General features: G+C 39.3%; 3 protein-coding genes across 4 annotated transcripts; 1 reads left to right on the top strand and 2 right to left on the bottom strand.

The window, feature by feature from the left end:
- Positions 1-5,106: 5,106 nt before the first annotated feature.
- Positions 5,107-7,918, bottom strand: LOC127664888 (zinc finger protein 120-like; the record flags this gene model as incomplete). The annotated part of the gene is made up of 3 exons (XM_052157136.1): positions 7,798-7,918; positions 7,538-7,598; positions 5,107-5,983 (listed from the first exon to the last, which is right to left on the bottom strand). Coding segments are annotated over exons 1-3 (972 nt in total), but the record flags the coding sequence as incomplete, so codon positions are not given.
- A 39,829-nt stretch (positions 7,919-47,747) lies between these two features.
- LOC127665201 (zinc finger protein 431-like) lies at positions 47,748-111,819 on the bottom strand. The gene is made up of 8 exons (XM_052157629.1): positions 111,793-111,819; positions 110,050-110,126; positions 104,123-104,252; positions 84,082-84,208; positions 83,831-83,891; positions 81,455-82,697; positions 53,164-53,290; positions 47,748-47,809 (listed from the first exon to the last, which is right to left on the bottom strand). The coding sequence occupies exons 1-8, from the start codon at positions 111,817-111,819 to the stop codon at positions 47,748-47,750; spliced, it is 1,854 nt and encodes a 617-aa protein (XP_052013589.1).
- Positions 111,820-128,066: 16,247 nt separating this feature from the next.
- LOC127664790 (cathepsin M-like) lies at positions 128,067-131,846 on the top strand. Of its 2 annotated transcripts, none has more exons than XM_052156962.1 (7): positions 128,067-128,192; positions 128,477-128,599; positions 128,691-128,837; positions 129,260-129,484; positions 129,861-130,023; positions 130,610-130,727; positions 131,747-131,846. In XM_052156962.1, the coding sequence occupies exons 1-7, from the start codon at positions 128,067-128,069 to the stop codon at positions 131,844-131,846; spliced, it is 1,002 nt and encodes a 333-aa protein (XP_052012922.1). The 2 variants fall into 2 exon arrangements, with proteins under 2 accessions (XP_052012922.1, XP_052012923.1); XM_052156963.1 differs by having other exon boundaries at positions 128,480-128,599.
- Positions 131,847-144,179: the final 12,333 nt, after the last annotated feature.

The following is a 144,179-nucleotide window of genomic DNA, read 5'->3' on the forward strand; positions in this document are numbered from 1 at the left end:
AAGCAAATGTCTTATTTTGTATCCTAATATCTCTCTTTAATTGCTAAACTCTGTAGAACAGGTCTGTCTGTGAATTTGGTAGTTAACCCTGCTGCAAGTTGAATAATGGACTGTGCAAACTATCCACCTTGATTCCAGGAGGAAGAAGGGACATGCCTGCTGAGTGCTAGTAGACAGACAGATAGGCTATGAGAGGACAGGCACAAGGGCTACTGAATCAGAAATGTTTGTGAATCTGGAAAGTGTTGGTCTGTTCTTGGTAGAATCCTGGGCCCTCACACTGTATGGTGTGTGACTTCAGCACACTCTACCCCCAAGGGAGGTGCTCATGTCACTCAAGAATCTAATGTGTTATATACAAATTCATCTGTTCCTAGAGATGTAATCATGTAGGATAACCAGCAATCAGCTATAAATCTCACGACATAGCTTGAAGAGATACCATATAAAAATGTATGCATAATTTGACAATTTCTGCTCCTTCATATCCCCATTAGTTATCCATTTGGCACTTCATTTTGAATTACTGCCTTCTGATAGAATTATCTAGAGATGCTAGATTATGAAATAGTGATAAGATGTATATTGTTTATTTGTTTGTTTTGCTTTCTGTTGTATGTGTGTGATGGGATAATGAGCTTTCAGGCCCCCACAGATATGTGGAGACCGGAAGATGACTTTGTGTGATCTACATTTGGCCATCGTTGTCTGGTGATCAATGTCAGTTTGCCAACCTTGCACACCAGAGGTGTTTCACACTGCGCCTTCTCACTGATGCTCAAATAATATTAGGTGAAACAAACATGTCACTCGGGAACACTGTCTTCTTTTTAGATTATAAACATATTATCATATATGGATGAAAAGAAACAGTATAATTTGGTAATAAATTTTATCTACAACAGAAAACAATATACTGCTAAGTCTTTTTAAAAATATATTATTTCATTCTTAGGTGGAAACCCTTCTTCAGAACACTTTTCTCAGAACCACAAATGAATGCCAGACAACTGTCTCAGTGGGCACAGCTGGTTGCTTCTAAACCTGATGACCTGAGTTCAATCACTGATAGACCCATATTATCTTCAGTTTTTTTCTTATTTCTATTCTTAGGTTCTGGGTTATGCATGTCACACACCAGCAGTATATAAAAGTGTTAAACAAAATGAGGAATAATGATGTCGCTTTCAGCCAAAAGCCTCCTTGGGTTTCATCTCTAGAACTCACAAAGTGGAAGTAGATAATAGACACTTGTAAGGTTTTTTCTCACTGTTCCCTACACCCATGGCACAGGTGTATATCCACAAATACAGTTGAAACATTTTTCCATGGAGGAAATTAGCGAACAAAGAAAATTACCCAATTTTTGAGATGATATGAAATAATTTGGCACAGGCTCCTGGTTCAACCTGGATGCCTGTGTCCTAGGCTCCCACCCAAGTTTCTCAGGCCCTAAATTCATCTTTGTGGGTTGTCTCAGCTGGTGGTCTGCAGTTTGAATGCTATACAAGGGTGAGGCCATTGGGAAGACTTGCTCAGTTTGGGAAAAGGTGTCTTGGCTGGCAAGGCTGGCTTCCTGGATGAGGGGTATGTGTGCAGGAATTTGATCCCCTGCTCCAGCCTCACAGGGTCGATGAGCTGTGGGGCCATCTTCCTCGGTGTACATGAGGTGGAGTAGGTAGCTGAAGATGTCAGGCTGTGTGTTGGTGTGCTTCAGACCAACACATTCACTGAAAGAAAAGTAGAGAGCTGTGTGGAAACACCAGCCTCCGACCGAACAGCTCAGACACTCAAAAACAAAGGACCATGCTCACTGAGCTTAGTTGCAAACCCAATTCAGAGCTCAGCAGAACAAATAAGTTCCTCATCATGAACTTTATCCACTTCATTCTTGTAAAAAAAATGTAGTCCAAGTTAGCCTTGAACTGACAGAGCTCCTCTGCTGCATGCCTCTGCTTCTCAAGAGTTGAATTTAAAGAAGGAAAGGCATGAACACTGCCGTAACACTTACTGGACTACTGGAAAATGCTGCATTTCAGAGACAACAATTCTAAAAGCTATGCAATGGTGAACTGAAATGAAACCAACAGAGGAAGAATTACAGCAACAGAAGTGACAACATAACCACCCTTTTTATATCACTTCCAGATCTGGCTCAGGTTGGACTGCTGGTGTGTGGTGTTGAACTCAGACTCCTGTACTTTAATTGTAATGAATTTCTAAAGACTAACAGGTTCCATGACATTTTCACCGCTATGTCACCCACCATCGAGTGCTAATGTTTGCTCCCTTATCACCTTCATCCCTCTTTCCCCTCCCCCTCTGATGTTTTTTATCACCTTAAATAGTTTGCCTTCTACTTTTAAATCACATGCCCTGTGTGTGTGTGTGCAAGAGCACGCCTGCCTGTGTGTGCCTTTGTATTTGGAGGTCAGATGACAGTGCGTGTCTTCCTCCCCCTCCCCCTGGGTTCCAGGGATGGGACTTGACTTACCTGACTTGGCAGAATGTGCCCTCTACCTGCTGAGCCATGTACTTTTACTCAGGCTTTATTTATTTATTTATGTATTTATTTATTTATTTTTATTAGATATATTCTTCATTTACATTTCAATTGTTGTCCCCTTTCCTGCCCCCCCAAGTCTCATAACACCTCTCCCCTCCCCCTGTTCCCCCATCAACCCTCTCCTGCTTCCCTGCCCCAGCATTCTCCTACACTGCAGCATCGAACCTTTCCAGGCAGGCCTCTCCTGCCTTTGTTGTCCAACAAGAGCATCCTCTGCTGCCTATGTGTTTGGAGCCATGGGTAACTCCATGTGCACTCTCTGGTTGGTGGTTTAGTCCGTGGGAGCTCTGGGAGTACTGCGTGGCTCATATTGTTGTTCTTCCTATGGTGCTGCAAACCCCTTCAGCTCCTTAGGTCCTTTTTCAGCTCCTTGAGTCCTTTCTCTAGTTCCTCTGTTGGGGACTCTGTGCTCAGTTCAATGATTGCAGTATAGTCTGACTCAGAAGTAACCTAGGCTCTCTTGGACAGGTAACATTATCAAGAATAGAAAATTTGAAGTGGTGCTTCAGCTAATACTTACTGGTGTCATTACCCTAAACTTCTGGAGCTGCAGAGAAGACAATGTATATTGGCCTGAGTCAATCACAGTCAGCCTTGGCTCTCTGGGCCTAGCACCATGCCCAGTTGACCACTTTCACCTTGGATGACTTTGAAATCCTGAAACTGCTGTCTCCACTTTCTAAGCATCATGACTATAGCTGTGTGCCACCACGTCTGGATTAGCTGGCTTCCACTTCATTTAGTGAGTCATTAGATTTACAACATAATCAAGATGTGCAGTTCCTACATATATATTTCATAATGACCTAACAATCTAAGTCTGGGTTTCACCATCTGTAGAGTAAGGACAGAACTCTGACCTAGTCATTTGGTTAGTTATGACATTATGATAAATCAGAACAATATTGTTCTCAGTTTGTAGACAGTGGATTATAAGGCAGGAGGGCTGCATTTGGTGGAAGACTTCTTCTGTTAGTAGAGTTAGGAAAAGAGCCCATGTCCTGGCTACTCTAATCAGCTAGTCTCAGTCACTCATCCTCCTTAAGCCAGTTAAAAGAACTGAGCTACCTAGCTGTGGCATGCCCATTTATAATGCAGGCACGCTCTTGGCAAGGCACAAATAGCATAACAAATGACTCCCATGAAGAAGTAAGGAGAGGGTCCTAATTCTGGAAAGGCTTGATCTAGCATAGTAGGGGAGTACCAGCACAGAGAAAAAGGAGGGAGGTGATTGGAGAATGGGTGGAGAGAAGAAGGCTTATGGGACATATGGGGAGGCGGGAGCTGGGAAAGGGGAAATCATTTGGAATTTAAACAAAGAACATAGAAAAAAAAGAAATGTTGTTCTGTTGGAGGAAAGATTTCCCTGGGGGTGGACTTAAGATTTTACATCCTTACACCATTTCTAGTTCCCAAACTATCTTTAATGCCTCAGGCTGAGGATGTGAGCTTTGAACTCCTTCCTTTATCTGCCATGTTTAACACATGTCATGACATTTTTATGATGATCCCATATTCCTCTGGGACTGTAAGTCAAATGATAGGCTTCTATATGTTACCTTAAACATTTTATCACAGCCCCAGAAAAGGCACTAACACATAGCTATTACACCTGAATGAGGTTTATACCTTAATCCAGTACCTTATAGTTAAAGTTCATAGGGTTTTTGTCCATGTGAATTTGCAGGTAGAAAAAATAGAGACATAATTATATTTGATCAGATTGTTGACACTTGTCAAGGGATTTTCTCAAGAATAAAAAATCTTGTGCAAATTAATTGGAGTAGGTTGGTTAGAGACCACTGTGCTATGCAAAGTCTTTAACTGATTATAAACATGCTAAATATTTTACTCTTGTAAGATACCAGGAAGTGCAAAAATTTACCATACTAACTACATGTATAGTGTTTCTCTGCTGTGTGGCTTTTTCTCATGACATTGAAAACCACCAGTACAGGCATAAGCTTTACTGCAGGATTCATAAAGTTTCTTACCAGTATGTGTTATTTTATATATTAGAAGATATCTGTGACATGCAAAGGCTTTACCATATTGACCATTTTGAAGGGGTTTCTCTCCAGTATATGTACTTTATGTACTTAGAGATTACTGTGACATACAAAGTCTGCCCTCTGTTGAATTCATTCACAAGGTTTCTCTCACCTGTGTGTTGTCTCATATGTTCTGAAATATATGTGAAGTCTTTATTATATTTATAACATTTGTAGGGGTTCTCTCTACTATGTGCAGTTTTATGTATTCAAAGGTGGCTGTGCTATTCAAATGTTTATCACATTGAGTTTATTCATAAGGTGTCTCTTCAGTATGTGCTTTTTTTCTGCATTCTGAGATATTGGTGCTGGGCAAAGGCTTTCTACACTTTTTATTTTCAGAGGGTGTCTTGGCAATTTGCATATTTTCTTGAGAATAAAAACTATGAGGACTTCACCACATTAAATATATTCATGGGCATTTTTAACATGAATTCTTTTATGCCTTTGAAGATGACTATGACATGCAAAGGTTTTACCACATTGACTACATTCATAGGGTTTCTCTCCTGTATGTGTTCTTTTATGCATTCTGAGATGACTGTGTTGTGAAAAGGCTTTATCACAGTGATTACATTTGTAAGGTTTCTCTCCAGTATGAGTTCTTTTATGCAGTTGGAGACTACTGTGCCGTGAGAAGGCTTTATCACATTGATTACATTTGTAGGGTTTCTCTCCAGTATGAATTCTTTCATGCATTTGAAGACTTCTGTGATATGAAAAGGCTTTGCCACATTGGTTACATTCATATGGTTTCTCTCCAGTATGTGTTCTTTTATGCATTAGGAGATTATAGTGTTGTGAAAAGGTTTTACCACATTGATTACATTCATAGGGTTTCTCTCCACTATGTGTTCTTTTATGTCTTAGGAGACCAGTGTGATTTGTAAAGGCTTTATCACATTGATTACATTTGTAGGGTTTCTCTCCAGTGTGAATTCTTTCATGCATTTGAAGACTCCTATGATATGGAAAGGATTGCCCACATTGGTTACATTCATATGGTTTCTCTCCAGTATGAATAACTTGATGCCTTTGAAGATGACTGTGATTTGGAAAGGATTTACCACATTGATTACATTCATAGGGTTTCTCCCTAGTATGAATTCTTTCATGGCTTTTAAGATGACTGTGATTTGTAAAGGCTTTACCAAATTGATTGCATAAATAGGGATTCTGGAGAGTTTGTGTTCTTTTATGTATTTGGAGACAACTGTGCTGTGCAAAAGCTTCAACATATTGAATGACTTCATAGGATTTCTTTTCTATATGAATGCTTTCATGCCTTTGAACATGACAGTGATATGCAAAGGCTTCACATTGAGGATGTTCAGAGGCTTTCTCTCCAGTAATACTTCTTTCATGCCTGTGAAGATAAGCACATGTGAAAGCTTTACCATTCATTACATGGATGAGTATTTTCATCAATATGCGATAATTTTATAATTTGTATAAATTTAGGAAGGAATCAGCACTTAAGGTTTTATCACTTTTTTTAAATTCATGGGGTTCCATTTCATTTTGGGTAGTTTTTCATCTTAGAAGATACTTGTAAGAGCACTTATTACATGGCTCAGATTTATGCATCCTTTTTAAAAAAGATTTATTTATTCTATATGAGTACACTGCAACTGTCTTTAGACAGACCAGAAGAGAACATCAGATCTCATTACAGATGGTTCTGAGCCATCATGTGGGTGCTGGGATATGAACTTAGCACCTCTGGAAGAGCATTCACAGCGCTTAACCACTGAGCCATCTCTCCAGCCCCCAATCTCTTTTCTTCTTCTTCTTTCTTTCTTTTTCTTTCTTTCTTTTTTTTTTTCTCGGTTTTTTGGATTTTTTTTTTTTTTTTTTTTTTGAGGCAGGGTTTCTTTGTGCAGCCCTGGCTGTCCTGGAACTCACTCTGTAGACCAGGCTGGCCTTGAACTCAGAAATCTGCCTGCCTCTGCCTCCCAGAGTGCTGGGATTACAGGCATGCACCACAACTGCCTGGCCTCCCAATCCTTTTTCTAAGGTAGGTTTTTCAAATATTTTAAGGAAATTGAAGAACTCAAAGCTTTTCCACTCTGATCCCATTCACAAATTTTTCTGTGATTTGTGTCATTCTACATTTGCAAAGTGAACCAGTGAAGAATTTCCACATTCATAGCACTCAAGATTATTTTCTACAGTGCAAGCTTGTTGATGTATTCCCATTGAAGTTGGAAAAGCAATTAATTGTAACTTGTTTCAAACTCAGAAAATCTACTCATTTTGGGGATGACTATGGATATTCAACTTGTTCTGGGATAAAAAGAAGTTCATTACTTTGTCAATACCACTTATCCATACACAGCTCGTTTCTACTGTGACACAGATTATACCTATGAAAGGAAAACTAAGAAATAAAAGGATTCCACATTGAATTCACACAGTTAAACTTTTTGTTCCTCATAACACATGTGGTATAAGGAAAAAGTTACTCCACAACAACCTTGTTACCTCTCATAAACTGCCCCTCTCATTAAACTTAGCAACATCACTACAAGTATGTGAGAAATACCAGCTTTACTATGCACTGCTTGTTTATTAGAAGTTCACATATATTTTTCACCTATTCAATATTGATAGCTTTAAAGTATCTGGGTGGTACGAGAAGAAATGAATGGATGGGCACCTTTAAAGTATAGCTCTATAAGTTCTATGATTCAGATGGTGATATATGATAAGGCATTGTTTCCATGTCTCCTTTCTAAAAGGAATATCTCACAAAGGAAATTTCAGTACCTGCAACTGAATTACATGGTTTTATGAAAATTTAATAATCATCAATACACTTAAAGATATTCTGATTTACACATTTGCCTTTCCTTAAAACTTCCAGGTCATAATAAAATTTCTTCAGAAATATTTGTATGAGTTTGCACATGGTATTTACCTTCCATGTCTTCTAGAACTCTGATGATGTTCTTCAATATTGTGGCCTTCCCAATTAAAGCCTAAAATATAGTGCCAGAAAATGTAGGATATAATATTAGAAATTATGCAAAATTTAAGTTACTACTTCAGTGAAACTTAGAGCCATGTCTGATTTATTTTCCTCATTCCTCTTCTTCCTCAATTGAAACTACAAAAGAGCATCAAAAGAAAGAAACAGTTGTCCCTTATTTTAAAAAGGGAAAGAGAATTTGGTCTTACCTATAGTATTAAGGTTCCTGTAGGTCTCCAGCATGACATCTTTGTAGAGATTCTTCTGAGAAGGATTTAGCAAAGCCCACTCTTCCCGAGTGAAGTTCACATGCACATCCTCATAAGTCACTGCATTCTAGAATATCCCATATACGTTATTTTTTTTAAAGCATAGAAATGATAACATGGGACATTGCATACTTCATTGACAGTATGTTCATATGATTCTGGTTCTTCCCCCACTCATTTCCTGACCCAGAAGTTCTAATGAAACTACCAGTAATTTTAGAAGAAATCTAAATAATGAGGTTCATCTATCATTTCCATGCCCTTTGAATGGGATATAACCTTGGAAGGCAAATGCCCATTAACAGACAAAGAAAAGGGGGCAAGCAGTCAAATCAATAATACGTAGCAAATATCAGAGAAAATTTAAGAGCAATTACTAATTACAAAAATAACCAGCAAGGTGGGTCTAATGGCTCAGACCCTTCATCCGTGCATTTAGGAGACAAAGGCAGAAGTATTTCATTTAGTTGGATTGCAGCGTGGTGTATGCAATGAGTTCTAGGATACCCAGGGGTACATATTAAGATCCTGTCTCCCAGCCGGGCAGTGGTGGCGCACGCTTGTAATCCCAGTACCCTGGGAGGCAGAGGCAGGCGGATCTCTGAGTTCGAGGCCAGCCTGGTCTACAGAGTGAGTTCCAGGACAGCCAGGGCTACACAGAGAAACCCTGTCTTGAAAAAACCAAATCCAAAAAACCAAACAAACAACCAAAAAAAAAAAAAAAAAAAAAAGATCCTGTCTCCACTGCAAAAATCAAACACACAAACCAAAAAGATAGAAAGAACTCAGCTGTCTTTACTTAAGTTCCTAAAAGAATGATACATCCATCCATTCCAGTTCTGTATACATCTTCTAGAAACCAGAGGTGTCTCAGTTCAAACTGTTACAGTAATAAGATATTACCAAAAGTGTATTTTAAACAGTTACAATGGAACAGATGAAAACATTAGCAATGTTAATGGTGATCTTGTGAAAACAAGTTAGGATAGGAGAGATGGCTCAGCAGTGAAGAGCTCTTGCAGATCCTGCAAACAACTGAGCTCAATCTCCTGTAATACATGGGGCTCACAACTATCCATTACTGCAGTTTGAGGAGGTCTGAGGCCATCTTCCTACTACTGTGAGGACCAGGCACACATAGGTGCGTGTTCATGCACACAGGCAAAATACTGTCTCTACATAAATTCAAAACAAACAAAATACATAGGAAGAATGTCACAAAACTCCATTCTAATGATCAGAAGGTTCAAGCAGTAATAATATCATGAATACGTGCCATGCTGGAAAATAGAATGATACTCTCAAGCAAATTTCAAAAATCAGGATGTTGGTGAAAACTCACTCAGCACAATAGCACATGTTTGACATGTTAAAAAAAACCCTAAACAGGGAGACAGTGAAACTAATCGAAGCTTTGGACCAATTGGATTTAACATATATATATATATAAAACTTTTCATCCCAAAGCAAAAGAATGTACCGTTTTCTCAGGACCTCATGGTAACTTCTCCAAAATCAATCATATAGTTGGTAACAAGACAGACCTCAACAAATATAAGAAGATTGAAATAATCCCATGCCTCCTATCAGATCACTATGGAGTAAAAGTGGTATTTAATAACAATAAAAACAACAGAAAGCCCACATATACATGGAAACTGAACAATACTCAATGGTACCTTGGTAAAGGAAGTAGTAAAGAAAGAAATCAAAGATTTTTTAGAACTTAACGAAATTGAAGGCACAACATACAGAAATCTATGGGACACAATGAAAGCAGTGCTAAGAGGAAAATTCATAGCTTTGAGTGCCTCCAAAAAGAAATTCGAGAGAGCATACACTAGCAGATTAATGGAACAACTGAAAGCCCTGGAACAAAAAGAAGCTAATTCACCCAGGAGGAGGAGAAGACAGGAAATCATCAAACTCAAGCTGAAATCAATCAAGTAGAAACCAAGAGAACCATACAAAGAATCAACAAAACCAGGAGCTGGTTCTTTGAAAAAAATCAAGATAGATAAACCCTTAGCCAGACTAACCAAAGGGCACAGAGAAAGTATCCAAATTAACAAAATTAGAAATGAAAAGGGAGATATTACAACAGAAACTGAGGAAATTCAAAAAAATCAACAGATCCTACTAAAAGAGCCTGTACTCAACACAACTGGAGAATCTGGAGGAAATGGACAATTTCTTAGACAGATACCAAATACCAAAATTAAACCAGGATCAAATAGATCATCTAAACAAACCCATAAGCCCTAAAGAAATAGAAGGGGTCATAGATAGCCTTCCAATAAAAAAAAGCACAGGACCAGATGGTTTCAGTGCAGAATTCTATCAGACCTTCAAAGAAGACTTAACACCAATACTCTTCAAATTATTCCACCAAATAGAAGCAGAAGGAACACTACCCAACTCCTTCTACGAAGCCACAATTACGCTGATACCAAAACCACACAAAGATCCACTAAGAAAGAGAATTTCAGGCCAATTCTCTTATGAATATTGATGCAAAAATACTCAATAAAATTCTTGCCCACCGAATCCAAGAACACATCAAAATGATCATCCACCAGGATCAAGAAGGCTTCATCCCAGGGATGCAGGGATGGTTCAATATAAGGAAATCCATCAATGCAATCCACTACATAAACAAACTCAAAGAAAAAAAACCACATGATCATTTCATTAGATGATGAAAAGGCATTTGACAAAATTCAGCATCCTTTCATGCTAAAAGTTTTGGAAAGAACAGGAATTCAAGGCCCATACCTAAACATAGGAAAAGCAATATACAGCAAACCGGTAGCCAGCATCAAACTAAATGGAGAGAAACTTGGAGCAATCCCACTAAAATCAGGGACTAGACAAGGCTGCCCCCTCTCTCCATATCTTTTCAATATAGTTCTTGAAGTCCTAGCTAGAACAATTAGACAATATAAGGAGGCCAAAGGGATACAACTTGGAAAGGAAGAAGTCAAACTATCACTATTTGCAGATGATATGATAGTATAATTAAGTGACCGAAAAAACTCTACTAGAGAACTCCTACAGCTGATAAACAACTTCAGCAAAGTGGCTGGCTACAAAATCAACTCAAGCAAATCAGTAGCCTTTATATACTCAAAGGATAAGTAGACTGAGAAAGAAATTAGGGAAATGACACCCTTCACAATAGCCACAAACAGCATAAAGTATCTTGGGGTGACTCCAACCAAACAAGTGAAAGACCTATATGACAAGAACTTCAGATTTCTGAAGAAGGAAGTCAAAGAAGATCTCACAAAATGGAAAAATCTTCCATGCTCATGGATTGGCAGGATTAATATAGTTAAAATAGCCATCTTGCCAAAGGCAATCTACAGATTCAATGCAATCCCCATCAAAATCCCAACCCAGTTCTTCATTAAGCTAGAAAGAGCAATGCTCAAATTCATCTGGAATAACAAAAAAACCAGGATAGCTAAAACTATTCTCAACAGTAAAAGATCTTCAGGGGGATTCAGTATCCCAGACTTCAAACTTTGCTACAGAGCAATAGTGATAAAAACTGCATGGTATTGGTACAATGTCAGGCAAGCGGATCAATGGAATAGGATTGAAGACCCAGAAATGAACCCACACACCTATGGTCACTTGATCTTCGACAAAGGAGCTGAAAGCTTCCAGTGGAAAAAAAGATAGTCTTTTCAACAAATGGTGCTGGTTCAACTGGAGGTCAGCATGCAGAAGAATGCGAATCGATCCCTTCTTCTTCTTCTTCTTCTTTTTTTTTTTTTCTTTCGGATTTGGTTTTTTTTTGAGACAGGGTTTCTCTGTGTAGCCCTGGCTGTCCTGGAACTCACTCTGTAGACCAGGCTGGCCTCGAACTCAGAGATCTGCTTGCCTCTGCCTCCCAGAGTGCTGGGATTACAGGCGTGAGCCACCACTGCCCGGGGAATCGATCCATTCTTATTCCTAGTACTAAGCTCAACTCCAAATGGATCAAGGACCTTCACATAAAACCTGACACACTGAAACTAATAGAAAAGAAACTGGGGAAGACCCTTGAGGACATGGGTACAGGGGAAAAGTTCCTGAATAGAACACCAATAGCTTATGCTCTAAAATCAAGAATTGACAAGTGGGACCTCATAAAACTAAAGTTTTTGTAAGGCAAAGGACACTTTTAAAAGGATAAAACGTCAACCAACAGATTGGGAGAGGATCTTCACCAACCCTAAATCTGACAAAGAGCTAATATCTAATATATACAAAGAACTCAAGAAGGTAGAACCTAGAGAACCAAATAACCCCATTAAAAGTAAGGTACCAAGCTAAACAAAGATTTTTCACATGCAGAACTTCGGAGGGCTGAGAAACACCTTAAGAAATGTTCAACATCATTAATCATTAGGGAAATGCAAATCAAAACAACCCTGAGATTTCACCTCACACCAGTCATAATGGCTAAGGTCAAAAACTCAGGAGACAGCAGGTGCTGGCGAGGATGTGGAGAAAGAGGAACACTCCTCCACTGCTGGTGGGATTTCAAGATGGTGCAACCACTTTAAAAATCAGTCTGGAGGTTCCTCAGAAAACTGGGCATGGCACTTCTGGAGGACCCTGCTATACCACTCCTGGGCATACACCCAGATGATTCCCCAGCATGTAATAAGGACACATTCTCCACTATGTTCATAGCAGCCCTATTTGTAGTAGCCAGAAGCTGGAAACAACCGAGGTGTCCCTCAACGGAGGAATGGATACAAAAAATGTGGTATATTTACACAATGGAGTACTATTCAGCCATTAGAAACAGTGAATTAATGAAATTTGTAGACAAATGGATGGAGCTGGAGAACATCATACTAAGTGAGGTAACCCAGTCTCAAAAGATCAATCATTGTATACACTCACTGATAAGTGGATATTAACCTAGAAACTTGGAATACCCAAGAAATAATCCACATATTAAATGATGTCCAAAAAGAGCAGAGGAGTGGCCCCTGGTTCTAGAAAGACTCAATGCAACAGTATAGGGGAATACCAGAACAGGGAAGTGGGAAGGAGTAGATGGAGGGACAGGGGGAGGGAAGAGGGCTTATGGGACTTGCGGAGAGTGGGGACCCAGAAAAGGGGAAATCATTTGCTATGTAAATAAAGAATACATCGAATAAAAAAAAACCCAGCCAGGCGGTGGTGGTGCCCACTTTTAAACCCAGCACTTGGGAGGCAGAGGCAGGGGGATTTCTGAGTTCTGAGGCCAGCCTGGTCTACAAAGTGAGTTCAGGACATCCAGGGCCACACGAAGAAACCCTGTCTCGAAAAAACCAAAATTAATAATAATAACAACAACAACAACAATAATAATAATAAACTAGCATAGTAGCTTAGCACTGAATTGCTGTAACTGTATGTTGTTATTTATGGAAAGATTCTATTGTGGTGAAGGCATGACAGCATGAGAATTAGGCTGAAGGATCAATTTCAACCACAATGCATTAGACTAAAAGAAGATTGGTTTTGTCCATAGACACTCAACACCCATCCTGAGAAGGAATTGTACAAAAGCTTCCTTCTACAAAAGCTTCCATATTCTCCCCAAGAAAGCCACCAAGGAGTAACAAATTCAAAGACATCATCCTATCTGGGAGCTTTATGATTTAACTAACTGCATAGTGACCCTGGTCACAATAGGCTCAGGTTCATTCCATGGAGAAAATGCATATAATTCAATTTCAATGATCCTCAAATTCTGCAACTCACCATATTGTTCAAAGGTCCAAAGTCTCTTTATATACTCAAGATACTATTTACAAGTTGGGCTAATACAAGTTACATTTTTATAACAAGCAATCACATAGAATATTCTTTCCCTTTAAAATATACAAGGGTATGTATTTAGGGAAGATTATAAGAAGGCAAGTAACCCAGAAGGGCAAACACCAAATCCTGTGGCTCTGTCTCAGATACACAGCTCCAATTGTAAAGAGGTTAGATGGCCCTATCCCCACAATTCCTCATACATCTCTTTATTTGCTTAGTTCCACTCCCTATATGTAGGTGTCTAAGGCAGATGCCTCATAGGTTGTGAATATTAACATATTGTGATCTCAGTATGAAACTGAGGCTTGATCTCCGGGGCTTCAGACAATGAATTCTCACACTCAGTGGGGGATCTGACTCTGCCAAACACAGATGGCTGACATAATGCTGAACTGAAACCACAGACCGAGCATCCATGATCTCAGATTTTTTGCATCACTCTTGTTTCTAGGACCAGCACAACATGGTTGATCCCGCCATGTTTAGCTTCTAATTTGGGATGGACTCCACCATGCTTGGACCACAGTTGGAGCAGGCTTCATGCAAAGTTGCTCCCTGGGACTAGGAATCATTTTGCTTACTGCTTGCACTAACTGAGAGATTAACAGGACAAAGTTTTACTACTATGGCACTGTTTTAAGCTTCCAATTCAGAGTAATGGCCTTCATGTTAATTGTGATGATCCCCTTGAATAACAGATTTTAAAAATCAGTGTATGATTTGTAATAACACCAAAAGCTGTTTGTTTGGCACCACTTCTTTATAATGAGAGGTAAAACCTTAAGGTAAAAAAAATCTCATTTTCCCAGGGAAGCAAATTGAGCTCTTCATATAGACTTCCTAACAATGGGCTGTTAATCATTGATAACTCTGACATAGAAAGAGAACCTCAAAGCTGAGTCAGTTCCTATAACATCTGGCCAAAGATAATACCTAGGCTGGAGCTGAATCAGCTCATGAAATTTGCTCAAGGCCTCACCAATTAAGTAAAGCTAATGTTGCAGCCAATCAGAAACTGAACCATGTAACTTTCCCTGTACCCACCAATGAAGTTTTAGATTATCTAACCTTTCCTTTTAATTTCCTATAAAAGACTTGTGCGCCTTTGCCTGGAGTCACCATTTTGATAAATGGTTATTCCATGCATGCTGGTAATTTCTGCCTAATAGAGAATTGTTGCCATTGCATACTATTTGAATCTGGGGTCTTCCTTCAGTGTGTCTTGTACCGTACCAATAAGGTATAAAGCACTTTTGAAAACAAGTCTATTCTCATTTTCATGTGTATATTTATGTGTGAGCTAGAGAAGGTCTTCCTTGTGTATACGGGTGACACAGCAGAAAAGAGGGAGTCAGATCATGTGGATGTAGAGTAGAAGGTTGCTATGAGTCTCCCGGGATGGGTATTGGTATCTGAACTAAGATCAACCCCAATAAGAATACTTCTTGAGTGACCTGTGTAGCCCACTTAGTCCTTTTTTACTGAAGAAAAGGCCTTTCACAGATTAATAACAAACATCTAAATAAAGGAAGAAATAAAGAAAGTGCTCCTGGGAACCTGAAGTGTCAGTATTTAGATGCTGGGTATGGGACAATTTTGGTGGCCTGTGGACAATCCCCACTCTCTGTTATCTGGGACCCAATACTGACCCTAGTGCTGCACCTTCCTCTTCCCTTGTCCTTACGCCTTACAGAAATCACCAACCTTTGACCCATGTGCTCTTCTTTCTGCCTCATCTCTGTGTCCAAGCCCCCAACTCTGGGTAGTCAACCCCTGCTCAACCGATCCCATGTCATGCCTGCTGAAAGTCCAGGCCGGGTATCCACCAATCTACCACATTCTTCATATTTGCCCCTAACACTGGAATACCACCCAAGGGGCAACTTCCCATTTCCACTGTTCATACCTACTGAGGATCTCTAAGGTTATCTCCTCCTGGTGTACTCTTCCCCAATCCTCCAACACCAGCAAGCGTTAAATACCCTGTGGATACAACAGCCTAGCAGTACAGTAAAAAGCACAATCCCCACCATACTCTCTGAAAATGCAGAAAACAGAGATCAGGGTAAAACTATGTTTCCAAATCAGTCAAACCCAGAAATCAGGATTTCTTTAATCACCACAACCACTGAACACAGATGCATAAATGTCAGCTAGGGACATAATAACAGCTGAGAAATATGTCACCAAAAGAGCCATGGTATCCTATTACAACAGGTCCTGAATATACCAACATAGCTGAAGAACAAGAACAAATCCTTAAAGCCAAATACATAAAGATAGAGGTCCTTAAATAGGAAATAAAAAAATCACTTAAATAAACACATGAAAACACAAACAATTGGAGAAAATAATAAATATCTCCAAGAAGGTCAAGAAAACACAAACAGAGTTAGACCAACAAATATTTCAAATAAAGCTGAAAAAAAAACCAAAACAGTTGAAGCAAACAAAAAAACTGTTGAAGACTTGAAAATAGTAATAGAAGCAATTAAAATAAACAGGGGCTGGAGAGATGGCTCAGTGGTTAAGAGCACCGACTGCTCTTCCAGAAGTCCTAAGTTCAATTCCCAGCAACCACATGGTGGCTCACAACCATCTGTAATGGGATTTGATGCCTCTTCTGGTGTGTCTGAAGAGAGCAATGGTGTACTCACATAAACATAAAATATAAATAGATCTTTAAAAAAATAAAAATAAGAGTTTCAAAGAACAAATTTCAAGTAAGATAAAATAAAAATAGACCTATTAGAATTAGACCTGTTTTCTCAATGGAGGTTCTAGAAGCCATTAGGACTTGGACAATGTGCTTCAAACTCCTAGGAACCAGAATCCAGAACATATTACTATACCCTGAAAATGTTCAAAAATCATGAACAGATCTGGGCAATGGTGGCACATGCCTTTAATTTCAGCATTTGGGAGGCAGAGGCAGGTGGATTTCTGAGTTCACGGCCAGCATGGTCTACAGCATGAATTCCAGGACAGCCAGGTCTACACAGAAACCAAAAATAATTTTAAATAGAGAAATTAAGACACTCCATGTTTAAGCCAAATTCAGCAATATCTATCTATAAATAAAATCATGCAAAAGTTGCTAGAAGGAAAACTCCAATCCATGGAGGCTAGCTACATACATGAAAACACAGGAAATAATCTTACATATTAGAAAAATCCAAAAGGGAACTACACACAGATACACACAGACACACATACACACACACATACACACACAGACACATACAGACAGACAGACAGACACACACACACACACACCACTACTTGCACCACCACAAATAAAATAATAGGAAGTAACAATCATTGCTCATTGCTATTTTCCAGTATCAAAGGTCCCAGTGCCCCAATAAAAAGACACAGATTAACAGAATGGAAGTAGTTAAAACAGGATCCATCTTTCTGCTGCCTACAAAAATACAGTTTAATGTCAAGGATAGACATTACCTCAAAATAAAAGGCTGCAACCATATATTCAAAGCAAATGGACCTAAGAAAAAAGCTGGTATAGCTAGTTCAACATCTACCAAAATAGACATCAACTAAACTTAATCAAAAGAGATGAGGAAGTATACTATATATTCACATACACATCTTTGTCTCAATGAGTAGAACTCACAGATGTTAAATCCACATAATATATTCAACTTAAGTAGACCTACAACGCCTAGTAAAATAGAAGAATTCAGAACAAAACCCAAAACCAAAGAAGCCCAGTGAAGGATGATTTTAGTGAATAATTTAATCAAATTTTCAAAGAAAGACTTACTGTCAATAATGCTTGAAGTATTCTACAAAATAGAAACAAAATGAACCTTACACAATTTGTTTGATAAATCCAAAATTAACCATGATACCCAAGACATATGAAGACTTAACAAAAAAGACCAATCTCCTCCATGAACGTAGATGTATTGCCAGAAAAGTAACCTGACAGAAATAAACCACAGAATAATCTCATTAGACACCAAATAAGCCTACATCAACATCCAACACTGCTTCATAATGAAAGTCTTACAGAATACAGAAACAAGGGACCTATCTAAATATAATAAAAGAAATTGACAGCAATTCTATAGCCAATATCAAATTAAATGCGGAGAAAAACACAAAGCAGTTCAACTAGAATCATAAACAAGACAAAAATGACTACTTTTTCCATGTCTATTCAGAATAGTACTTTTAAGTTCTAGCCAGACCAGTAGGACAACTGAAAGAGATCAAGGGGACATAATTTGGAAAGGAAGAAGTCAAAATATCCTAATTGGAGGATGGCATGATATTATATATAAATGGCAAAAAAAACCCCTACCAATCCCCTGAAGTTTCAAGAAAGTGGCTGGATATAAGATTAATCCAAATAAAATCAGTGGCCCTCTGATATAACTTCTATGAAAAATGATAAACAGATTGAGAAAGAAATCAGGAAAATAGCACTGTTCACAATAGCATCAAATAATATAAAATATGTTGGAATAGAAAAAAATTTTAAAAAGAAAGTGAAAAAGGAATCTACAGATTTAACACAATCTCCATTAAAATTCTAAAACAAGCCTGGCAATGGTGGTGCACGCCTTTAAGCCCAGCACTTGGGAGGCAGAGCCAAGAGGATTTCTGAGTTTGAGGCCAGCCTGGACTACAGAGTGAGTTCCAGGACAGCCAGGGCCATACAGAGAAACCCTGTCACAAACAAACAAACAAACAAACAATCAAAAAAAAAAACAATTTACAGACCTTGAATGGACAATCCCAGCTTCAGATGGAGTCACAAAAAGCCAAGATACCTAAAATACACTAATAGCTAAAATAATATTCTAGAAATAACTTCAGTTCTTTACTCAAATTCTAAATTGCCCTGGTGGGTGAATCTTCCGTAAATGGCCAGTTTGAACTTTTAGTGATCATCTAAAATTGATTACCTGACTACTCATTGCCAATCCAACTACTGTCAAAGCAGGAAAGTCCACTTCCTTCCTCTCCAACCCTTGTGTTGTGACCAAGCCAGCTTCAAAGGTTGTCCCTGAAGTCAGTTCTTACACAGGTTCCTCTTTATTTGTAATTTCCCCCAAAAGGACAGAGACCTCAGAAAACATTGTTCTCTATGGCTTCCCACTGACTAGTCAGGGCATGGATTAGAAAGTGTGGCAGGACTACCTTCCAGGAACTGGGTGGCAGAGGCAAGATGGAGTATTCAATGTAATTCTCAGTTATGTAGGATAAGGCAAGTCTGAGCTACAGAAGATATTGCTATGAATGCAGACAAATAATCAAAGCACTTGGGAAAAAGAAATGAGCTTCGTAATGATCAGGAAACACTGGAGAATTGAAACAAATAAGGAATAAGCAGTATTCTTTGAAAAAGGAAATGTAAAAAGGATTACTAACAATGGGCTTTTGGGGGAGATAAATATAATTGTAAAAATGCATACGCATATTGACTTTGAAAAAGAGCAGGCTAGGCTGGGCTGGTGGTGGTGCACGACTTTAATCCCAGCACTTGGGAGGCAGAGACAGGCAGATTTATGAGCTTGAGGACAGACTACGAAGGAGGAGGAGGAGAAGGAGGAGAAGAAGAAGAAGAAGAAGAAGAAGGAGAAGGAGAAGGAGAAGGAGAAGGAGAAGGAGAAGGAGAAGGAGAAGGAGAAGGAGAAGGAGAAGGAGAAGGAGAAGGAGAAGGAGAAGGAGAAGGAGAAGGAGAAGGAGAAGGAGAAGGAGAAGGAGAAGGAGAAGGAGAAGGAGAAGGAGAAGGAGAAGGAGAAGGAGAAGGAGAAGAAGAAGAAGAAGAAGAAGAAGAAGAAGAAGAAGAAGAAGAAGAAGAAGAAGAAGAAGAAGAGGAGGAGGAGGAGGAGGAAAAAGAAAAAGAAGAAGATAAGATACTTTATGACTTTGCACCTTTGTGGACTGTTTGCTGTTGAGTCCGGTAACCGACACACACAGCTGCACCCAATGGCCTGTGTCTCACATATCAGAGCTGACTTAAGTATGTCAATGAGCACTGCACATATCTACATAGGACCATGCCTTAACTAGAAATTTATTTATTTATTTATTTTAATTTTTTTTTTTTTTTGAGACAGGGTTTCTCTGTGTAGCCCTGGCTGTCCTGGAACTCACTCTGTAGACCAGGCTGGCCTCGAACTCAGAAATTCACTTGCCTCTGCCTCCCAAGTGCTAGGATTAAAGGCATGCGCCACCACTGCCCGGCCTAACTAGAAATTTAAATTCATTGGATCAATTGAATCTCTCCAAATTTATGCCCACCAATATTGTAGGTTTTCATTAAAATGTATGAACACATAGTAAGAAATTACAGAGTCACTCACCCTACATCAATCATGTCCTTCATAATGGTGGGAACTGCAGCTGTGTGCCTATAACTTGAGTTAGTCTGTGATCTAGCTATTGCCTACCGCGTTTCACTCTGCACTATACACAGAACACTGTTCCTCCTATTCCAGTCTGAGGGCAGAAGCCATGCTCAATTCAAATGCACAGTTCATTCCATGACTCAAATGGGTAATTTTAAAACTATCTTGTGATATTGCCCTGTAACTTAAGAATTTAGAAACTTTAACCCAGAGGTAAACAAGGTCATTGCCCTGGGAAGCAACAGATTTTGGAATCAGGGCCTTGTGAGCAACATAACTTATGTCACAAACATTCTTGTAATGGGCTGAAAATCCAACTGTTTTAGAATTAGTATGCCTTCCCAGGCCAAAAAAAAAAAATCACTCAGCACACAATTAAAATATTAATTAATAAATAACTCAACCAAAAAAAACCAAAACAAATAAACAAAAAACCAAAAACAAAGCTGGGCAGTGGTGGTGCACACCTTTAGTCCCAGCTCTTGGGAAGCAGAGGCAGGTGGATTTCTGAGTTCAAGGCCAGCCTGGGCCAGCTGGGAGAAGTCAGTGTGCTCCAGTGAATCCAGCGGGCCCCAGCGGGAGCCTTCGGGTGCCTGCTTTGGGATCGGAACAGCCTGGGCAGCAGCACACTGTCTACAAGCAGTGCAGGAGGTAAGCTGTGCACCAGAGGCCAACTGGGAAGGGGCAGCTTGCACTGGTGAGTCCAGCACTGACAAGATAAACTAACACCAGTGAGAACTAGATGGCAAAAGGCAAACGCAGGAACGTCACTAACAGAAATCAAGGCAATATGGCAACATCTGAACCCAATTCTCCTCTACCAACATGTCCTGGATACCCCATCACACCAGTAAAACAAGATTTGGATTTAAAATCACTGGTCATGATGCTGGTACAGGAACACATGAAGGACATACATAAAGAAATTCAGGAGAAAATGGATCAAAAGTTAGAAGCCCTTGCAAGGGAAACACAAAAATCATTGAAAGAAATCCAGGAGAATACAAAAGCCAACAAGGAGGAAATGCAAAAAACACTTAAAGAAATACAGGAGAACTTTGGTCAACAGGCTGAGGTCATGAAAGACGAAACACAAAAAGCTCTTAAAGAAATACAGGAGAACTTTGGTCAACAGGCTGAGGTCATGAAAGACGAAACACAAAAATCTCTTAAAGAATTACAGGAAAACACAAACATGCAAGTGAAGGAGCTAAGCAAAACCATCCAGGATCTAAAATCAGAATTAGAAACAACTAAGAAAACTCAAAGGGAGACAACTTTGGAGATAGAAAGCCTTGGGAAGAAATCAGGGGACAGAGATGCAAATATCAACAACAGAATACAAGAGATAGAAGAAAGAATCTCAGATGCTGAAGATTCCATAGAAACCATGGACTCAACAGTTAAAGAAAATGCAAAATGCAAAAAGCTTGTAACCCAAAATATCCAGGAAATCCAGGACACAATGAGAAGACCAAACCTAAGGATTATAGGCATAGATGAGAGTGAAGATTTACAACTTAAAGGGCCAGCAAACATCTTCAATAAAATTATGGAAGAAAACTTCCCTAACCTAAAGAGAGAGATGCCCATGAATATACAAGAAGCCTACAGAACTCCAAACAGACTGGACCAGAACAGAAATACTTCCCGTCACATAATAATCAAAACACCAAATGTTCTAAACAAAGAAAGAATACTAAAGGCAGTAAGAGAAAAAGGCCAAGTAACATATAAAGGAAGACCTATCAGAATCACAGCAGACTTTTCACCTGAGACTATGAAGGCTAGAAGGTCCTGGGCAGATCTCATGCAGACTCTAAGAGAACACAAATGCCAACCAAAACTACTATATCCAGCAAAACTCTCAATCACCATAGATGGAGAAACTAAGATATTTCATGACAAAACCAAGTTTACCCAATATCTATCCACAAACCCAGCCCTATAAAGGATAATAGGAGGACAACACCAATACAAGGAGGGAAACTTCACCCTGGAAAAAGCAAGATAGTAACCTTTCATCAAACCCAAAAGAAGTTAAGCATTCAAATTTAAAAAATAACGTCAAAAATGATAGGAAGTAACAATCACTATTCCTTAATATCTCTTAACATCAATGGACTTAATGTCCCAATAAAAAGACACAGACTAACTGAATGGATACGTAAACAGGACCCTACATTTTGCTGCTTACAGGAAACACACCTCAGGGTCAAAGACAAACACTACCTTAGAGTAAAAGGCTGGAAGACAATTTTACAAGCAAATGGTCTCAGGAAACAAGCTGGAGTAGCCATTTTAATATCAGATAAAATTGACTTTCAACCCAAAGTCATCAAAAGAGACCCTGAGGGACACTTCTTGCTGGTCAAAGGAAAAATACAAAAAGAAGAACTGTCAATCCTGAACATCTATGCCCCAAATGCAAGGGCACCCTCTTTCGTAAAAGAAACTTTATTAAAACTAAAAGCACACATTGCACCTAACACAATAATTGTGGGTGACTTCAACACTGCACTTTCCTCAATGGACCGATCAGGAAAACAGAAACTAAACAGGGACACAATGAAACTAATTGAAGCTTTGGACCAATTAGATTTAACAGATATATATAGAACATTCTATCCTAAAACAAAAGAATATACCTTTTTCTCAGCACCTCATGGTACCTTCTCCAAAATCGACCATATAATTGGTCACAAGACAGACCTCAACAAATATAAGAAGATCGAACTAATCCCATGCCTCCTATCTGATCACTATGGAGTAAAAGTGGTCTTCAATAGCAACAGAAACAACAGAAAGCCCACATACACGTGGAAACTGAACAATACTCTACTCAATGATACCTTGGTCAAGGAAGAAATAAAGAAAGAAATTAAAGACTTTTTAGAACACAATGAAAATGAAAACACAACATACCCAAATCTATGGGACACAATGAAAGCAGTGCTAAGAGGAAAACTCATAGCCCTGAGTGCCTCCAAAAAGAAAATGGAGAGAGCATACATTACCAGCTTAATGACACACCTGAAAGCCCTAGAACAAAAAGAAGCTATTTCGCCCAGGAGGAGTAGAAGGCAGGAAATCATCAAACTCAGGGCCGAAATCAATCAAGTAGAAACAAAGAGAACCATACAAAAAATCAACAATACCAGGAGCTGGTTCTTTGAGAAAATCAACAAGATAGATAAACCCTTAGCCAGAATGACCAAAGGGCACAGAGAAAGTATCCAAATTAACAAACTTAGAAATGAAAAGGGAGATATAACAACGGAAACTGAGGAGATCCAAAAAATCATCAGATCCTACTACAAGAGCCTATACTCAACACAACTGGAGAATCTGGAGGAAATGGACAATTTCCTTGACAGATACCAAATACCAAAATTAAATCAGGACCAACTAGACCATCTAAACAGTCCCATAATGCCTAAAGAAATAGAAGGAGTCATAGAAAGTCTTCCAACCAAAAAAAGCACAGGACCAGATGGCTTCAGTGCAGAATTCTACCAGACCTTCAAAGAAGAGTTAACACCAATACTCTTCAAACTATTCCACAAAATAGAAACAGAAGGAACACTACCCAATTCCTTCTACGAAGCCACAATTACGCTGATACCAAAGCCACACAAAGATCCAACAAAGAAAGAGAACTTCAGACCAATTTCCCTTATGAACATCGATGCAAAAATACTCAATAAAATTATTGCCAACCGGATCCAAGAACACATCAAAACGATCATCCACCATGATCAAGTAGGCTTTATCCCGGGAATGCAGGGTTGGTTCAATATACGGAAATCCATCAATACAATCCACTACATAAACAAACTCAAAGAACAAAACCACATGGTCATTTCATTGGATGCTGAAAAAGCATTTGACAAAATTCAGCATCCCTTCATGCTTAAAGTCTTGGAGAGAACAGGAATTCAAGGCCCATACCTAAACATAGTAAAAGCAATATACAGCAAACCGGTAGCCAGCATCAAACTAAATGGAGAGAAACTTGAAGCAATCCCACTGAAATCAGGGACCAGACAAGGCTGCCCCCTTTCTCCTTATCTTTTCAATATTGTACTTGAGGTACTAGCTCGGGCAATTCGACAACATAAGGAGGTCAAAGGGATACAAATTGGAAAGGAAGAAGTCAAACTATCATTATTTGCAGATGACATGATCGTCTACCTAAGTGACCCAAAGAACTCCACTAGAGAGCTCCTACAGCTGATAAACAACTTCAGCAAAGTGGCAGGTTATAAAATCAACTCAAGCAAATCAGTGGCCTTCCTATACTCAAAGGATAAGCAGGCTGAGAAAGAAATTAGGGAAATGACCCCCTTCACAATAGCCACAAACAGTATAAAGTATCTTGGGGTGACTCTTACCAAACATGTGAAAGATCTGTATGACAAGAACTTCAAGACTCTGAAGAAGGAAATGGAAGAAGACCTCAAAAAATGGGAAAACCTCCCATGCTCATGGATCGGTCGAATCAATATAGTTAAAATGGCCATTTTGCCTAAAGCACTATACAGATTCAATGCAATACCCATCAAAATCCCAACTCAATTCTTCACAGAGTTAGAAAGAGCAATTATCAAATTCATCTGGAACAACAAAAAAGCCAGGATAGCTAAAACTATTCTCAGCAACAAAAGGAAATCGGGGGGAATCAGTATCCCTGACCTCAAGCAATACTACAGAGCAATAGTGTTAAAAACTGCATGGTATTGGTACAGTGACAGGCAGGAGGATCAATAGAACAGGATTGAAGATCCAGAAATGAACCCACACACCTATGGCCACTTGATCCTCGACAAAGAGGCTGAAAACATCCAATGGAAAAAAGATAGCCTTTTCAACAAATGGTGCTGGTTCAACTGGAGGTCAGCATGCAGAAGAATGCGAATTGATCCATCCTTGTCTCCTTGTACTAAGCTCAAATCCAAATGGATCAAGGACCTCCACATAAAGCCAGACACTCTGAAGCTAATAGAAAAGAAACTGGGGAAGACCCTTGAGGACATCGGTACAGGGAGAAAGTTTCTGAACAGAACACCAATAGCGTATGCTCTAAGAGCAAGAATTGACAAATGGGACCTCATAAAATTACAAAGTTTCTGTAAGGCAAAGGACACCATCAAGAGGACAAATCGGCAACCAACAAATTGGGAAAAGATCTTCACCAATCCTACATCATACAGAGGGCTAATATCCAATATATATAAAGAACTCAAGAAGTTAGACTCCAGAAAACCAAACAACCCTATTAAAAAATGGGGTACAGAGTTAAACAAAGAATTCTCACCTGAAGAACTTCGGATGGCGGAGAAGCATCTTAAAAAATGCTCAACTTCATTAGTCATTAGGGAAATGCAAATCAAAACAACCCTAAGATTTCATCTTACACCAGTCAGAATGGCTAAGATTAAAAATTCAGGAGACAGCAGGTGTTGGAGAGGGTGTGGAGAAAGAGGAACACTCCTCCACTGCTGGTGGGGTTGCAAATTGGTACAACCACTCTGGAAAGCAGTCTGGCGGTTCCTCCGAAAACTGGGCACCTTACTTCCAGAAGATCCTGCTATACCACTCCTGGGCATATACCCAGAAGACTCCCCACCATGTAATAAGGATACATGTTCTACTATGTTCATAGCAGCCCTATTTATAATTGCCAGATGCTGGAAAGAACCCAGGTATCCCTCAACAGAAGAGTGGATGCAAAAAATGTGGTATATCTACACAATGGAGTACTATTCAGCCATTAGAAACAATGAATTCATGAAATTCTTAGGCAAATGGATGGAGCTAGAGAATATCATACTAAGTGAGGTAACCCAGACTCAAAAGGTGAATCATGCTATGCACTCACTAATAAGTGGATATTAACCTAGAAAACTGGAATACCCAAAACATAATCCACACATCAAATGAGGTACAAGAAGAAAGGAGGAGTGGCCCCTGGTTCTGGAAAGACTCAGTGAAACAGTATTCAGCAAAACCAGAACGGGGAAGTGGGAAGGGGTGGGTGGGAGGACAGGGGAAGAGAAGGGGGTTTGCGGGACTTTCGCGGAGTGGGGGGGCTAGAAAAGGGGAAATCATTTGAAATGTAAATAAATTATATCGAATAATAAAAAAAAAATAAAGATGGTTACTATCAAAAAAAAAAAAAAAAAAAGGCCAGCCTGGTTTACAGAGTGAGTTCCAGGACAGCCAGGGCTATACAGAGAAACCCTGTCTTGAAAGAAAACAAGAACAAAGACAAAAACCCCAAAACAACAACTAGAACGATGGAAAAAAAAAAAGAAAGAAAGAAAAAGAAAAAAAACTCTGTAACAATAGCATTCTGGTTAAGGCTAAAAGAAAAGCTAGGCTAGAAAATATTTTGCATTCTACATATGTTATCGTCCTTATGTCTCTTTTAGTTTTCACCCCTGGTTATACTTTTAACAATTTACACAGATGGACTGGAGACTTCTGCTGGTCCAGCCACTTAGGCAGATTTACATAGCAAAGATATTCCAGAATTATTTCTTAACTATATGACCTGAAGCAGCAGGTCATTCAGCACTGAAAGAGTCCCAAGTGGAAGTTCTTAGAGGATGCAACAATAGGAAAAGTAGAAGGCAGAAAGTAGAAAACCTGCTGTGGTGTGGCCAGGAGCTAAGGCTTATGCTAAGTAAGCTTCTTAAGAATGGCATGGTTTGATCTGGAAAATATCATCCTAAGTGAGGTAACCCAGTCACAAAAGAATACACATGGAATGCAATCTCTGATAAGTGGATATTAATTAGCCCAGAAGCCCTGAATACCCAAGGCACAAATCATATAACAAATGACTCCCATGAAGAAGTATGGAGAAGGTCCTGATTCTGGAAAGGATTGATCTAGCATTGGAGGGGAATATAAAGACAGAGAAAAAAAGGAGGGAGGTCACTGGAGAATGGATGGAGAGAAGAAGGTTTATGGAACATATGGGGAGGGGGGATCCAGGAAAGGGGAAATCATTTGGAATGTAAACAAAGAATATAGAAAATAAAAATATTTATATAAAAAAAGTATGGCAGCATTTGAGGGGCTGTGGTGAAGCACACCTTTAATCCCAGCTCTTGGGAGGCAGGGGCAGGTGGATTTCTGAGTTGAGGCCAGCCTGGTCTACAGAGTGAGTTCCAGGAAAGCCAGGGCAGAAAAAAAAAAAAGGAATGGTAGCATTTACAGGGTCCGCAGTGGGGGAGCTAGAGAAAGGACCCCAGGAGCTGAAAGGGTTTGCAGGGCCACAGGAGGAACAACAACAATATGAATCACCTAGTACTCCCAGAGCTCCCAGGGACCAAAACATCAACCAAAGAGTACACATGAAGTTACCCAGGGCTCCAGACACATCTGCAGCAGAGAATGATCTTGTTAGATACCAAAGGGAGGAGAGGCCCTTGGTCCTGAAAAGACCTGATTGATGCCTTAGTGTAGAGGAATACCAGGACAGGGAAGGGGGGGCATTGGTTGGGGGGAGGGAAGATGGCTTATGGAATTTTCAGGGGAGGGGGGAACCAGGAAAGGGGACAACATTTGAAATGAAAGAATAACAGCATTTATACTACTTGTGGGGGTGGGGTGGGGATGAAAAGAAATGGGAGATTTTTAAAAGAAACTACCATACAATGGAGCAAATTCTGGAGGAATCCAGTCAAATAGCTCTGGGAAGGGGAACACAAAATATCTCAACAACATTGTTGGCCATGCCTATCTTGGAACAGGTAAAATAAGTGCCATGTGGTAGGAAGTGCTAGATTCTCAGAATCTAAACAACTCCTCTCCAAAGAGCCTGGTCCCAGACCATTACCAGCACTCCAATCCTATGCCTGGTTTTAGAAAAGCTCTGTGATTTTACCAATACCTCATGATCTTAGGGAAAGCCTACAAGTTTGATAGCTTCTTAGAGACCTGGCCTTTGATCTGGGCCTAGGCTGGTTGTTAATCAGGGTTGTCTCCCTTGTTTTGATCTGGAGCCACATTTCTGGACAAGCCTGGTGAACAAACATGTATATCCTAGCATTCCCATCTCTAAGAATCCAGGTTAGATACTACTTACCTATAATGTGTTTTAGAGGCAATTTATCAGGTAAATTCTTTGTGGTGTGACTTACTATTTTCTAAGCACTGAAAAATCCCTTACATCATCGATTCTGCTCTTCTCATCACAGCTTAATATCGGAGTGCTACCCAGCGCGTGAGATCGGGTTTACAACCTCCACAAAATTAACTCCAAATGGGTCCTACATTTAGTGTTAAATGTCAAGGGCACAACTTGTGGAGGACCATACCAGAGAATGTAGCCTTTTTCCAATTCGGCATCCTGGCAAGAATATTTCTACACACAAGACCAAGTGCTATGTGCAGATGCAGCTCCCATAATGAAGTTTTTCAGATGCTACCGCAGAGCAAATCGAGTGGCTGGGACAACAAGAAACCCCAGAAGTGATTGCATCTGGCCACTGGTTCCCACCTAGCACAGGGTAGGGCCCAACACCCCTGCTCCCGCTGTTAATCCCTCTGGTCCATCTACTCAGAGGCAGCAGTCATATGCTCACCATGTTGTGACTCAGGAGCTTGCGCAGCAACAGAGATCAGAGCACATCAAGCCTTCAATTCCAGCCTACAAAAATGGAGCTGAACCTGCAGCAAGGCACAAAGCACCCGGAAGAACCCTCCTCTTCTCCTGCTTGGAGGACCAGCCTGGAGGCCCTGATTGGCCAGTGACTCTTGAGTGACATGAGCATCCGTCCTATGGGTTAGAGTGTATTGAAGGCACACACCATAGAGTCTCATTGCTCTGGATTCTTCCAGATCCAAAATGATTTGTGTTTCAGTGGCACTTGAGCCTGCCTTCCAATAGCCTGTCTTTCTGTCTTCTAGTACTCAGCAGACATTTCCTCTTCTACGTCCTGGAATCAAGATGGATAGCTTGAACAGCCCTTTATTCAACTTGCAGCTGCTGAGTGAACTATCAAATTCACAGGCAGAACTGTTCTAACAATTAAAGGGAGATAACAAAGTAATTGAAAAACTGCTAGCTGTTCAGAAATTTCCTTCTATCTATGCCCCTTTACCTAGCTAGTCTACGCTTCTCTAGAGTCCATCCAAACCCATGTGGGCTCCTTTGCTCTTTTCTGTTTCCTGTTTCATATGTGTCCTGCTATTTCCTACCCTCTGCATTACTAAGCATGTGCTTTACCATGTGCTTTACTAAGCCTTGAGTAGAAATGGAGCACAAAGCCCATCTGTAGAGCTCACAAAGGTCCAACTGCAATAAAAGAAGACTCTAGCCCCCAAACTACACCTTTGGCAGGCTGAACCAAGTCATTGTCATGGTGTGTGTGTGTGTGTGTGTGTGTTACTGTAAGCTAAATCAGTAGCAGGGGAGAACCATTTATTTTCACAATGGGGCGTGGCAAGGCCATCCAGAGGACTTTGCCTCCGGATATAGAGCAAAGAGCGCAAGACCTCTCTCCAGCAATTTGCTTAAAATAAGCAGGAACTTCCCGTTCTTTAGCATTCTTATCTATTAAGACTTTGGCATTCAGAGGCACACCCAAACTACTTCTCTTTAGGACTCGAGTAACCGCGTCTGGCAAAGGCAAGGTCTTTAAGAGCTTGTGTATTTTGCTAACAATTAGGTTTTCTATGTACCACAATCTAATATCCTGCAACAATTTACCCACTTCCTTGAAATTTCTCTCTCTCTCTCTCTCTCTCTCTCTCTCTCTCTCTCTCTCTCTCTCTCTCTCTCTCTCTCTGTTTTGTTTGTGTTTTCAAGACAGGGTTTCTCTGTGTAGCCCTGGCTGTCCTGGAACTCACTCTGCAGACCAGGCTGGACTCAGAAATCCCCGCCTGCCTCTGCCTCCCAAGTGCTGGGATTAAAGGTGTGTGCCACCACCACCCGGCCCTTGAAATTTCTTTATTCCAAATATTTCCTCCTTCTTATATATGTGTGAATATGAATGTTCAAATATATGAATAAAATTTGTTGAATGCAATATTGGATGTGTGCATTTGGTATCAGGACTGATTCTGTTGCACTGAATGTCCAAATAAGGCAATCATTCTTGCCTATGTCTCCTTTTACCATTTACAGAAGAGTTCCGCTATTTAATAAACAATAGGATTTTGGGAGCACAAATCATCCATAGATCACTAGGAAAATGAGGGTGGCAGAGGGCATAGGGAGAAGCTTGGCGGGGAGCAGTTCACGATCAGGAGTGAGGAGTGGCAGAGGGTATGGCCAGATGAGCATGAGAATGAATGGAAATCTGCAATTAACTAGGGATGGGGAGGGGCATCTCTAAGAGAGGGAGACCTGAGATAGGGGAGGCACCCATTTAACAATGGGGGTGTCTTTGCTGTGACTTAGAGCATTGTATATGGAGCCTGGGAAGACTGATTCCTGGAACCATAATAGAGAGATAATGAAACCAACCCACCCACAAAACTTTCCACCTAAAATTTATCCTGTCTAAAGAAATGCATGGGGATGGAGAGATGGCTCAGCACTTAAGAACACCAACTGCTCCTCCAAAGTTCCTGAGTTCAGTTCCCAGCAACCCCATGGTGGCTCACAACCATCTGTAATGAGATCTGGTGCTCTCTTCTGGGCTGTAGGTGTACAAGGAGGCAGGACACTGTATAAATAATAGATAAATAAATCTTTTTTAAAAAATGCATGGTTTGGGGATGGAGCAGGGACTGAGGGAATCGCCAACCAATAAACCAGCCAAGCTTGAGATCCAACCCATGTTCAAGCATCAGTCCTGATTAATGATACTCTGTTATGCTTGCAGAAGGAAGTCTAGCATGGCTGTCCTCTGAGACTCCACTCACCAACTGACTCTGACAGAGGCTTGCACCCACAGCCAAACAGTGGATGGAGCTTGAGGACACTTGTGGAAGAATAGGAGGAAAGAATGCAGTCCCTAAGGGAATAGGAAATCCACAGGAAGACCCATAGAATCAACTAACCTAGAACCTTGGGGCTCTCTGAGACTGACCCATCACCCAAAACATACACATGGTGGACCTAGACCTCCCAGCAAGTATGTAACAGATGTGCAGTTTGGTGTTCATGTGGATCATGAATAAATGGGATGGGGGGCTATTCCAAAAGCTGTTACTCCAAGTAGAATATGTTCTAGCTGGGATGCCTTGTCTGGCCTCAGTGCAAAGTTACAGGAGTCCATTGAATATGAAGACTTGGAAAACAACAATTCTGTGAAAACGATTGAATTGAATCTCAGGAAGTCAGACAGGCATTATCATTGCCCTACTCCAATTCAGTCACTACAGTATGCAACAAGTCAGGACATTATTAATTCTTTTCAAAGTATTACACAAGAAATGGAAGCTTATACACCCAAGTTTACTCATCTTCTCTCAAGCAGCATTGCTAGTAGCACCCTCACAGCCCCATCACCTGGAGGAGCATTTATGCAGGGAGGGGCACAGCAAGCCATTAACCAGACGGTGCCAAATGATATTCAGCCTGAACTGAAACACTTGTATGTGGCTGTCAGGGAACTTGTGTGGCATTTCTCATCTTGCTTTCAGGTTAATACACCATTCCTAGAAGAAAAGGTAGTAAAAAATGAAGAATAATTTGGAATGGTTCCAAGTTACAAGCTCTGCCCATTCTAAGAACAGATTCAGAGGCAGTATTTACACACACATCTGGTAAATCACATAGAAGAGATTCTGCACACAGCCTACCACAAGCTCCACTCGTGGCAATCCTGGTGCCTGATGAAGAAGACTTGAAGCATTTATGGTGCTCACAGGGTTTGTGGGTTGAAAAAAAAACTGACCTGCAGTGACTCTGGCAATCTGGCAGGGGACAAGCAGATGCTCACACTGGGGAAACATCTGCAGCACACCGACTCCCAGAGCGGATACTGTTGTACTCACAACTGAGAACTGAAAGAAGGAAGGGACGGGATTCACCTAATTCTGGGGAGGTAAACCAAGGCAGAACCAAAATGAGCTACGTTGCAAATATATATGTATGTGTACATGAATATATATTTAAAGACTGTTTACTGCAGTTACTCAGGAACTGCTTTTCATGCACATGAAGCTGCTTTCAAAATTTAAGAAAAATAATTAAAAGAAAAAATACTTAAAAAAGAAAGCATTAAACTGGAATTACATTTCCAAAGGATTAGAGTTGATTATGACAATGTAAGCACATGGCACAAGAGGAACAAAGAGCTCACATTTTGAATCTCAGACAGGATGTAGACAGCAACATAGAGTTAAAAAATTCCAAATAAATTTCTAACCATTTGAAACAGAAAAGCTTATTTCAGGGTATATGCCATGTTATAGAGCACAGAGTTCTCAATAGAAATATAAAGAAATAGAAAACACACTGACACAGTAAGACACAAAGATACAATAATCAAGACTGTGCACTGTTGGTGACATAATGAGGGAATGGAGAGAAATACCTATGGACAAATGCACAAAATAGAGTCACGCTTCATCAAACAATTAAGGAAACCATGCCAGGCATAATATCAACTTGACCAATGTTACATGTGATTATATGTGTGTAAAAATTAAAAAGCACAGATTTCACAAGCCCCACAAACATAACTCAAACTACCCCCTAATCTGCTATATTTCTTACTGTCCAGCTACTTCTGAACTTTCTCCCCCAAAATATTCCCCATCACCTCCTTTCTATCAGCTTCTAAACTATTTGTAAAATTTATCATGCAATCCAAAATGTGAAATCCAATGTTCACAAGTCCTAGAAATCAGAACTTCAGTCTTTGAAATTTTCCTTCAATTTCTCAAGAAAAGCAATAGCTGTGTGTCTTCTCTGGATAGTGATTTTGTAAGAACTACAGCTTTCCACTGACAGGACTGCAGACTCTCCCCCTCCCCTATAAAATCCAAACTCGAAGAAGGCTCAAACCAAGGGCCTCTGCCCAGGTCGCCATATGAATGAATAGAACCATAGTCTGGCTTACAGCCCATCCCTGTCCCACCAGATCAGATTCTGAGAGCTCAGACAACTCACTCATCTCTTCCAGGTCATGGAACTGTGGATGACACACTCAGCATGGCATAGCTTGTACTCTACTTCATGGATTCCTAGACCTGTATTGGAGGAGAATTCCGGAAAGAAACCAAAGATACTTTGTACTGGTCCTAGTGATTGCTGTGTCTTCCCAGAGTCCATCATTATCTAAGTTCACACACCTGGGACTCAGGAGCATGGCAGCTCCCTATTGGGTCAGAAGAGATCAATGACTCAGACAGCACAAGCCTACCCATGTCTGCACTAGGGGAAGAAGAGGTCCTGCTCTGGGGAATTTGTAGTTGTACAGAAATTCTTGCAATCTCCCAGAGAATGTCCCCTCCACCCTCAATGTCCAGGGCAGCCATCCCTTTGCTTCATAGCTGGGAAGTCTTGCAACCCAACATAGATCACCTTCAAAAAGTAACTGTTGTTGTTAAAGCAACAAATAGCCATGAATCAAAATACAACCAGGGGTCTCTGGAAGGCCAGGCCTTGGAGTCATAAAGGAAAGAAGGGAAATTAAGTAATGATAATCCCCCAAATGAACATACAATTCTAGGAATAAACAATATTATTCCACAAAGAGTCAAAGCATCACAAAGATGCAACAGGCCAAAGCAAAACCAAATATCACAGGAAAATATAAGATCTTGAAGTTTATCTTTCAGTTTCTTGAGATTATGATGAAATTGCATAGACTACATTGTACTTAGGTATCCTTACTGTTCCAACCCCCTACACCCCTTTTCTTTTCGAAACAGGGTCTCTCTGTATAGTCCTGGATATCCTGGAACTCACTCAGTAGACCAGGCTGGCCTTGAGCTCAGAAATCTGTCTGCCTCTACCTCCAAGTTCTGGGATTAAAGGCATGCACCATCACTGCCCGTCCCAACCCTTTCTCTAAAGCACACATAGCCTAATTTTTAGGTCATATCCACTACATGCTTGCAGCTCTTTTCAAAGGTCCTCCTCTTGTTCCAAATACCTCGTGTATGGTATTATAGTCTACCTTATTGAAATTGGGTTAGAGTGGCTGGAGAAATCTATCAGTTGTTAATAGCACAGACTGTAGAACCAGGCTTCATTACTAGCATTTACACGGCAGCTCACAATGATCTATAACTATAGTTCCACAAATACCTAAGGTCTAAATACTTACATATGAACTATCACCTGGCATTTTCTTGGGTATTTCCATAAATGAGACCTTTTTGGTGTGTCTTATCCTGTAGATTCTAAAATTACTGGTATAGAAATGTACTTCTGTACTACAAGGGAACAAAACAAAGTTGTTTGAGTTACTCTTCCAGTCAGCAATAACATGTGATGTAAAGAACCATATGTATATTCTAGTCTATGGTTTCATGGGAAATAAATCAACTATAGCAAAAAAACTTTTATCTGATTTCAATTGTCATTTGCCAAAATTCCAAACCTACAGTGATCAGAGTTTAATTCTATCTACTAACACAAACTCTCCTGCCACAGTCAGATTAAGAGTTCAATTCTGAGCCAGGCAGCGGTGGTGCACACATTTAATCCCAGCACTTGGGAGGCAGAGGCAGGCAGATTTCTGAGTTTGAGGCCAGCCTGGTCTACAGAGTGAGTTCCAGGACAGCTAGGGCTACACAGAGAAACCCTGTCTCTAAACAAACAAACAAACAAACAAACAAACAAAAAGAGTTTAATTCTGGACCATATCTTAGATTCCCTCCCTTTGTTTTCTTAACTAAATCATACTCATTGGGATAGTTTTCCTCTGCCCAGGTCACCACATGTATGAATACATCTATAGTCTCTTCACAATCTTTCACAGTCCCAACACATCAGATTCATATAGCTCAGCCACCTGATCTCCCTGGTCATGTAGTTTAACATCTTAAACTGTGGCTGCGACAGCAGTACTGCTTATAGGTCTGCTTCAGAGGAGAATCTTAGATGATTCCACAAGGTACCTCCTACTGTTGCTACTGATTGTTAGCTCTTTCCAGAGTCCATCATTGTCTAGGGTCGCCAGCTTGGACTCAGGACAGTAGCAGCACTGCTACTGGATGAGGAGAGAGTAAATGACTCAGATAGCACAGGCCTATAGAGCTCTGCACTTCCACAATAGGGGTAGACAGGGTCCTAGTCTGGGAAATTTGTAGTTAAGTAGAACTTCTTGCAGTCTTCCAGAGCACATCTACTTCTTCAACCAAGGAAGAGGGTACATCATGTGTACATTCTATTACACAGCTACAGGTAGCTCAGCCATCAGTTTGCTTCATACCTGGGAAGTCCTGCAGGCAAACATAGGTCATATTCAAAGTAACTGTTGTTCCAGCAAAAATAGCCCTTAGAAGAACAACAATGTAGGGATTTGGAGACAAAAGAGATGGTGGAAATGTCGTAAGTATAATGGCAAAATAATGTTGTAAATGTTGAAATGGGCTTGATGATTATGTGCTCCAGAGAGGAGGGATTTATATTAGAGGATGCCAAGTATTACTTAAGCGCATTCTCTCAAGAGGATCATCTTGAAAAAAAAAACTTATTAGGCAGGAACACAATCATCTCATAGATATTCTTTTTGGTAGGACTAGTGGAACAACATTAATTTGATATTTCAATAAGTTCAAGTTTTTGTGGTTTTTGTTTTGTTTTGTTTTGATATTTTGGTTTTTTGAGAAAGGGTTTCTCTATATAACCCTGGTTGTCCTGGAACTCACTATGTAGACCAGGCTGGTCTCAAACTCAGAAATTGTAAATTCAGTTTTTATCCAGATTCTTGAATGCCTGGGGTTGGACCCAAAAATGGACTCGAAGGACAATCATGTAAAATTAATTATCTTACTGCTCATCTTAAGTACTGTCAAAGTACTATCAACCTCTTTTGTTCCATCCCTTTCTGGGCTGTGACTACATACATTTCAAAATTTCACCTTGACCTATAAGCAATGTTAGCTGCTGAGATATGTAACTTAACACATGCAGCTAATACCACTCCTGGGCATATACCCAGAGGATTCCCCAGCATGTAATAAGGATATATGCTCCACTATGTTCATAGCAGCCCTATTTATAATAGCCAGAAGCTGGAAAGAACCCAGGTATCCCTCAACAGAAGAATGGATGCAAAAAATGTGGTATATATACACAATGGAATACTATTCAGCCATTAGAAACAATGAATTCATGAAATTCTTAGGCAAATGGATGGAGCTAGAGAACGTCATACTAAGTGAGGTAACCCAGTCTCAAAAGATCCATCATGGTATGCACTCACTAATAAGTGGATATTAACCTAGAAAACTGGAATACCCAAAACATAATCCACACATCAAATGATGTACAAGAAGAACGGAGGAGTGGCCCCTGGTTCTGGAAAGACTCAGTGTAGCAGTATAAGGCAAAACCAGAACAGGGAAGTGGGAAGGGGTGGGTGGGAGAACAGGGGGAGGGGGCTTATGTGACTTTCGGGGAGTGGAGGGCCAGAAAAGGGTAAATCATTTGAAATGTAAATAAAAAATATATCGAATAAAAAAACAATTAAAACACACACACACACACACACACACACACACACACACGCAGCTAAAATCAATGCCCTGTTTCTCAACCCTCTGAGCTGAAGTAAATTTGCAAGTGGATTGGACATATATGCAATAGTGCCCTCTAGTGGCAATTCAATATTCATTGGATCTAGCTAATCATCCCAATTTGTATGCCCACCAGTCTGATCTGCTTTCATTCACATGACAAGAATTAATACATGGTGTGGAATTACAAAATCACTCACCCTTGTATAACCTGGTACTTCAACAAGATGGTGATGCTAATGGTTGGTTGCTTGCCCAATTTTTCTCTGTGAATTACACAAGAATCTTGTCCTCCTACTCTGGTCTGAAGGTAGAAGCCATGCTCCACATGCAAATCCTTTTCCTCTTACTACAATGGAAAGTTGATTACATGTCTCCAAGAGATAATGTTAAAACTGAGTGGTGGTGCAGACAGTTAATTTAAGAATTTAGCTAGCTTACTCGAGAAGACAATGTGTTCTTGCCCTGAGGAGTAATAATTAGGATCAAGGACACCTGAATGTATGTGGGAGGCTTTTCTCAGAATATCTTCCTAGGCTACAGCTCCTCTAGCATTAAAATGTGTTTAATAAGGAAATCATTGCACAAAACTAAATGATTATTTTTAAAAATTTCTTTAGAAAGAGTGTGCATTTGGCTCAAAGAAAAACCAGCCAAGAACAGATTTTTGCATTTTATTTTTTTATTGCATAATTTTATTTGTCCAATTAGAATCTTTGTTTAGTTATTTGACAATTTCATATGTCTATCTTTTTAAAACTTTTTAAAGTCAGAACTTTGCTACTATCAGATGGTAGATGTTTCATGGTTACTCACCATACCTATTTTGAAACCATATTTAGAAAACTTTCTACTCTGAATAAATAATCTTGTAATTATATGTGAGTTTCTAACAATACTGTCTTGTAAATAGAAGTATGGATCCTTAAGTAATTGTTTCTAATTCATACAAAGAAATACTCACATGAGGTTTGATTATATAGTGATGCTCCCAACTTTGTACATGCATAAATATACAGTAACAAAGGGACATATACAAATATATATACACAGTGATAAAGGTATATCACAGCATTTTAAGGGGCAGTTTAGATTTGTTATTTGTTTGTTGTTTATTTATTTGAGCTGGGTATTGCGCCTAAAACACACACACACACACACACACACACACACACACACACACACACACACACACACATTGGATCCATCCCTTACTATCATCTCCCTTCATTTCTTCCCATCCAACATTGAGATTACTTAATTTTAAAATTCTTTTGTAACATCAAGTTCAGTCCATGTGAGGTGTGAACGATGTTTTGAATTTTTTTTAATATAGCTAGATATCAATTCTGCCACATGTTGAGCACAGGGAGAATGCACATAACACAAAGAGTAACTTTTAGCAAATGATTTTAAAGGGTTGTGCTCAACTGAGATCAGATTGATGGGTTTTTCCATTGAGGCTTCCTGCCTCTTCCAGATGTATTTTTTTTTTTTTTACACAGCCTGTGTGCTGTTGTTTTATAACTTTGCGTGCATCCTTTTTTTTATTGCTTATTTTTTTATTCGATATATTTTTTATTTACATTTCAAATGATTTCCCCTTTTCTAGCCCCCCACTCCCCGAAAGTCCCGTAAGCCCCCTTCTCTCCCCCTGTCCTCCCACCCACCCCTTCCCAATTCCCCGTTCTGGTTTTGCCAAATACTGCTTCACTGAGTCTTTCCAGAACAAGGGGCCACTCCTCCTTTCTTCTTGTACCTCATTTGATGTGTGGATTATGTTTTGGGTATTCCAGTTTTCTAGGTTAATATCCACTTATTAGTGAGTGCATACTATGATTTACCTTTTGAGTCAGGGTTACCTCACTTAGTATGATGTTCTCTAGCTCCATCCATTTGCCTAAGAATTTCATGAATTCATTGTTTCTAATGGCTGAATAGTACTCCATTGTGTAGATATACCACATTTTTTGCATCCACTCTTCTGTTGAGGGATACCTGGGTTCTTTCCAGCATCTGGCAATTATAAATAGGGCTGCTATGAACATAGTAGAGCATGTATCCTTATTACATGGTGGGGAATCCTCTGGGTATATGCCCAGGAGTGGTATAGCAGGATCTTCTGGAAGTGAGGTGCCCAGTTTTCTGAGGAACCGCCAGACTAATTTCCAGAGTGGTTGTACCAATTTGCAACCCCACCAGCAGTGGAGGAGTGTTCCTCTTTCTCCACACCCTCTCCAATACCTGCTGTCTCCTGAATTTTTAATCTTAGCCATTCTGACTGGTGTAAGGTGAAATCTCAGGGTTGTTTTGATTTGCATTTCCCTAATGACTAATGAAGTTGAGCATATTTTAAGATGCTTCTCCGCCATCCGAAGTTCTTCAGGTGAGAATTCTTTGTTTAACTCTGTACCCCATTTTTTAATAGGGTTGTTTGGTTTTTTGGAGTCTAACTTCTTGAGTTCTTTATATATATATTGGATATTAGCGCTCTATCCGATGTAGGATTGGTAAAGATCTTTTCCCAATTTGTTGGTTGCCGATTTGTCCTCTTGATGGTGTCCTTTGCCTTACAGAAACTTTGTAATTTTATGAAGTCCCATTTGTCAATTCTTGATCTTAGAGCATACGCTATTGGTGTTCTGTTCAGAAACTTTCTCCCTGTACCGATGTCCTCAAGGGTCTTCCCCAGTTTCTTTTCTATTAGCTTCAGAGTGTCTGGCTTTATGTGGAGGTCCTTGATCCATTTGGATTTGAGCTTAGTACAAGGAGACAAGGATGGATCAATTCGCATTCTTCTGCATGCTGACCTCCAGTTGAACCAGCACCATTTGTTGAAAAGGCTATCTTTTTTCCATTGGATGTTTTCAACCTCTTTGTCCAGGATCAAGTGGCCATAGGTGTGTGGGTTCATTTCTGGATCTTCGATCCTGTTCCATTGATCCTCCTGCCTGTCACTGTACCAATACCATGCAGTTTTTAACACTATTGCTCTGTAGTATTGCTTGAGGTCAGGGATACTGATTCCCCCAGACATTCTTTTGTTGCTGAGAATAGTTTTAGCTATCCTGGGTTTTTTGTTATTCCAGATGAATTTGATAATTGCTCTTTCTAACTCTGTGAAGAATTGAGTTGGGATTTTGATGGGTATTGCATTGAATCTGTATATTGCTTTTGGCAAAATGGCCATTTTAACTATATTGATTCTACCGATCCATGAGCATGGGAAGTTTTCCCATTTTTTGAGGTCTTCTCCCATTTCCTTCTTCAGAGCCTTGAAGTTCTTGTCATACAGATCTTTCACATGTTTGGTAAGAGTCACCCCAAGATACTTTATACTGTTTGTGGCTATTGTTAAGGGGGTCATTTCCCTAATTTCTTTCTCAGCCTGCTTATCCTTTGAGTATAGGAAGGCCACTGGTTTGCTTGAGTTGATTTTATAGCCTGCCACTTTGCTGAAGTTGTTTATCAGCTGTAGGAGTTCTCTAGTGGAGTTTTTTTCGGTCACTTAGGTAGACTATCACGTCATCTGCAAATAATGATAGTTTGACTTCTTCCTTTCCAATTTGTATCCCTTTGACCTCCTTATGTTGTCGAATTGCCCGAGCTAGTACCTCAAGTACAATATTGAAAAAGATAAGGAGAAAGGGGGCAGCCCTGTCTAGTCCCTGATTTTAGTGGGATTGCTTCAAGTTTCTCTCCATTTAGTTTGATGCTGGCTACCGGTTTGCTGTTTATTGCTTTTCCTATGTTTAGGTATGGGCCTTGAATTCCTGTTCTTTCCAAGACTTTAAGCATGAAAGGATGCTGAATTTTGTCAAATGCTTTTTCAGCATCCAATGAAATGACCATTTGGTTTTTTTCTTTGAGTTTGTTTATGTAGTGGATTGCATTGATGGATTTCCGTATATTGAACCAACCCTGCATTCCCGGGATAAAGACTACTTGATCATGGTGGATGATGGTTTTGATGTGTTCTTGGATTTGGTTGGCAAGAATTTTATTGAGTATTTTTGCATCGATGTTCATAAGGGAAATTGGTCTGAAGTTCTCTTTCTTTGTTGGATCTTTGTGTAGTTTTGGTATCAGCGTAATTGTGGCTTCGTAGAAGGAACTGGGTAGTGTTCCTTCTGTTTCTACTTTGTGGAATAGTTTGAAGAGTATTGGTGTTAAGTCTTCTTTGAAGGTCTGATAGAATTCTGCACTGAAACCATCTGGTCCTGTGCTTTTTTTGGTTGGAAGACTTTCTATGACTCCTTCTATTTCATTAGGTGTTATGGGACTGTTTAGATGATCTATTTGGTCCTGATTTAATTTTGGTATTTGGTATCTGTCAAGGAAATTGTCCATTTCCTCCAGATTCTCCAGTTGTGTTGAGTACAGGCTCTTGTAGTAGGATCTGATGATTTTTTGGATTTCCTCAGTTTCTGTTGTTATATCTCCCTTTTCATTTCTAAGTTTGTTAATTTGGATACTTTCTCTGTGCCCTTTGGTCAGTCTGGTTAAGGGTTTATCTATCTTGTTGATTTTCTCAAAGAACCAGCTCCTGGTTTTGTTGATTTTTTGTATGGTTCTCTTTGTTTCTACTTGATTGATTTCGGCCCTGAGTTTGATGATTTCCTGCTTTCTATTCCTCCTGGGTGAAATAGCTTCTTTTTGTTCCAGGGCTTTCAGGTGTGTCATTAAGCTGGTAATGTATGCTCTCTCCATTTTCTTTTTGGAGGCACTCAGGGCTATGAGTTTTCATCTTCGCACTGCTTTCATTGTGTCCCATAGATTTGGGTATGTTGTGTTTTCATTTTCATTGTGTTCTACAAAGTTTTTAATTTCTTTCTTTATTTCTTCCTTGACCAAGGTATCATTGAGTAGAATATTGTTCAGTTTCCACATGTATGTGGGTTTTCTGTTATTTTTGTTGCTATTGAAGACCACTTTTACTCCATAGTGATCTGATAGGAGGCATGGGATTAGTTCGATTTTCTTATATTTGTTGAGGTCTATCTTGTGACCAATTATATGGTCGATTTTGGAGAAGGTACCATGAGGTGCTGAGAAAAATGTATATTCTTTTGCTTTAGGATAGAACTTTCTTTCTCTCTCTCTCTCTCTCTCTCTCTCTCTCTCTCTCTCTCTATATATATATATATATATATATATATATATATATATATATATATATATACATTAAATCTAATTGGTCCAAAGCTTCAATTAGTTTTATTGTCTCCCTGTTTAGTTTCTGTTTTCCTGATCGGTCCATTGAGGAAAGTGCAGTGTTGAAGTCACCCACAATTATTGTGTTAGGTGCAATGTGTGCTTTGAGCTTTAATAAAGTTTCTTTTACAAAAGAGGGTGCCCTTGCATTTGGAACATAGATGTTCAGGATCGAGAGTTCTTCTTGTTGTATTTTTCCTTTGACTAGCAAGAAGTGTCCCTCAGAGTCTCTTTTGATGACTTTGGGTTGAAAGTCAATTTTATCTGATCTTAAAATGGCTACTCCAGCTTGTTTCCCGAGACCATTTGCTTGTAAAATTGTCTTCCAGCCTTTTACTCTAAGGTAGTGTTTGTCTTTGACCCTGAGGTGTGTTTCCTGTAAGCAGCAAAATGTAGGGTCCTGTTTACATATCCAGTCAGTTAGTCTATGTCTTTTTATTGGGGCATTGAGTCCATTGATGTTAAGAGATATTAAGGAATAGTGAGTATTACTTCCTGTCATTTTTGATGTTATTTTTTAAATTTGATTGTTTAACTTCTTTTGGGTTTGATGAAAGTTTACTATCTTGTTTTTTCCAGGGTGAAGTTTCTCTCCTTGTATTGGTGTTTTCCTCCTATTATCCTTTGTAGGGCTGGCTTTGTGGATAGATATTGGGTAAACTTGGTTTTGTCATGGAATATCTTAGTTTCTCCATCTACGGTGATTGAGAGTTTTGCTGGGTATAGTAGTTTTGGCTGGCATTTGTGTTCTCTTAGAGTCTGCATGAGATCGGCCCAGGATCTTCTAGCTTTCATAGTCTCAGGTGAAAAGTCTGCTGTGATTCTGATAGGTCTTCCTTTATATGTTACTTGGCCTTTTTCTCTTACTGCCTTTAATATTCTTTCTTTGTTTAGTACATTTGGTGTTTTGATTATTATGTGACAGGAAGTATTTCTGTTCTGGTCCAGTCTGTTTGGAGTTCTGTAGGCTTCTTGTATATTCATGGGCATCTCTCTCTTTAGGTTAGGGAAGTTTTCTTCCATAATTTTATTGAAGATATTTGCTGGCCCTTTAAGTTGTAAATCTTCACTCTCATCTATGCCTATAATCCTTAGGTTTGGTCTTCTCATTGTGTCCTGGATTTCCTGGATATTTTATGTTACAAGGTTTTTTCATTTTGCATTTTCTTTAACTGTTGAGTCCTTGGTTTTTATGGTATCTTCAGAATCTGAGATTCTTTCTTCTATCTCTTGTATTCTGTTGTTGATATTTGCATCTATGTCCCCTGATTTCTTCCCAAGGCTTTCTATCTCCAAAGTTGTCTCCCTTTGAGTTTTCTGATTTTAGATCCTGGATGGTTTTGCTTAGCTCCTTCACTTGCTTGTTTGTGCTTTCCTATAATTCTTTAAGAGATTTTTGTGTTTCCTCTTTCATGACCTCAGCCTGTTGACCAAAGTTCTCCTGTATTTCTTTAAGTGTTTTTTGCATTTCCTCATTATTAGCTTTTGTATTCTTCTGGATTTCTTTCAATGATTTTTGTGTTTCCTTGCAAGGGCTTCTAACTTTTGATCCATTTTCTCCTGAATTTCTTTAAGTATGTCCTTCATGTGTTCCTGTACCAGCATCATGACCAGTGATTTTAAATCCAAATCTTGTTTTACTGGTGTGATGGTGTATCCAGGGCATGCTGGTAAAGAAGAATTGGGTTCAGATGTTGCCATATTGCCTTGATTTCTGTTAGTGACGTTCCTGTGTTTGCCTTTTGCCATCTAGTTCTCACTGGTGTTAGTTGGTCTTGTCAATGCTGGACTCACCAGTGCAAGCTGCCCCTTCTTGCCTCTGGTGGCCTCTGGTGCACAGCTTACCTCCTGCACTGCCTGGAGACAGGGTGCTGTTGCCCAGGCTGTTCAGATTCCGAAGCAGACACCTGTAGGCTCCCACTGGGGCCCGCTGAATTCACCAGAGCACACCAACTTCTCCCAGCTGGCCGCCCGGAAGCCCCTCTTGCCTCCTGCAGGACCTGGAGATGTGGTGTTGCTGCCCAGGCTGATCTGGATCCGGAAGCGGAGAGATCTGAGTGCTCCCGCCAGAGGCCTCAGGACTGGAATCTAAGCTCCGTGCCACAGGAAAAAGCTGTACTGTGAGCTCCCAGACTGCCTCTGGGTGCACACCAGGTCTCCCGCACTTCCTGGAGACCGAGTGCTGTGGCCCAGGCTGTTCAGATCCCAAAGCAGGCACCCAAAGGCTCCCGCTGGGGCCCGCTGGATTCACCGGATCACACCGACTTCTCCCAGCTGGCCGCCCGGAACCCAGATGTATTTTAATGAAAGAAACCCTTTATAGTTCAAATCATTATACGTGTGACTGTTTGCATGTCTGATATGTATTACGTATTTTGTCAACATTTATATTTTGTTTATTTTCTTATTTACTTATGAAATATAACATAATGAGATTTCATATTCTGTTTGCACAATAATATTTTAACATTGATCATCATTTATTTTGATGCTCAAGTTACTCCTTGTTTAGTAATAGATGCCTCTTTGACATTGGTTTCTGAGATTTAAATATTGTTTGCTGAGAAAACATGGTTTTAGCATGAAAAAGATTTTGCATTTCACATATACTACTTTTCTTCACTCCTTTTAAATTTTAGGCCCCAGGTCATCCATTGAGCCATATAATTAGCGAAAGGAGTCTGCAAGCCCAGCCACTGAGAGATTCACAGCACAAGTTTACATTTTAATCATGAAATATGATCCCAAAGATAGATTTAAAAGATGTATCAATGCCACAATTCTCACACATAGGAAGGACACAAATATAGAATACATCATGGAAAAGTCAGCGAACAATAAAGTGGTTACTGCTCTTACATGAACAATTCTGCTGAGCTACTCTAAGGTCAAAGAAAAGCAGCTTTTCCTCCTGAGTAAGCTGGTTCAGAGGAAGGCAGTGAATGCATCAATGCAGGACAAGAAAGAATTACATTTCAGTTAGCCCTGACTGTTCTCTTTCTCCGGACAATGACTTCACTGTGGGGAATTCCAGTATTTTGAGTTATTTTTGTTTATTTTATTTTATTTCAATTTAATTATTTTATTTTATTTGTATAGGTATTTCACCTGTATGTGTCTGGGCACTGTATACTCTGAGACCAGAAGGTGGCAGCAGATCCTTTGCAATCATAGTTACCAACCGGGTAGTTTGGAGAATGGGACCCTTGTGTACTCTAACAATGTCCAGTTTATTTTAACAGCTAGGCTGTTCATCTTGCAAGGTTTTTATTTAAATTGTATTTTTGTACATGTTAAGTAAATTATATTGCATCACTTTCTGCTTCATTATCTTTTCTTTATCCATTCCCAAATTCTTTCCTATATCTTCCTTTTTAAGTTTGAAAAACAATGCACAAATATACAAAGAAAACCTGCTGTGTGCATTTATGTGGAGTGCATATTTATGGTTTCAGGGATGAATACTTTGCATTGAATATTCCATTATGGAGCTCATCCAAGCCTGAAGATAATTTCTTTATTTGTAGGAGAATCTAATCCTGAAATGAATTATGATGTCTTGGACAAGAAACATGAAGAATAGAAAACTTAGGGTGGTAAACACCTCATCTAACACTTACTGGTGCCATGACCCCAAACTTCTGAAGCTGCAGGGAAGACTGGATATTGACCTGAGCTAATCATATTCTACCTTGTCTCTCTGGCCTAGCATCACACTTCATTGATATCTTTCACCTTGAATGACTGAAATCTTGAAACTGCTGTGTCCTCTTTTCAAGCCCCAGGATCACAGGCCTTTGCCACCATGTCTGGCTTAGGTGGCTTCCATTTCATGTAGTGAGCCATTGGAAACACAGCATGAGTAAGAAGAACAGTTCCACATATCTATTCAGTAATGACTTAACTCTCTGAGTCTCAGTTTTACCTTCTATAGAATAAGGACAGAACTCTGTCCTAGTTCTTTGGTGACATAACAGATGTTATGATTAAGCAAAACAATATTGCTCCTAATTTGAAAGACAGGGGAGTTTAAATCAACAGGGCTGCATTTCATGGTAGACTTCTGTTAGCCGAGTCAAGACCACAGTCTACATCCTAGCTACACTCACCAGATAAACTCAACCACTCATCCTCATTAAGCCATTAGAAAAACTGATTTATCTAGCTGTGACATGCCCACCTATAATGCTGGTAATCTGGAGGTAAGGTGGGCAGAATTCTCTGATGTTCTGGAACAGGTAAGAATTCCAGGTCATCCAGAGACTCATAGTGAGAATACATTTTTATAAAAGATTTATTTATTTATTTATTTATTTATTTATTTATTTATTTTATGTAAGTTCACTGTAGTTGTCATCAGCCACAACTGAAGAGGGCATCAGATCTCATTATGACTGTTTGTGAGCCATGATGTGGTTGCTGGGATTTGAACTCAGGACTGTTGGAAGAGCAGACACAGCTCTTAAACCTTGAGTCATCTCTCCAACTCAAGAATACACTTTCAGATAAAACAACAACAAAATAAATAAAAAACAAAATGAAATGATTAATCAAAATTGAAGACAGATTAACATATTTGTTCAGTGTGACCAATTTGGAGCAGAGAATTTTCACCCTTTTCAAAGTCTTTTATTGAATTTTTAGCTGCTTTCTCTCCTGACAGGTATTCAGTTAAAGAGTAAATACTTTTTATGCAGAGAAATCCTTATCTAGCAGATTCAGTAATTTTTGAGAATGAGTTTCCAAGAGAAATTAATAGTTCATGGGGACCACTATCATACTAGACCGCAATCAAAGGGAAACATGTGAATGTCTCTGTAGACTACTCAAGGCCTACCAGGCAGGTACATTACAGGGATGATGGGGTAGGGACTGAGGGGCTTTAAGTTCTAATTGTAGACTGCCATGTGAGGTGTGCAAGGTGCTGCCACTGACAGAACTCTGTAGTTGACAAGAAAAAAAAAAGCAGGGGAAGAATTGGACAGGAATACAATAGAGGGCAGCTGGTGTTCAGGCACACCCCAAACATTATACTCCAGAGGGCTTTTCCTTCCTCTTTCTTTTACAACCAAAGCCCCACCCACCACACACAATAGTTCATCCATATTCCATGGTACTTTATAAATGCCTGACTTGCATAGTTTTAGAGTGACTTCTATTTGAGGCCAAGGGTCCCTCGACGACAGACTTGATGTTTCCACAAATCTTTATATGACAATATGTTAACAGTCTAAAAAAGAAGACAGTGTTTTTTGATGAAATATTTTACCTGTTATTTGATCATAAGTGAGAAGGCTCAATGTGAAATTCCTCTGGTTAGCAAGGATGGCAAAATGACCTTGATCACCAAATATAGATCGCACATACATATATATGTATATATGTATGTGTATATATCATGTCAGGCTATTTTGTGAGATATAAAGTTTATTACTGATTATTCTACATGATTACATCTCTAGGAACAGATGAATTTGGTTATACACATTAGATTCTTGAGTGACATGAGTACCTCCCTCAGGGGTAGAGTGTGCTGAAGGCACACACCATAGGATTTCAAGGCCCAGGATTCTACCAGGAGCTGACCCTTTCCAGATCCACAAAGACTTCTGGTTCAGTAGCACTTGTGCCTATCTTCCAGTCATCTAGACTCAGCAGGCATTTCCTCTTCCTCCTGGAATCAAGGTGGATAGTTTGCACAGTCCATGATTCAGCCCTCAGCAGAGTGAACTATCAAATTCACAGGCAGAAATGTTCCAAGGAGATTAACAATGAAAGAGAGATTTTAGGATGCATAATATGAACTTTATTTCAAGGACTTCATGCTATTTCGGGATCACTGCAACTAGTATACACCTGCTCCCGAGATTCTCCAGACAACACTGGCAGAAGTGCAGGAAAGAGATGAAAATCACTATGGAGCACTATTGTTAGCCAGCAAACCTTCCTCAATGGAAAAGTGAAAAGCACACAGCTGTACTAAGTAAAGTTCCCTCGGGGAACAGAACTGATAGCCTACAAACTATGAAAACTAAATATCCTCTGTCCTCTGATCGCTGGGTCAGGGAAGAAATAGAGACGATTTCTTTAAGGAAATTAAAGACTTTCTAATATTCAATGAAAATGAGGGCACAACAAACTGAACAAACTCCAATCCAAGAACACATGAAAACATCATTCACCATGGTCATGTAGGCTTCATTCCAGGGAATGAATTGCCCAACATGCTTTCACCAGCAACCTTACAGGAAATGTATGATCACACAGACCCTCATATTTAAATAAGCAATAGACCACTTAGAAGATGAGTATCCCACTCCATACATTGCAGCAGAAAATTACCTATTATCAACTAAAGTGAAATTAAAGGTGAACAGAAGACACAGAAGGAACTCACAAAGAATCGCCTAATGAACATCTGTAAATGGATTTGAAACACATAGAACAAACTTTAATACCTATTCCTAATGTTTTAAAATAAACCACACCCACAATTGGTGATCTCTACTAAAACACTTAAGTGAACATGGAAAATAATTTATTTCCTTCAAGGTTATGAAGAAGAGATGAAATAGGATGGTCTTCCTTAAATCAAAAACATCTGTGATGTCTACAGTCTAAAATGAGGTCATTAACATAGATAGGGTTTTTCTCTTGTGTAGGTTTTTTCCTATTTCCTCACATCAAGATAATATAAAACATTTTAAAATATTTAGATGGCTAGAGACAGGGCCGAGTAATTAATAAAAGTTCATTCCCAGGAATGAGGTCAGGTTTTGACAACTTACTCTAACTCCTGCTGTAAGAAGATACACCTTAATTTTCTTGTGAATCAGCATACACATGAACATATTCACACAAAGATACAGATAAACCTAATAATTAAAATTAAAAGAAGTTGATGAATAAAGAAAGTTTTACTCATGATATTCTTCTTGTACAAGCATTCATTATTATAACCCAGGGGTTGTAGAATCTGAATGCTTATCCATAGAGTTTTCTTCACCAGGTATTGGCTCATGTAACAGAAAGCAAGCATAGAGGATTGAAGGCAGAGAAATCACTCCTTCTCAGGAGCTCTGTGCTCCCTTCTTTAGCTGCCACATATGACACTTGTTGCCCTAGCACTTTCATGGTGACCCCATATTCCTTTGGAACCATAAGGGGAATGCTTTAAAAGTTTCCTTCATGTTGAGGTTTGGTTTGTAGTACTGTAATGCTAAGTGCAGGACCATTAATCCTGATAGCCCCAGAGAACAGAAGAACAACACATAGACCCAAATGAAGCTATGTGTCCTTGCTTTCAAGTTACTTCCAACTGGTGAATAAAGATGATGTCAATCAATAGCTGGGTAGAAAACCCAAAGACAAGGTTTAGGGATACTGGACATGGGGTTGAGGGAGAACCACAAGGAGGAGAAGAAAGTAGATGGAGAAAAAAAAAACATCCTCAGTTTAGGTCAATAATAAAATAATGGCCATGCGGAATGACTAAGTGCAGTTAAGTTTAGCTCAGATGAAACACGGCAAATTATATGTTAAAATTATTTGCTGGGAAATAGACTTAATAGCATAGAGGATAGATACCAGCCAATCTTTTGTACTGATTAAGGATTATTACAAATATAAAGACTGTGTGTTTTTTATTTGGAAAATAAATGGCCAAAGGTGGGGTAAAAACCCTGGTTTTGGATTACGTTTTTTTTACAATACCTATATATTTTATCACAGCAAGAAAAAGGCACTAATACGCAGCCGTAGAGTTTTACACTTGAATTAGTTATTTCATGGACTTAAAGTGAACTGTAAATTCTAAACTATTTACCTTATCAATGAAATTCACAGTGCTTTTGTCCCTATGAGTTTACAGGTACAAACAAAATAGAGACATCATACTTGAGCAGATATTTGATACTTGCTAGAGTTTTCTCAAGAATGAATAATTTTGTGTAACTTAATGTAATTGGGTTGGCTAAAGAACATAGCAAGTCCATCGGTGTCTTGGACTGCCTTAATTATGAGTTCTTGTAGCTCCTGAAAGATTATTGTAACATGCAAATGTTAACAGATTTAGTACATGCTAAAAGGTTTTACTCTTGAATACAGATACTGTGAAGTACAAAATTTTACCACAGTGACTACATTTATAGAGTTTCCATGAAGCCTGGATTTTTCTCAAGAAAAAAACGACTGGTACGCACACAAGTTTTAACACATTGCTTATTATCATGAAGTTTCTTACAAGTCCGTGTTACATTTTACAGTAAGTGATAAATATCACCTGCAAAGGCCTTGCCAAATTATTCAAACAGGGTTTTTCTCACCAGTGTGTTCTTTTATGTATTCTGACTTGTGATCTTTTATGTGTTCAAAGATGACTGTAACATGGAAAGGTTTACCACATTATGGTAATTCATAAGGTTTCTCTCTCTCTCTCTCTCTCTCTCTCTCTCCCTCTTTCTCTCTCTCTGTCTCTGTCTGTTTCTCTCCAGTATGTGCTCCTTGCTGCATTAGAAGAAAACTTGCTCAGCATAGGCTTTACCACACTGCTTATATTCAGAAGCTTTCTTGCCAGCACAAATATATTCATGATGATTAAGTCTATGATCATATTCATAGGTTTTGACTCCAGAATGTTCACTCATAATTCAGAAATGATGGCGTTGTAAAAAGGCTTCCTCATATCTATTAGTTTTTCTCTCCAGTATATATTCTTTTATGCTTTTGGAGATGATCATGTTTTGAAAGGGCTTTCTTGTAGCAGACTGCTGGAGTCAGACATATCTTTCTCATGCCTGAGTGGGGTCAAGGTGAGGCCATTAGTCATGGGAAGTGGTCTGGTCAGTCTAGAACTGTTCATGCTGACTGTGCCCGGCCTTCTTTATATTCTTGATTGCCTGGTCTGTGGACCTGAGAAATGGCCAGTCAAGGTAATTATCGATCATGTAAAATTGATGACCTCACTATTAAATGTTGCTGTCAGGTAAGGCCAAAGCTCAAAAGCTTGCACCCTCCCTCTTACCCTTTCTTTCTGTGCTGTGACCATACATGCCTTAATATTGGGCAGTGATATTAACCCTTACACAGGTCCCTCTTCATTTGAAAGTCCATAGTAAAAGCCAGAGAAGTTGGAGTACATTCATTTACTGGTCTAGTTTTCCTTCTTACTGACACCCAAAGCCTATCCTGGAAAAGTTGCAGGATGTCTTCTTAGGACCTGGCAGTAGAGGCAGGATTCGACGATTAACACAATTCTCAATTAGATGGCATGAGCCAGGTGTACTGTGGGATACATTGTTCTCAACAAAAATAAACAATCAACACCACTTGTGAAAAAATGAAAAGGAATTTTTATTGACTGTGAAACTTTGGAGAATGTAAACAAGGAAGAGATTAGAGCGGTGCTGCATTAAAGAAAATCAAATCGAAAAAGAGACACCAATAACTGACTTTTTACAAACGTAAAATAAAGCAAAGGCTTTACCACACTAAGTATATTCAGAGGGTTTTTCTGCATTCTGACTTCTTTCATGCCTGAGAAGAAAACTGACACATGTGAAAGCTTTACCACACTGATGAATACTTTCATCTGTATGATTTAATGTTCCTAGTTGTCTAAATATAAAGAGGCAACAGACCTTAAGATTTTATCGCTTTGTTTACATTCATGCTGTTCCCCTTCATTATGGGTTGTTTTTCCCCTTCCAAGATACCTGAGATGGTATGAGCATTCATCACATGGCTCATTACTCTCTTTCTATAAAAGGTTTTCCCATACTTGAAGAAAAGTGGAAGAACTCAGAGCTTAAAGACACCAATTGTTCTCAAATTTTACTATACTATGGGCCATACTATATTTGCAAAGTGAACCAAGAGAAATAGAAGTATTTCTACATTCCTAGTACTCAAGAGAATTTTCTACAGAATGAGGTTGCCGACATATTGCCAATGAAGTTGGAAAACCAATTAATTGTAAACTTGTATCATGTTCAAAAGTCTGCACTAAGTGCCACCCAGTATTTATCTCCTAATTGTTATGGGAGAGAGAGACACACACAGACACACACAGACACACACACACACACATACACACACGAGAGAGAGAGAGAGAGAGAGAGAGAGAGAGAGAGAGAGAGAGAGGGAGGGAGGGAGAGAGAGAGAGAGAGAGAGAGAGAGAGAGAGAGAGAGAGAGAGAGAGAGATACAGTTTCCTTCGGTATCCCTTTTGTATACATTGTTTGTATCCATTATGATATATTATATACTAATGAAAGGAAGACTAACAAATAAAATGTTTGAACACTGCATTCAGAAGGTTTGACTTATTGTTCCTTTTAGACATGTGATATAGGGATTAAGGTTACTGCATAACCTCCTCCTTACCTCCCACAAACTTCCAATCTAACTAAACTTAGCAATGTCACTGCCAAAAAATGAGTAACACTAGCTTTACTATAAACTATTGGCTTCATAGAAACTTTTGGACATATATTCATCAACTATTCAATGTGTGTAGCTTTTACAAAATAAGCAGAAATGGATTGCCAATTGTACAATGTAGCTCTTATAAGGCTGTATTTCAAAGGGAGATATAGATGAAGGCATTGTTCCATGTTCTCTTTCTTAGAGGAAAGCCTTGCAAAAACAAATCAGATACAGGACATTGAGGATCATGGTTTTGTTAGAATGACTCATCAATATACTTAAGTTGTGCTTATTTACACTGTTGCTTTTCTTTAAACATTTCAGCAGCCATTAAAATCTCTTCAAAGGCATATTTGTATGAGCTTGAACATGAAAATTACCTCCCATGTTTTCCAGATCTTTGATAATGCTCTTCAATATTTTGGTCTGCCCAACTAAAGCCTAAAACAGAAAATGTATGTATAGATACTATGCAAAATGCAAATTACTATCTTCAGTGAACTTTAAGAGTGATGCATGATTTATTTACTAATTTTTTTTTTTTTTTTTTTTTTTGGATTTGGTTTTTTCGAGACAGGGTTTCTCTCTATAGGCTTGGCTGTCCTGGAACTTACCCTGTAGACCAGGCTGGCCTCGAACTCAGAAATCCACCTGTCCCTGCCTCCCAGAGTGCTGGGATTACAGGCGTGTGCCATTACCGCCTGGCAATTCACTAAATTCTTTTTCCATCTCAATTCAAATTACAAAAGTGCATCAAAGGAAGGAACTGTTTTCTTAAATTTTAAAATGGGAAAGAGAATTCACAGTCTTACCTATAATGATGAGGTTTCTGTAGGTCTCCAGCATGACATCTTTGTAGAACTTCTTCTGGGAAGGATCCAGCAAAGCCCACTCCTCTTGAGTGAAGTTCACATGCACATCCTCATAAGTTATTGCATTCTAGAGTATCGCATAAACATATACAAAAGAAAGCATAATAGAGACAACATTGGTCATGTATTCTTTGTAGACAATGTGTTCATATAATTCTGTGCCTTGCCCCACTTATTTACTGACACTGAAGTTTTATTGTTACTACCAAGTCCTATTAGAAGGAAACTTAATAATGAAGCTCACCCCTGTAATTTCCCAGCCCTTTGAATGGGATATAGCTTTTCTAGAGAAATGTTAATTATGGATATAAAGAGGAGACAAACTCTACAAGAGCAATAGTGCTTACCACATTAGCATTAATAATTACTAACTATAAATATCAATATGTATGCTGGGTCTATTGGCTTCTGCCTTTAACACTACAGTCAGGAAAGAAAGGCAGAAGCATCACATTGATACCAGTGTGGTATACACAGTGTGTTCTAGGACAACTAAAGGTACGTAGTAAGACCCTGTATCCCCTGCCAGAATTAATCAACTAACCCAGAAATATACAAAGAACTCATAGATTTTTACTTAAATTCTTAGGAGAATGATACATACAATTCAGTTCTGTATTCACCTTCCAGAAACCTGAGTTATACCAGTTCAAACTATAACAATAATAAGATATAACCAAAAAGAAATATATGTTTAAACAGTTACAATTAGACAGAAGAAAATAGTAGCAATGTTAATGTCGATTAGATGTAAACAACATAGGGCAGGAGATGTAACTCATCAGTGAAGTGTAAGGCATGGTTCTAATGCTCTGATTGGGAATCTGCCTGTAAACTCTGAAGCTTCTTCTCTCTAATTGGTTTTTGATTGATCAATATAGTTGCTAGAAGCCAATGGATGGGTGGAAGAGGCAGGACTTCCAGGTTCCCTACGGAGAAGAAAGAGAGGGATGGATCAGGAAAGCGAGACCCACCATGCTTTGGAGGGAGAGAGAGTCACCAGCCATGTGAGATCCCAAGTGGAGAGGTCATTGGCTGCTTCCCTAGGTGGGAGGTTAGAAATGCAACTAAGCTGAGAATAGATTTGTGGTGTTTAGCAAGGAGAGGGTAATTGGACAGCTAAGCTGAGGGAAGATTGAGAGTGTTGAGCAAGGAAAAATGAAAGGACACACGAGCTGTGGGAGGCATGAATAGCCCAGCCACTGAGCCATAAGACAGGGTAAAAATATAAATGTGTGTGTCTGTGTGAGAGAGAGAGAGAAAGAGAGAGAGAGAGAGAGAGAGAGAGAGAGAGAGAGAGAGAGAGAGAGAGAGAGAGAGACTTTCATGTGCGGATCCAAGTGATGTAAGTTTGGTGGCTGGTAGTGTACCTGTCCAGGGGTTAAGAAGGGGTCGTTAAAAGGTTACATGCAACATGAAAATCTCTTGCTGGTTCTCCAAATAAGTGAGCTTAGTTCCCTTTATTTACAGGGCTTTCACAGCTATCCATTATTCTGGTTTCAGAAGGCATCAGGCAATCTTCTGACTGCTGTGAGGACTGGGCAAACATGAGGTGCATATTTATTCTTACAGGCAAAAGACTCATGGTCTTTCTAACATAACATCACAACAAATGCAACAGGTAGAAAAACATTCAGCACTTGCTATTCAACGTCTGAGAAGGCTCAGCAGTATTAACATCATGAGTGCATGCTATCCTTAGAAATAGATTTATATCTGTGAAATTTCAAAAATCAAGAGGTGTGTGAGGCAGAGCACAAAAGCATATGCTTGACATAGAAAGAGATGTATATTACTGGCCCGACTGTCAATTAAAAAAAAAGGTAGGCATGTTGGCCCACATGTGATCCCAGTACTTCAAAACCATAATTAATTTGATCTCTATGTTCAACACCTGCCTAGTCTACAGGCCTACTTTGAGGACAGCCAGGGCTGCACAAAAACATTTTCAAAAACACAGCAAAGTTTAAAAATATGAAAACACTAGGTAAACAAAGTAGCTTAGCAGCAAGTAGCAAATGCTTCTATTGTTTCTTGGCTAGAGTCTATTACAGTGAAGGCATGACAGCATGTGCAGGAAGCTGAAGGATGAGTTTCAAGCAAAACAGAATAAACAGAAAGAAGAGGAAGTGGATGAAGTCTACAGACTCTCAAATCCGATCCCAGTAAGGAATTGCATCTAAGCAAACAACTTTTGCTTAGCATTTTATTTTTCTAACTTGCATGTTAGAACTCTTGTGATTAAATCCTAAAACCAAAAGTGTCCCAAGTAACAGACAGGTTTATTTGGCAGGTTCTTTCAGATGACATTCCATTATTTGGGAAGCTTATAATAGAAACTCAAGTTTGAAATAACAGAAAAAACATGGGCAAACACTGTTTTCCTGGTCTGCTCTCTTGGTTGGTCACTGTCTCATGCTCAGCTAGCTCTCTCATCCAGCCCAAACCCACTTCCTTAGGGCTTCTTCCACACTCAGAGGAAGAGCCTTCACTTGTCAATTCATTATCAAAATCTCTACAAGGTTAGCAAACAGCCATTCTGCTTGAGGCACTCCCTTAATTGTAGTTTCCTCAAATGATTGTAGGCTCTAAAAGGATGGCAATTTAAGCAACTTAGGAGACAGAGACCATAATATATGAGAAAGTATTAAGAACCCCAAACTGCCGGGGTGGTGGTGGCGGCGTTGCACGCCTTTGATCCCAGCACTTGGGAGGCAGAGGCAGGTGGATTTCTGAGTTCAAGGCCAGCCTGGTCTACAGAGTGAGTTCCAGGACAGCCAGAGCTACACAGAGAAACACAGTCTCAAAAAATGAACAAACAAAACAAACAAACAAACAAAAGAACCTCAAACAGTCCCTTTAGTATTAAAAAGGATGACTGCAAGAAATGGAAAGCATAGATTTTCCAAGAAATTAGGAGGCAACCTTTTCAAGTCAAGAAGAGAAAACTAAAACTGTTTTTCCACAGAAAGCTCCCAAACCAACAAAAACTCAAAGAACTTCAAATACAGTAAATTATCAGAAGACGAATTAAAGTGAAGGTTTATCATTTCCTAGAGAAATAACAATATAATTAGATTATAACTAATGAATCATACATCATAGATGGCAGCACTGGAAAAAGGAAACACAAAAACAGACCTGTGATTCTAGCATGGTCATTTAAATAAGAACTGCAAGATTGTAATCAGAATAAAAATTATAAAATCAGTGGCCAGCACTCATCTTGTTCATTCTGGTTCTCCTCTTTGACAATAATAGGAAGTAGATTGGGAGTGGAGTCTCTTCCATCACATTGAAGAGTTTAAGCATTCAGATACTTCAAATTTGGAAGAAACAGGGTTGATAACTAAAACTATCTCACTCTTTTATGTTAAGAAAAAGGATATCTCTTAGGATCACTTAGAAACCAGTTTTTTTTCTATGACTGATGTCAGTATGTACAACATTTACAAAATAGAGAGTTTAAAAAGTATAAAATGGCTGGGCGGTTGTGGCGCACGCCTGTAATCCCAGCACTCTGGGAGGCAGAGGCAGGCGGATTTCTGAGTTCGAGGCCAGCTTGGTCTACAGAGTGAGTTCCAGGACAGCCAGGGCTGCACAGAGAAACCCTGTCTCGAAAAAAAACCCAAATCCAAAAATAAAATAAAATAAAATAAAATAAAATAAAACAAAATAAAATAAAATAAAATAAAATAAAATAAAATAAAAAGTACAAAACAAGCCGGGCTGTGGTGGCACACGCCCTTAATCCCAGCACTTGGGAGGCAGAGGCAGGCAGATTTCTGAGTTTAAGGCCAGCCTGGTCTACCGAGTGAGTTCCAGGATAGCCAGGGCTACACAGAGAAACCCTGTCTGGAAAAAAAAACCCAAAATAAATAAACAAACAACAAACAAACACCACAAAAAACAAACACAAAAAAATCAACAGATTTTTTAAAAAGTTATAAGCAGTGTATGATTTCTATTACAGAAATAAACTTCTTTGCTTTGCTTTATTTGCATTATAATATATGAGCACTTTTTAAGAACATGTCTGTCCCTATTTTCATATGTTTGCTTTTGTGTGAGATAGAGAATATTTTCTATGTGTGTGGAAGTGACACCACAAAGAAGAAGGTGTCAGATCCTCTGGATCAGGAGTAGCAGGTAGTTAACATGGGTGTTGGTATCTGCATTCAGTTCACCCCAAGCAAAATTCTTTCTGAATGACCTGCCCAGGTCACAGAGTCTTTTCACTCAATAAAGGAATAAACTTTCACAGATTAACAACAACAAAAATTTAAATTAATAAAGAAATGAATAATTTAATCCTAGGAACATGAAGCTCAGTACACAGATATTAGTTATAGGACCAGGTTAGAGGCATGTGGGACATCAGCTGGGAAAAGGGTTCCACACCCCACCACTCAGAGCTAAATGTTGGGGTATGCCAGCAACACCATGTAAGATGCAGGGACTGAGCGATGCTGGGATATAAAATAAGCATATCAACTAGTTTTCCCAGAGATGGAGACTCAGCAGTAGGTAGGAAGGAAACGGTTCAAATCATTTAAATATAGGCACAGACATTATTTTAGACAGTTGAAACAGGCTTTATGGTCCCATAGGCTCCAGGCCTAAGCATGTACACCAGGCCCGGCAAGTATTACTTACCTCTTTTCTCTCAGGTTGTACATTTTCAGACAAGAAAAATAACTATCCTCTTAGGCACATGCTGGGAGCCAGCCCCAGCAAAGATGTTTCTTTCTTCTTGGTTCTTCTTGAGGCAGCAGAGGGGGGAAGAGCGTCGGCGGGGGCAAGACTTTGTCTTATGGAAAATTTAGGGTTGCTGTATAATAAAAAGTGTACTTATTTAGGTCTAAGTTACTAGGCTAACATAGCTGACCTGCCTTCTGTGTTCCTATGAGGGAGAGACTGCAGTCTCAGGCATTTAACACCTCATCCTAAAACAGTGGGAGAGTAAGTAAAGGATTAGGTGCTAGAGCCTTTTCCCTATTGTCTAGGGGGAAGTTAGGAGCAATAAACTTCTATTGAACCAGGAGAAGAGAATGACACATGCAGAAAGAAAAACTTCTACATAAGTGAATATGCATAATCTCACATAAATTCATACATACAGCTTCATACATATTTTCATGCAGTCAGCTGGGCCCAGCTTGCATGCATTCTCACAATTTCATACTTACACACACATGCATACATTCTCACAATTACACACACCCATACTTACATATGCATATGGAGCAAAAGACCAAGCACCAGTGCTTTTAGAAAGAACTCACTCGTTCTAGATGTACAATATTTATTGCATCGAGAAAGAAAAAGCTTCCACCCTTTCAATGCTAAATGAATTAAATCCATGTTTGTAAGAAAAAGGCTTTGTTTCTCTTAATAAGACTCAGCTTGCCTTGTCCTTTCCATGGGACCTGTCCTGTCCGTGGTGAGGAGAAGCCTGCCTGCTCCTTCTGCTCTCGGCAGCAGCTTTGCTCCTCTTTCCCTCTGCCTCCTGCGCATTGTTCTCTTAATTATTTTATGTTATTTATAGTTTCTAAGATATTCCACTCTGCATTTTCCTTCTAATCTTGTTCTCTTCTGGCTAAAAAGTCTCCTCAGTTCAGTTATTCTCTCAGCTCTGTTCCTCTCACTCAATTCTTCTGGTCTGACTTCTCTTGTCCTCAGCCCTTAAACATCTTTCTGAATACATGATCACATGTTACAAAGTTCACCATAAGTTCACACAAAATACCGAGTCATAAATTGAAATAGAAGTTTACAACGGAGAATGTTTACATGCATATCCATTAGGAGTAATTATCTAGTTATCATTTGTCTTCTCTACAGTTCATAGAAAGTTTAAAACTAGCTGGGCTGTGGTGGCACACGCCTGTAATCCTAGCACTTGGGAGGCAGAGGCAGGCGGATTTCTGAATTTGAGCCAGCCTGGTCTACAAAGTGAGTTCCAGGACAGCCAGGGCTACACAGAGAAACCCTGTTTCGAAAAACCAAAAAAAAAAAAAAAAAAAAAAAAGTTTAAAACCATAACTAAATTATAAGTGAAGTTTTGTATAGATAAACTCAGTCAATATTTTATCTTCTGTTATAACACGTATAATAAATCCTAGTTCCTTTTTATGACCTTTGGTTAATTGTTTTTACAACCTCTCGGAATGTGCTCTGAGTAGGAGAAAGTCTTGTTGCCATCTAAGAGGAATTAACTTGTGACAACTGGGAGACTGGCAGAGTTCTTATTGCAGTCTTGACTAACAGAAAAAGATCCTAGTAGCAGCCCCATTATAAAAGAACTTAATAATCACAGATATAATTTTAGGAATTCTTATAGGATCATTATTAAAATTTAAGTCACTTATTTGTCTACATAGCACCACTACAAGACAATAAATCTTTGTGGATCTGTAGAGATCTGCTCCAAAGGGATGTGCTATTACTTACTGATTATTATAAATGTATAATAATAACAGGAAAAGCAAATAAATAGCAGGAATCTTTCCATAAATTAGTCCCCCACAGCCTTGCTGAATGGGAGCTCACCTGTCGCAGATTATATAATAACCGGGGCAGGCATTTCAGGATGATCATCTGCTAGTATATTAGCTTGTCCCATTATGGCTCCTGACAGACACAGTCACATCAGTTTGAAAGTTATTCTGTACTGATTGAACTAGTGTTAGTATAGTAGTCTGGCTTATAAGTTCAGTTCCTTACTCAGCTCGTAGACTTCCAAGATCTGTGAACCCTGAAAAATGTTCAGTTTTGATGTTTACTGATCATCTAAAATGATTACCTGAGTACTCAATACCCATGCCCACTACTGTCACACAGGAAAGCCCTCACCTTCCATCCTCCCCTCCCTTGTGTTGTGACTAGGCCAGCTTCAAAGGTTGTCAGTAAAGTCAATTCTTACACAGCTTCTTCTTTATTTCTAATTATCCCCAAAGGTCAGAGACCTCAGAAAACACTCCTGTACTGGTCTTTTTTCCTTCCGACTGACTAGTCATGGTACAACCTATAGGTGTTGCAGGACTATCTTCCAGGAACTGGATGGCACAGGCAAAATTGAGTGTTCAAAGTAATTGTGAATTATATAGGATAAGGCAAGCCTGAGCTACTGAAGATATTGCTATGAACAGAAACAAATAATCAAAGCAATTTGAAAAAATAATTAAAATTCTTAGTGATCATGGAACATTGGAGAATTGAAACAATGACAGATTAAGCACTGATTCTGTAAAAAAAAGAAATGTAAAAAGTAATGCCAACATTGGACTTTTGAGGAAAATAAATATAATTGCAAAAGTGAACAGATATATTTGCTTTGAAAAAGAGCAATGGCTTTAATGAAATACTTTTTGATCTTCCCCCATGTGAACTGGTAGTTGCTCAGTTCTGCAAACTGACACACACAGCTGCAGTGATGAGTGGGCTGTGTCTCAGATATCTGAGCTGACCAATTGTGTCAATGAGGACTGTACATATCCACATAAGACAGTACCTTAACTGGAAATTCAATACTCATTGGACCAACCTAACCTCTCCAAATTGTACACCAACCAATCTTGTGTGTTTATATTAAAATGTGTGAATTAACACTTGCTAGGAAGCTACAAAATTACCCACCTTGCATCATCAGATCTTTCTTCATAATGGTGAGAACTGCAGCTGAGTGCCTTTAACTTGAGTTAGTCTATTATCTAGCTATTGCCTTCCCTGTTTCACTCTGCACTGTACATAGGACAGTGTTCCTCCTGTTCTGGTCTGAGGACAGAAACCATGCTCCACATGTAAATCCTTTCTCTATTACTGCAATGCACAGTTCATTCCATGACTCACATGGGTAATATTAAAACTCTGTTGTGCTACTACCCTTTAACTTAAGAATGTAGAAACTTTAATCAAGAGGAAAGCAAGGTCATTGCCCTGGAGAGCAACACACTGGGATCAGTGCCAGTGCCCCTGAGGCAACTTAGTTGGTGTCAGAACCACTGTTCTACAGACCTGAAAATATAGCTATTCTAGAATCAATGTGTCTTCCCAGGGAGGAAATCAGAAGGAAATCAACCAAGACACAATTAATTACAAGAAAAAAATCTCTGTAACAATAACATTCATCTAGCTCTGGCTAAAGCTGAAAGAAGAGCCAAGGTAGACGAGATTATGCATCACATATATGCTGTCATCCTTATGTCTCTTTTAGGTTTACACCCTAGGTTATACTGTCAACAATTTAAGGATGGAGTGGAGACAATTTGGTTTAGCCAGTTAGTGACTGGGAGATTTATATAGTCAATATATTTCAACAATTATTTCTTAACCTCATCAACACTCTGAAAGAGCAAGCCATTATTCACTGACACAATCTTAAGTGGAAGGTATCAGAAGATGTAAAACATAAACGTAGAAGATAGAAAGTATAAATCTGGGGTGCTTGGCCAGGAGATAAGGCTTATGCTAAGGAACCTTCTGAAGGATAGCAGCTTGTATACTGCTTACAGGGGAAATGGAAAGAAATAGACTTCCATGAAGTTAGCAGAATCAACCATACAATGTGCAAGGGAAGAATCTAAACAAACAATGCTGTTCAGTGAGAACAGGGTAATCTCACCAACATTACTGACCATGTGTACTGGCTGGTTTAGTGTGTCAACTTGACACAGGCTGGAGTTATCACAGAGAAAGAAGCTTCAGTTGGGGAAGTGCCTCCATGAGATCCAGCTGTGGGGCATTTTCTCAATTAGTGATCAAGTCGGGAGGGACCCTTGTGGGTGGTACCATCCCTGGGCTGGTGTTCTTGGGTTCTATAAGAGAGCAGGCTGAGCAAGCCAGGGGAGCAAGCCAGTAAGAAACATCCCTCCATGGCCTCTGCATCAGCTCCTGCTTCCAACCCTGCTTGAGTTCCAGTCCTGACTTCCTTTAGTGATGAACTGCAACGTGGAAGTGTAAGCTGAATAAACCCTTTCCTCCCCAACTTGTTTCTTGGTCATGATGTTTGTGCAGGAATAGAAACCCTGACTAAGACACCATGCCTACAGTGGTTTGGAGTTGATATCATCAGCCCCATGTGGTAGGAACTGTTGGAATCTCAGGAACCTAGCCCCCGACCATTACTAGCTCTCCCAAGCATATGGGGCTGGTTTCAGAGAAGGAGCTCTGTTTCTTGTTTTTGTTTTTTAGATAAATACCTCAAGGCTTTAGGGAAAGGCCCTAGGACATTACAGGCTCTGCCAAGCGTGTGGCTGGGTTTGAGAAGGAGCTATGTGTTTCTCTATCCATGAAGGCCTCATGGAATGCCTTTCATGAGCAGGCCTGTCCCAGTCACAACAGTGATTGTCCTTTTCAAATGGCTTCACCAGATGTCTTGCTTATGTGACAGAAGTATGCATTTCTCAAGGAAAAAAAGATCCTGTATGGCACACCAGGCCTTCATGCTGGTTGTGTCCCCACAATGCTCCATTGAGCAGATTTTAAAAATACTGTCCTTGATCTGGGGATGGGCTTAGTGGCTGTTTGTTAATCAGGGTTATCTCCTTTGTTATGATCTGGAGCCATATTTCCCGACAATCCTGATGAACAACCACGTGTACCCTAGCATCCTAATCTCTAAGATGCTCGGTTACCATGCTACTTACCTGTGGGTATTTTAGAGGCAGTTCCTCCCTCACCTAAATTCTGCTAGGTGTGACTATTTTCCAATCATTAGAAAATCCTTTACATCATAGATTCTATTCTTCTCATCACAGTTTACATTTGGTGTGATACCCAGTCTGTAAGATGCAGTTTACAACCCCCATAAAATTAACTCCAAATGGATCTTAAATCGCAAGGGCATAAGTTCTAGAAGATACCAGACAAAATAGGCCTCTCCCCACTTGGCATGTGCTAAGGATGTTTCTACACAAAATCCCTTTCTCTAAATGCTTTGTGCAGATGCAGCTCCCATAATGATGTTATTTATTTGCAACCCATGTGAATATCTAGTGGCTAGCACCACAAGGTGACTGCTAGTTTCCACCCAGTCTAAGGGAGGGCGACTACCCTGCCTCCTATTTCTCAATCCACTGCTAATTCAGATTAGGGGCAGTGGCCACATGCTCACCATGATGAGACTCAGTAGCACACAGCTGGCTCTCCCCTTGGGCACTCAGCTGTAGAGGTCAAAGCTCATCACTCCAACCATAGAAGACTGCTTTGCAATGGCACTGCACTTGAAGCCTGAACAAAGCACCTGGAAGAACTCTCCTCTTCTTCTGATTGGAGGGTCTTCCTGGAGTCCCTGATTGGCCAGTGAATCTTGAGTGACACGAGTACCTCCCTTAGGGTTAGACTGTGCTGAAGGCACACAGCAACATAAGATTTCCTGGCCCAGCATTCTAGTCCAGGCCGAGACCCTCTTTTAGTTTGGCATGTTTTGTCTTTCAGTATCACTTTTGCCTATTGTTCAATAGCCCACCCTTTTGTCTTCCAGGAATAAGAAGGAATTTCTTCCTCTTCCTCCTCCTTTTTGTCCTCTTCCTTTACCTCTTCCTCTTGCTGCTTCTCTTCCTGTTCATGCTGCTCCTCCACCTCTTTTTGTTCAATTTCTTCATCTCCTCCTCCTTCTTCCTCTTCTTTTTCTTGGTGTCCTTTTTCTTCTTGTTCTTCTTTTTCCTCCACCTCCTCCTCTTCTTTTCTACCTCCCCGCTTTCTCCCCCTCTTCCTCTCATACTAAACCTCCTTGAATCCATTATTTACCATATGACCCATTGGTAGAATAGTTCCAAGGATACTAAGGATAAAAGAGATATTTTAGAACAGAAAATATGTATTTGTTTCTGTGATTTCACACTTACATCAGGAAAACTGTAGATAATATTCATCTGCCACATAATGAAAAGTCTGAAAATTGCTGAAGGAAGACCTCAGTCTCATATAGCATGCAAAGAGAAACAGGGCTTATTTTGCAGAAACAATCATCATACAGGAGTCAACCATTCTTTGCAATAGTAACCACAGACAAAGGCATGAAAGCTTTTTTTAATAGAGAACCAGGGAAACTAGAGTAATCTACAGTTTCATTGGTGGGTGGTAGGGGGTCAAATGTTTCCAGTTGTCTGCATGCCTATGTTATAAACTTCTAACCGTATTATGAAATAGGATTGCCCTGTGCAGATAGCCCATTCTGAGATAAGATATTATTCTTTTTTTTGTTGTTGTTGTTATCCCATGACTGGTATCTGGGGGTGGAGGTTTTTGAATCTGTTCTATATTTTACAATATATTCCTAGAGTTGGTATCTTATGACTTTCTTTCAGTTTCTTTTGGTCTATTCCCGAAGCTGGTGCTCTATGGCCATTTTTTTTTTTTTTTTTGATTTGATTTTTTCGAGACAGGGTTTCTCTGTATAGCCCTGGCTATCCTGGAACTCACTCTGTAGACCAGGCTGGCCACTGGCCTAGAACTCAGAAATCCACCTGCCTCTGCCTCCCAGAGTGCTGGGATTACAGGTGTGTGCCACCACCGCCCGGCTTTTATGGCCATTTGAAAAATGAGACCTGGTCCTTCAAACCAAGATAAATGGGTTTACCTTGCCATTTCAATATGATTCTCCAGAAATCGGGTTTATCTTTTCCTTTCTTTTTTTTATATTTATTTATTTAATGTATATGAATACACTGTAGCTGTCTTCAGACACCAGAAGAGGGCATCCACTCCCATTACAGATGGTTGTGAATCACCATGTGGTTACTGGGAATTGAACTCAGGACCTCTGGAAGAGCAGTCTTAAACTCAGCCTTCTCTCCAGCCCCCTATCTTGTTCTTTACATATGAGACTCCAGACAACTCTGGGAGAAAAGCAGGAGATGGATGCCAATCACTATGGAGCACTATTGTTAGCCAGCACATCTTCCTCAGTAGGAAGGTTAATAAACATCTGTAATAGTAAAGGTTTTCCAGATGAACAGCACTGATGGCATGGGTTTCTCCATGCATGCAGAAATTGATATATAAGAATGACTTTCAGAATGTGGTCCAATAATAAAACAAAGATTGTGTGCCAATGTAAAGTTGAAGAATACAGTAGTGATTATGTGTCTCAGCTGGTCTTCAGCCTATATCAGAATTCCAAAGATAGAACCTCTAATGCTAGAAAAATAAAGTGATCTCACTTGCAAGAGTATGGCAAGCAGAGAAAAAAGAGTTACCATCTTCAATATCCTTTATACATGTATTCTACCAGCAGAAGCTGTGTCCCAGGTAAAACATTGTTTCCTGTCCACTCAAAAGCTCCAGAATAAAGGCAGGTTTTCCTCTGTTAAATATTCTAAATAATAAAAAGTCCTCACAGTGTCAACCTGTTTCAGTTTTAAGTCACTAGCTACAGTGATTTTAACTGAAGTGCATTTTACCTCATCCTGAATGCTGTCTGTCTCAAGACTGCGACATCTGTATAGAAGACTCCATTTTTTATACTTTCTATTTATCCTATGTCTATGAGTGTTTTCCTGGAACTTCTTTGTGTGCAGTACCTGCAGTGTTGAGAAGAGGGTATTAGATCCATTGGGATTGCACTTACAGCAGCTGGTTTAATGTCACATGGTTTAGGGGAATGCAACTTGTGCCTTCTGTAACAATATTCAGTGCTCATAACTTAGTCATCTCTGTATTTACTATATTTTCATTAAATATCAATTTTTATATATTAGAATTAAAATATATTGTTTTCTGTAAACTCTACCTGTTTATAGTTTTCAACCAACAAAGACCACAAGACCCCTCCAAAGTAATTTGCCTTACAATAGACAGGAACTTTCTATTCTTTAGCATTCTTACCTATTTAGGCTTTGGCTTTCATAGGCACACCCAAACTATTTCTTTACAGGACACACCTATCTGCTTCTGAAAAGGCAATAACTTCCAAAACATCCTAAGTTTGGATATTTTGCTAATAATTAGGTTTTCTATACACAATAATCAAATATCTTGCAACAATTTACCCCTTATTTCTCCCCCTTCATCCTAAATTCTTCAAAGCCCATTTCTTCCTTGTAGTTGACTATTAAGACTCAAATACATAAATAAAACTTGCTGACTGTATTTTTATTGGATGTGTGTATATGGTTCAAGGGAGAGACCATGTTGCTTTAGCGAAAGTGGGAACTGATTGCCTGAGGATAAAATTTCCTACTTCAGAGTTCCACATTTTAACAGGCAATAGGACTTGGGGAGTACAAAGCATCCACGGTTGCCAGGAAACTACAGGAAGAGGCCTCTCCTCCGTGAAGGAGATAAAGTAACTCTAGTGAATCCTAAAGCTGCAAGTGAACATTTTTATTTACCTGGTAAGCTTTTTTGTATTTGTGGTGGCAGACATCCCCTATCTTTGGTATAGAGGTAGATGTCACTCAAATTCCCCAGAGAGATAATCCCATATTTTACCCCCAGAACCATTACCTAACGTTATGGAAAACATAACATGTATTTTATGGTGTTCAGAGCTCTTTGCTATTCTTTAGAGACTGAATTTGAAGAGAATCTATCCCCCTGGTAATATGCTTTTCAAAAAAGTGTTTATGTATAGGTATTTCCTACTCTTTATTGTGTCCCTAGAATTGGACTGATTGGATTGACAGTTGCCTGAAAACCTTTTGCCAAACTATAACGTGGTTAAGTATGCTGGCAAAGATTCACCTGGTATTAGGCTCCCTGAATTCTGATCCAGGTTGAAAAAGACAATCTAGCCAGGAAGTGGTGGTGCACGCCTTTAATCTCAGCACTTGGGAGGCAGAGGCAGGAAGATTTCTGAGTTTTAGGCCAGTCTAGTCTACAGAGTGATTTCCAGGACAGCTAGGGTTATACAGAGAAACCCTGTCTGGAATGAATCAAAAGAAAAAAGAAAAAGAAAAAGACAATCTGCATGAGGTTTTGATTCTCATCTCTTACCCTACTTCCCTTCTATACCTACAGGGAACCCTCAACACAATCTGGACCCCCACAAGTCCTCGAACACTTTGTACAAGAAACATGATGAACTGGGCAGTGGTGGTGCCTGCCTTTAATCCCAGCACTTGGGAAGCAGAGGCAGGTGGATTTCTGAGTTCTAGGCCAGTCTGGCCTACAGAGTGAGTTCCAGGACAGCCATGGCTACACAGAGAAACCCTGTCTTAGAAACAACAACAACAACAAAAATTAAATTTGCCAACCTCTAAAAACACAACAAAAATAGATTATTTGCCAGGCGATGGTGGTGCCTGCCTTTAATTCCAGCACTTGGGAGGCAGAGGCAAGCAGATTTCTGAGTTTGAGTCCAGCCTGGTCTACAGAGTGACTTCCAGGACAGCCAGGACTACACAAAGAAAACCTGTCTCAAAAAACCAGAAAAAAAGAGAGAAAGAAAGAAAGAAAGAAAATAAGAAAGAAAGAAAGAAAGAAAGAAAGAAAGAAACATGGTGAATAGAAAACATGGAATAGAAAATACCCCAAAACTCAAAGAATTAGACTTTCTATCAGATCATCTAGCTTTCATTCCCAGTATATAAGGGAGGCTCTGACTAAAAGCAGGACAATCTTTTTGTAGTCAAACTCAAGGCCTAGTTACATAGGAAGTGATTATAAAAAAAAAATTCTTTTTCAGCTAATAATTGAGTTATCACCTAATTCTCAGAACATACCACGAATAGTAGAAAACATTTATGATGTGGAAATCACAAGATTATAGAAGAAGAACAAGTAAAAGAAATGTTGACTTTTAACTTGGAATCAAATTTAACATTGTGACTAATTAGAAAAAGGAGAAAATAGTATAGTCTGTTAGGTTTTCACAAATATACGTTTGATTTGTCTCCAGTGTACGAGACAGGGTCTCATTTAGAACTCCAGCTGACTTTGATTCACTAAGCACACTAAAATATATAATACATATTGAATCTGTAATAAATAGTATAAATTTATCCCATGCATTTGGACCACTAATTGTAGCATGATAATCTTGTACAGAAGAGAGACCTGAAAAGCAATTTGATGTTAGCTTGGTTATAAATAAAACATTATGTTCTTTTTTAAATTTTTTATTTACATATGGCACCAGCTACATATTTAACAGAGGATGGCCATTTCAGACATCAGTGAGTGGAGAGGCCATTGGCCCTATGAAGGCTTGATACACCAGTGTAAGGGAATGCCAGTATGGAATGTGGGGGCGAGGTGCTATGTTGGTAAGCCACAGGAGGAGAGATGGTATAGGCAGTTTTCAGAGGGGTGATGAGGAAAGGGGATACCATTTGAAATGTAAATAAAGCAAATATCTAATTAAAAATCCAGTTGATTAAGAAAGAGGAAATCAATTCCAAAGAAAGGGATTGAAATAGAGAACTGGGACTGGTCCAGTGCTCAAATCCTTGGTACTTCCTTCCCAACAGAAACATATACCATGATTTTATATGTCAGTAAGTAGAACCTACTTTTCTTTTCTTTTTGGTTTTTTGAATTTTGTTTTTTTTTGAGACAGCGTTTCTCTGTATAATCCTGTCTATCCTGGAGCTCACTCTGTAGACCAGGCTGGCCTCGAACTCAGAAATCCGCTTGCCTCTGCCTCCCAGAGTGCTGGGATTACAGGCATGTGCCACCACTGCCTGGCAGAACCTACTTTTCATGACATGTGTACATCACTCTTTTTGGGACTGCATTCTCTGTCTCTTATGCAGAGCCCTGGTGGGGAGAAGTTTCTGCAAAGTGACTCCTTTCGTACATTATTCTTGACACCTTTCTCCTGTTTATGCCCTACACTCTTGCCACAACTCTGAGGGATTTTAAGGTTCTGAAAAGATAGAACTAAAATTACTTTCAGCAAGAAACTTCCTAATAGGAGTCCCAGAAAGAAATGATATCTAAACATGACTAGATATTTCAAGAACTAGAACCACTGTTAAACATTTCCTTTTTTGAAAAAAAAAAGTATGATTTTTACTTACAAGACATAGAAGTGTAGGTTTAGTGACACATCAGCATAAAACAAGCAAACAAAAATAACAGAAAAAAACCAAATAAAAACCTTTATACATAGGTATCCATGGAAGCTCTTATTCTGATGGTTTTGGTCGCTAAGAATGATATATAAATTGCTTCATTCTTGAGTCTTCATGGACCATTATGTTCTGAATGTATATATTTCCCACAAGCACATGTGTGTAAAGAATTGCTCTACAGCTAGAAGGAGTGCTGTCATGAGAAATTGTGGTCCCTGTGAGATGTGAGGTCTGGTCAGAGGAAATAGATTACCTGGGGGAGTGGAGACTCAGATCTTGAGAATTACAGCTAAACCCCTTTCTATTCAAAATATTTATATGTATGAGTCATGTGATACACAAGCACATGGTTTAGGCCCTCTCTTTCTACCATGTAGCAGCCAACCATGATATTTTTCCCATCATGATACCACCTCAAACAATAAGTACAAATCAATGTCACATTCCTTCAGCTGCTTATCATATATATTGAATGGTTGTTCAAATACATGTATAAACCAATTCTGACTCTTTTGTTCATCTCGCTATTGGCAGTTGGTCTCCTGGCATAGACAGGGTTTAGAGATATTGGACTTGGGTTTGGAGGAGAACCATGAGGTAGGAAACAAAGATAATTTAGAAAAAGCAAACTTAAGTTAGATGAATAATAAAACAATGGTCATGTTCAATGACTAATTGGATTTAAGACCATCCCAAACAAAAAAGACAAATTATACGATGAAATTATTGGCTGAGAAGTAGACAAAACAGCATAAAGGATAGACACCAGACAATCTCTTGTGCTGATTAAGGCTTATTACAGATATAAAGGTTGTGTATCTCTTTTACCTGTAAAATAAATAGTCGAAGGTAAGGTAGAAACTCTGGATTGGGATTACATTTTCCCACTGTAGCTTAATCATTTTATGACAGCAACAGAAATGGCACTAATATGCACTTATAGCATTTAACACATAAATGAGTTATTTCATGTAATTAAAGTGAACTGTGAAATCTAAACCAGTTACATTATCAATAAAATTCAAAGGAATTTTGTCCATGTGTGTTTGCAGGTACAAAAAAAAAATAAACACATCAGCATACTTGAGCAGAGAGTTGAAACTTGCTAGAGTTTTTCTCAAGAATGAATAATTTTGTGTCACTTAATGTTGGCTAAAGATTGTAACAAATCCACCAGAATCATAGATTGCCTTAATTGTGAGTTCTTCTAGATCTTGAAAGACTACTGTGACATGCAATCTTTAACAGAATGAGCACCTGCTAAAGGTTTTACTCTTTCATAAAGATATCACAACATGTAGAATTTTACTACATTGACTTCATTTATATTTATAGTTATATTATTTATATTTATATATTTATGTTTATAACAGTGATTTCCTGCAATATGGATTTTTCTCATGGTTTCTAAAATAACTGGTACATGCACAAGCTTTACCACATTGCTTATTTTCATGAGGCTTCCTACAAGTCTGTGTTATTTTATACATTAGGAGATAAATGTCACCAGCAAAGACTTTACCTTATTCACACAGGGTTTCTCTCATGGGTGAGTTATTTTATGTATTCTGAGATATATTATGTGCTCTTTTATGTGTTCAAAAATGACTGTAAAATGCAAAGGTTTAACACATTCTATGTCTCTCTCTCTCTCTCTCTCTCTCTCTCTCTCTCTGTGTGTGTGTGTGTGTGTGTGTGTGTTTGTATGTCTGTCTCCTTTTCTCTCTGTCTTCAGTATGTACTCCCGGCTGCATTAAGAGATAACTGAGATGGGAATAGATTTTATCACATGCTTATATTCAGATTTCTTGCCAATAGAAATATGATCATGATGATTAAGACTGTGGTCACATTCATAGGCAAGAGAGATGGGAGAGAGAGAGAGAGAGAGAGAGAGAGAGAGAGAGAGAGAGATTAGATACACTGTTTCCTTCAATACCCCTTTTGTATACATGGTTTGTATCCATGATCTATGATATACCTATGAAACTAAGACTAACACATAAAATGTTTGAACATAACATTCACAGAGTTTGACTGTTTGTTCCTCATAGATATGTCATATAGTGATTAAGGTTACCTGACAATATCCTTCTTCCCTCCCATATGTCCGTCTCACTAAACCTAGCAATGTCACTACAGTATCTTTACTATAAACTATTGTACACATATTTATTACTATTTAATATGTATAGATTTTACATAATCAGAAGACACAAATTACCAGCTGTACAGTGAAGCTCTAATAGAGCTGTTTCAAAAGATGCTATACACTAAGTCATTGTTTCCATGTTCTATTTCTTAAAGGAATGTCTTCCAAAAGCAAATCAGATACAGGACATTGACGACCACAGTTTTGTTGGAATGTTGCAATCATCAATACACTTAAAGATATGCTTATTTATACTTTGTTTTTCTTTAAAACTTTCATCACACAGTAAAAGTTCTTCAGAAGCATATTTGTATGAGCTTGCACATGAAAGTTACCTTCTGAGTCTTCTAGATCTTTGACAATGTTCTTCAATATTTTTGTCCTCTCAATTAAAGCCTAAAATAGAGTAACAGAAAATGTATGTATAGAATTTTGCAAAATGTATGTTCCTATCTTCAGTGAACCTTAGAGTCAAGCATGATTTATTCACCAAATTCTTCATCCATCTTCATTGAAATTACAGAAGTGCATCAAAAGAAAAAAACGGTTTTCTCCAATTTTAAAATAGGAAAGAGAATTCAGTTTTACTTATAGTGTTAAGGTTTTTGTAGGTCTCCAGCATGACATCTTTGTAGAGCTTCTTCTGGGAAGAATTCAGCAAAACCCACTCCTCCTGTGTGAAGTTAACATGCACATCCTTATAAGTCACTGCATTCTAGAGTATCCCATACATGTACAAAAGAAAGCACATAGTGACAACATTAGGCATGTATTCTTCATAGACTATGTATCAGCACCACAGCTTCCAAAGGCTATTACTACAGAGCCTCCCTCCCAGAGGAATCCACTCTCAGGGAGGAAAGAAAGCCATGTGCCTCTACCCAGATCAAGACATGTATGAACAGAAGAGTATGGCTCATGGTTCATCCTAGTTCCTGCAGATTGGATTCTGATAGCTCCACCAATGGGCTCGTCCTGGTGTGGGGTCAGTGGTCCGCACTGTCTCCATCATAGGACTGTGGTCTACCTCAGAGTTCCTAAAGGCTGTGGTTGAGGAGAATCCTTGAAGAAGCTGCCACTGGTGCTTCTGACTGCTAGGCCTGCCGATGTCCCTCATTAACTTGGATTACCTAGCTGGACCTCAGGAATTTAGCATCTTCCCTACTGGAGGTTGAGTGATCAAGTAATGCAGTCAGGACAGGTCTTCCAAGATCCACCCTTCCACACAATGTTGTCAGTGAAGTGAATTCTTTCATACGTTCCTCTTTACTTGTAATTAATGCCCCAAAGGGCAAAGACCTCAGAAACCTCTCAGGTACTGGTCTTTTTACTTCCCACTGACCAGTCATGGCACAGCCTGGAAGGTGTTGCAGGCATATATTCTAGGAACTGGGTGGCAGAAGCCAGATTGAGTGTTCAAAGTAATTCTCAATTACATAAGATAATGAAATCCTTAGCTAGTAAAGATATTGCTATGACCAGAGACAAATAATCAAAGCAATTGGGAAAAAGAATTGAAATTTTTAGTGATTGGGAAATGTTGGAGGATTGAAACTATTAAGGAATTAAGCAGTGATGCATTAAAAATGAAATTTAAAAAGCATTGCCAAGAATGGACTTTTGAGGAAGATAAATATGATCACAGAAAGGCATAGGTATACTGACTCTGCAAAAGAGCAGGCCATTCCCTGGCAGAGGCAATGACATTAATAAAATACTTTTTGAGCTTACCTGAAGTGGACTGGTAGCTGCTGAGTCCTGTAACCTGGCACACATAGCTGCAGTCAATAGCCTGTGACTCAAATATCTGAGCTGACTTAAGTATGTCAATGAGGTCTGCACATATCTCCATAGGACAGAGCTCCAACTGGAAAATCAATACTCATTGGATCTACCTAATGTCTTCAAATTGTACACCCATCAATCTTGTGTTTTTAGTAAAAATGCATGAATTAACACATGGCAGGAAATTACAAAATCATCCACCCCGCTTCTATTAGGTCCTTCTTCATAATGGTGAGTCCTGTGGCTGAGTGTCTCGGGCTTTACTTAGTCTGTGATCTAGCTACTCCAGTACACTCTGCACTGAACACAGGACACTGTTGTTCCTATTCTGGTCTGAGGGTAGAAGCCATGTGCCTCACGCAAATCCTTTGCCCTGGGGAACAACAGACTGGGATCAGGGCCCTGTGTGGCAACATAGCTTGTGTCAGAAACATTTTTCTGTATACTACTTCCAGGGGGAAAATAGAAAAGGATCACTTCCATGAAGTCAGTAGACACTACCATGGAGTCAGATGCACTAAGGAGGAGTTAATCAAACAATGCTGCTCAAGGAGAACACAGGCTAGCTCATCAACATTACTGACCATGCATACAGTGGTTTTGGGCTGATAATATTAGCCCCACATGGTGGGAACGTTTGGGTTTTCAGGATAAGAGCAACCCCTCTGAAAAACTCCTGGCTCCAGAACATTACCAGTGCTCCCAAGCACATGCCTGGTTATAAAAAAAGGAACTGTTTTTCTTTAATAACTCATTGTTTTAGAAAAAGTTCCCAAGGGCTAGGCCCCAGGTTAAAGGTTCAATCAAGCAAGTTGCTGGATCTGAGAAGAAGCTGTGTCATTCTCCATCCATGAAGGCCTCAGGATTAGCCTTGCTTGATCAGGCCAGTCCTCACCACAACAGTGCTTTTCCTCTTGAAATCGTGTCACCATATGTCTTCCCCATGTAGCAGAACTAAGCTTTTTCAAGAAGAAAAAAAAAGATCTTTTATGAGATAGCCAGTCTTAGTGTTGGTTGTGACCCTTCAATGCTCCATTGATCAGCTTATTAAAAGCCTGGTCTTTGATCTGGGACTGGGTAGAGTGGCTGCTTGTTAATTAGGGTTGTCTCCTTTGTTATGATTTGGAGCCATATTTCCCAACAATCCTAATGACCAACCATGTGTATCCTAGCATTCTGTTCTCTACAATGCTAGGTAAGCACACTACTTAACTGTAGAGTGTTTGAGAGGTAGTCCCTCCCTTAGGTATATTCTACTCAGTGTGACTTACTATTTTCCAAGTATTGGAAAATCCTTTACGTCATAGATTCTAATCTTCTCATCACAGCTTAAATTTGGAGTGCTACCCAGCCTGTGACATGGGGTTTACCATCTTCACAAAATTAACTCGAAATAGATCTTATATGGCAGGGGAACAAACTCTAGATGATACCATTGAAACTAGACCGCTATGAATTTGGCTTTCTGCCAAGGATGCTTCTAAACCAAATCTTTTTCTACAAATGCTTTGTGCAGATGCAGTTTCCATAATGAAGTTATTCATTTGCAACCCATGAGAATATCTAGTGGTTCAGACCTCAAGGAACCCCACATGGGGCTGCTAGTTTCTGCCCAGCCCAGGGAGGACCACCACCCAGCCTGCTGCTTCTCAGTCCACTACTAATTCTGGTTAGGGGCAGTGGTCACGTGCTCACCATGATGAGACTTACTAGCTCACAGCTAGCACTCCTCTAAGGGAGCAGCAGAGGTCAAAGCTCATCACACAGACCACAGAAGCCTGCTCAATAATGGAGCTGAACCTGCAGCAGGGAACAAAGAAGAATCCTGCTCTTCTGATTGGAGCAGCTTCCTGGAGCCCCTGACTGGCCAGTGAATCTCACACCTTCCTTAGAGTTAGAGTTTGCTGAAGGCACACAGTAAAGAGTTCCTGGCCCAGGATTCTAGTCCAGGAGCTGACCCTTTTACAGATATGCAAGATTTGTGTTTCAGTACCACCTGTGCTTGTCCACCAATAGCCTGTCTTCTCCTACAATAGCCTGTCTTTCTATCTTCCAGCACTCAGCAGGAAATTCTTCCTTCTCCTTCTAGCCCTCTTTTTCCTTCTTCTATTTCTAATTCTAATTGTTCTTCCTCTTCCTCTTCTCCTTTTCTTTTTCCTTCTCTTCTTCCTCATCCATCCTCTTCCTCCTCTTCATACTCCTCTCATCCTAAACCTCCTAGAACCAAGATGGATAACTTTCACACTCCATTATTTACTTTGGAGCAGAGTGACCAATATGATTGACAGTCAGAATGGCTCCAGGGGGAGAGTTTAGGACACAAATTATGATATTTGTTTCTGTGACTTCACGCTGACATCAGAAAATCTACCATTAATATTCACCTGGTACAGACTATAATGGTCTGAAAATCACCAAAGAAAGAACCCAGACTCAGTATGTAAAAACAAAAAGCAATTATTTTGCATACTCAACAAGCATATTTGCAATAGCAGCCCCAGACAAAGGCACAAGAACTTTTTTCTTTTAATAGCGAAAGAGGGAAAAATCTCTAGATGTTGCTGCTTGCAGCTACAGGTGAACCGGAGACCTGAAAAAGAACTCTGGGGATATATGGGGAGGCGAAGAAAAAGAACTGAGTCAGGACAACATTTGCCAATCATGACCAAAGCTTTAATAATATTTAGTCTATATATAGCCTTCGGAAGAAATCCCTGCCCCCAGACTTCAAGGAGAGATCTGAGAACTCATTGCCTCCAATCTCAGCAGGTCGCCTTTAAGTCTAACAGGTCCAGGATGCTTCCAGGTGAGACTGGCCTGAGACTGCCATGACTTCCAGGTGAAAGCAGCTGTATTGTTCTCTGAAGAACAAAGGCCAGGGATAACACAAGCAGAAAGCAGGGGCTGGCAGCCAGGAATGTCGCAGGTGGACCAAAGGGTCTGAAAAGTCTAGCTAAATGCTGGAGGGGGAAGGGACATCTAGAGTAATCTAAAATTTCATTGGCAGGTGCTAAGGGGTCACAGGTTGCTGGTGGTCTGCATGCCTAGGTTACAAACATTTAACCATGTGATGAAATAGGGCTGCCTAGCCGAGATTGCAGATTCTGAAATAAAATATTTCCCCATTTTTTTGGTGGTTATCCCCAGTTTGGTCGATGAGGTTGGGTGGGGGATATGATCTGGTTCTGGATTTTATGGTCTGTTCCTAGACCTGGTGTCTTTTGACTTATTTTCTGGGACTTATGGACAATTCCTGAAGCTGATGCCTTATGGCCTTTTTTGAAATCAGGCCTGCTCCTCTAAATGGAGACAAATGGGTTCCTTAAATGAAGACCAATGGTGTTTATCTTTCCCTTTCAATATGAGACCTCAGACAATCCTGGGAGAGAAGCAGGAAATGGATGATGATCCCTATGGAGCACTATTGTTTTCCAGCACATCTTCCTCATTGGGATGGTGAAAAAAATCTATCTGTATTAGTAAAGGTTTTCCGCAGGAATGGAACTAATAGCATGGATCTCTCTATGTATGCAGAAAGTGGATATAAACACTGGCTCATAGAATGTGGACCACCTAGTAAAATGAGGACTGTGTACCAAAGGAAAGTTGGAGAATACAATACTGCCTGTCTGTCTCAGCTGCTCTTCAGTATATACCAGAATTCCAAAGAAGGAGCTTCTAATACTAGAAAAATAAAATGATCTCTCTTGCCAGAGTATGGAATGCAGAAAAAGAGAAAGAGCAACCATCTTCAATATCCTTTATATATGTAGTCTGCCCCCAGAAGCTGTGGCCTAGATTATAGTTTATCCTGTCTACCGGAAAGCTCCAGAAAAAGGGTTTTCCCTGTTAATATTGCAAACAATAAAAAGCCAACCCATTTTAGTTTAGGTAATGAACCTCAGTAATTTGAACTGAAGTGCATTTTACCTCATCCTGAATGCTGTCTGTCTCAAGGCTGTGACATCTCTGTAGAAGACTTCATTTTTCATCCTTTATTTTTATTTTATATACCTAAGTGTTTTCCTGGCACTTGTTTGTGTGCAGTACCTGAAGTGGTCAGAAGAAGGCATTAGATCCTAGGTGGTTTCTGGGAATGCAACCTGTATTATCTGTAAAAATATCCAGTGCTCATAACTAAGCCATCTCTGTATTGTAATGTAAAATATCATTTATATTTTCATTTAAAATTATTTTTATACATTTGAATTAAAATATAATATATATCACTTTCTATAGACTTTATTTTTTACATTTTTTTCCTTCTTTGGTTTTTCAAGACAGGGTTTCTGTGTATAGCTCTGGCTGTCCTGGGCTTAATTGAAGAATGGCTAAAGGAAATGTCATTCAATTACACAAGGAACTCTCAAGCTTTAAAAACAAGTACATCATGAAGGTTAATGGATGGAATAAGAAAATATCATCCTGAGTGGGGTAACCTAGACCCAAAAGTACATGAATGGTATGGACTGACTTATAAGTGGACATTACAGATAAAGTATAGGATAACCATACTAAAATTCACAGATCCAAAATGCCCAATAATTAAGAGGGCCCAAGGGAGGCTGGATGAATTATTCTCATAAGATTTCAGAGGTTGATAGTGGAAGGGAACTGGGTGGGAAATAGAAATGGGAAAGAAAGCTGTGGGTGGGGGGAGGGAGGGACAGGTGCAGGGACAGCAGAGGAGAAAAATGGAAATGTGTGGTATAGGGATCCAGAAGGCATCTCTAGGACCTGCCAGGAACCTGGGATGGGGGATCCCCCAGGATAACTATTGCAAGACTCTACCTAAAACTCCTAGGAGTGGAAGACGTGGCCACTTCCTGTCGCCAAGCAGGTTCTCCAGTGAAGAAATAAAGACATCACCTCACCCACAAAATCCTCTACCTACTCTTTTTTGTTTGTTTGTTTGTTTTTGATTTTTTGTTTGTTTTTTTGAGACAGGGTTTCTCTGTGTAGTCCTGGCTGTCCTGGAACTCACTCTCTAGACCAGGCTGGCTTCAAATTTAGAAATCCACCTGCCTCTGCCTCCCAAGTGCTGGGATTACAGGCATGCACCACCAAGCCCAGCTCCTCTATATACTCTTGACTTTGTGCTCTAACTCTGTTCTTCCTGCTCACCCTTTATCCCCATTCCCCTCCTCCTCTCTCTCTAGTGTTAATGGCCAGCCTCTACTCCTCTACTCTCTCTCTGCCTTTCTCTATCTCTGCTACCTTCTTAACCCCCCTCCCCATGCCCTGAATAAAGCCTATTCTCTACCATAAAAAATCTTGCATCTAAACCTGCCTTGTCTGTAAGACAAACAGGGACAAGGATAGAGCAGAGAAGAAGGAAGAGGCCAATCAATGACGGGCCCACAGTGAAACCCATCCCACTGGCAAGAACCAATCCCTCATGCTATTAATGGTATTATGTTATGCTTGCAGACAGGATCCTAGCACACCTCACTTCTGAGCGGTTCTAACGAACAGCTAACAGAAATAGATGCAGAGACAAAGAGACAAGGATTAGATAGAGCATGGAGAGGTGTGTGGAAGAGTCCAGGGAAGGATTGAGGAACCCAAAGAAGACCAAGAATCCACAGGAAGACCAAGAGAATCTACTACCCTGGAACCTTGATGACTCCCAGGGACTGAACAACCATCCAAAGTGTGAGCATGAACTGGACCCTCCTCTCATATATGTTGCAGATGTGCCACTTGTTCTTTTTTGTTTGTTTGTTTGTTTGTGAGACAGGGTTTCTCTGTGTAGCCCTGGCTGTCTTGGAACTCGCTCTGTAGACCAGGCTGTCCTCAAACTCAGCCATTTGCCTGATTCTACCTCCCAAATGCTGGGATTAAAGGCGTGTGCCACCACTGCCCAGTGTGCAGCTTGTTCTTAATGTGGATTCCCCAAAAACTAGAGTGGTGACTGTCCCTGAATTTGATGCCTGAGCATATAGGCTTAGAAGGCAGAGAGATCAATCTTTTTTAGTTGGTAGTGTCATTTGGGGAGATTTAGGAAATGTTCCCGTGCTTGATAAAATATGTCACTGAGGGTAGACTTGAGAGTTTGCATCCTCACACCATGTCTAGTTCCCACACTCTCTAAGGCTATAGGTTGAGGTTGTGAGCTCTGAGCTCCCTTCCTTAGCTCTCACATATGATACTTGTTGCCTGAACACTTTCATGGTGACCCCACATCCCTTTGGAACCATAAGGCAATTTAAATGTTTTTAATAGTTGCATTCATGTGAGGTTTGGTTTGTGGGTATGTACTGTAATGCTAAGTGGATGAACCCAAATCCTGGTGTCCCCAGAGAAGATAAAGTCTGCACATAGACCCAAGTGAAGCTATGTGGACTTGCTTTCAATTTGTGAGTAAAGATTACAACAATCAATAGCTGGGCAGAAGAGATATAGACAGTGTTTAGGGATACCAGACTTGGGGCCAGAGAAAAACCACGAGAGAAAAGGCAGCCTTAGCTTAGGTCAATAATAAAATGAAGGTCATGTTGGATGACTAATTGGAGTTACGCATAGCCTAGCTGAAAAAAGACAAATTCTATGATGCAATTATTGGTTGTGAAATAGACATAACAGCATAGAACATAGATATCTACCAAGCACTTGTGCTGATTAAGGCTTTTTATGAATATAAAGGTTGTGTATCTTTTACCCGGAAAATAAACAGTCAAAGGTAAGGTACAAACCCTGGTTTGGGATTAAATTTTTCTACAATACGAAAAATGTTTAATCACAGGAACAGAAAAGGCACTAATACTCACCCATAGAGTTTTACACCTGAATGAATTATTGCATGGACTTAAAATGAACTGTGAAATCTAAACCAGTTACCTTATCAATGAAATTCATAGGGCTTTTGTCCCTATGAGTTCACAGGAACAAACAAAATAGAGAGATCATCATATTTGAGCAGATATTTGACATTTACTAGAGTTTTTCTCAAGAATGAATAATTTTGTGTAACTTAATGTAAGTGGGTTGGCTAAAGACCAGACCAAGTCCATCAGAGTCATAGATTGCCTTAATTGTGAGTTCTTCTAGATCCTGAAAGACTACTGTGACATGAAATATTTAACAGATTGATCACATGCTAATGTTGCAGAAAGTATTAAAAAATGGACCAATTGCAGTCCTCCCAGCTCTGGTTCCCTGCCTCAGTGCTGCCTGTACCCTCTCAGTCATAATCCCATTGTGGTCAGCAGTCCTACCTTCCATTAACACAGTAAAAAAACAAACCTCTTGAAACTTATAATATGTCATATTTATATTATTTATTTATATATCAACAATTTTCAAATCACAAGATGCCCACACAATAATTTCTCATCCAAGTGATAATGATACAACCTGCCCAATGAGATTAGAAAAGTTATCCCAATTAGTCTATCCTTATAAGATATTCATAACTACCTGTAGCTATTTACATCCATGCTGGTTCTGAATCATCCTGTCCTATCTTTATCTTGGCTCCTTCTCTCTCTCTCTCTCTCTCTCTCTCTCTCTCTCTCTCTCTCTCTCTCTCTCTCTCTCTCTCTGCAACTCTTAGCTGTGCCTCCCCTTTCTCTCTCCAAATACAGGCTTCCTGCTGCACTAATATTTAAATAGATTGGACAGGGGAAATCCTGCCACCTGCTAAAGCTTTTACTCTTCCATAAGGAAACCTTGAAGTACAAAATTTTACTACAGTGACTACATTTACAGGCTTCACTGCAGAATTGATTTTTCTCATGATTTCCAAATGGACTCAAACACACACAATCTTCACTACAATGCTTATTTTCAGGAGGTTTCCTTCAAGTGTTATTTTAAATATTATGAGATAAGTGACATCTGCAAAGGTCTTACTACATTATTCACACAGGAGTTAACTCACCTGTATGAATTCTGAGATATATGATATATTATGAGATTTACTATGTTCTCTTTTATGTGTTCAAAGACTGTAATATGCAAAGGTTTACCACAGGGTGTACATTCACAGGGTCTCTCTCTGTCTCTCTCTGTCTCTCTCTGTCTCTCTCTGTCTCTCTCTCTCTCTCTCTCTCTGTCTCCTGTCTCTCCAGTATGTGCTCCTTGCTGCACTGGGAGATAAGTGCTGGGATAGGCTTTACCACATGGTTTATATTCAGAGGGTTTCTTGCCAATACAAATATGTTCATGATGATTAAGACTATGAAAATCTGTAGATTTTACCATATTATATACATTCATAGGCATTTTCTACAGTGTGAGTATTTTTATGCTTTTGAAGATGCCTGTGACATACATAGGCTTTCCCACATTGATCACATTCATAGGGTTTCTCTCCAGTATGCATTCGTGTATGAATTCGGAGATTGTAGTGTCGTGAAAAAGCTTTCTTACATTTCTCACATTTGTAGGGTTTTTCTCCTGTATGTGTTCTTTTATGATTTTTGAGATCACTGTTTTGAGAAAAGGCTTTATCACATTCGTTACATTTGAAGGGTTTCTCTCCAGTATGTATTCTTTTATGCCTCTGAAGATTAAAATGTTGGGAAAAGGCTTTGTCACACTGATTACATTTGTAGGGTTTTTCTCCTGTATGTGTTCTGTTATGTTTTTTGAGATCACTGTTTTGTGAAAAGGCTTTATCACATTCATTACATTTGAAGGGTTTCTCTCCAGTATGTATTCTTTTATGTATTTGGAGACTATGATGCTGTGAAAAGGCTTTATCACATTGATCACATTTGTAGGGTTGCTCTCCAAGATGAATTTTTCGGTGCCTTTTCAGATGACTGCGATTTACAAAGGCTTTATCACATTGATTACATTTATAGGGTTTCTGTCCAGTATGAATTCTTCCATGCATTTTAAGATGACTACACTGTGAAAAGGATTTATCACACTGATTACATTCAAAGTCTTTCTCTCTAGTATGTGTTCTTTTATGTTGTAGGAGATGACTGTGCTGTGCAAATGCTTTACCACATTCATTACATTCATAGGGTTTCTTCCCAGTATGAATTGTTTCATGCCTTTTAAGATGACTATGCTGTACAAATGCTTTATCACATTGATTACATTCATAGGGTTTCTCTCCAGTATGAATTGTTTCATGCCTTTTAAGATGACTATGCTGTACAAATGCTTTATCACATTGATTACATTCATAGGGTTTCTCTCCAGTATGAATTCTTTCATGCCTTTTAAGATGATTGTGCTGTACAAATGCTTTACCACATTGATTACATTCATAGGGTTTCTCTCCAGTATGAAGTTTTCCATGCCTGTTAAGATTATTGTGCTCTACAAGTGCTTTACCACATTGATTCCCTTCATAGAGTGTCTTTCCAGTTTGTGCTCTTTTACAAATTTGGAGACTTGAGTAATGTGCATAGGCTTCAACATATTGAATAACTCCATGGGGTTTCTTTTCTGTATGAATCCTTTCATGCCTCTGAGCATGACTGTCAGCATGTAAAGCAGAGGCTTTACCACATTGAGTGTATTCAGAGGGTTTCTCTGCACTCTGACTTCTTTCATGCCTGAGAAGAAAATGGGCACGTGTAAAAGCTTAATGAATACTTTCATTTGTATGATCTAATGTTCCTATTTTTCTAAATATAAAGAGGAATTAGATGTTAAGACTTTTATCACTTTGTTTATGTTCATGCTGTTCCTCTTCCTTATAGATTGCTTTTCACCTTCAAAGATACTTGAGATGGTATGAACATTTATTAATGGGTCAGCTTTATATAATCTTTGTCTATAAAAGGCTTTCCCCATATTTGAAGAAAAGTGGAAGAACTCTGGGTTTTAACACACCAACTATATTCCAACTTTTCTTATACTCTTGGTCATTCTATATTTGCAAAATGAACCAGGAGAAATAGAAGCATTTCCACATTTCTATTACTCAAGAGAATATTCTATAGAATGAGGTTACCGATGTATTGCCAAAGAGGTTGAAAATCCAATGACATGAAGCATGTATCACATTCAAAAAGTCTACCTTATTGTAACCCAATACATATCTTCTAACTGTTCTGGGAGACAGAGCAGGGTACACTACTTCATTTAATATCCATTATGTATACATGGCTTGAATCCATTATGACATATTATATGTCTATGAATGTATGACTACCAAATAAAAAGCTTTAACATTGCATTCACACAGTTTAACATTTTGTTCCTCATAGACATATGATAGAGGAATTAAGGTTACTACACAACATCCTCTTACCTTCCATAGGTTGCCCACCTCACTAAACTTAGCAATGTCACTACTAATATATGAGTAAAACTAGCTTTTTTATGGACTATTTCTATGGACTTCTTCTTAGAAGCCTTTGGATGTATATTATCATTTCATGTGTATAGCTTTTATAAAACAAGAAGAATTGGATGGCCAGTTGTACAGTACAACTCTAATAGGGCTATATTTCAAATGGTGATATACACTGAGGCATTGTTTCCATGCCCTCTTTCCTTAAGGAATGCCTTGGAAAAAACAATCAGATACAGGACATTGAGGACCATGGTTTTGTTGGAATGTAACAATTATCAATACACTTAAAGCTGTGCTAATTTGCACTGTTCCTTTTCTTTAAAACTTTCAGCACACATTAAAATTTCTTCACAGGCATATTTGTATAAGCTGGCATGTAAAAATTACCTTCCATATCTTCTAGATTTTTGCCAATGTTCTTCAGTATTTTGGTCTTCCAAATTAAAGCCTACAATAGAGTAACAAAAATGTATGTATGGAAGTTATGAAAAATGTAAGTTACTGTCTTCAATGAACCTTAGAGTTACACATGATTTATTAACCAAATTCTGCATCCATGAAATTGAAATTACAGAAGTGCATCAAAATACAAAAACTGTTTTCTCGATTTTAGAATGGGAAAGGAAATTCAGTCTTACCTATAGCATTGAGGTTCCTGTAGGTTTCCAGCATGACATCTTTATAGAGCTTCTTCTGAGAAGGATCCAGCAGAGCCCACTCTTCCTGAGTGAAGTTCACATGCACGTCCTTATAAGTCAAGGCATTCTAAAGTATCCCATATACGTATACAAAAGAAAGCACAATAGAGACAACATTGGACATGTATTCTTCATAGGTAATGTGTTCCTATAATTATGGGGCCTATCCCACTTATTTCTTGACACCGAAGTTCTACTGTAACTTCCTAGTCATATTAGAAGGAATCTTAATAATGAGGATCACCCTTCTTTAAGTTCGGGAAAGGCACACAACCATCCCCTGTCCTGGTTCTCTTACATCCGCAGATTAAAGTCTCTCTTTAATCTTATTTCTCAAATTTCTGTCATTTCTCAGCCCTTTGAATAGAATGTAGCCTTTCTAGAGAAATGTCAATTACAGATATAAAGAGAAGACAAGCTCTACAAGATCATTTGTGCTTACAGCACATCAAAAATTTTTATGAACAATTACTAACAAAGAAAATCAGTAAGCAAGCTGTGTCTATTGGTAGCTGCTGTCAGGAGACAGAGGCGGAACTATTGCATTGAGTCAGATAACAGTGTATTGTATGGTATGAGTTCTAGGACAGCCAGAGGTACAGAATAAGTCCCTGTGTTCCCTGCAAGAATTAATCAATCAAAACAAAAATATAGAAAGAATTCATAGGTTTTTGCTTTTTTGTTTGTTTGTTTTTTTGAGACAGAGTTTCTCTGTGTTGCCCTGGCTGTCCTGGAACTCACTCTGTAGACCAGGCTGGCTGCAAACTCAGAAATCCACCTGCCTCTTCCTCCCAAGTGCTGGGATTAAAGGCATGTGCCCCCACCACCCGGCTTTTACTTATATTCTTAGGAGAAAGATACATACAATCCAGTTCTGTACTAATCTTCCAGAAACCTGAGGTGGACTGGTTCAAGCTATAATATTAAAAAGATATTACCAAAAGGGAATATAAGTTTAACAGTTACAACTGGACAAAAGAAAACATTAACAATGTTATTGTTTACTAGATATAAACCTCAAAGAGAGAGATAGCTCAGCAGTGAAGAGTGGGTTGTCATTTTGAAGCTCTGACTGGGAATCTGCCTATCATTTCTGAAGGTCCTTGTCTCTAATTGTTTTTTGTTCAGTCAATAAAAGTTGCCAGCAGCCAATGGATGGATGGAAGAGGCGGGACTTCTAGGTTCCCGAAGGGGAGGAAAGAGCTCATGGGGCAGGAAAGGGAGATCTACATTGCTTTGGAGGGAGGAGTATAAGTCACCAGCCATGTGAGATGCCCAGTGAACTGTTCACTCCACTGCTTTCCCAGGTGGGAGATTAGAAATGGACCTAAGCTGAGAGCAGATATAGAGCGCTGAGCAAGGAGTAAAGGGAAAGGAACACTACTTGCAAGAGGCTTAGAAGAGCCTAGCCACTGTGCCATAAGGCAGGATAAAAAGTATTAATGTGTGTTTCTCTCTCTCTTCTCTCTCTCTCTCTCTCTCTCTCTCTCTCTCTCTCTCTCTCTCTCTCTCTCTCTCTCTGTGTGTGTGTGTGTGTGTGTGTGTGTGTATGTGTGAGAGAGAGGGGGGAGAGAGAGAAAGTGAAGGAGAGAGGGAGGGAGGGAGAGAGACAGAGAGACAGAGAGACAGAGAGAGAGAGACTTTAATCTGCGGATGTAAGAGAACCAGGACAGGGGATGGTTGTGTGCCTTTCCCGAACTTAAAGAAGGGTAGTTAAAAGGCTACATGCTACATGATGAGCTCTTTCTGGTCCTGCAAGTAAGTGAGCTCAATTGCCTATATTTACAAGAGTATACAACTATCCATTATTCCACTTTCAGAATGTCTCAGGCCATCTTCTGACTACTGTGAGGACTGGGCACACATGAGGTATATATTCATGCATACAGGCAAAAGATGCATACTCTTTCTAACATAAAGCCACAACAAACACAACACGTAGTAAGAAGGTCAGCACCAGCAATCCAGTGACTGAAAAGGCTCAGTAGTAATAACATCATGAGTAGTGCCATCCTGGGAAACACAGTGATAACGTCTGCGAAATTACAAAATTCAAGAGGTGTGTGAAGAGCAGCTCAAAAGTATATGCTGGACATATAAAGACACATACACTACAGGCATATCTGACAAAATAAAAAAAAAGCCAGACATGTTGGCCCACATATAATCCCAGCACATGAAGCCAGCATCAATTTGATATCTACATTCAAGCCGGGATTGGCATACAGGCCTACATTGAGGACAGTCAGTGCCACAAAGAGAAACATTGTCTTCAAAAACAAAAACAAAAACAAAAAAATTAAAAATATGAAAACATTAGGTAAGCAAAATAGCTTAGCACTGAAAAGCTAACCATGGCTTCTACTGCATCTTAAGCAATTAAGGACAGAGTGTGTTGTGGGGAAGGCATGACAGGAAGGAAGGAAGCTGAAGGATGACTTTCAAGCAAAACAGAATAGATAGAAAGAAAAGGAAATGGACTAAATCTATAGACGCTCAAATCCCATCTTAATATGGAATTCCATTTAGTAGGGCTTCTTTTACAAAAGCCCCTATATTGTCACCACGGAAGGCCACCAAGAAGACACAAGTGTTGAAAGACAACATGCTATCTGGATTCTCTTTGATTCACCAAACTATGCTCTAACCTTGGTCAATATAGGATCATGGTATTTCCATGATGAAAATGCACATAATCTAATGTCAAGGACCCTTAAACTCTGCCACTTTTCAAATGTCCAAAGACACTTTTGACCCTTAAGGCAGGCTTTGGACTGTCACATCTTCTTAAGTCTGAAAAAAAGTTATATCTTTATAAGATACAGTGGCACAGAATATCCCTTCCCATTCCAACAAACAGGTATGGGTACATTGGGTAGATGGGGCAAGTCAAGAACCCAGCAGGACAAAGAGCAACCCTGTGGTTCTGTCTCAGATACATATGGCTTCAATTTTAAGGGGCAGCTTGTCATACATCTCTTGGTTTGGTTACTTCCATTCTGTGTGTTCAGCTCTCCATGGCAGATGTATCATGTATTGGGTATCTCAACATCCTATGGTCTGAAAATGCAACTGAGGCTTCATCCTCATGGCTTCAAGCAATGAACTCACCTAGTTTTCTGTTCATTGGAGATCTGACTCCACCAAACACAGAGGCAAGAACAGTCCTGATTGTAAACCAAAAACCAAGCATCCATGACCTTAAATTTTGCATCATTCTTGTTTCCATGGGTGATTCCGTTAAGTTTCGCTTCTGAATTGGGATGGACCCCACCCCAGGCAGACCACAGTTGCAGCAGGTTTTGAATGAAATTGCTAAATAGGACTAGGACCACTCCCTACTCCTTCTAATCATTTCAGGGTTAGCAGGAGAGCATAACTCTTATTATATCTTCAAGTTTCATGTCTGTAGCATGCACCTTCTCTCACGGCCACCTGAAACTACCTAGGGCTGTTTTTCTAAACAACCTACCCCACTTGTTGAGTAATTTCATGGTTGTCCTGAATGAGTCACTAGTAATAACAGTCCTAAAGACATATTATTCCATCTAGCAAATAAACCCCTTATTTTTTAATTTTGCCATACTCAGTGTCCCACAGCATGAGCAGAATGAGAAGGATTTCGGACCAAAATATCACACAAAAGATGTGTAGCTTAATTTTCATGCAGTCTGTTTTCCTCTAAAATCCTGTGATATTGATTTCCTTTGTATACATTACTCTTAACAGGCCAATATGCCAGGTTCTACAAGAACAATCAATTAATATGAATATAGATTTCAAAGCCTCTGCCATCTAAAGATCCTATATTTTCAACATACTTGCAAATGACAACATTCCTAGGCTATGTACAACTGCCAAATCTTTTTGCTTACCTTTTTTTGTTGTTGTTCTCACATGCTTCTTAGAATTGTTGTAATTAAATCCTCAAACCAAAAGTGTCTCAAGTTACAAACACATTTATTTGGCTGGTTCTGTCAGACCACATTTCACTATTTGGGAAGCTTATGATAGAAACACAGGTTCGAAATTAAAGCAAAAACCATGAGCAAACATTGTTTTCTGACTTGCTCTCTTGCTTGGTCACTCTCTCATGCTCAGCTCACTGGCTCAAACAGCCCAGGCCCACTTCCTTAGGGATTCATCCACACTCAGTGGAAGAGCCTTCCCATTTCAATTGTTATTCAACATAAACTCTGAAAACTTGGCAAACAGCCCTTCTGATATTGAAGGCCCCCTATTGATGCTCCCTCAGATGATTGTTGGCCCTGAAATACTGACAATTTAAGCAAATTAAGACAAAGACATGATAATATATGAGAAAGTATTAAGAACCAAGCCAAATCAGTCACTAAAATTGTAAAAGCTCAAACATTGATGATTGCAGGAACTGAAAAACACAAATTGTCCAAGACATTTTTTTTCATGTCAAAAAGAGAAAACTAAAACTGTTTTTCCATAGGAAGTTTCCAAACCAAAAAAACTCAAGCAAATTATAATGTAGTAAATTATCAGAAGACAAAAAAGGTGAAGGTTTATCATTTCCTAGAAAAACAACAATGTAATTAGATTATAATTCATGAATCGTACAGCATAGATAGCAGCACTGGAAAAAGGAAACACAAAAACAAACCTGTGAATATAGCGTGGTCATTTAAATAAGAACTGCAAGAGTGTAAGCAGAATAAAAATTACACAATTACTGGTCAGCATGCATCCTGTTCATTCTGGTTGTCTTCTTTGAAAATAATGGATATGGAATGGGAGTTGGGGTTCTTCCAACACATTGAAGAGATTAATCATTGTAATACTTCATATTTGAAAGAAATAGAGTTGATTAATAAAACATCTAATTATTTTATATTAGGAAAAAAGTATATCAGGCTGGAGAGATGGCTCAGCAGTTAAGAGCACTGACTGATCTTCCAAAGATCCTGAGTTCAAATCCCAACAACCACATGGTGGCTCACAACCATCCATAATGAGATCTGATGCCCTCGTCTGGTGTGTCTGAAGACAGCTACAGTGTACTTACACATAATAAATAAATAAATATTAAAAAGAAAAAGAAAAAAGTTTATCTATTAGGATCACTTAGAAACCATGTTGTTTCCTATGATTGATGATTAGATGTAAGTGTGTACAACATAGAAAGTTTAAAAAAATATAATATGTTTTTTTAAATTGACAGTGTGATTTATTTAAAATACTTAAAATTTGACAGTATGTATGATTTCTACTATACACATAACCTTTTTTGCTTTGCTTTAATTGCATTACAAGATATAAGCACTTTGAAAACATGTCTGATCCTATTTTCATGTGTATGCTTTTATGTGTGAGATAGAATATTTTCCATGTTTATGGGAGAGACACAGTAGAGAAGAAGGTGTCAGATCCTCTGGATCTGGAGTAGTAGGTAGTTAACATGTGTGTTGGTATCTGAACCCAGGTCATCCCAAATAAACTGTTTCCTGAGTGATCTGCCCAGATCACAGAGTATGTTTCATTCAATAAAGGAAAAGAGTTTCACAAATTAACAACTACAAAAACCTAAATAAATAAAGAGGTGAATAAATTACTCCTGGGAACCTGAGGCTCAGTATTTAGATGTTAGTTTTTGGACCAGGCTAGAGGAATGTGGCCCATCCCCAGAAACTGAGACCCAATAATGATGGTTAGCCCTACTACTGCATTTTCCACTACCCTTGTCCATACTTGCGGTATGCAGAGAAAAAGCCAGAAATAAAAGGCCCAAATATATCCAAGTCTTTATCAAAAGCATGAAGAAAGTGAGCCAGGAAAAATGAGAATTTCAACAATGTTCACTATGACTGTATTTATTTAGAAATAAAATAGACTTCACAACTCCAAGAAAAGTGACTTTAAGTAACCCCTAAGTAGTTTTATTTCTAACTACTCTATCTACTTCTGATCTTTCCTCCAGACAGAGAGGCCCCATTCTCTAGGGCTCTCTGTGAAAATGGAAGTGATCAGAAAGGTGAGCTATGGCCTTATAACCCTTCATGGGCCATTGTGGTCTCAGTCAAACCCAACCCTTCTGATGCCCACTCACAAAACAAAGCTGAAGAATAATTTATTATCTGTTTCCTGTCACATGACTTATGGCACAAGATGTAGAATCTGCCCTTTCCACCACACAATACCTTGCATACATCAAACACCTCTGTATCACAGAAACTCTCTTTGTACCACAGAGTTGAATTTGCCTGAATCATGCCATCAGGACTGGTGGTAAGGGAAAGTTAAAAGGATTCTAATCTAGTAAGTCTGAAAGAAGATCAGCATCTCCACATCGCCGTTCTATCAGTTTTTAAACAATTTGTAAAATTTACCAGATAAAATTGGACTGTGGAATGCATCAGAACTTCTAGAAAATATACCTCAAGTTTCCCTATGTGTTTGAAATATACATCAAAAGCCTGTGTGTGTACACTGGATAGTTATCAACACCATAGCTTCCAATGTCAGAACTGCAGAGCCTCTCCTCAAGAAATCCACACTCAGGGAGGAAAGAAAGTCAAAGTAACTGGCCAGATGAACACATGTCCCAATGCAACAGCTCACGGTGAATGCTGGTTGCACAAAATTAGACTCTGATAGCTCCACCAATGTGCTTTTCCTAGTATGGGGTCAATGGTCCTCACCCTCATCATGGTAGGACGGTGGTATCCTTAGAGAATCCTGGGTTTCTAGAGAATCCTGGAAGGATCTGCAGGTTGTCTCCCACTGGTGCTTCTGACTGCTAGGCCTGCCCATGCCCCTCATTACCTTGGACTACCCAGGTAGGCCTCAGGACTGTAGTAGCTCCCCTACCAGAGGATTTGTTATCAAATAACTCAGACAGAACAGGTCTTCCTGGATTCATCTTTCCCCCTTAAGGTCCAACAGAGCCCTACTCTGGTAAATTTTTTTTGTAGAATCCTCCAGTTTTGTAGAGTACCTGTTTATCTTCCAGATAACAATGTCCATTGTGTGCACATTTCATTACACACTGAATGTCCAGTACAGCCATGTCTGGGAAGTCCTGTCCCTCAATTTCAGTCAAATTTACTCTGACAAAAATTAAAGCAAAAAGGTCTGACAAACTTGAAAGGAAGGGGTAAAGGGAGGTGAGTGAAAAAAAATCAGTAAAAAGAAAGACATGATCTCCTAAGCATGAAGTAGTAGAAAGTTTATTATAGATAAAAAGGAGAGCACAGCCAGAAGCAGGGACATCTGAGGCCAGAGTAGACATGCCCCTGTGTCTTTGGAGGAGAGGGAGGAGAGGGCAGAACCACACCAAGAGGACAGAAGGATAAATGTGAGATGAAAAAGTTCAGATAATCACATGCTCAAATTGCATGAGGAGGGGCAGCTGGGAGAAGGGTACCACACCCAAGGGATGCTGGGTTGTTAAATGGGCATGTCAAGTAGTTGTCCCAGGGTTGGAGACTCAAAAGTAAGAAGGATGTTATTCTGAATTGTTTGAATTAAAGTAACTACAGTCATTTGTTATCTATATATTCTCAGTTCCATACTCAGATTGTATGAACCGTGAAAAACTGAGCAGTTTTGACATTTATTGTTCATCTAAAGTGTTCCATGACCACTCAAGGCCAATGCTAACTCCTGTCACACAGGAAAGCCCTCACATTCCTTCCTCCCCCTCCCTTCTGTTGTGATTACTCCAGCCTCAAAGGTTATCAGTGAAGTCAATTCTTACACAGGTTCTCACTTACTTGTAATTACTCTAAAAAGGACAGAAATCTTAGAAAACACTCATGCTCTGGTCTTTTTTTCCCACTGAGCAGCCAGGGCTTGTACTGTAAGGTTTGGCAGGACTATTTTACATGAACTGTGTGACAGAGGCAAGATCATGTATTCAAAGTAATTCTCAATTACATAGGACAAGGCAAGCCTGAGCTATAGAAGAGATTGCTAGGAACTGAGACCAATCATCAAAGGAATTGGGGAAAAAGAAATGAAATTCTTAATCAACAGGAAACATTGGAGAACTGAAACAAATAAGCAGTAATTCTTTAAAAAATGAAATTTAAAAAGCAATGCCAACAATGGACTTTTGGGGAAGATATATATGAAATTACAAAACGCATAGGTACATTGACATTAAAAAAGGCAAAGGGAATGGCACTGTAATGATAAATTTTGACCTTGACCTTATGTGGAGTGTTAGGGCCAGAGTCCTGTAACCTGACACACACAGCTGTAGTCAATGGCCTGTGTCACAAATATCTGAGCTAACTTAAGTATGTCAATGAGTACTACACATACCTACATAGAACCATGTCCTAACTGGAAATTCAAAATTCATTGGATCAACTGAAACTCTCTATACTGTACACCCACAATCTTTTGTGTTTTCATTCAAATATATGAATTAACACATGGTAGGAAACTACAAAGTCACTCACCCTGCATCAATCCCATCCTTCTTCACAATGGTGAGAACTGTAGCTGGCTGCCTTTAACATGAGTGAGTCTGTGATCCAGCTATTGCCTACCCTGTTTCACTCTGCACTGTACACAGGACACACTGTTCCTCCTACTCTGGTGTGAGGGAAGAAGCCATGCTCCACATGCAAATCCTTTCCCTGTTACTGCAATGGACAGTTCATTACATGACTCGAATGAGTAATTTTAAAACTCTCTTGTGGTACTAACCAATATCTTAAGAATTTAGTATCTTTAATCAAGAGGAAAGCAAGGTCATTGCCCTGGGGAGTAACAGACTGGGATCAGGGACACTTGGAAAAACATGGCTTGTGTCAGAAATGTTTCTAAATGGCTGAAAATCCAGATGTTCTAGATGTGGTATGCCTTTCTAGGGAAGAAATCATTGAACATGTAATTGAAAGATTAATTAAGAAAAAATCTCTGTGAAAATAGCATGTATCTAGCTTTAGTTAATGCTAAAAGAGGAGTCAACCTAGAAGAGATTTTTGCATTCTACCTATGTTGTTATCCTTAACTCTCTTTTAGGTTCTCACTCCAGGTTGTAATCTGAATGATTTAAGGATGGACTGGACATTTCTGCTGATCTAGCCAGCCACTGAGGCAGATGGGAGACTTACATAGCAGAGATATTCCAGAATTATTTCTTAAGTACACCAATACCCTGAAACAGCAGGTCATTCTGCAGTGAAAGGGTCCTAAGTGGAAGGTTTCTGAAGATGCAAATAATAGGAAAAGTAGAAGGTAGAAAGTATAAAATCTGGGATGGGGTAGCCAGGAGCTAAGTCTTATGTTAAGGAAGCTTTATAAGGAAGCTTTTTAAAAATAGCAGTGTCTGGGGCTGGAGAGATGGTTCAGTGGTTAGAACACTGACTATTCTTCCAGAGGTGTTGAGTTCAATTCCAAGAAACTACATGGTGGCTCACAAACATCTGTAAAGTGATCAGATGCCCTCTTCTTGTGTGTTGGAATACATCTATTTTATATATATACATATATATATATACACATTATGTATATATAATATACATATGTATATATACATATATATGCATGTATATAATTATTTTAACAACAAAATAATTACTTTAAAAACAGAATAACAGCTTGTATAGTACCTACAGGGGAAAATGGAAAGATATGGGAGACTTCCATGAAGTCAGTAGAAACTAACATACAGTGGGACAAAGGAAGAATCTAATCAAACATTGCTCCCCAAGAAGAACACAAGTAATCTCATCAACATTACTGCCCATGCTCACAGTGGTTTATGACTGATATCATCAGCCCTATGTGGTAGGAACTACTGGATTCTCAGGATAAGAGAAAACCCCTCTCCAAAGGTCCCCGGCCCCAGACCATTACCAGCTCTCCAAAAATATGCCTGGCTTTAGAGAAGGAGCTGTTTTTGTTTGTTTCTTTGTCAATAACTCATGGCCTTTGGGCCCTAGGCTGTTACAGGCTCAGCCAAGAATGTTTCTGAGTTTGAGAGGGAGCTAGTCATTCTCCATCCATGAAGGCCTCAGGGATAGCCTTGCTTGATCAGGACAGTCCTCACCACAACAGTGTTTTTCCTTTCCAAATGGTGTCACCTGATGTCTTGCCCATGTAGCAGAATTATGCTTTTTCAAGAAGATGTACAGTCCTTTATGGCACACCAGGCCTTAGTATTGGTTGTGAGCCTGGAACATTTCATTGAGAAGGTTGTTCAAGGACTGGTGTTTGATCTGGGGATGGACCCAGTAGCTGTTTGTTAATCAGGGTTGTCTTTTTTTTTTTTTAATGATCTGGATCCATATTTCCCAACAATCCTGATTTATAAATATGTGTATCCTAGCATCCTAATTTCTAACATGCTTGGTTAGCATACTACTCATCAGTGGGGTGTTTTAGAGGCAGTATCTCCCTCAGCTAAATTCTACTATGTTTGACTTACTCTTTCCGAAGCATTAGAAAATCCTTTACATCATTGATTCTACTCTTCTTATTACAGCTTAAATTTGGAATGCTACCCTGAGATGAACTTCACAACTGCCACAAAATTAACTCCTAATGGATCCTAACTGTTCAGGTCAATGCCTAGAAGATACCAGACAAATGAGACCTCTTTGAATTTGGCATCCTGCTATGGAAGTTTCTACATACAAGACCTTGCTCCAAATGTGTTGTAACGATGCAGCTCCCATAATAAAGTTCATCAGGTGCCACCGCAGAGTATATCTCATGGCTAAGACCACAGGGAACCTCACAGGTGGCTGCTAGTTTCCACCTTGCCAAGGAAGAGCCCACCACTCGGACTCCCTCTTCTCAGACCACCTCTCCTTCAGGTTAGGGGCAGTGGTTCCATGCTCACCATATTGTAATTTAGTAGCTCCGCCCGTTGTTGCTCCCCTAAGGAACTCAGCAGCAGAGGTCAAAACATGTCACACCAACCACTCAAGGTCACTACTCAGTGGAGCTGAACCTGCACAGAGCAAAGCAACCAAAAGAACTCTTCTCTTCTGTTTGGAAGGTCTTCCTGGAGGCCCTGATTGGCCATTGAATTTTGACTGACAGGATCACCTCCCTTAGGGTTACAGTGTGCTAAACCTGCTGCTTGGAGGAAAGCACCTGGAAGAACCCTCCTCTTCTTCTGATTGGAAGATCTTCTTGGGGGCTCTGATTGGCCAATGAATCTTGACTGACATGAGCACCTCCCTTAGTATTAGACTGCACTGAAGGCAAACAGTAAAGGGTTTCCTGGTCTAGGTTTCTAGTGAAGAAACTGGCCCTTTTCAGATCCGCAAGATTTTTGATTCAGTATCACCTGTGCCTGTCCACCAATAACCTTTCTGTCTTCCAGCATTCTGCAGGAATATTTTCCTTCACGTTCTCCTGGTCCTGCTGCTGTTCCTCCTCCTCCTCCTCCTCCTCCTCCTCCTCCTCCTCCTCCTCCTCCTCCTCCTCCTCCTCCTCCTCCTCTTCATTTTCTTCCTTCTTTAATAAAGAACTATTCCCTGTATACTCCATTATTCACCTTGGAGCAGAGTGAACTACATGACCCACAGGCAGGAGGCCTCCAAGGATATTAACAATTAAAGAGAGATTTTAGGACACAAAATAGGATTTTTTTGTGATTTCACACTGATGTCAGGAAAACCAGAATTAATATTCACCTGCTATGTATTGTAATGGTCCGATAATTGCTGAAGGAAGATCCTACACTTAGATAGTATGCAAAATCAAAAAGCAGTTATTCTGCAGAAACAACCAGCATGTGATTGTCAATCATTGTTTGAAATGTCGACCCCAGAGATAGGCCCACAGACCTTCTTATAGGGAATATGTGGAACTCTCCAGAAGAATTAGGTGATCTAAAATTTCAATGGTGGGTGCTAGGGGGTCATAGGTTGTCAGTGGTCTGAATTACTAAGTTAGGGTCATTTAACCATAGGATGAAATATGGATGCCTAGCCCAGAGGGCTAATTCTGAGATGTTTTCTTATTCTTGTAGTTATCCCTAGGCAATTTTCTGAGAGGTGGATTAATGATCTTGTTCTGAACTTTATGGTCTGTTGTTAGAACTGGTATCTTATGACAGTTCCAGGGGCTTATGGTTTATTCCTGGAGATAGTGCCTTAAGGCCTTTTTTTGAGATCAGTCCTGGTCCTCCAAATGGGGTTCTTGAATAGGGACAAATGGGGTTTATCTTGCATTTTCAATGTGATTCTCCAGACCACCCTGGGAGAGAAGCAGGAGATGGATGCCAATCACTATGGAGCACTATTGTTAGGCAGCACACCTTCCTCAGTAGGAAGGTTAATAAGCATATCTGTAATAGTAAAGGTTTTCCAGATGAACAGCACTGATGGCATGGATCTATGTATGCAGAAAGTGGTTATGTAAGAATGGCTCACAGAATGTGATCCAACTAGTAAAACAATGACTGTACCAATGGGAAGTTGAAGAATACAGTAGTGCCTCCATGTCTCAGCTGGTCTTCAGCATCTACCAGAATTCCAAAGATGGAACCTCTAATGGTAGAAAAATAAAGTGATCTCACTTGCCAGAGTATAGCAAGCAGAAAAAGGGAAAGAGTTATCATCTTCAATATCCTTTATATCTGTAGACTACCACCAAAAGCTGTGTCCTAGAGAAAAGATTTTTCCTGTGAACTCAAAATCTCCAGAATAAAGGCAGGTTTTCCCTGTTAAATATTCCAAATAATAAAAAGCCCTCACAGTGTCCTCCTGTTTCAGTTTAAATAATTAACTACAATAATTTGAACTGAAGTGCATTTTACCTCATCCTGAATGCTGTGACATCTCAAGGCTGTGACATCTGTATAGAAGACTCCATTTTTTACACTTTATTTTATGTCTATGAGTTTTTTCCTGGTAATAGTTTGTGTGCAGTACCTGCAATGGACAGAAGAGGGCATCAGATCCCTTGAGATTGCAGGTACAGCAGCTGGATTAATGCCCTGTGGTTTCCTGAAACACATCCTGTGTCATCTGCAACAATATCCAATGACCATAACTAAGTCACCTCTGTACTTAATGTACTTTCATTATAATTAATTTTTATACTTTTGCCTTAAAATATATCACTTTCTAAAACCTTTACCTGTTTACATTTTTTAAATATATTTTCCCAATAATGACAAATGAGGTTGGAATGGCTAAGGTCAAAAACTCAGGAGACAGCAGGTGTTGGCAAGGATGTGGAGAAAGAGGAACACTCCTCCACTGCTGGTGGGGCTGTAAGATGGTACAACCATTTTGAAATCAGTCTGGCAGTTCCTCAGAAAATTGGACATGAGACTTCCGGAGGACCCTGCTATACCTCTCCTGGGCATATACCCAAAGGATTCCCCGGCATGCAATAAAGACTCATGCTCCATTATGTTCATAGCAGCCTTATTTATAATATCCAGAAGCTGGAAAGAACCCAGATGCCCCTCAAAGGAGGAATGGATACAGAAAATGTGGTATATTTACACAATGGAGTACTACTACTCAGCCATTAGAAACAATGAATTCGCAAAATTTTTAGGCAAATCGTTTGATCTGGAAAATATCATCCTAAGTGAGGTAACCCAGTCACAAAAGAATACACATGGAATGCAATCTCTGATAAGTGGATATTAATAAGCCCAGAAGCCCTGAATACCCAAGGCACAAATCGCATAACAAATGACTCCCATGAAGAAGTATAGAGAAGGTCCTGATCCTGGAAAGGATTGATCTAGCATTGGAGGGGAATATAAGGACAGAGAAAAAAAGGAGGGAGGTGATTGGAGAATGGGTGGAGAGAAGAAGGTTTATGGGACATATGGGGAGGGGGCATCCGGGAAAGGGGAAAACATTTGGAATGTAAACAAAGAATATAAAAAATAAAAATATTAAAAAAATAAGGTTTACATGGAAAATATTTCAGATAAACATGTTAAAATTGGCAGTTTTCATGGAAAATTAAAGAGTAAAGTGGTAGACATGTAAAACATTGCTAAATTAATTGAAATATGGAATAGAAACATTTTATGATAAAATTGAAGATTTACGTGGAAAATATTTCTGATCACATTGTAGAAAATAGTAGAAAAACATGTTAGAATTGAAGATTATCATGGAAAATTTTATATAGATATAATAATGGTAGGCATAAAAGTATTCCTAAATTGGTTGAAAGTGAATTATAAACATTTTCTGATAAACTTGAAGATTTACATGGAAAATATTTCTGATAAAATTGAAGAAATATATAAAAATATGTTAAGATTAAAGATTATCATGGAAATTATACAGACAAAATGATAGGCATAAAGATAACTCTAAGTTGATTGAAGGTAGAATTATAAACATTTTCAGATAAAAATGGAAGATTTACATGGAAAATATTTCTGGTAAAATTCAAGAAATATATAGACAAACACGTTAAAATTGACTATTTCATGGAAAATTTTACATATAAAGTGGTAGATATAAAAACTCTTTCTAAATTAATTGAAGGTGGAATTAGAAACATTTGTGATAAAATCAAAGATTTACATTGAAAACATTTCTGATAAAATAGAAGAAATATATAGACATTAAAATTGAATATTATTATGAAAAATAATGCAGATAAAATGGTAGACATAAAAACATTACTAAATTAATTAAAAGGGGAATTACATTTTCTGATAAAATTGAAGATTTACCTGAGAAATATTTCATTAGTCTATGTCTTTTTTTATTGGAGAGTTGAGTCTATTGTTGATATTAAGGAATAGCGATTGTTGCTATGCCAAATTGTTATTTTTGGTGTTACTTTTATGTTCATCTGGGTATCTTCTTTTGGGTTTGTTGGAAGATTACTTTCTTGCTTTTTCTAGGGTGTGGTTTCCCTTCTTGTGCTGGCATTTTCTATCAGTTATCCTTTGTATGTCTGGTTTTGTGGACAGATATTGTGTAAATTTGGTTTTATCATGGAATATCTTGGTTTCTCCATCTATCATGATTGAGAATTTTGCTGGGTATAGTAGCCTGGGTTGGCATTTGTGTTCTTTTAGGGTCTGTATGTGGTCTTCCCAGGATCTTCTAGCTCTCATTGTCTCTGGTGAAAAGTCTGGTGTAATTCTGATAGGTCTGCCTTTATAAGTTACTTGCCCACTTTTCCTTACTGCTTTTAATATTCTTTTTTTGTTTAGTGCATTTGGTGTTTTGATTATTATGTGCCAGGAGGACTTTCTTTTCTGGTCTAGTCTAATTGGAGTTCTGAAGGCTTCTTGTATGTTCATGGGCATCTCTTTCTCTAGGTTAGGGTAGTTTTCTTCTACAATTTTGTTGACCATATTTACTGGACCTTTAAGATGTAAATTCTCACTCTTGTCTATACCTATAATCCTTAGGTTTGGTCTTCTCACTGTATTCTGGAGTTCCTGGGTATTTTGGGCTATCAGCTTTATGCATTTTGCATTTTCTTTGACAGTTGAGTCAATGTTTTCTATGGTATCTTCAGCACCTGTAGTTCTTTCTTCTATCTCTTGTATTCTGTTGTTGATACTTGTATCTATGACTCCTGGATTCTTTCCAAGGTTTTCTATCTCCAGAGATATCTCACTTTGTGATTTCTTTATTGTTTCTACTTCCACTTTTAGATCCTGGATGGTTTTGTTCAGTTCCTTCACTTGATTGTGCTTTCCTGTAATTTTTAAAGGATTTTTGTGCTTCTTCTTTAAGGGCTTCTGCGTGTTGACCGATGCTCTCCTGTATTTCTTTAAGGGAATTATTTAATTTTTCTTGAAGCCCTCTATCAGCATCACGAGATACGATTTTAAATCCAATTCTTGCTTTTCTGGTATGTTGGGGTATCTGGAACTTGCTGTGGTGGGAGAACTGGGTTCTGATGTTGCCATGTGGCCTTGGTTTCTGTTGGTAGGGTTCTTGTGCTTTCATTTTGCTATCTAGTTGTCTCTGGTGCTCATTGGTATTGTTGTCTCTGGCTGGAGTTTTTTCCTCCTGTGGGCCTGTAAGCCTGTGTCCTTATTGTTCTGCACTCTCAAGTGAACGCACTGCTGGGAGATTACTCTCTCCTGGTGGGCTATGAATAGAAGGCTGTGGAGGTTCCCCCAAAAGAGAACGTTATACAGGCATCAGGGAACCAGAATATGATCCCATTCAGTAAGCCAATTTTCATACATGCATGTTCCTTTTCTCTCCTTACAGGAAGCATAAATTACATCAGAGGTACCTCTGACATGCATTATTGTGGGTTCCTACTGCTGCCATAGAGGCCAGTTAGAAAATATCAATAAAATGAGGTATGCTCTTTCTTTTTGGATTCTTTTTCTTGAGACAGAATGTCATAATGTATGGATGTCCAAGAACTCACTATGTATACTATCCTGGCCTACATCTCAGAGACTGGCCTGCCACCTTCCCCAATTTCTTAGGTTTAGAGGTATGCACCTATAACCCCAGCTGAGATGATTTTTACAATGACTTAACTTTGAATCAAAGAATGAATGACAAGAATTAAAGAGTAAACCTCATGGATTTGATATTCAGTAATATATACTGAAATTTTATAATAGTTTAAACTGGCAAATCATTTTATATGTTCTCAAAAGTGGGTTTATTTTCTTTGCTTTGTTAATTTACTCCATGGAAAATTGGTTTAGCTGTGTTTGTGTATATACAGCTGTGGCATGAGAATAGCTAGCAATGAGAGAACACCTTACAGGTGTCTATTATCTACTTCTACTATGTGAGTTCTAGAGATAAAAACCCAAGGAGGCTTTTAGATACAAGTGACATCATGATCCTTATTTTATTTAACATTTTATATACTTCTGGTGTGTGACATACATATGCCAGAGCCTAAGTTTAGACATAAGAAAACATTTGTAGATAATAAGTGTCTATTAGAGATCGAGCTCAGGTGATCAGGTTTAGAAGCAACCAGCTGTACCCACTGAGACAGTTCTCTGGTATTCATTTGTGGTTCTGAGGAAGGTGTTCTGATGAAGCATTTCCCCTATGAATGAAACACCTTTAAAAGACTTAACACTACATCATCTTCTTTTGAAAATAAGATTATCAGTTTATACTGTTTTTCTCAATGCTTATAGGACAATATGTTTACAATCAGAAGACAGCATTTTCTGATGAAATATTTCACCTAATCTTATTTGAGCATTGTTGAGAAGGTTCATTGTGTAATGTCTCTGGTGTGCAAGGCTGGGAAACTGACATTGATCACTATAAAAAGATGGCCAAATGTAAATAACACAACAAATGTAAATCACACAAGTATAATTGTCATATTATCTCACACAAATATAATTGTTTATATATACATATATATAAACATAATGAAGTTATGACAGTGCCCGCACTGCCACGATACCGAGTATCGGGTATAGGCCTGGGGGATTAACAAAAAACATAGTCATGGGTCATTCTGCAAGGAGAATGCCAAAGCTTTACTGAGAGACCAGCAATATATATACTAGAGGCCAGGGAAGGAAACAGGAAAAAACAATTATAGTCATAGGTCAGGCACCTGGGAAGTCTGTACCACACTGGGCGGGAAGGCAGGAATCAAGCTAAGCCCCGGGATGTTTTGCTCTCAAGAAACCTGTGCAAACAGCTCAGCTAGGGGCATTGAGCCAAGCTCTCTGGTTCCCAACAACTCCCGCTTTTTTATTTTTTAAAGAATGAATAGTGTGTGTCTTAGGACACCTTCCATCCAACTCCCATTACCCGTCTCTGGGAATCTCTGCCAGTCCCAGAGCCCCTGTCTTAGGTTGGTGTGGACTGCAAAGGAGTTGTCCGTCATAGACTAACTATTCTCATTACAGGCTGAGCCAAATTTGAGCAGATGTATTATCCTGTGCCTAAGCACTTGTTCAATTACTGCTCTGGACTGGTTTTGTTGTTTGCACATACAGTTTAGCAGGAACAATCCCAATGTGGCAGCTCCACAAGCCAAAAACCCCAGTGCCATAGACCCACACCTTTTTTAATCAGGGGTAGCAATAATGCCAAAGTCTCTCTGATGGTAATACAAGGTGACAGGGATTCTCCCTTCATTATTTAGAGACATAGACACAATTCCAGGAACTCTTCAACCACAGCAGCATCTTCATACTCTCAGTAGTTTGTCAATACACACAATCTGCTAGAACAATTCAATTTCTTCTTGTCTTCTTTCTGTTCATGAGACTTTTCAAACTACAGAAGAATGGGACTAAAACACATGGTTTAGTATTCAAGGAATCATTGCAAAGCACAAGACAGGAGCCAAGAAATGAAGTTCTATCTAGCATAAACTATTCTTTAATATAAGATGTAAGATAATATTACTCTGTTCAATCAAGGACTGGATAAGGTTCATATGCTGGAGGAGCAGAAGCCCCCTCTTCTTTAAAGAAAGGATTTTTACTAGGTGGTCGGGAAGCAGACACTCTTTGCTCTTTACATTTCTTTAATTTTAATTTCAATTCCTCTATCTTGTTCTAAAATTTCCTCCTCCTCCTCAGATAATTCTGACTCACTCTCTGGTTTGGATGCCTTCAAAGACTCCTTTGAGGCATCATCTTGTGCTACTCTGAAAGTTCTTTTAATCTCGAACATCTGACCCTTAACCTTAGCATTGGTATTCAAGAGAGCATCCCTGACTAGTCTCCATAGAGCGAAGGCAGTCACAGGAATGCTTTCTGGCCCCTCTTTCTGAAATGTCCTTTGCAAGTCTGTTTTAACTTGGAATATGGCTTCTACCACTGTTCTACAACAAAGCTTGTGAAAAAGTGGCAACAGGCCTATACCGACCACAGCTGTTTTTAACATTTATCATTCTTGAAATCAAAGTTTTTCTGCAAGTTCTTATGTTTGAGAGCATGACAGTACAACTAATTATACCTCATTAAAAAGTCATTGTTTTCAATCTCATCCCTTATAAGTCTAATTTCTAGGATAAGAATTACATAAAATATTATGCCAATTTAGAAGTATCTTAGCGGCCTGTTTTTCCTGGGTTGGGTCATGCCATGTGTTGTTGTTTGATATAACTCCAACCCCGAGTTACCAGTTTTAAACTAACTTTTTGTTACCAATGTAATAATTTTTAATCATGCCCAATAACTTATAAACTAATACTCTATAGACAAGACATGCAAAACATACTTATACCTTTAAGGCCAATCAGAAACAAAAATGAAGCAACTACACGAATCTTATAAATTTAAACCAAACTTTTTTTCTAGCTGCAATTTCAAGAGAAAAAGCACTTTGCACCCAATAGGAGAAATAACCATCAGCCTACTTGCCCCAGAACTTGAGAAGCTGCTGGCCCTTTTAAAAGCAGCTTTTCTCTAGCTGTGCTTGACTCCTAGCTAAATGCAGGGCAGCTTAAATCAGTCTCTGCTGCGTAAACTGAGACTGGATCAAGAGATGGACCTCCAGTAGATAAAGTTTTTACCAATTTTTCTTTTCAACATGAAATAAAGTTTTTACCAATTTTTCTTTTCAACATGAAACATAGGACAATCATTCAAACAACGAAACAAGGACAGGCACATGTGGACAAATTGGTGCACCAAAAACAATACATAGAGAGGAAAGAGCACTTGTAACCAGTACTAATAATATCTCCAGTAGGACCCATGGAGGAAACAGGACATCTCCATGTTTCCCCTTGTCCCTAAGAGAGTTTTGAATCCATTTTCCTTCTCTCTTTCTCTTTCTCTTCCATGTTTCTAAAATCTGTTTTTTTGTCTTTTACTCTTTTTATTTTATTTTATTTTATTTTATGCCACATTCCTTGTGCCTGATGCAGTTTTAGACTGCTGACAATTTGCCTAATAAAATTCACCATCCCAATTTGCTGTCACACCCTAGCTGTTTTAACCTTGAACCCAATACCTGTTACCTAAGCAGAACCCCCAGTTGATCCACCAATTTTAAGGTGGAACTTGTTATCTCCATGGCGCCATCCTGTACTCACTTTTACTTTGTTTCTTGCAACATATATTCCCCAATACGTTCCTCTTCCTTTTGCCAGCCGGCTTTTCTTGGAACGATCCCGTCAGGTGCTCTTCTCTTTCCCGATTTCGGTGGGACCTCCATTTGATAGCGCCAGAGCTGCTACGGTACTGAGTATCAGGCGTAGGCCTGGGGGATTAACAAAAAAACACAGTCACAGGTCATTCTGCAAGGAGAATGCCAAAGCTTTACTGAGAGACCAGCAATATATATACTAGAGGCCAGGGAAGGAAACAGGAAAAAACAATTATAGTCATAGGTCAGGCACCTGGGAAGTCCATACCACACTGGGTGGGAAGGCAGGATTCAAGCTAAACCATGGGATGTTTTGCTCTCAAGAAACCTGTGCAAACAGCTCAGCTGGGGGCGTTGAGCCAAGCTCTCTGGTTGCCAACAAAGTTTTATATATATATATAAAACTTCAAGTTACATTGTTATATATAATAGCTGATTGTTCCATGTGATTACATCTCTAGGGACAGATGCATTTGGGTATTCACATTAGATTCTCGAGTGACATGAACTCCTCCCTTAGGGATAGAGTGTGTTTAAGGCATATATCACAAAGTTTCAGGGCCCAGGTTTCCAGCAGGAGCTGACCCTTTTCAGATCCACAAAGAATTGTGTTTCAGTAGCTGTCCTTTCATAGCCTATCTTTCTGTCTTCTAGCATTCAGCAGGAATTTTCTCTTCTTCTACCTGGAATCAAGGTGGATATCTTGCACAGTCCATTATTCGACATGCAGCTGAATGAACTATCATATTCACAGACAGAACTGTTCCAAGGAGTCCACCATTAAAGAGAGATTTAGAATACAAAATATGATTACAATATAATACAATTCAAAAAATATTTGTTTCTAGGACTTTACACTGTATCAGCATAACTGCAACTAGTATATACCTGATACCTAGAGACTCCAGACAACACTGGGAGAAAAGCAGGAAACAGATGAAAATCACTATGGAGTGTTAAGTGTTAGCCAGCACATCTTCCTCAGTGGGAAGGTGAGAAAGACACAACTGTACTAGGTAATGTTCTCTAGAGGAATAAAACTAATAGGCAAAAAAAAATTCATGGAAACTAAGTATTTATTTTGTGTGTTCTGATCATTGGGTCAGGGAAGAAAAAAAGAAAGAAATTAAAGACTTTTTTGAGTTCAATGAAAATTAAGTCACAGCAAACCCCCAAAACTGAATCCAAGAATATATGTGTACTGTGCGGTTTTGTGTGTCAACTTGACACAGGCTGGAGTTATCACAAAGAAAGGAGCTTCAGTTGGGGAAGTGCCTCCATGAGATCCAGCTGTTGGGCATTTTCTCAATTAGTGATCAAGGGGGGAGGGCCCATTTTGGGTGGTGCCATCCCTGGGCTGGTGCTCTTTGGTTCTATAAGAGAGGAGGCTGAGTAAGCCATGGGAAGCAAGCCAGTAAGGAACATCCCTCTATGGCTTCTACATCAGCTCCTGCTTCCTAACCTGCTTGAGTTCCAGTCCTGACTTCCTTTTGTGGTGAACAGCAATGCAGAAGTGTAAGCTGAATAAACCCTGTCTTCCCCAACTTGCTTCTTGGTCATGATGTTTGTGCAGGAATAGAAACCCCAACTAATACAAATTAGTACCAGTGTAGTGGGGTATTTCTGTGACAACCTGACTATGTTTTGGGGAGGACTGTGGAATGACTTTAGAACTTTGAGCTAGAAACGTCATTAGGATATTAAGAGCTCTGTGGAAAGTTCTGTAGGAGCTTGGAAGACAATGTTAAGAACAGTGCAGAAGATGGAGGCCTGGCTTGTGAAATTTCAGAGGAAAGATTAAAGACTCTTAATCTGTTTTGATTGTGAAGATTCTGTGGTTTTGGTTAGCTAGGGCTGAAGAATCAGCTGTGATTAACAAGATACCAGAACCACTAAAGCAAACCTTTGTGTTACTGGGACTATTGATGCTGATTAGCTGGAGCTAAGAAATTAGCGGCGATTAAGAAGAGACCAGAATCACTGAGGTGAAATCTTCTTGGAAGTGTTTTCTGAGAGCACAGAGGCTGTGTTCCAGAGATAGCCACAGTTGTATTTTGTGCTGTGGCCGGACTTGGTACTGTGTAAGAGTCACCCAGGTGGTACTGGTTTTGAACACATGAATGGGTCATGAAAAGCAGCTGAGGCTCGGCACTGAGAGGCTGCAGAAGGCCATTGGTGAAGGTGCAACCTCAGTTGCAATTGATGGCCCAGGACTGAAGGGATCATGCATAGGAACAGAGGATTGTAACCATGAAGAGAGCCTATGAGAGGCTATTGGTGAAGCCTAGTTACAGTAGAAGATAGCAGTGTTTTGGAGATTCCAGTGCCATGAGATGACCACCAAGAACAGCAGTAGCAGTGGAGTACAGGCAGCTGGAGCCTAGAAGAAAAGGTGTGTGCTACAAAGGGCAGGAATGGAGAAGTGACCCAAGCCCTTGGAGGAGCCCAGAAGATTGTGAGTTGGATCCCAGCCATTGAATCATTGGAGTTACCTAATAGTCTGAGTAACCTAATAGTCTATGTACATACTTGCATTGCCCCATGTTATGACTTATAATTTACTCAGTATACTCAGCATTGGAAGCCCGAGAGCCCTAATAGAGGTGGACTGTAATCCTGAGGCCATCTAAGACAAGATTCCATGTTTGTGTAACAATATCCCCATTTAATCAAGGTGGCTCTACACCTACTATACATTGGATAAGTATTCCAAGGAATTTGCTATATAAGACAAGATTATCTGTGATACTCACTATTTAATATGTAGGGAGACTTTGTTGAAGACCATAGAGATATGTATATGAGATGGATGACATGAGAGGGTCTTGCACTGTGGGTGAATAATATCCACCCTCAGAACAAAGACTCAGAAACATTTATACTCATTTAAGGATATATTACAGCCAAGGACTGAATTGGGGTTTCATAGACACAAAAATATGAAGGAGATTAGAAACAGCAGAACATGGCTTGATAGATGTTCGTGATTCTTGCAGAAGACAGCTCAAATTGAGTAGATTTATTGAGAATGTAGTGGTGGAGAAAAGTTCAGCTCATATGTGAATGCTGATTAGACAGTAAGGTTGAGTCTTTGTACCAATCTGCTTTATCAGAATTCCTGTTCGTGCAAGAATGTATATAGATAGTGATAGAATACTCAGAGATGGGGATTGAGCAGGACCAGGTATTGTTAAACAGAAATTGAATTAATAAATACATTTCAATGAGAAACAATGAATACTATGTTGTATTTACCTAGAATAGTATCTTTCAATATATCCTGAACCCTGGACAGCTCTCTGCCTGACCCTATATGCTCTTGGGGGCTGGGAGCAAGTTGGAGTAGGGTCAATGGCACAGACTCTAGGAGCAGTTGAGAAATGCTGCAGCAAGCTCATCTGAGCACTGTTGTAAGCTCCTTTAATACCCTATTTCCATGCCCCATTGGTTCCAAGAAAGGATATATGAAAATATATATTCTTTGCAGCAGTTTCTGATTGGCTGGCATTATTTGCACCAGCAATCCTTGTTCTCTCAGGCAGTCCTCATTAAGACTTCCTGCAGGAATGCTGGTGTTGCAGGCAGTCTTCACTTATGTCCTCTTGCAAGATGTGCTCTTGCAGCTACATAGTCCCCAGCATTTACATAGAGGGAGGCATGCCATTCCTGTTACATATCTACCCTCTTGCTTTTATATTCTGGCAGCATAGTGGGAGCTGGGGCTTCATTGCCTTGACATTGTTGATCCCACCTCAGAGGATTCACAGTATATTGGACTGAGTCTATCTTAGGTCTTCCTGTCTCCAGGATCTTACCCATCAATGACTATGAGCCCTCAGAGAGGTATAATTCTGGAGGCATGTCACACAAGGGGGAGATGAGGAACAGCCTACGTGGTGGTCTCATGGTTCTTTGCCATCTATGCTATATCACTTTCTTATAGGGGCCACAATCAGGATTTTTGAGTGCCATGAGCACCTGGAGGATCACCTCATTTATGGAATTTTACTAGAGGCATGCTGTGTGAGACAGTTAAAATAACTATTATTATGACCATTCCTCTGATTATAGCATAAGTGGTTATCCATGAGGGTCCAAACAGCCTCTTAGTATTGTCCAATTAAAGAAGTGACCACCTTTCAGGAGAGTAAGGAGACATAAATCAAGACAATCAGAGGGGCCACATACATCCCAATTGTTCATAATGGAGTCGTATTGAATTCTAATGGGATTACTGCTAATATAGGAAGTAATATATGAAGCATCATGTAAGGTAAACCTTCACATGACAAGTGTGAGGTTAAATGATAATATTTGGTAGTCCCTGGAAAATTTTATACCTACTGCAAGCTGGCAGTGCTCACAAGGGATAGGAAGTCCCACGAAATTGGGCATTTGAGACACCTTTGTACAGTGAAGCAGGGGTGGATGTGATATGCTTGGGTGATCTTTGGGGACTTGTAATCAGTAAGGGGGAATGTGAGGTTCCATGCATAATGTGGTGCCATAAGTTAGATTACTATGAAAGTCCCCCCTAAATCATGCCAGGGATTAGCTGGCAGTACCACCAATGGGACTGGAGAGTTAGGTGCTTTGGACAGCGGCACTAGAGGCCATCTTGGATCCTGAAGTTTGGAGGTTGGAGCAGAGGCACCCTCATCCTCATTGCTAAAAGCAACCTGTTTGCCTGGAGAAAGAGGGATGTGGTCAGTACTGAAATGGTGAACATTAGCCTGATCCTGGCAGTTTGTTATGGGTAGCCACTATTATCTCTCAGAAAGAATTTGTAAGACTGACATTCATTGCAAGTAGGATGGGGACAAAGATCGAGAAAGTGATAATTTGGTACTGTACCTCTGCTTTCAGGCAAAGAAGAGAACCTGCATTCAGAGGTCAGGATCCCACATATTCTCCAGGGATATCCAGGGGGCCAATATAACAAAATCGGTTCAGGTCATGAGTCTTAACTTTGAGACCATAAGTAAGCAGAAGGAGTTTCAGAGCTCTAATCTGGGGTTGCTTGTTGGTAAAAGGGAGAGAACCCATGATGATGATGAGCACAAAGGAAACAAATGAACAAATATAACAAATGTGATTGATGAAGCAATGAAAGTCATGGTGTACTAAGCAGGGGACTACTTCAGGTCTAGGTCAAAGGCCTTATGCCAGGATAGTGTACCTAGGAAGGAAAAGCGTTCAGGAGCTGATCCCTGGTATCACAACATGGGAAACCAGCCCCTATGACAGGTACTAGCATGAAGCCAGATGAAAATTTTTGGTAGCCTCCCGCGCCATGCCCAAAGATGGCGCCGGTTTCCTGTGTATGAGTCAGCAGGACACGGCTATTGTCCACCCCGAAGGACACAGTGCACATGATCCAAGTATGTCACAGCCCGCTCTCGGGGCATGCTAATAAGGCATTGAGACCTGCACCAGTCAGGTAGCGACACGAGTCTCCTAAGCATATATAAGCTGTGCCTTTTCCTCCCTCGGGGTCCCCTGCTCAAGAAAGCTGTACAATAAAAGATTGCCCGCAGAAGAATCCTGTTGCCGTGCGTCGTTCTTGCTGGCGAGAAGATAGGCGCGCGACAGAAAATGAAGAGTGAAAATGAGGAGCCAAAAACAATGAAGACATAAAAGATGGCTGTTGCACGCTTATCACAGCATGATCACCCAAAGACAAGAACAAAAATCCTCTCTGCATGTTCCCCACACACTTGCCACAGCATGCTCACTCAAAGACAAAGAAAAACTAAAAGATGGCCAGTACATGCTCACTGCATGCTTCCCTCATGCTTGCCTCACACTCACTGCATGCTCACCCTCAAACTGAACTGTGACCTAAATCGAAATTATCAGGATGGACAGACAGAAAAGACAAAGAAGACAGAAATGAAATTCATACACTCACCTTCGTGGAATACACAACATAAGACACTCAGGCACCAATTCAACGAAGAAGCAACTGAAGGGGGCACAACAGCAGCACTGCAAGGAGAAGAAAAGCAGATCAGGTTGAACCACGAGCACAGTCCTTGAAGCAACATGCAAAGATGAACCTCCAGACAAGGCTGTTCACAAGCAGCCACAAAATGAGGAAGATGAAGTGGGCCATCAACCACCTTGGGTGCCAGATATTGCCTGTGCCCTGAACAGGTCTCCTCCTGACCCTATTTGCTCTTGGGAGTTTTTGGCATGTTGGCAGAGATCAAGGACACAGACTCCAGGAGCAGGTGAGAAATACCTCAGCCAGCTCAACTGAGCACTGCTGCAAGCTCCTTTAATCCCTCTATCCCCAGCACATTGATTCCAAGAAAATATCTCTTCTAAACAGCACTGATTGGCTGGCATTATTTGCACCAGCAATCCTTGCTCTCTCAGGCAGTCCTCAATTAGGTCCTTTTATGGGAGATGCTTTTGGCCCTGAGTTTTTACATAGGGGCAGCTGTGCTTCCTGCTACATCCTATGTTAAGAAATGTCTTGTTTAATGTTATATTTTGTGCTCACTGGGTAGTGTAGGTTGATGGACAAAAGAGATTCATATCTTTTTACCAAAACTCCATAATAGCAAGAAAGTGTAGCAATCAACTCATATAAAATATGATTTATCCATTTAATAAAATATGTGGTGTGAAGAAAAGTTTGGCTAAAATTATGAGATATTAATTTGTTTCTTAATCATCTCCTTTAAATATTGGTGCAGCTGAAATAACTTTTATCATGAATTTGGTAAGGGAAAACACCCTATTCATGGAACTAACTAAATTTCTATACAAATAAAATGAATTGCTGAATGCTGAAGATGGGAAGGATTTTTGTCTGATGCACCCAGAGTCAGAGTTTCAGTGAACAGAATAGAGGCATTCTAGAGGTACACTTGGTTTTATTTCCTTCACATATGGATTTCTTCTCTACTTATAAAATGAGGAAGTAAGTGCTTAGTCAGTTTGATTTAAATATGACCTGCCTACAATGTTTAAAGTGGTTCTAATTTTTATTGTTTTGTGAGTGGTGGTGTCTTTGGGAGGGCATCATTGGAACCAGAAAAGGAAATAAAATCTGCTATAGTTTGAGTTATAAGAAATTGTCAGTTGAGAAGCAGGTACATTGGTGATGGATAAAGCTCTTATGATAGGCAACCTAGTGTTCTTAAGCTCTGAACCTCCAATTTGGCTTTAAATGGGAACCCTGGTTGTAACCTATAAATTTTACTCTTGCATGCTCTATGCTTTATCCTATGAACTCTCTTAATGGATGGAACAGCCAACTCATCACATATGGTCACAATATTCAGAACTTGGCCTGAGGCAGAGGCAGTGCTCCAGACACCCAACCACACTCATAGACAGCTGACTCCCAGGTGCTCTTATACAACCAGGCTCACAGGGTCGCAGGCACAGATGCAAGCAGCACCAACACAATACAAGATATAGAAGAGAGAATTTTTCTACAGATGAATGTGTAGAAGATACCATAGAAGATATTGAACTATAAATCTTACTCTTGCATGGTCTATGCTTTACATTCTGAGCTGTTTTTACGGCTGGAACAGCCAATTCATCACATATGGTCACAATGTCCAGACTCTTTCACTGGTTTCTGGAGTGTAAGTGACATTTTTGCTATTGCTTTTCTCAAATCTGACACACTTACTTCAGAACCACCGGTGCATAGAAACATGTCTTGTCCCTTTTCTGCTGTGAAATAACTTGTGGTTTGGGAGATAAACCTTTGCCTCTTCTTGTCTTTTCTGCTAAGTTGACTTAGGCTCAAAGTTAAAATGCGGATTCCTTATGATAAGGCTCCTGTGCTTTGTTTCTTCTATTAAATAGAAAATATGAATTCTTTCATCTGCAGTAATAGATGGGGCATGGTGGAGGTTACATTATGATTGCCAAGAATTGTAACAATCATTGCACAATTAATTCTTATGCCAACTTTCCAAAGTTTGAGCTGACTAATAGTAATAAGAAAGGACAGGACTTGAGAGCATGAATACATAGAGGACATTTTCCCTTCAAAGTGGCCAATGTATTAATATGAAACTTGAGTCACTGAAGAGTCACATTGTGATTTGAATTCTGTGATGTGGTTACTCTAGTAAGACATAATGCTTACTGTAACTGATTCTCTGCACTGATTTGTATTTAATGAATGTAATGATTTGAATTTCATTTTTGACTATGTCAATGGTCCTCTTTAAATATAATAATTAAATTAAAATATAATGCCTAGCTTTTTTTTCTGTTTTGATCCTTGTGATATTTTCTGGTCAAATACAATATTCATCTTGAAAATAGAAGTGAATGTGGTGATGATGTTCTAAGCGAAAGAGTGGGCTGTTGTCTTGTGATAGATGATCTTACTTTCTTGGTTGTAGTTTGTTTGTAGGGTTCTGTGTATATACCAGCAGCATTGGTCTGAAGCAGTATATGACAAACTTCTGAATTTGACATTATTTTGCTGATGCAGATACACACATTTTCAATTCTTGTCCCTTTTGTGTAGTGTGACGCCACTGTCAACTGCTCCACTTCTTTGGCACCATGTGCTGTTCCATCCCATCATGATGCTTTGTGTCTCTCTATTGTCTGGCTCAGCAACTTGGTAGTATCTTCCCTACACTGGTGTCAGAGATAGTAATTTGGCCATATCTGTGATTATAACATGGTTGGTTGTTTTTTCAGGTCACACAGAATCTTCCTTGCCTAAACATGTAAGAGTGCTGACAAAGCCATTTCAGTATACTCTGCTAGAGTAACTGTCCTATCCTGTTGTTGATTTATTTACTTAACATTTTAGCTTACCTTTATTATGCATATATGCATATATTAAATATAGTGCTATTCATAGGCACAATAACACCTGTTAGTAATCAACCTTGGCAGTGTTGTTCACGTGGTGATGCATTTAGAATCATTATATCTTTCAGCATGGTCTTCCCAGCTTCCATTAGTATGGCCTATGCATCAGGTGTTGGAGGAGTTAAGGGAACATTTTCTGCACACATTGTTATCTTTCACACTTGTACTAGGTAGGAAGGCTTTGCTTTTTCCATGAGCTTAATCCGGAGACATCTTTCCTACGGAGTTGAAATACCGTGTCTTTGATATGGTTATTCCCCTGTCAATCACACATGTTAACTTTGAGATTTCACTCACTCAGGTAGTCTTCTCTTCTTATGACCCTAATAAAGACAGAAGTGAAATTTTCTTTTGTGGTTATAGGTTACAGCATATCACATAGTAATCCCTGCATGGAGCCCTTGGAGAAGTCATGGCATTAATCTGTGAAAATGATGTTTCTGGTATGTTGGAGGACCCAAGATGTTGGAGACATAAGTGCCATGAAACATCTACTAGACGGAGGTGCAGACAAGGAGTGTAAGTAGTCTAGGCAGCAAAGCTGGAAAAACAGAACCATTTAAGTCTTTTGACATCAGACACAGAGCTATATGATTTGTATTGCCCTGCAGCATTTCAGCATTATGTGGGCAATTATTTCTTCACTATTCACTGATTCTTTATTTTGGGGTGGTAATGTATATTTTATACCACTGTATTTTGAAAGTATATGATTTGTTTCTGACTTAGCAAATGGTTAGTTGAGAAACTGCCATGAATCTAAGAGGAGGTCTTGAATTTTGAACCTTTATTTTTTCATTTTATTGAATATAGATTATTTTCTCAAACAATATATCCGGGTGAGAGTCTCCCCTCTTTCTACTTCTCCAAAATTCTTCTCCAATCCCTTCTCTTTCTGTCCCTTTCTCTCATTAGAAATCAATGGGCTTCTAACTACAAAACATCACAAACCAAAATATAATTACACTATCACATCAGAGTTGGACAAGGCAAACCAACAGAAGGAAAGTGCCCAAGAGAAAGCATTGAAATCTCAGACCTATTAGTTCACACACTAAGGAGTGTCATAAAAAATAAACTGAAATGTAGAATATATATACAGAACACTTGGTGATGACCTGTAGAGGCGCTGTACTTGCTGCTTCAGACTCTGTGATCTTTGGACTTTTTTTTCTTTTTTTTTTTTTAATTCGATACATTTTTTATTTACATTTCAAATGATTTCCCCTTTTCTAGACCCCGACTCCCCAAAAGTCCCATCAGCCCCCTTCGCTCCTCCTGTTTTCCCACCCAACCCTTCCCACTTCCCTGTTCTGGTTTTGCCGAATACTGCTTCAGTGAGTCTTTCCAGAACAAGGGGCCACCCCTCCATTCTTGTACCTCATTTGATGTGTGGATTATATTTTTGGTATTCCAGTTTTCTAGGTTAATATCCACTTATAAGTGAGTGCATACCTTGATTCATCTTTTGAGTCTGGGTTACCTCACTTAGTATGATGTTCTACAGCTCGATTCATTTGCCTAAGAATTTCATGAATTCATTGCTTCTAATGGCTGAACAGTACTCCATTGTGTCTATATACCACATTTTTTTGCATCCACTCTTCTGTTGAGGGATACCTGGGTTCTTTCCAGCTTCTGGCAATTATAAATAGGGCTGCTATGAATATATTGGAACATGTATCCTTATTACATGCTAGGGAATCTTCTGGGTATATGCCCAGGAGTGGTATAGCAGGATCTTCTGGAAGTGAGGTGCACAGTTTTCAGAGGAACTGCCAGACTGATTTCCAGAAGGGTTGTACCAATTTGCAACCCCACCAGCAGTGGATGAGTGTTCCTCTTTCTTCATATCCTCACCAACATCTGCTGTCTCCTGAATTTTTAATCTTAGCCATTCTGACTGGTGTAAGGTGAAATCTCAGGGTTGTTTTGATTTGCATTTCCCTAATGACTAATGAAGTTGAGCATTTTTTAAGATGTTTCTCTGCCATCAGAAGTTCTTCAGGTGAAAATTCTTTGTTTAACTCTGTACTACATTTTTTAATAGGGCTATTTAGTTTCCTGGAGTTTAACTTCAAGCAATACTACAGAGCAATAGTGTTCAAAACTGCATGGTATTGGTACAGTGACAGGCAGGCGGATCAATGGAACAGGATTGAAGATCCAGAAATGAACCCACACACCTATGGACACTTGATCCTCGACAAAGGGGTGGAAAACATCCAATGGAAAAAAGATAGCCTTTCAAGAAGTGGTGCTGGTTCAACTGGAGGTCAGCATGCAGAAGAATGCGAATTGATCCATCCTTGTCTCCTTGTACTAAGCTCAACTCCAAATGGATCAAGGACCTCCACATAAAGCCAGACACTCTGAAGCTAATAGAAAAAAAACTGGGGAAGACCCTTGAGGACATCGGTACAGGGGGAAAGTTCCTGAACAGAACACCAATAGCTTATGCTCTAAGATCAAGAATTGACAAATGGGACCTCATAAAATTACAACGTTTCTGAAGGCAAAGGATACCATCAAAAGGGCAAATCAGCAACCAACAAATTGGGAAAAGATCTTCACCAACCCTACATCAGATAGATAGATAGATATATAAAGACCTTTGGACTTTCAACACATGTTGATATGGAAAGACTATGGAGACATTTGAAGTTGGAATAAGTGCCTTTTGAGTTATGGTCTTCCCACAGTCTTGTTGAGGCCAAGGAGCAGAATGTCATGCTTTAAATAATATCCCTCAATGGCTTCTGTTTCAATATTTGGTGCACAGTTTGGTGCAGCAATATTTGGTGGAATTATTTGGGAAGGTTTAGATGTGGACTTATTCCAAGAGTTATGTCACTTGAGGCAAACTCTGAGGCTTCTAAAAGCATGTGCTAATTTCAAGGTCCTCTTCGGCTGTTCCTTAATATGTGTAGGTTTGATGTCTCAGTTGTTTCTGCTGCCTTCATCAAATGTAAACGTCTGAATTATAGATTAATGAAATGCTTTTTAAAAACATTAATTGCTTTGGTAATGTGTTTTTATCATAGCAATAGAAAAATAATTAATGTATGGTCATAGTATTAAATAAACTCCTAATGAGTTACTGTTATATTCATAAATTATTGCATCTCTTAGTCTTCACCCCAGAAACTTCTTATTGCTGTAGATGCTCTGTGATCAGAGACTCAGAACTGATCAAGATGCAGAGAATAGGAAACTTTGGAATTACCAGTCATAAATGGAAATGTATTTGCCATATTTCTCCTTTAAATACATAACACTCATGATGGAAAAGTGTACAGCATGAGTATCCTAGCCAGGGGTAATTGATGACTACAAGGAAAGTGTTTTGACATAACAAGTAGTTACAAATGTTAACTCACAAACATTGTGACAGTATGCACTAGACAATGCAAATCAAAGTAAGACCAAATGTTAGCACTGAGAGGGCATATGATCTAAGGTTCTCACCATTAACCACAGTACTATTGGCAATTTGAGCCTCTTGGAGTGGGTGATACAGTTTTCTCTTACACTGTAGCCACTGATAAGCTGTTACACCAGTCAAAGGTTTATATCCAAGAATATTTGGGTAAAAATTGGTCTTGATGTGTTTAAAAAATATACAGATTTGTTTGGGTAGGAAAGTGCGAAAGATCTAGAAAGAGTAGGAAAAGGTGGTTAATATAATTAAAACACTTTATATGAAACTATCAAAGAACAAATTAAAGCAGAGAACAGTTTCCTAGTTGATTTCTATACTGTGCTCATATTCTAGACATTGGGTTTTTTTTCTTATTGGTGGACAGGGGGAGGTGTGGAACCAATCTGCTAATGTAACTATTATTTTCTGAGAAAAACTTTCTAAATTCTGCTGATGTTTACATTACACCAAGAGATTCAGAAGTCCAGTAGTTTTACTATCTTGTTTTCTCAGGTGAGATTTTTGATTCTTATATTACACATCAACACTTGTCTACAGTATGCAGTCATTAGTGATTCATCACAATGAGGAGAAATTGCTAAAAATCGAGGGCCAGGACAAGGTGATTACAGAATGAGTTCAGTAGAGATGAGAGATTATAATGGCTTCAACACAGATTCTTAGTAGTAACCTGCATCTAAATCTCATGCATGCCAGAGGACACTTTAAACCCACAGTTACAATATTTATTGAGATGATGAGCAGCACAGTAGACATTATTTAATATCACTAACCATTGTATTTTCCTGATGAAATTGTGTGAAGCAGAATTTTCCCATTCTCAGTTTCTAGTCAAATAGAAGGTTGGGGATATGAAAATGCAGAAATATTCCAGCAAAACAGAATCAGAGTTGAAGGGATATCTGGAAAGAATGGCCAGACAACAAATGAGACACAGTTGAGGAAGAGAACACTGATTAGATTCAAAGGGTGATTGGATGGCAATAATGATTTGTTCAGGATTCTTAATGAGAATGACACAGGGCATAGACAGCTATTGCTTGCAAAAAACTAGGGTGCTGAATGTATTAGGACAAGGTTGTATTCATGAGATGTTGAATAAATGTCTAGTCAATGATTTAGAGGAATTATAATGCATACTCTTTATTACTTAAAGATTCTTCAGTGTTTATTCTATATTATGAAACGTTAAATTTAAATTTTGTGTACGTTGAGTAGTGTAGGTTATAGGGTTGACATGTAGCATATATTGCTTTCCTGATCTAATGAAGCAGAAAATTCCATAGTCAATGTACAACCAATATGAAATGGCTATGTGTGGTCATTTCAATTAAGATGACCCTTATAGATTCATAGAGAATTTAATTTTTAGGAGTTGTAACCTTGTAGGAGCAGGTGTTGCTCTTTTGAAGTGGGGTGTCACTAGGGGTTGTACTTTGAGGTCTCAGATGCTCACGCCATGCCTAGTGTGGCACTTTTTTCTTTTCTTTTTTTTTTTTCTTTGCATTTTCTTTTTTTTTTCTCAAAAATCTTTTTTTTATTATTCGATATAATTTATTTACATTTCAAATGATTTCCCCTTTTCTAGCCCCCCCACTCCCCGAAAGTCCCGCAAGCCCCCTTCTCTTCCCCTGTCCTCCCACCCACCCCTTCCCACTTCCCCGTTCTGGTTTTGCTGAATACTGTTTCACTGAGTCTTTCCAGAACCAGGGGCCACTCCTCCTTTCTTCTTGTACCTCATTTGATGTGTGGATTATGTTTTGGGTATTCCAGTTTTCTAGGTTAATATCCACTTATTAGTGAGTGCATACCATGATTCACCTTTTGAGTCTGGGTTACCTCACTTAGTATGATATTCTCTAGCTCTATCCATTTGCCTAAGAATTTCATGAATTCATTGTTTCTAATGGCTGAATAGTACTCCATTGTGTAGATATACCACATTTTTTGCATCCACTCTTCTGTTGAGGGATACCTGGGTTCTTTCCAGCATCTGGCAATTACAAATAGGGCTGCTATGAACATAGTAGAACATGTATCCTTATTACATGGTGGGGAGTCTTCTGGGTATATGCCCAGGAGTGGTATAGCAGGATCTTCTGGAAGTAAGGTGCCCAGTTTTCGGAGGAACTGCCAGACTGATTTCCAGAGTGGTTGTACCAATTTGCAACCCCACCAGCAGTGGAGGAGTGTTCCTCTTTCTCCACACCCTCTCCAACACCTGCTGTCTCCTGAATTTTTAATCTTAGCCATTCTGACTGGTGTAAGATGAAATCTTAGGGTTGTTTTGATTTGCATTTCCCTAATGACTAATGAAGTTGAGCATTTTTTAAGATGCTTCTCCGCCATCCGAAGTTCTTCAGGTGAGAATTCTTTGTTTAACTCTGTACCCCATTTTTTAATAGGGTTGTTTGGTTTTCTGGAGTCTAACTTCTTGAGTTCTTTATATATATTGGATATTAGCCCTCTATCTGATGTAGGATTGGTGAAGATCTTTTCCCAATTTGTTGGTTGCCGATTTGTCCTCTTGATGGTGTCCTTTGCCTTACAGAAACTTTGTAATTTTATGAGGTCCCATTTGTCAATTCTTGCTCTTAGGGCATACGCTATTGGTATTCTGTTCAGAAACTTTCTCCCTGTACCGATGTCCTCAAGGGTCTTCCCCAGTTTTTTTTCTATTAGCTTCAGAGTGTCTGGCTTTATGTGGAGGTCCTTGATCCATTTGGATTTGAGCTTAGTACAAGGAGACAAGGATGGATCAATTCGCATTCTTCTGCATGCTGACCTCCAGTTGAACCAGCACCATTTGTTGAAAAGGCTATCTTTTTTCCATTGGAGGTTTTCAGCCTCTTTGTCGAGGATCAAGTGGCCGTAGGTGTGTGGGTTCATTTCTGGATCTTCAATCCTGTTCCATTGATCCTCCTGCCTGTCACTGTACCAATACCATGCAGTTTTTAACACTATTGCTCTGTAGTATTGCTTGAGGTCAGGGATACTGATTCCCCCAGATTTCCTTTTGTTGCTGAGAATAGTTTTAGCTATCCTGGGTTTTTTGTTGTTCCAGATGAATTTGATAATTGCTCTTTCTAACTCTGTGAAGAATTGAGTTGGGATTTTGATGGGTATTGCATTGAATCTGTATAGTGCTTTAGGCAAAATGGCCATTTTAAGTATATTGATTCTACTGATCCATGAGCATGGGAGGTTTTCCCATTTTTTGAGGTCTTCTTCCATTTCCTTCTTCAGAGTCTTGAAGTTCTTGTCATACAGATCTTTCACATGTTTGGTAAGAGTCACCCCAAGATACTTTATACTGTTTGTGGCTATTGTGAAGGGGGTCATTTCCCTAATTTCTTTCTCAGCCTGCTTATCCTTTGAGTATAGGAAGGCCACTGATTTGCTTGAGTTGACTTTATAACCTGCCACTTTGCTGAAGTTGTTTATCAGCTGTAGGAGCTCTCTAGTGGAGTTCTTTGGGTCACTTAGGTAGACGATCATGTCGTCTGCAAATAATGATAATTTGACTTCTTCCTTTCCAATTTGTATCCCTTTGACCTCCTTATGTTGTCGAATTGCCCGAGCTAGTACCTCAAGTATAATATTGAAAAGATAAGGAGAAAGGGGGCAGCCTTGTCTGGTCCCTGATTTCAGTGGGATTGCTTCAAGTTTCTCTCCATTTAGTTTGATGCTGGCTACCAGTTTGCTGTATATTGATTTTACTATGTTTAGGTATGGGCCTTGAATTCCTGTTCTCTCCAAGACTTTAAGCATGAAGGGATGCTGAATTTTGTCAAATGCTTTTTCAGCATCCAATGAAATGACCATGTGGTTTTGTTCTTTGAGTTTGTTTATGTAGTGGATTGTATTGATGGATTTCCGTATATTGAACCAACCCTGCATTCCCGGGATAAAGCCTACTTGATCATGGTGGATTATCGTTTTGACGTGTTCTTGGATTCGGTTGGCAAGAATTTTATTGAGTATTTTTGCATCGATGTTCATAAGGGAAATTGGTCTGAAGTTCTCTTTCTTTGTTGGATCTTTGTGTGGCTTTGGTATCAGCGTAATTGTGGCTTCGTAGAAGGAATTGGGTAGTGTTCCTTCTGTTTCTATTTTGTGGAATAGTTTGAAGAGTATTGGTGTTAACTCTTCTTTGAAGGTCTGGTAGAATTCTGCACTGAAGCCATCTGGTCCTGAGCTTTTTTTGGTTGGAAGACTTTCTATGACTCCTTCTATTTCTTTAGGCATTATGGGACTGTTTAGATGGTCTAGTTGGTCCTGATTTAATTTTGGTATTTGGTATCTGTCAAGGAAATTGTCCATTTCCTCCAGATTCTCCAGTTGTATTGAGTATAGGCTCTTGTAGTAGGATCTGATGATTTTTTGGATTTCCTCAGTTTCCGTTGTTATATCTCCCTTTTCATTTCTAAGTTTGTTAATTTGGATACTTTCTCTGTGCCCTTTGGTCATTCTGGCTAAGGGTTTATCTATCTTGTTGATTTTCTCAAAGAACCAGCTCCTGGTATTGTTGATTTTTTGTATGGTTCTCTTTGTTTCTACTTGATTGATTTCGGCCCTGAGTTTGATGATTTCCTGCCTTCTACTCCTCCTGGGCGAAATAGCTTCTTTTTGTTCCAGGGCTTTCAGGTGTGTCATTAAGCTGGTAATGTATGCTCTCTCCATTTTCTTTTTTGAGGCACTCAGGGCTATGAGTTTTCCTCTTAGCACTGCTTTCATTGTGTCCCATAGATTTGGGTATGTTGTGTTTTCATTTTCATTGTGTTCTAAAAAGTCTTTAATTTCTTTCTTTATTTCTTCCTTGACCAAGGTATCATTGAGTAGAGTATTGTTCAGTTTCCACGTGTATGTGGGCTTTCTGTTGTTTCCGTTGCTATTGAAGACCACTTTTACTCCATAGTGATCAGATAGGAGGCATGGGATTAGTTCGATCTTCTTATATTTGTTGAGGTCTGTCTTGTGACCAATTATATGGTCGATTTTGGAGAAGGTACCATGAGGTGCTGAGAAAAAGGTATATTCTTTTGTTTTAGGATAGAATGTTCTATATATATCTGTTAAATCTAATTGGTCCAAAGCTTCAATTAGTTTCATTGTGTCCCTTTTTAGTTTCTGTTTTCCTGATCGGTCCATTGAGGAAAGTGCAGTGTTGAAGTCACCCACAATTATTGTGTTAGGTGCAATGTGTGCTTTGAGTTTTAATAAAGTTTCTTTTACGAAAGAGGGTGCCCTTGCATTTGGGGCATAGATGTTCAGTATTGACAGTTCTTCTTTTTGTAATTTTCCTTTGACCAGCAAGAAGTGTCCCTCAGGGTCTCTTTTGATGACTTTGGGTTGAAAGTCAATTTTATCTGATATTAAAATGGCTACTCCAGCTTGTTTCCTGAGACCATTTGCTTGTAAAATTGTCTTCCAGCCTTTTACTCTAAGGTAGTGTTTGTCTTTGACCCTGAGGTGTGTTTCCTGTAAGCAGCAAAATGTAGGGTCCTGTTTACGTATCCATTCAGTTAGTCTGTGTCTTTTTATTGGGGCATTAAGTCCATTGATGTTAAGAGATATTAAGGAATAGTGATTGTTACTTCCTATCATTTTTGACGTTATTTTTTAAAATTGAATGCTTAACTTCTTTTAGGTTTGTTGAAAGGTTACTATCTTGCTTTTTCCAGGGTGAAGTTTCCCTCCTTGTATTGGTGTTGTCCTCCTATTATCCTTTTTAGGGCCGGGTTTGTGGATAGATATTGGGTAAACTTGGTTTTGTCATGAAATATCTTAGTTTCTCCATCTATGGTGATTGAGAGTTTTGCTGGATATAGTAGTTTTGGTTGGCATTTGTGTTCTCTTAGAGTCTGCATGAGATCTGCCCAGGACCTTCTAGCCTTCATAGTCTCAGGTGAAAAGTCTGCTGTGATTCTGATAGGTCTTCCTTTATATGTTACTTGGCCTTTTTCTCTTACTGCCTTTAGAATTCTTTCTTTGTTTAGAACATTTGGTGTTTTGATTATTATGTGACGGGAAGTATTTCTGTTCTGGTCCAGTCTGTTTGGAGTTCTGTAGGCTTCTTGTATATTCATGGGCATCTCTCTCTTTAGGTTAGGGAAGTTTTCTTCCATAATTTTATTGAAGATGTTTGCTGGCCCTTTAAGTTGTAAATCTTCACTCTCATCTATGCCTATAATCCTTAGGTTTGGTCTTCTCATTGTGTCCTGGATTTCCTGGATATTTTGGGTTACAAGCTTTTTGCATTTTGCATTTTCTTTAACTCTTGAGTCCATGGTTTCTATGGAATCTTCAGCATCTGAGATTCTTTCTTCTATCTCTTGTATTCTGTTGTTGATATTTGCATCTCTGACCCCTGATTTCTTCCCAAGGCTTTCTATCTCCAAAGTTGTCTCCCTTTGAGTTTTCTTAGTTGTTTCTACTTCTGATTTTAGATCCTGGATGGTTTTGCTTAGCTCTTTCACTTGCATGTTTGTCTTTTCCTGTAATTCTTTAAGAGATTTTTGTGTTTCGTCTTTCATAAGCTCAGCCTGTTGACCAAAGTTCTCCTGTATTTCTTTAAGAGATTTTTGTGTTTCGTCTTTCATGACCTCAGCCTGTTGAGCAAAGTTCTCCTGTATTTCTTTAAGTGTTTTTTGCATTTCCTCCTTGTTGGCTTTTGTATTCTCCTGGATTTCTTTCAATGATTTTTGTGTTTCCCTTGCAAGGGCTTCTAACTTTTGATCCATTTTCTCCTGAATTTCTTTATGTATGACCTTCATGTGTTCCTGTACCAGCATCATGACCAGTGATTTTAAATCCAAATCTTGTTTTACTGGTGTGATGGGGTATCCAGGACATGTTGGTAGAGGAGAATTGGGTTCAGATGTTGCCATATTGCCTTGATTTCTGTTAGTGACGTTCCTGCGTTTGCCTTTTGCCATCTAGATCTCACTGGTGTTAGTTTATCTTGTCAGTTGTGGACTCACCAGTGCAAGCTGCCCCTTCCCAGTTGGCCTCTGGTGCACAGCTTACCTCCTGCACTGCTTGTAGACAGTGTGCTGCTGCCCAGGCTGTTCAGATCCCAAAGCAGGCACCCGAAGGCTCCCGCTGGGGCCCGCTGGATTCACTGGAGCACACTGACTTCTCCCAGCTGGCCGCCCGGAAGCCCAGCTAGCCACTTGCAGGACTTGGAGATGTAATGCTGCCGCCCAGACTGATCTGGATCCGGAAGCGGAGAGAGTAGAGCTAAGGGCTTCTGCATGAGGCCTTGCCCCAGATTGTGTCGGTGGAGCAGATGGAGCCCGTGTGCACTCCCAGGGAGTGCCGACGGTGTATGCTACTGTGACCTCCCCTGTGTTCTGCTCACTCCGCTGCGCAGCCGATCTGCCAACCGGGCTGTCGCACACAAGGTTAGCCTGGCCGCCCAGTCCCTGAGTCCAGGCAAAAGCCTGGGAGGCCAAGGTCCGAGCAAAGTTCCCCTAGGGCTATGACTGTTAATTGGGTTTGCCAGGTGACTAGGATGGTGGGCGTGCGCGCCCGCGCTCCCTGAAAGCTCCGGGAGAGTCTGCTTTGCTAACAATCACCTGGGCGAGTTGACTCACAGATGGTCCACCAAGCCGCCCAGTTCTTGGGGTCAGTCCTGTGCCTTTTGGGGCCTGGACCCCCGCTTTGTTAGCCTTAGGCTATGCCTGTTACAGGTCTGCCCGCCTGAGTTCTCTGTCGTCCTGCAGGCAAAATGGCGGCGGTGCGCTTGCAGGCCTGGGCAAAAAACCTCCTGGTTGGGTTGGCACCCCGATGGCCCCCCGACCCGCCCAGGGCCTGGGTGCAGGCCAACGCCCGTCGGGCTCAGACCACCGCGGTGTTGGCCTCGGATTATGTTTGTGTACCTCAGTCTGTCCGATTCCTGGAGTACGGAACCAAGATGGATGCTCCTCTCCTGACTGGTGGGAGGCCGAGTTCTGAAGTGGCCTCTGTGCAGGAAAGGCGCCGCACAACTGCAGGTGCTTGCTGCCCGGCTGGTCAGCGAAGGTCAGTGGTCGTGGGCGCAGGGCCTAACTGGTCCCTGTGACGCCTTGGTTCCACTGCTGATGGCCCTTCAGCTGGAGCAGCCACTGCTGCCGCTGCCGCCGCCGCTGCCGCCGCCGATCTCCGGCACTTTTTTCTTGTGGATCAAGATATCGAACTCTCATGTTTCTTCAGCACCATATCTGCCTGCATGTAAACTTGAGTGAATCGACTAAAATGGACTCTGAAATTGGAAGCAAGTCCCAGTTAAATGTTTTCCTGTATAAGAATGTCCATGGTCATCTTATAGCAATAGAAACCCTAACTAAGGGTTTCTTTATAGCAATAGAAACCCTAACTAAGATACCATATAATAGGAAATTATAAAACCTTAATAAAGGATGATATTTTGACAGTATTTGTTGTGATCTAATTTTTCCCAATAGTCATCTTTCAATGCCGGTACAGAGGAAACTACTTTCAATATGGTGATGGTAAGGAAAATCCAACATGGTAATGGTAAGATGACCAACATGGTCATCTTAACATTAATTCCTAAACAGAAAAACTGAAATAAGGGGTACTATAGTTGAAGTTATGTGCTAGAGGATTATTGTTTAAGAAATCTAGAATTTCTCTAAAGAAAGGTAAATCTTTCCAGAGATCTACTAAGTGATACATGCACAGCAATGTTTTGATCCCCAAGGCTCCTGAGATGGAAATATCTGTGGTAAATTGTGAACTTTCAGGTGATCTATGTGCTACCCAGTGAAAAGATAGACATTTTATAGTTCTTGCCAATAGGTTCTTGTTTGGATGGTCCCGGTGCTGTTTGCATTTTGAGGCTAATTCTGTTCTCCTGGGATAAACTTGGGACAAAGAGAGAGTCATGCTTAGGTGACTTCTTGTGAACCAATCCCCAAATGAATAAAGGTGCCAGTCACAGGGCAAGTAGGCAGGACTTACAGGTTGGACAGAGGAAGAGAGGCAGGAGAGTGTGAGGTCCTTTTAGGGTGGGGATAGGGTGAGGACAAGATGTAGTCTCTTGGTCTCAATGGTGAATCCATAATGATTTATCTCTGGAGGATTTAGATTTAATAAGGCATACAAGATTAGGATTTTAGTTGCGGCACTCACCGATTGAATTACCATCCTATCTGAGCTAAGTTTGTGTTGTTTTCCTTCATGTGGTGCCCTGTCCAGGTTCAAGAGAGAAAAGTAAGGTAGCAAAGTGTGGGTTTGCCTGAGGTGTACCACAAAGGCCTTCAGGGACTTAAAGCACAGGATTGGTGTCTTCATAGTTATCTGTCAGTGGGAATCTAGTGAGCTGTGTGGAGAGTTTGTGGAGGTCTGGGTCAGAGAGTTTCCGTGAGATAAAAACAGGTTGGCCATTGTCTGCCAGTGTGTGGCTCAGGAAGAGAATTGCAGGCCAAGCACAGGAATGAGATGGTTCTATTTTTTTTTAAATATTTCCCACAATATATTCCCCATTTAAATTGTACTGAAAAGTCTGACAGTTTCAGGGGACAGTGAAAAAATGGAAATTCACCTTACCTATTTAGTTTTAGACTTAAATGTTGTTATCTTCTTTCAGAATTAATTTCCCCCCAAAGATTCCTATGAAAGTCTAGTCTGTTCCACCTTGAGTGCAGGAAAAAGTCATTCCCAGGTTTGTTTTCTCATACAATCTCATCGAAGGTGTAAACAGGAAATATGGTACTGGTTTATGATGAAAACCATTTTTCCTTGAGCATTAAGCAAAATGTCATGTATGAGGTGATTGACAGCCATCTCTTCAGGACAAGTAGGATAATATCTAGTTAGAGCCTGTAGGTCTGCAGTCTGACAGTTAATCATATCACTGCACAGCAAAGGAGAAGAAGGCCAAGGTTGAAGGGTGGGACTGACTGGCCAGAGACCTGGGATTTAAAGCCTGAATAAAGTGTTTTTGGCCCAGATCCTGGGAATCCAGTAACCTTCAGAAAGCTGTGCAGTGGACTGAGGCAGCAGCAGTCACCACAGGTAATGGCCTGCATCCACCAGAGCAAAAAAATAAGCATCCAGGGGAGAGAGTCTTGAGAGAGTCCATGGATACTCAGTCAGTGGCCCAGGAATGAGAATATTCTCTTAATCTCAGTAGCCCTGCTGTGTACATGTAGAGAAGGGTGGTGAAGCTACAGAGGAAACCTAACATCTCCCATCTCCTGGGTTCAGGTTTGTATAGGTTCCCATTATGTGAAAGTCTGGTTCTATCTGGAGATATTGGCATCTGGCACCATGTAGAGTAGGGACATATTCATCCCATCCTGATCCTAGAGAGATAGATAATTTTCTTGCATATTACCACTGGATAAAAGTTGCTTCTCACAGTTAGCATGAGCAGGTGTAGGAGCAGGAGATGTGTCTCTAGACAAGAACTATAGAGGGAATGGCTTATGAGATCCAGCATATCTTGATCTGACATGCCAGCAGTGGCTTTCTCTAGTACCTCCCCTTCACTGGTAGCCCTGTCTCACAATGGCTTTTCTGTGTAACTCCTTCCTCACTGAGTAATGTGTATTCTTTCAAAGACCTAAGTGTGGGGCAGATGGGCTAAGGGCAGTAGAACTTTCCCAATTGTATGAGGAGGTGTTGATGAGAGCTAATGTTCAAATAAGCATAGCTATTTATGTATGTTAGGTAGGAATATGATGACATGAGGTGTGATGATAAAGAATATGATGATAAAGAGCTAATGTTCAAATAAGCATAGCTATTTATGTATGTTAGGTAGGAATATGATGACATGAGGCCCCAATTTATGAGGAAACCTTGTGCTATATAAGAGAAGATTTGCTTTATTCAAATTCTAGGATACCCATGTCACAATTCCATAGTTTCATGGGTTTTGAACTTTGTTTCCTTGATAAATTTCTAGTCAATATGCAGTTTGCATTCCTAGAGTTGTTGTCATGTGCTGCAGTTTTCTGTCTGTCTGTCTGTCTGTCTGTCTGTCTGTCTGTCTATCTATCTATCTATCTATCTACCAACCTACCATCTACCTGTCTGTCCATCTGTCTATCTATCTATCTATCTATCTATCTATCTATCTATCTATCTATCTATCTATCTATCGACTATCTGTCTGTTTATCTGTCTGTCTATCTGTCTATCTATCTACCTATCTCTGTCTATCTATCTGTCTGTCTATCAATCAATCAATCAATCATCTATCATCTATCTATCTATCTATCTATCTATCTATCTATCTATCTATCTATCTATCTATCATCTATCTATCTAATCTGTCATCTATCTAACACCTAGCTAGCTATCTTCTACCATCCATTTATTAATATATTTATCTGTCATATATTACATCTGGTTGGACCTTTCTCTTTTCTTCAATTATTCTAGGCCCTTTGCATTTTTATGAACAAGCTAAATGTCATTCGTTGACCCTTTAGCCTAAATATATATTTATCAATTGCAAAAATCTTTGGATAAATATTTGGAAGAATGGTTCAGATAATTTTATCTACCATGGATGTTTTTGTTTTTCAGGAAGGAGTGAAAAGGCATTTCAGAAGTGTTGGTGTAGCCACACTTTTATTTCTCTTCTCTCTTTACATTCTTGAGATATGACTCTTACTGTCTTTCTGGCCGTCCTGTGCTTTGGAATGGTCTCATCTTCACCAGGACCAGATCCTGTTTTGGATGCTGAGTGGAAGAAATGGAAAATAAAATATGGAAAAACATACAGTCTGGTGGGTAATTTTGGAAATGTCCAGAGTGAAGCCAGAGATCTTTCTGATGGGGGTTATGAACATAATGCAGAACATAGAATTTCTGAAGAATTACATGAACTCATACTAACAAAAACTCAGCCTATGAGCATAAGATTTCTGTTCCTAGACATGTAGCAAATGGTTTGCTTCAGTGTCTTGGGATCTCTCTCACTCTTGCTCTGGCTTACTTCACCTATTGCAGAAAGTACTTGGTCAGGTTCTGCAGTGGTTAAAAACAAGTCATCCAGTATTTCTATTTCCAGGAGGAAGAAGGACAGAAGAGAGGAGTATGGGAAGAAAATATGAAGAAGATCAAACTGCACAATGGGGAGAATGGCCTGGGGAAGCATGGTTTCACCATGGAAATGAATGCCTTTGGTGACATGGTAACTGTGACATATGCAGCATCACAATGCATTTTTATCTTCAATTCATTGGTGCCTTTGGCTTTTCAGTGTATGTATTTTTTCCTTAAAGACAGGAGAAGAATTCAGAAAAATGATGACTGAAATCCCAATCCCAACTGTCAAGAAAGGAAAAAGTGTCCAGAAGCGTCAGTCAGCTCATCTGCCCAAATTTATAAACTGGAAAAAGAGAGGCTATGTTACCCCTGTGCGGAGTCAGGTATTATTGTCACATGCCCATATTCCTCAGCCACTGAGAAAATTGGGAAGGGGCATGTTAAATGGATTGAGTGAGTTTGCTTTTATGAAAATTTTATTCTTCTTGTTCTTTTATACAAGGCATATCAATCATCTCTACCCACCATTCCCTCAGTATTGAATCTCTACATAGTGTACCCCATCAAGTCTTTAGACTTCATGTTATCTTTCCCTACAATTTATACCCTGCCCTTATGTTCATGTATGTTGATGAACACTGTTTGTCCTGAACAAACCACTAGCAATCAAGTCTCCAAAGCAGACTAACCTTCTCTTGACAGGCTTCCATCAACTTACAGTGGTCAATTTTCTGATACAGTATTCAGTTTTTTGATTTGGATAAGATATTTTTTTGTGAATGATTGTCTCTTGCTTTCTGCTTAGGGAAGATGTAACTCTTGTTGGGCTATTTCTGTGACTGGTGCCATAGAAGGACAGATGTTCCGGAAAACAGGCCAACTGATCCCATTGAGTGTACAGAATCTAGTGGACTGCTCTAGACCTCAAGGCAACAGGGGCTGTGATTTCGGCTATAGATACCGTGCATTGCAGTATGTGAAGGAAAATGGAGGCCTAGAGTCTGAGGCAACCTATCCATATGAAGAAAAAGTAAGTGGATTTTTTTTTTATGCTATTGTCATATCAGGGCTGTTATTGCAGTACTGTCTTTGCAGGTTTTGCCTATTTATATGGTTTCTATTTAGCTGATGTTACTTCTACAAACATGGAGAACAGGTAAAACCTTTATATGAAATATACATTTCTTCACTATGAAAATTTCTTATTGACAGTGAGACTGAAATGGGTGTTATTGATAACATGATTTTCAGTCCTTAATCTCCTGGTAGTATTTTATTTTCTGGCATTATTTATAAAAGGCTTGATGTGGGAGGCTCTACAGCAAAGACCAGAGTGTGGTTCTGACTCTTGCTCCACAGGGCTCAGAGAGAAGTAACCTGGTGATTTAACTCTTTACATTTTCAAGGAAGGATCATGCAGATACAATCCAGAAAATTCTACTGCTAGTATCAGAGGCATTGTGTTTGTCCCAAAGAATGAGGATGTCCTTATGCATGCTGTGGCAACTGTAGGGCCTATTTCTGTTGCAATTGATGCAAGACATGAATCTTTCCTGTTCTATAAAAGAGGTAAGCATGTGACCTTTTAGATATTACTTGAAAAAATCTGTGATATTCCATGGCACTTTTTTTCAACAGACAGGTTTTTAAAATAGAAAACATGAAGTATTCATGTGGGTTTACATATTTTCTAGTTATCTATTCAATAATCTTGTGTATCATTTATACTTGATATGACCCCCCCTTGCATGTGAGTCATGCATAATCCATAAAATTCACTCTTTAACTTAATTTCCCATTTTTCTACATGTGGTGTGGTTTTAAGACCATAGTCATAGTAAAATGGCATTTTTGAATAACTTAATGCAAGTCTTGAATTAAGTAATATACAGTAAGGGGTGCTTGCTTGCAAGTTGGTTGTATCAGTGAACACACAAAATGTGAATGAATCATCTTCTATGCACATTCTTGATCACTTGGATTTTTCTGGATTCTAATGAGAACCTATATCATGATTACTGTCAATGTCCCATTCTATGGTTATTGGGGTTTCTGTAACTTCAGTGAAATCAAAAAACAGTTCAATTATTTTTGGTGTCCATTGTCCTTATCATGTTCCTGGGCCTCTCACTTCTTTATTGATTTTATATTTCAGGTATATATTATGAGCCAAAGTGCAATAGCTCTGCTCTCAATCATGGTATGTTACTGGTTGGCTATGGCTTTTTAGGACGAGAATCAGATGGCAGGAAATACTGGCTGGTCAAGAACAGGTATAAACTGCCATAATTTTTATATTAGGAGTTAGAAACAGATATTTTTTGGTTTTAGTGACAGTTTGCAGAAGTCCTAGAAAATATTGTTCTCCTTAAGTTAAACAAAAAATATTGTCTTTTACTTTGTTTTCTCTTATGTATGTGAGTGCTGTGTGTGCATATGGACCCATGTGACTGTGTGGTTTTGTATCTGTGTGTGTGCGGGTACGTACATGTTTATGGACACTAGTCTGTGTGCTTGTTTATATTCACACCATAAATTCACATCAGTTGTCTTCTTCAGTTCTCCTACACTTATCAGTAGAGGCAGGGAATCCTGCTGATCCTAGAGTTCACTCCCTGTGTTAATGTATCTACCCTTTGTATGCCAGTTAGGTTCTGCCTCTGGAAATTCAGACATGATGGTAAAGCTATTTAGCATTTACATGTTATTGCTTTTATTTGCATATAAGTTTGTATGAGTGAATACTTTATGTAGGCAAATGTCCATGGAGACCTAAAAATATTATATTGTATTACCAGATAGTCCAGTAAGAGGAGGTGTAATATGAATGACATTGGTGCTGGGTGGGAGCCCTTGTCCTTAAAATTTTAGGCACTGAGCCATCTTCAACCCCGCATCTAATCTTTCAATGGGATCTTGGATTTGAATTGTAGTCTTTCCTTTTGGGCATGAACCTCTTTGGTATCTTCACAATGAGATCAAAGAACTCATACTGCAAGGTCACAATGGTCATCCACTGATTTTCTTGGGTGATAATGTCAAGTTTGTGGCATCGATTTTCTAAAATATGACACAATCAATAATTCTGAACCACCCATAAGGGGAGACTTATCATTTCCTTGCTAAGATTTTCATACTCATGGGTGATTAAATTGTTGGTACCAAGGTGTTCCCCTCTGCCTTTTCTCATGCTTTCTATTATATTGTCCTCTGACTCAATGCTGAAAGGAGGAGTTTATAATAATCCACTATGGTATAATTTTCATTAAATGGAAAATATGATTTCTTTCAGCATTGGTATAGAATGGGGCAATAGAGGCTATATGAAGCTTGCCAAAGACCAGGGAAACCATTGTGGAATTGCTACATATGCACTTTACCCCAGAGTGTGAACTGCTTAGTGTTGACATGGAAAGAATGAAAGAAGGCATTATATAGAGAAGAGGCACATCTACTGTTCTTCAACTGGCCACTGCTGTGTATATAAGACACTGTAGTCATTGAAAAGCCAATTGTGATGTGAATTTTGTGACACATTTACTCTCATAAGATATGAACATTTCTGTATCTGATGCCATACCCTGGTTTGTATTTGTTTTCTATAACAATGTTATTTTTATTTTTCTTGAAACAAATTAAAGCTTTAACAATAAAGGTTTCTTTTAATGTTGCTCATCCAATTGCATTTCCTCTATTGAGAGTTCGCTGGTTAGATCTGTTCCCCATTTTTAACTTGAAGATGTTTTTTGTATTTAATTTCTTGAGTTCTTCATATATTTTGGGTATTACTCCTCTATCAGCTCTGGAGTTGGTAAAAATCTTGTCCTATTTTTGTGGTTTCCAGCCTGGCATCCACTTTGGGTATCAGAATAAGGCAGTGAAGAGTGACAGTGGTGAGTAGGGACAAAAATTGAAGACTTTTGGTGATTGACCCTCTTTAACTCTTTGTTGTACTGTCGTCAAATGCTGCTGGCTTCAGGCAGTTAGCTCCTGCTTATAGTAATAGTGATTTAAGAAGGAGAGTTTAGTTGCTCTTTTCTCTTTGATTCATAGATGCCTCATTAGTTAGGAGAGAGGCTTAGGGTTGGTTAACTCTTTTGTATCTAGAGAGAAAGTTAAAGACAGAAAGTAAGGCACATGGGAAAAACACACACACACACACTGTGGATGAAGTGGAGGAAGAAAACCCGCAACAAGCCTGTATTGCTGTTTTCACTGTTTATACTTTCTCTAAAACATTACTTCATAAAGTTATTAGGTAGAATTGTTGCAGCAGAACAATTGATTACATGATTTTCTAAACACTTTTTATTTATAACTTCATAGTAAGTATAAGGTAATATAGATTGATAAGCTTTAAGGAGTTACAACTGAATGTTTACATGTCTTTTCCCTAAACTATTATCTGATTAAACATTCATTGTCTGTTTTCTTGATCTGTCATTTCAACATTAGTTAGTTTTCTATGTATGTATGTATGTATGTATGTATGTATGTATGTATGTACATATGTATGAATATACATATGTCTGTCTGTCTGTCTGTCTGTCTGTCTGTCTGTCTGTATGTATGTATGTATGTATATGAGTCCACTGTAGCTGTCTTCAGAAACACCAGAAGAGGGCATCATATACCATTATACATTGTTTTTAGTCACCATGTGGTTGCTGGGAATGGAAATCAGGACCTCTGGAAGAGCAGTCAGTGCTTTTAATTGTTGAGCCTGCTCACCAGCCACTCACTATAATCTTAAAGAAATCATTTTTACATCACAAGTTAGCATTGTTTTGTCAAGAGGCAAGTCATCTGCCTTACGTCTTATTATTTTGAATTTATGTATAGATAAAGTAGTCAATATTTTTATTCTCAGTACTTGAACCTGCTATGAATGGTCCATTTCCAGTATATAAATTTAGTTACCAGATCATGGCCTTATACCTAACCTCTAAGGAGTATTTTACTCAATTGTGAATTTGTTCCAAGCCTGCCGTCTTTTCATAGTGCAATTAGCCTGTAACACATGAACGTTTACGGAACTCTATTTGAAGCTCTCATTCTACAGAGGGCTTGAAATTACTTGTATCAGTTTAAGAGTTCTGTAAAATTATTATCAGAAGTTATGAAATCATCAATTCATCTATATAGCATTACTACATGAGAATACATCTTCATGTAGATGTGCAAAAAGTTTGCCCGAAAGAGTGTGTTAATGCCCAGGAATCACTAAGCTATGTAATAGTGAATGGAAAGATATATCAGTAAGCAAGAAGCAGTCCTGGGATGAAGTCTCTTGAGTACCCTGTAACTCAGAGCTCAGTCATTACCGACATGCAAAATGGTGGTCCAACTTCAGAAAACTCATTTGCTTGCCTAGCCTTTCCTCGATCCCTTCTATCACCATAGTGTAGATTGCTGCCTTGTCTGAATGGTGGTATCATTTGCCTTACAGAATATTTTCAGTTTCAGTAGGTCACATTATTTACCATTAATCTAATTGCCTGTAGCATTAGTATTCTGTTTATAAAGGTTTTTCCAGTGCCAATAATTTCAAGGTCGTTCCCAACGTTCTTTTCTATCAGGTCATTGTTTTTGATTTTATATTGAGGCCATTGATATGATTAGACTCAAATTTTATGCAGGGTTACAGGAATAGATCTCCCTGTTTGACACTCCAGTGTTCATGAGCCCCTGTTGGCCTTGGCGAATTGATTCTGTAGGTTTTCTTGTAGTGTCCTTCACCCCTCTGGCCTTTTCAGTAGTTTCTCCCTCTCTTCCTCAAGATTCCTTAGCTCCAGTGAATGTTTAGCTGTGGATCTCTGCTTCAGTTTCTATCAGTTGTTGGGTAACTCCACTCTGATGACAGTTATGCTAGGGTCCTGTTTGCAAGTATAGCAGATTATCATTAATAGTGTCATGCATGGTCTCCCTCTCATGGCATGAGTCTAAAGCTGGGCCAGACATTTGCTGGTCATTCTCTCCAAAAGTGCTCTATCTTTTTCCCTGCACATCTTGGAGTCAAGGAAAATTGTAGATTTTAGGTTTGTGGCTGAGTTTCTGTCTAAATCCTTCCAGTGGAAGACTTGCCTAGTTACAGGAGATGGCTGTTTCAGGCTCCATATCCCTTGTTGCTAGGAGTTTTAAGATGGGTCACTCTCATAGGTTCCTAGGAACTTCCATTTCCCCTACTTTCTAGATTGTCCCAGAGATGTGTAGTACCCAATAGAGTTGTTACTCTGTATGTTTTCCTCCACCCTCTCCACACATCACAACTCCTTTTCTAATCCCCACATCTTTTTATACCAAGTCTCCTCCCTCCATCCACCCCTTATGTCTAATCTATTTCCTCTTCTCAGTGAGATTCAAGCCTTTGCCCTTTGTTTGATTTATTTTTTAAGATTTTTTTCTTAAATTTTTATTATTGAAATGCATTTTATACATCGCACATATTAATAATATTGTCTGTTTTGAGAATGAAATAATGCACAAAAATTTGTTCAATTTTAACATTCCTATCTTTCACATCCTACAAATATCATTAATGAATATTTAAATCTATCCATAACTGAGGATCCATTTTGTAATATTGAATACTAAATTGTTTAAAAACATTCAAAATATTCTTTTGGATTGAAACATAGTAAAAGAGTATAAAATATTCCAAATGAATTATTAAGAAACATATTCAAAAGCCCTTATGTAATACAATCTGACATAGTGAGAGGTTATTTAAATGAATTATACATGTGTGTGTACATTTTCTTATCATCAGTTTATTTAAAATGATTATCAGTATTTCTAGGAGAGAATTTATTTTATCAGTAAGTATATTTTAAAATTTTCACAATAGAAAAAAGTCTTTGAAGTTAAATATTAAGAAAATGCTTATTTCAAGCACAGTGAGAAAAATTATCAATAATATCTCCAACATGTTTTAGAACATATTTTAATATTTTAAATTGTTAATATTTAACAGATGGAATGATTATTTTAAAATATATTTCTTTGTTATGTCCCTCTTTTTATTTCTGATTTTATTAATTTTTATACTGTCTCTGTGTCCTCTAGTTAGTCTGGCTAAGGGTTTATCTATCTTGTTGATTTTCTCTAAGAACCAGCTTCTGGTTTTGCTGATTCTTTGTATAGATCTTTTTTGGTTCTATTGAACAAATGGTGCTGGCTCAACTGGAGGTCAGCATGCAGAAGAATTGGAATTGATCCATTCTTATCTCCTTGGACTAAGCTCAACTCCAAGTGGATCAAGGACCTCCACATAAAACCAGACACACTGAAACTAATAGAATAGAAATTGGGGACATGGGCACAAGGGAAATGTTCCTGAATAGAACACCAATAGCTTATGCTCTAAGATCAAGAATCGACAAATAGAGCCTCATAAAATTACAAAGCTTTTTAAGGCAAAGGACATGGTCAAGTGGACAAAATGGCAACCAACAAATTGGGCAAGGATCTTCACCAACCCTACATCTGATAGACGACTAATATCTAATATATACAAAGAACTCAAGAAGTTAGACTGCAGAGAGACAAATAACCCCATTAAAAAGGGGTACAGAGCTAAACAAAAAAATTTTCACCTGAAGAACTTCGAATGGCTGAGAAGCACCTTAAAAAATGTTCAACATCATTAGTCATTAGGGAAATGCAAATCAAAACAACCCTGAAATTTCACCTTACACCCGTCCGAATGACCAAGATTAAAAACTCAGGAGACAGTAGGTGTTGGCGAGGATGTGTAGAAAGAGGAACACTCCTCCACTGCTGGTGGGAATGCAAGTTGGTAGAACCACTCTGGAAATCAGTATGGCGGTTCCTCAGAAAATTGGGCATAACACCTCCGGAGGACCCTGTAATACCACTTCTGGGCATATACCCAGAGGATTCTCTGGCATGCAATAAGGACACATGCTCCACTATATTCATAGCAGCCCTAATTATAATAGTCAGAAGCTGGAAAGAACCCAGATGTCCCTCAATGGAGGAATGAATACAGAAAATGTGGTATATTTACACAATGGAATACTACTTAGCAATTAAAAACAATAAATTCATGAAATTCTTAGGCAAATGGTTGGATTTGGAAAATATTATCCTAAGTGAGGTAACCCAACCACAAAATAAAACACGTGGAATACAGTCACTGATAAGTGGATATTAACACAGAAACTCTGACTATCCAAGACACAATTCACATGTCAAATGACTCCCAAGAAGGAGGAAAGAGAGGTCCCTGGTCTTGAAAATGCTTGTTACAACATTGTAGGGGAATACCAGGACAGAGAAGTACGAGGGGGTTGTTAGGAGAATGGGTGGAGGGAAGAGACCTTAGGGAACTTATGTGGAGGGGGGAACCAGGAAAGGGGCAATCATTTTGAATGTAAACAAAGAATATTGAAAATAAAAAGTTAAAGATAAAAAAGAGCACTGACTGCTATTCCAGAGGTCCTGAGTTCAAATCCCAGCAACCACATGGTGGTTCACAGCCATCTGTAATGGGGATCTGATGTCCTCTTTTGGTGTGTCTGAAAATATCTCCAGTGTACTTATATATTATAAATAAATAAATAAATCATTGAACAAAACATTTGAAATGTAAATAAGGTATATATCAAAAAAAAAAGATGGGAATCTTCACTTTCTTCTATACCTGTTATCCTTAGATTTGGTCTTCTCATTGTGTCCTGTATTTCCTGGATGTTTTGGATTTGGAGATTTTGCTTTTTGCATTGTCATTGACTTTTGTGCCTGTCTTCTATGGCATCTTCTGCACCTGAAATTCTCCCTTCTATCTCTTCTATTCTTTTGCTGATTCTTTCATCTATGACTCCTGATCTCCTTCCTAGGTTTTCTATCTCCAGAGTTGTCTCACTTTGCCATGTCTTTTTTTAAAAAGATTTATTTATTTATTTATTTATTTGTTTGTTTATTATAAGTACATTGTAGCTGTCTTCAGACACAACAGAAGAGGGCAATTGGATCTCACTACAGATGGCTGCGAGCCACCATGTGGTTGCTGGGATTTGAATTCAGGACCTCTGAAATACCAGTAAGTGTTCTTAACCACTGAGCAAGCTCTCCAGCTCCTCTTTATGATTTCTTAATTGTTTTTATTTCCATTTTTAGATCTTGGATGGCTTTGTTCATTTCTTTTACCTGTTTGATTGTGTTTTCCTGAAATTCTTTAAGGAATTTGTATTTCCTCTTGTAGGGCTTCTAGCTGTTTTCCTGTGTTCTTTATTTCTTTAAGGGAGTTATATATGTCCTTCTTAATGTTCTCTATCATCATCATGAGAGGTGATTTTTACCTCCGCATCTTGCTTTTCCAGTGTGATGGTGCATCCATGACTTATTATGGTGGGAGAATTGGGTTCTGATGATGCCAAGTAACCTTAGTTTCTGTTGCTTATGTTCTTATGCTTGCCTCCTGCCATCTGGTTATCTCTGGTGCTATTTGCCCTATTTATATTTGACTGGAGCCTTTCCTTCCTTTGACCCTCATTTTGTCAAAACTCATCAGATTTCAGCTGTCTCTGTGATCCTGTGATTCTTGTATCCTGTGATCCTGAGATCCTGGGTGTGTCATAGCTCCTGGAAGCCAAACTGCCTCTTGAACTGTGAGATCCTGGTATGGCCAAGCTCCTGTGATCCTGTGTTCCTGGGTGTGTTAGAGAGCCTGGGAGTGGAGCTTCCTCTTGGTATTGTGCGACTGGCTGGCTGGCTGCAGATTTCATGACCAAGGTCTGCTGATGGCACCAGCCCAGACCTGAATGTTAAAGATTATATATATATATATTATATATATAATATATATATAACATATGTATATGTATATAATATATGTATATATAATGTATATAATCATATTATATATATGAGTTATGAGTACACTGTAGCTGTACTGATTGTTGTGAGCCATCATGTGGTTGCTGGGAATGATGGTTGCCCACTCTGGTCTGCCCTGATCACTCTGGTCTGCCCTACTCTGGGCTGTCCTTACTTAGCATCTGTAGATGTGTGCTTTGTAACACAGTAATCCTGTACTTTATTAATAGTATCTACTTATAAATAAGTACATAACATAGTTTTCATCATGGGAGAAGTTACCTCACTCAATATTATCTTTTATAGTTCCACCCATTTGCCTTCATATTTCATGATTTCCTTATTTTTTTTTTTGGCTAAAGCACAGCAAGGCACATTTTATTTAGGATTATTGAGTAGGAACAGGGTCCACAGTAGTGAGAATTTTCAGTAGAAAGATTGGGCTGAACCTTGAACAGACATATGAAATTGGGAACTTATAGCCAAGGAGCAGGATGGGAATCAGTGACCAGAAAGTCACTGGGAGGAAGCATCAGGGCCTATCAGAGTTGTAACAGGATTGTTGCTGAAGCTATTTGGGGATGGTGCAAGAGCTGGCAGAAGATGAGAGACAAGGGTTTCATTTTTAGGTTTCTTTTTTTTTTTTTTTTTTTTTTTTTTGCATGTTCATGATCTTTTTTTTTTTTCATTCTTTTTTTTATTCGATATAATTTATTTACATTTCAAATGATTTCCCCTTTTCTAGCCCCCCCCCACTCCCCGAAAGTCCCGTAAGCCCCCTTCTCTTCCCCTGTCCTCCCTCCCACCCCTTCCCAGTTCCCCGTTCTGGTTTTGCCAAATACTGTTTCACTGAGTCTTTCCAGAACCAGGGACCACTCCTGCTTTCTTCTTGTATCTCATTTGATGTGTGGATTATGTTTTGGGTATTCCAGTTTTCTAGGTTAATAACCACTTATTAGTGAGTGCATACCATGATTCACCTTTTGAGTCTGGGTTACCTCACTTAGTATGATGTTCTCTAGCTCCATCCATTTGCCTAAGAATTTCATGAATTCATTGTTTCTAATGGCTGAATAGTACTCCATTGTGTAGATATACCACATTTTTTGTATCCACTCTTCTGTTGAGGGATACCTGGGTTCTTTCCAGCATCTGGCAATTATAAATAGGGCTGCTATGAACATAGTAGAGCATGTATCCTTATTACATGCTGGGGAATCCTCTGGGTATATGCCCAGGAGTGGTATAGCAGGATCTTCTGGAAGTGAGGTGCCCAGATTTCGGAGGAACCGCCAGACTGATTTCCAGAGTGGTTGTACCAATTTGCAACCCCACCAACAGTGGAGGAGTGTTCTTCTTTCTCCGCACCCTCTCCAACACCTGCTGTCTCCTGAATTTTTAATCTTAGCCATTCTGACTGGTGTAAGATGAAATCTTAGGGTTGTTTTGATTTGCATTTCCCTAATGACTAATGAAGTTGAGCATTTTTTAAGATGCTTCTCCGCCATCCGAAGTTCTTCAGGTGAGAATTCTTTGTTTAACTCTGTACCCCATTTTTTAATAGGGTTGTTCGGTTTTCTGGAGTCTAACTTCTTGAGTTCTTTATATATATTGGATATTAGCCCTCTATCTGATGTAGGATTGGTGAAGATCTTTTCCCAATTTGTTGGTTGCCGATCTGTCCTCTTGATGGTGTCCTTTGCCTTACAGAAACTCTGTAACCTTATGAGGTCCCATTTGTCAATTCTTGCTCTTAGAGCATACGCTACTGGTGTTCTGTTCAGAAACTTTCTCCCTGTACCGATGTCCTCAAGGGTCTTCCCCAGTTTCTTTTCTATTAGCTTCAGAGTGTCTGGCTTTATGTGGAGGTCCTTGATCCATTTGGATTTGAGCTTAGTACAAGGAGACAAGGATGGATCAATTCGCATTCTTCTGCATGCTGACCTCCAGTTGAACCAGCACCATTTGTTGAAAAGGCTATCTTTTTTCCATTGGATGTTTTCAGCCTCTTTGTCGAGGATCAAGTGGCCATAGGTGTGTGGGTTCATTTCTGGATCTTCAATCCTGTTCCATTGATCCTCCTGCCTGTCACTGTACCAATACCATGCAGTTTTTAACACTATTGCTCTGTAGTATTGCTTGAGGTCAGGGATACTGATTCCCCCAGATTTTCTTTTGTTGCTGAGAATAGTTTTAGCTATCCTGGGTTTTTTGTTGTTCCAGATGAATTTGATAATTGCTCTTTCTAACTCTGTGAAGAATTGAGTTGGGATTTTGATGGGTATTGCATTGAATCTGTATAGTGCTTTAGGCAAAATGGCCATTTTAAGTATATTGATTCTACCGATCCATGAGCATGGGAGGTTTTCCCATTTTTTGAGGTCTTCTTCCATTTCCTTCTTCAGAGTCTTGAAGTTCTTGTCATACAGATCTTTCACATGTTTGGTAAGAGTCACCCCAAGATACTTTATACTGTTTGTGGCTATTGTGAAGGGGGTCATTTCCCTAATTTCTTTCTCAGCCTGCTTATCCTTTGAGTATAGGAAGGCCACTGATTTGCTTGAGTTGATTTTGTAACCTGCCACTTTGCTGAAGTTGTTTATCAGCTGTAGGAGCTCTCTAGTGGAGTTCTTTGGGTCACTTAGGTAGACGATCATGTCGTCTGCAAATAATGATAGTTTGACTTCTTCCTTTCCAATTTGTATCCCTTTGACCTCCTTATGTTGTCGAATTGCCCGAGCTAGTACCTCAAGTACAATATTGAAAAGATAAGGAGAAAGGGGGCAGCCTTGTCTGGTCCCTGATTTCAATGGGATTGCTTCAAGTTTCTCTCCGTTTAGTTTGATGCTGGCTACCGGTTTGCTGTATATTGCTTTTACTATGTTTAGGTATGGGCCTTGAATTCCTGTTCTCTCCAAGACTTTAAGCATGAAAGGATGCTGAATTTTGTCAAATGCTTTTTCAGCATCCAATGAAATGACCATGTGGTTTTGTTCTTTGAGTTTGTTTATGTAGTGGATTGTATTGATGGATTTCCGTATATTCAACCAACCCTGCATTCCTGGGATAAAGCCTATTTGATCATGGTGGATGATCGTTTTGATGTGTTCTTGGATTCGGTTGGCAAGAATTTTATTGAGTATTTTTGCATCGATGTTCATAAGGGAAATTGGTCTGAAGTTCTCTTTCTTTGTTGGATCTTTGTGTGGCTTTGGTATCAGCGTAATTGTGGCTTCGTAGAAGGAATTGGGTAGTGTTCCTTCTGTTTCTATTTTGTGGAATAGTTTGAAGAGTATTGGTGTTAACTCTTCTTTGAAGGTCTGGTAGAATTCTGCACTGAAACCATCTGGTCCTGTGCTTTTTTTGGTTGGAAGACTTTCTATGACTCCTTCTATTTCTTTAGGCTTTATGGGACTGTTCAGATGGTCTAGTTGGTCCTGATTTAATTTTGGTATTTGGTATCTGTCAAGGAAATTGTCCATTTCCTCCAGATTCTCCAGTTGTGTTGAGTACAGGCTCTTGTAGTAGGATCTGATGATTTTTTGGATTTCCTCAGTTTCCGTTGTTATGTCTCCCTTTTCATTTCTAAGTTTGTTAATTTGGATACTTTCTCTGTGCCCTTTGTTCAGTCTGGCTAAGGGTTTATCTATCTTGTTGATTTTCTCAAAGAACCAGCTCCTGGTTTTGTTGATTTTTTGTATGGTTCTCTTTGTTTCTACTTGATTGATTTAGGCCCTGAGTTTGATGATTTCCTGCCTTCTACTCCTCCTGGGTGAAATAGCTTCTTTTTGTTCTAGGGCTTTCAGGTGTGTCATTAAGTTGGTAATGTATGCTCTCTCCATTTTCTTTTTGGAGGCAGTCAGGGCTATGAGTTTTCCTCTTAGCACTGCTTTCATTGTGTCCCATAGATTTGGGTATGTTGTGTTTTCATTTTCATTGTGTTCTAAAAAGTCTTTAATTTCTTTCTTTATTTCTTCCTTGACCAAGGTATCATTGAGTAGAGTATTGTTCAATTTCCACGTGTATGTGGGTTTTCTGTTGTTTCTGTTGCTATTGAAGACCACTTTTATTCCATAGTGATCAGATAGGAGGCATGGGATTAGTTCTATCTTCTTATATTTGTTGAGGTCTGTCTTGTGACCAATTATATGGTCGATTTTGGAGAAGGTACCATGAGGTGCTGAAAAAAAGGTATATTCTTTTGTTTTAGGATAGAATGTTCTATATATATCAGTTAAATCTAATTGGTCCAAAGCTTCAATTAGTTTCATTGTGTCCTTGTTTAGTTTCTGTTTTCTTGATCGGTCCATTGAGTAAAGTGCAGTGTTGAAGTCACCCACAATTATTGTGTTAGGTGCAATGTGTGCTTTGAGTTTTAATAAAGTTTCTTTTATGAAAGAGGGTGCCCTTGCATTTGGAGCATAGATGTTCAGGATTGAGAGTTCTTCTTGTTGTATTTTTCCTTTGACCAGCAAGAAGTGTCCCTCAGAGTCTCTTTTGATGACTTTGGGTTGAAAGTCAATTTTATCTGATATTAAAATGGCTACTCCAGCTTGTTTCCTGAGACCATTTGCTTGTAAAATTGTCTTCCAGCCTTTTACTCTAAGGTAGTGTTTGTCTTTGACCCTGAGGTGTGTTTCCTGTAAGCAGCAAAATGTAGGGTCCTGTTTACGTATCCAGTCAGTTAGTCTGTGTCTTTTTATTGGGGCATTGAGTCCATTGATGTTAAGAGATATTAAGGAATAGTGATTGTTACTTCCTATCATTTTTGACGTTATTTTTTAAATTTGATTGCTTAACTTCTTTTGGGTTTGATGAAAGGTTACTATCTTGCTTTTTTCAGGGTGAAGTTTCCCTCCTTGTATTGGTGTTGTCCTCCTATTATCCTTTTTAGGGCTGGGTTTGTGGATAGATATTGGGTGAACTTGGTTTTGTCGTGAAATATCTTAGTTTCTCCATCTATGGTGATTGAGAGTTTTGCTGGATATAGTAGTTTTGGTTGGCATTTGTGTTCTCTTAGAGTCTGCATGAGATCTGCCCAGGACCTTCTAGCCTTCATAGTCTCAGGTGAAAAGTCTGCTGTGATTCTGATAGGTCTTCCTTTATATGTTACTTGGCCTTTTTCTCTTACTGCCTTTAATATTCTTTCTTTGTTTAGAACATTTGGTGTTTTGATTATTATGTGACGGGAAGTATTTCTGTTCTGGTCCAGTCTGTTTGGAGTTCTGTAGGCTTCTTGTATATTCATGGGCATCTTTCTCTTTAGGTTAGGGAAGTTTTCTTCCATAATTTTATTGAAGATATTTGCTGGCCCTTTAAGTTGTAAATCTTCACTCTCATCTATGCCTATAATCCTTAGGTTTGGTCTTCTCATTGTGTCCTGGATTTCCTGGATATTTTGGGTTACAAGCTTTTTGCATTTTGCATTTTCTTTAACTGTTGAGTCCATGGTTTCTATGGAATCTTCAGCATCTGAGATTCTTTCTTCTATTTCTTGTATTGTGTTGTTGATATTTGCATCTCTGTCCCCTGATTTCTTCCCAAGGCTTTCTATCTCCAAAGTTGTCTCCTTTTGAGTTTTCTTAGTTGTTTCTACTTCTGTTTTTAGATCCTGGATGGTTTTGCTTAGCTCCTTCACTTGCTTGTTTGTGCTTTCCTGTAATTCTTTAAGAGATTTTTGTGTTCTTTCTTTCATGACCTCAGCCTGTTGACCAAAGTTCTCCTGTATTTCTTTAAGAGATTTTTGTGTTTCGTCTTTCATGACCTCAGCCTGTTGACCAAAGTTCTCCTGTATTTCTTTAAGTGTTTTTTGCATTTCCTCCTTGTTGGCTTTTGTATTCTCCTGGATTTCTTTCAATGATTTTTGTGTTTCCCTTGCAAGGGCT

Source organism: Apodemus sylvaticus, chromosome 14, assembly GCF_947179515.1.
Source record: "Apodemus sylvaticus chromosome 14, mApoSyl1.1, whole genome shotgun sequence".
Taxonomy (NCBI): Eukaryota; Metazoa; Chordata; class Mammalia; order Rodentia; family Muridae; genus Apodemus; species Apodemus sylvaticus.

Coding starts and splice junctions, on each gene's coding strand:
- LOC127665201 (XM_052157629.1), bottom strand. CDS start 111,819: ATGTTTCTATGCACCGGTGGTTCTGAA. Junction 110,127..111,792: donor TATGCACCGGTGGTTCTGAA/GTAAGTGTGTCA, acceptor TTCTCCTTGCAG/TGCTGCTGTTGTGCCCCCTT. Junction 47,810..53,163: donor CAGAAACCTCATCATTATAG/GTAAGACTGTGA, acceptor CACTTCTGCCAG/TGTTGTCTGGAGAATCTCGG.
- LOC127664790 (XM_052156962.1), top strand. CDS start 128,067: ATGACTCTTACTGTCTTTCTGGCCGTCCTGTGCTTTGGAATGGTCTCA. Junction 128,838..129,259: donor TTACCCCTGTGCGGAGTCAG/GTATTATTGTCA, acceptor CTTTCTGCTTAG/GGAAGATGTAACTCTTGTTG. Junction 130,024..130,609: donor TTTCCTGTTCTATAAAAGAG/GTAAGCATGTGA, acceptor TTTATATTTCAG/GTATATATTATGAGCCAAAG.